The sequence below is a fragment of the Metopolophium dirhodum genome, chromosome 1 (assembly GCF_019925205.1).
Source record: "Metopolophium dirhodum isolate CAU chromosome 1, ASM1992520v1, whole genome shotgun sequence".
NCBI lineage: Eukaryota > Metazoa > Arthropoda > Insecta > Hemiptera > Aphididae > Metopolophium > Metopolophium dirhodum.
The window spans coordinates 60399955-60544133 of NC_083560.1; the positions used below are offsets into that span (position 1 = coordinate 60399955).

The following is a 144179-nucleotide window of genomic DNA, read 5'->3' on the forward strand; positions in this document are numbered from 1 at the left end:
GTGAAAAAGTTAATTTTATTTTAACTTTTTAACTTAACTAGTTACTTTTGGCTTTTCATTAACTTAACTGTTAACTTACTAAATTTCTTTCTTAATTAGCGTGAAATTAACGAGTTAATTTTTCATTTTAAGAAGTAAGTTAAGTTTTATTTTGTTTTTAATTTTATAATATTTCACTATTTCAGTCTATTTTGTTTTCATGTCAAAAAATATGTATCGTAAATTGTTTAAAGTTAAAAACTTATACCATTTGAATCTAACTTATATGGAAATACTGAATGAAGTATTAGCACTATATCCTATAATTTAGTTTTGGGTTGGAAAAAAATTAAGTACGCTAGCGTTGTATAAACAAATTAACTTTTTTTTAACTTAATAAAAAGTTAACAAAAAGTGTGTATTAACTTTTAACTTAACTGAGTTAACCTATAGTTAAATTAACTTTTAACTTTTAACTTTTTGTTATTGGTGCATATTAACTTAACTTAACTGAGTTAATAAAAATCATTAACTTCCCCAGTCTTGCATATACCTAACATGAATCTCAATATGTAACCAGACATTTATGCCTATCACACGTATTGTACCTGCTAATTACTATAGTGCCAGTATATAATATATTAATATTATGCATTTGTGCATTTGTATTCTGCATTTGTCTATGGCGAAACGAAAGTCTTGATCTTCGGCCCTACAATACGTCTTGTCACCCCCGTCTTCCACGGTGCAATTTCAAGGTAAGTTGCACAAAGTCGCCAATATTATTCACAAGTCCTTATATACTTCATAGTAGTATATACTATATAAACAGTTACAAACGTCTAAATTCAACTGTTACGTATTCAGAATTCCGAAATTATAATTTATAGTAATAATTATACTAATATGGCTATAATAAGTTTAAAAATTCCTAGGAAAACCTAAGTAAAAGAATCAGAGTTTGATTGATGATAACAGATGTATGATAGTTTTTAATATAACACTAGCATAAATTCAAAGTATAAATTGTCGTGCATTATCGTTTGTTCGGAATTTTAATGTAATGCAACTAGAATGCGCAAATGTGTAGGTACCAACGTTACTACTTACCGCAGTACCATTGGATAGTCAAATTAATATAATTTTTATTAAAAGTACCTATATACTTCAACTTAAACATAATACGTATTTATATATATATATAATATACATTTGTAAATATTTTTGAGCATATGAGCAAATAACACTGGATAAATTATTCAATTTTGCTAAAATTATGAAATTGACCAAGTGTCAACCAACTTTTCATGCAATAACATTTAACAATGTATTTTCTATAAAACTAATAAGTTAAATTTCAATAATTTTGTACAACATTTAGGTAGGTACAACTATAACTTAGTAGAATAGTTAAAAATACATAATATTATTTATATACTTTTAATATTTTATCCTAAGCAATAATTACTAATATTAGATTACACTCTTAAAATGTCCAAATAAAATAACTGAAAATACTATAGGTACTGAGCTCGCTGTGTCTACATACGCACTTCACTACAACACTATACTTTAAGCTAATTGGATTTTTAAATTATTAAATCTTACTGGAGGAAAATACCTACAGCAATGAGCAAACGGATAAACGTCGTTAGTACGTATAAACAATTTATGTGTATATTACGATTATTATTAATTCATGACTACTACCGTTCGCTCAATCGCTTGTTTCCCGAATAAATCTGATTATAATCTATATTTAATGCTAATATAAACGCACTATAAACGTGCAGCGGATCCTGCTAACTTCTTCGTACCTATATAAACTGAAGTTTATCGATTATTTTTTATTTTACGTTTAGTTGTGTGACAGGCTGCATAATATATCAATATATGAAACATTGGACCACTATATATATATATATATATATATTCGACACGTATATATATCTATGGGTACATACACTATAAACACACCGTAAAAAACACATATACGCGTTATAATATACTATATACGACGACAATATATTATTACGATCGGCCGCAGCAACGTCGTGGTATAATAATTGTCTGCGAATGATGTAAATTTAATATTTTCCCTTATTGTGTGTACCTACCTACCTACCTACCTATACGTCGAGTCAACAGCTATAATAATATAATGTATGCACACACACTGCACTTACCTACCTACGCCGTATACACAATACTCACGTCTTGTTCTACTTCTACATTCGTTATATTATTATTAGGTCAAACACGAGGCCGGTATAATAAAGGGAGTTTAATATGATACATTGTTATATTATGTGTATATATGCGACGATATTGTATACTTACGCTGTTACGCCGCCGCCGCCGAATAAACGATGAAAACAATACGTTTTACCCTTTTAGCTGAAGTCGATTTTTTTTAATTTTGTTTTTTTTTTTTTGGAACACACCCGGCCACGGGAATAGGTCACCGGTAGACGGCGCGAGCTATAGGCGGTAATATAGCGAAAGACAGAGTTATATATTTAGAGACAGAGAAAGTGACTACCGTATATAAATTATAATATTGTTCTACCGGTAGTGGAAATAAAACAGAGGAAGAAGCCATTCATTATTATGTAATACATTAATACGGCGCGTATTATAATAATAAAATATATTAGTATTTTTATTTTCAGTAATATTTTACAGATTTTAAATTGCGAGCTAGTCATATTATGCACTTATCATATTTTTAATTTTTACGACCAAATTGTGTGGAAAACGCAACGAGAGTTGATTTATTTCCAACACTTGGCAAACATTCGGGCGCGTTTCACAATACGGAGCTCTGTACAGAGCTCATAAAATTATTTATAAATTTAAGAAACACGTTAATATATATATTATTATTACGTATGTAATACGTATGGTATATGTTTATACGCATGCAAACCTTGAAAACAATATTTTTCGCTCAAGTTTCCGCAGTTTAGGTACCACGCACGGGCTATTATATCAATGCACTGCAGCAATCACGGGTTTGATTGTACTCAATATACAACTGTGACATTTCAGTTAGTGTGCACGCAATAATAATAGTCAACAGATAATATCGAGACGATTGACGTAATATTTATCTGTACCTACATAGTGCATAGTACCAATTCAATAAAATACAGTGACGCGTCGGCTCCAGTAACTGCCGTAATAGTGGGCTACTCGTATTATATATTGTCTTTTTACGTTAACGTCATTTACGAAACTAAAAACGAACGAATAAACAGCTTTTTGGTAGGTTCCATTAGCAGATATGAAAAAATCCTTAAAGTCAGTAAGGTAACGAAATTATGAGATTTTTTTCTGATATGACAAATTATACGATAACTATATAGGGCAACTTTAAAAGTTCTAGTATACTTAGTATACCTAGTTATATAATATGTATATTTTTTATTTCCCTATTTATTTTAGTAGACATTGTATTCAATATATATTTATATTATAGTGTTTATATCATTCTTAACACTTTTATTGAAATGTTTTTAATGCGACAACAAACAAATTAATAAAACGCAAGATTTTATTTTATTAAAATTGTTTTCAAAAAATATTTATTATTTTTAATAAGTAGGTAGATATATTCATTTTTCTATACGTTTAAATTTCAAGTTTCAACTCAGATAATAATATTTAGTATAGAATTATTCAAATATGTACTATAAAGAATATATTATGTATTATAAAGTATAGTGAGTATAAAAGTGAGAAGGAAAAACAACAATTTGGGAAGCTTTTTACAATATTAACAACAATGATAATTACTATACTATATATGCTACATCGTTAGGTATATAGTTTCCATAAGGTTTTTAAAGTACATACCCAATACAAAATAATGGTGGATATTAATATTAGATATTTATTCATGGCCGAAACTGACCTCATTAGGTCATCAATAAAATATCATAGTGAACTTAATCTTATACAAACTATTAATTTCTATGTTTAAAATAGGTAGGTAGGTAATATATAATAGGTAACCTATTCATTTACAAAAGACATTATATTCATGTTTTCTTCTCATTTCCAGTTGACATTTTTCAATAAAAATTACCTCAAAAAGTTGTATGCACCACTTTTACCTCTAGGTAAATATACCTACGATGTTAGGTTCGTACATAAATTATAAATTAAACATTTTAAAAAGGTCAATTTTCCAACTCCCTTGTCAAAAATAATAGAGAAGATAGCCCACTCACTCAAAATATAATACAATATATATAATGCATATCCTTGTACGTATGCAACTGCCAATCGAATTATGATTGATTTTAATAAATATGAAGTAATGGTTTAAATGGGTGTGTCAGAACTTCCGAGAATACTACTTTTATTATTCAATTGTATTGATTAAACATCATTTCATTTTGGTTTTTTTTTCAGTTTTACTAGTGTTCAATACATTTATTATTAAGTTTTTTTTTTATCGAATATGATCTTCAACTGTATTACACCATTTTATATAATATTTCTATAAAATTCTATTTCCATTTCTATAAAACAAAACCCTCATATGTTGAAAGGAATTTTAGGCCTAGTCAAATACCCCTCTAATGTTTTTCGACAAATTTCAAAAAACACAACAGCAAAGGGTTGTTAGATTTTCTCAAAAAACTATAATTCAAATTTCAATCATTATCATAAAATACGATTTTAAACGGTTTGTAATAAGTACTATGTACATTGTACATGTATAGTATTATTGATATTACTGGCTACATATTAATAATATTATGTAATAATAATGAATAAGAAAAATTAAATAGCAATAATATATAATATGTGTATTTAATTAGTGATTAATAAATATATTAACTTTTTAGCATTTGACTCTATAGCAGTGTTCCCAACCTTTTCATTATGGTGACCCACAAAATATGTTCTCTTTGTACCTACTCTTGGTACGCGAACCCAAACTAAAAAAAAAATCAAGTATGCCATATTATGTTATTATTAATAATAATTTTTACTATAATCAATTTTATCATTTAATGAAATACTGAATAATAAATAGGTACCTAATTTACTCTGTTATATATGAAGATTATTTTTAGGAACTAATCTCGTTTCATCGCTTGCTCCGTGTAAACCAGTATACCTGAATCCGTGCAACTAAAATATACTTACATTATTATATTATTCATATTTTATTTCAATATACGTTAAAACCTATAGCAATAATTTGTGAGCATATTGTATAAGTACTGAGGACTGACAGTCCTAAGTCTATAAAATGAGAAGGAAAATGTTTTTTTTTAAACTTATGACTCAACTATAGGTATTATTCTTCTGACTCAATTAGATTTGTAAATATATAGGACCATTGCCCATTATGGGTCTCAACCAACACAACGATCTCCTACAGGAATACCCCACAAAATGTTGATTCACTACTCTGCTCATCGAAACTTTAAGTATTACTAATTAGCTACTATCTCAAAATTCGATTTTTATGTATCAAAATACTTTGTAAAATATTTTTTTTCCTGAATTGGAAATTAAAAATTTTATTTTGCTTTTAAAAATGTAAAAAGCTTAGAAAATGGTAATGATAATAAAATCTAAATAAATTTTGTTTTTCAACCACACCGAATAATGTAAAAAATAGTATTTAAAAAAAGTTAAAACTTTTCAAAGAAATGATTGTAGACACTTAAATAGTTAAATGGATCACGCCTTATTGTATAGTCCTTATGTATCTACCTACGCGCTTCACCGTTACGTGGTCCCATTATGCAATTATTACCGAATATTTGACCACTCCTACAAGGCCTATCAAATAATATTTGTCATTTTATTCCTACCATATAAACATACCAGTGCATTACACATTTACACATTTTATACTTAAATAATAAATATTGTATTATATATACGTAGGGTATGGACGTACGGACATATGGTTCATTGTGTATGCGAGTGTGTATGTTGGGGCACGGCACTTGTATAATATTTTATTATATAATAATATATAGGTACTTAATACCTAACTGATAAACACTCAAACTTTAAAACCATCATGACGTATAAATGTGTTACTTTGCCATGCATCGGCGCCATCGCTTTAACTCGTTAAAACACTATATACTATAGAGTAGAAAAATAATTGAAAATCTTGCGACGAGGTGCGTGGTAAACCACATTTTGCTAATGACTATTTTCTAACAACAACGAAACTGTAAAAATATAAAGTATATTTGTTGTATGCTTACTCGTATAGATAAAATTTATAGTTGGACTTGTTTTTATTTTATTTAAAGTTTAAGTGAAAACTGCGTATAAAATAAATAGATAGATGACTCGACTAGCTGTTTTAGTGAGTCCGCTGCTGATGACTGTTCAATTTTTAATTTTTTTTTTTTTATAGTGCCTATTGTAAAAATTAATTTTTACACTTTTTATTCCACTATAATATGTATGGTAATTTTTTAATAATCTTAACTCAACACTACCTTTTTTACCTCCATATACGTATTATGCATAGCACCAATGACGTAATGTGTATAAATATTGGTGAAGTCACTTATTTCTTACGAGTAATGATCTTGAGTTCATCGTGGTTCTATCCGATCATTGGACTTTTTTCGGTGTCGACTGACCGTATCTTTAGTCTTTACATAATAATATTTCAGTTTTTTTTTTATCGATATCTTCATCAACTGCAGTGGTTATTACTTATTAGCTATTTACATTTTATATTATAATATCTAAATTATTTTTAATATTTCTGTAATTATGTTAATTGTAGATTATGACGTATTATTATAATGTGTTAAATAATAACTACTTATGATTCCTCATATATAATTAGTACAAGACAATAGATAATTTCATGCATTTATTTGATATTATTTATTTAGAAAATGTATTAGAAATAAATTAAAAATACAATTTATAGTGAAAATTATTATTTTTTTATTAAAAATATATGATTTATATTTAAGTAAGTATCGTTTATTTTTATACCTATTCATTATTTATATAGTTGTGTAAAGAAACAAAATTTTTTAAACATGAAAAACTGGGTTTTTTTATGTAAGGTATGATAGTAGCTTTGCATATTAACTTAACTTAACTGAGTTAAAAAAAATCATTAACTTGCCCAGCTTTGCTACACGGTATCCATTTTTCACTTATTACTATGTATACCTATTGAAGAGGGGAGATTGACAGGTTGTCGCCAGTTATCGCATCTGTTAGTCCTTGTACCTTACCCCAATATGTATAGGTTTTCACATCACTGAAACCTACAGATAGAGCCATAGAGGTACTTACCAATTTATAAGCTGTTTAGCTGAATATAATCAAACAATTTTCAAAATTCCGCAGTGTCACCAATGACTAATGTCTGAACTATTGTAATTATATCGTTATACAGACGGTTTGCAATAATGTATTAATATAATAGCTGATATATCCGGTAGTCACCACGTGAAAGTTTTCAGTGCGCACGGAAACATTTCCGTACACGGGAAAATAAAAACTCAAGAATACCGTTTTTCGTCTTTATATGGAAATCGACCGTATACGGATACAATTCGTATGATTTCAAGAATAGCCCCCATGCGGCCATGCCATGTTCCGTTTTAACACATTCGATTCCGATCTATTCCGACTTGGTGACCTGCGCTCTGCAATATACGCGGCGGCGTTGTCTCATTTATTTTAATGTGCATATTATAATAATATTTGTTTGACGTTTCCGAGAGACAGCAATACAGCATATCCGTTTCCTGTCTGTTTCGAACTATGGTGAGTGACAACCTTTAGCGCAAACTATGAGTTATAAGTTAAAACCATTATTGTTATTTCTGAAGTACGAGAGGCCCGGTGCGCGATACGCAACAATTTCCCGCTCGTCTTCTGATAAGTGAATTGATTATTGATAGGTATTAGACAATCGTCATAAACATCAATAAATATTATAACGCGAAGGAACCTCGTCGCATGGAACCTCTTCGCGTTATCGTTGTATTAGGTTGTTTTCAACTATTGAAATAATAATATTATTATGATATCAGATTGCCCAGGTAAATTATTTTCACACACATAAAAAAATAAAATATATGCTAACATGATTTATAATAAATTCATAAACAAATACCTATATATAATTTAGTAACTACCTATATAAAACGTGTAGATTGAGTAGCGTATTCTAGGTGGCCACTGGATAAACCGTGATAATATTGGTATCCTATGTTATTACTTATTAGGTACCTACTACTAGTATTTACAATCTCGTTACAATATTTGACTAGGTTTAAACTAAATTTGATTAAACGCATATGATATTTAGCGTTAATTATTGGTATAATTTGTTAGCAAGTTTGTGGGTTTTTCATGGTTTCCTGTTGGTTTATTGTCATTTCATATACCGAGTAATAAATAATCAACAAATAACTACCAACGAGTCCATTGACGCAACTATAGGGAGGTGCAAAAGGGTCTTTAGGTATGTGTTTAAAGTTTTCAAGTATTGATTATTGTAGATTTATACCTAACTTGTAAGATTTTGCAATTTTGATAATAGCTAGGGGATGTGGGGGGGGGGGGCAAAGCCCCACACGGATCTGTGAGGCATTTAAAATTATAGCACTCCACGTTTTAGAAGTTAAATTGCGCCTATGCCTACAACCTACCTATATTAATCATAAATTACCTGTATATTTCTTGTAGTGTCTTGTGAATATTATGTACCATTGGTTATATTTGAGACGTATTAGTTTTATACATGAAGATGAAGCTATAACTAACTAAAAATAATTTATTAAACTACAAAAGAATAGAAAAATATTAGGTACGTACCTGCCTATAATAGTATTCACATTATGTACATTATTTGCCTATACCCACGCCGTAAAAATGTTTGTGACTTTCCTATACTCTGATAATAATATATAAGCCTATCTATATAATATTTTAATATAGTTAATATAGTTAAGCCAAATACCACTCACTCACTCATTCATCGCTAAACATTTCAAAAACTATAAAACGTAAGAACTTGAAACTTGGAATAGTGGTTCCTCTAATGATCTAGATGTGCAATAAGAAAAGATTTTCCAATATTCGAATTTTAAAGGTGGTCTAACAGGGATCTTAAGATTCACGGTTAGGTCAATTTGAAATTGAAACAATTTTTTAGTTGATAAATGTTTGCCATTGGTTCCCGATTATAGTAGTAATAGTAGAAATTAGTATTATTTTTTGTTCATAAATGGTTACTTGTGCAGATAAGGTATACAAGCATGCATCAATTTGTCGTGCTTATGGCCTCGAATAAAGAAACTATATCCCAAAAGAAATGTATGTGTGTAACTTATATGCTCAAAATCTAGGTACTCAATTGAATTTGACAAAAATCTTAGGGATGTCAGAAAAGTTTAGAAAGTAAGTAGTTTAAACCACGTTAAATCCAATCTGCGACGTGCAATTGCTCATCTAGGTCAAATTATTTCACAAAATTAGGTACACTGACGTCGATTTGTCCGAGAACTGAGGTGCACTAAAACTGAGATACTGTATATGTATAAAGAAACAAAATTAAAAAATAAAACATAAAACAGGTGTTATTAATTATCAAATATGTGGTATTCCACTGTCGCCATACTCTATGTAAAGCGTATAACTTACCATAATGTACCAAACATTTATAAATATTCAACTAACTACCGCATATTAATTAGGTAGGTGGTTAAAAAATTTGGTACCTAATTAATAACTAAATAAACTATTTTAACTTTTAACTTAACAATATATTTTGACTTGGTGAATAAAGAGAAAATTCTGAACACTGACCACATAGTCTACAGTGTACACAACTCTACATCATGACACAAACAACAAGATAAGGTCCTTCAGTGGGCACGTGACGTAGCGTAGAGTATACTGTATAGTAATAATAATAATATAATATTTTAATGATAATATGATAAATTATAATATATTATATGGGTAAGCAAGTGACGTGAAGCGCGGACTTAGACCAAATCTCAACTCAGCAATCATACCATGTTGTTTATATTATGATCTATACATGAACTTGAGTAGGTATCTATTATTGGAATTCTAACTATAAAATATCAATTATGTTTTGCATGAGATCTTGAACTTATTAACACATTATTTACAATGTATATACATTATAATACATTTGCATGTAGCATCAAAGCTTTATTGAACAGGGAACACGTGTTCTTTTTGTGACCTTTTTATTTTAATGGTACCTACAATATTGGTATTATACTCCAGATTGTCAAATATTTTAGCGTTTAAACTTTGCTTGGTAGAGGTTAAAATGTGAACAAAACGTTCAACTATAAGTTTATTTTGCATATAAAATTATACTCTATAGAGACTTGGAATCAAGAGAATATTTGAAATATTTAAAAATATAAAATTGAATAAAATTAGGTAGAAAAATATTTTCTTATTACAATTTATTTTATTTAAGTAACCATTCTTTTATTTTCTAAGTTTATCAACAAAAAAGTGTGTATGTATATATATAATATCAACGTTGTGCAAGGGTTCGTTTTATTAAGAATAAAAATGTTTGTTGAATAGGTATATAAAATAAAATAATAAATAATATTATTTACATAAACTTATGAAAAAAACTAAAGACAACTTTTTTTTTAAATCAGTGCATGACTGCTGAAGTAAGCAACGTGAATAAATCATGATCTGTTCTAGTCTAGAATACAAATTGACCGTTTGTGGCGTAAGAACTTGCTATTGATTGCAAGTATGTAGGTAGGTACCAATATTTCATAGATATTATGTTTATGATGTATTATTTAGTATTTATTATTTATCAACATAAAATGAGTTATTTAATTAACAAAAATAAGTTGTCTACTATTTATTCAAAGCATAAATTAAAAATTTGTTCCAAATACTTTTATTTTTATATAGCAGTAGAAAGCAGCCCTCTTAAACACGTCCTATAAAATATATACTATGTACCACTGTATTATGTAAATATAAGTACGTGGTATGTGCTATGAGCTATTTGAGGAGTTAGCAACGTCAACATCGACCAATTAATGGTTATTGACATTTGCAGTAATAAGGAGACATTGGGCGACTTATATAGCCCCCCCAACTCAAGTTCTTATCAAATAAGTATACTGTATTATTTATCATTATTTTTCCACAAATTAAAAATAAGTAATAGTTATCAAAATGTTGCTTTTATGATACTGACATACTGTGTTATCTACTCATAAGTGATATTATAAAGTTATAAACACAAATTTACAATGAATGATGTTTCCAACAATGTACTCCGAATATTTTCAAATTATTAAAGACTATACCTATGTGGCAGCTATACATTTGAACATTCATTTAGCATCATGAAACCAAATTATGGACCAACTTTATCCTTGTATTTTTGTATTGTTTCTCCTACACGACAAGAGACACGTATCCAATAATAATATAGACTCGAAACAGATTGTAAATTAATTTACAGATAAAGAACTCCGTATTTTACTAAAATAAAAATATGTAGGTATAATAATATAAACTAAAATATCTAATAACTTTTGTTTTGATTTCGATGAGTTGTGATGGTCACCCGAATTTTTCTAGATTCTTTATCAATAGTATATAGACCATCTGACTATAGAGCGACTTCGGCAAATTAGAGCTTTTGGGCATTTTTAGTATTATAGATAGCCAGATTGGTACATATACAAAATAGGTAAGTAATCAATTGTTTGTAAAACTCCCCTAACAATTCAAATAACCTATTACTTAACGTGCATATTATATAATATCTAATGTGTAGAATACATATTAAAAGTTATAATTTATACAATAATGTACCTATACTAGCCATTACCTATATATTAGTATAATAATATGGATAAATGATTGAATTACCTCAAATACAATTTTACAAACATTACAAATTACGAATAGTATGTATGGATATATTATGACGGGATGCTTATATCAGAGAGTCGAAACTGTAGTTAAATGTATTTATTTTTGTTTTTTTATTTACGGGACGAAAAATGATTTTTATTTTTCGGGGTTAGAACCAATAATATTTTAAGTATACCTTCTTCGTATCATATATATTTACACAAAGTATCGAGTCTCGGCACGGTTTCAAACACGTTTTAAGAGGACTCAACACCCGCATGTGTTGCCTCTTACAAACGCGTAACATACCAAATTTACGCTCAGAAATTCACGTTTTATGCCGCTAGCTTAAAAATGAGAGTGAATCAACCAATTATGAAACTTAATGGTAAGAACATTATCTGTGTTTTGTTCAAAGTTTTCTTACGATAATTCAGTTTTTAAGTGAGTTATGCGTGTGTAATAAATGTAAATTAAAAATGCTCATAACTCACTTTAAAACTGAATTATCGTAAAAAAACTTTCAACTAAACACAGATAATGTTCTTACCATCAAGTTTCATAATAGGTCAATTCACTCTAATTTTTAAGCTAACGGCATAAAACGTGAATTTCTGAGCGTAAATTTGGTATGTTACGCGTTTGTAAGACGGAGACAACAAAATGCGGGTGTGGCGTCCTCTTAACGTTTTGTATCTTTGCAACCTTATATAATAATGTAATACGAAAATTGAAAGATTATAGATACAAATACAATAATTGAATACGTTCAGACTTTAATATTATTTATGAATATAGCTACATAAAATGTTTATCAATAGACAATCTATATATTATGTGGTTTTATTTTGTTAATCGTTCACACGTCAATCAAAAGAGAATTACATAATATTATTATAGAGTTTTTTGTACATAAAAAATAATCTAATTGGAATAGACAATAAAAGTTGGTTTCGAGTTCAAGTCACGCGATTTCAGGACTACTTACCGTACGTACGTCTGTAATGAATGCCAATAGGACAAAACATCAACAGATAAAACTGATAAAGAATTAAATAAAAAAAAATATAGCGAATATAATTTCAAGCTACAATACAGATTATTTTATAAATAGCCAATTAGAGTAAACACCTATATCATTAGATACTGACCACATGTTAAATTGTTAACAACATATTTTTCATATTATTAGTTAAATAAAAACAATTAAATATTTAAATTTTGAAGGATATCTAATTTTTAATTTTATTATATCATACACTCACTTTCTCATTTCAAAATAAAACATAAAATGTATCTATAGAAACACCAAAGTACCTACGTATTAAATTCGATCGTCAGTAAATAAGTTTTTCAAACGTGAACATTTTTTTTAACATCGCTATAGTTTTTACTTTTACTCAGTTTAATTCAATATATAAACCATAAAACTGTTCACTACATATACCTATAATATTATTATATATATGTGAGTCGTCTTGAAATCTTCCTAAAATTCAATCTCTGTCGTCATATAGGACATAGGTACTACCTATAAAGGAATAATAATAGCTATATACATATAATATAAGGTGTTAAAGTGATCATAACATTTTAATATTCCTACAGTCTAAATAAATGGAAAAAGAAGAACACATATTTGTATAACGTATGAAAACTATGAAAGTAACAGGATATAGCAGCTTTTTCACTGGGTTTTTTTTTGACATACAAATAATTTGTTGACTAATGATAGTTAAAAGTTAATTAGGTGATTAGGTAAACCGTAAACAGTAGGTACTTAGGAAATATTCTGGTATTTATAATGATGTTATATAAAATACAAAAATTGATTTGTTTTATCATTTATTAGAGACATTTACGATTTACCGCTGCTTGAAACGTACATAATATTATAAGTATTAATTATATTATAATATTTATAACATATTTAATTAATATATTGTATTAACATTTAATATATTTAACATAACTGAATGGTATACCTACATATTATAATCATTAATATTTGTAATATATTAAGATCCGTGACTCGTGAGCTAAACTGGATTATAGCGATAGTTTAGTGATTAATAATTTTGTACATTTATTGGGGTTTTTCGCAAAGTTTGAAATTTACAACGTTAATTGATATACAGTTTAGACGGTTTAGAGTATATTAAAATAATGATATATGCAGTTACTGGTCAAGTCCTGTTATACGATATTATGCAATGTCGAAGTAAATAATTTTCTAAATTTATACAAGCAAGTGTTTTGGGTTCACGAGTATTTAAGGAGAAATAATAAATGTATTACAATGATGTATTGTCGTATTGACGATGATTAAATTTACTGATTTCTGGTAGAAAATTAGATTCAGTTGGTTCTTTGGGCGATTAAAAGTTGACGATTCCCAGTACTTTTTAAAATACAAGAGAATAAGTGTAACGACATCAGTTATTGACAAATCCGATTTCGTTATAATTTAAAAAGAAATAAACCTAAAGACTTTAAACTGTCACCAGTGAATATCGATATAAGAATTTTCTAGACATATTTTTGAACTACTTAAAATTTACATTTTTAATTTTTTGTAGTTTTTTTTCCAATTATGTTGAGTCAAAAACCTTAAATATTAAGTATTCCAAGGTTGAGGGTTCCTCAAAAGTTTTTCTTACCGCGGCATTTGAAAAACATCGAATGATAGCTTATAATAAGTTAATAACAAATAGGTAACATTAGTAGGTATAGGTATGACAGTATATTATTATAAAAATGTATTTCTTTATTATTTTAAAGTTTGATACATTATAATATTACCCCATGAAACTTACGGTGAAGTTAATTAGTTAATAATATAATAATTAAGATTATGTAGTGTAACCTGACGTATTAGTCTATGATAGAAAAATAAATTAATAATATTAATATATTATATATAGAGGTCTATCATAAGTACTAGTAAGCTATAGTAATTAGTAAGGACGTTATTAGAATAATAGAATACTAGGCCGTTGTTTGGTCCCCTTATACGTTAAAGGGACATACGGCATTTTGATTAAGTTCAGAACCATTTTCTGAATTTTTCCAGTTGCAGCCTCAATTCATTCCACCCACCCCACGACTATAGTTATAACTCATATCAGCAATGTATTTGGTCTTAAATTGTTAACGGAACATCGTACGTAATATCTCTAGTTGTCGTTTAATTAATGGTGCTTATTGAAGGAAATATTGATGCACCCCGTTCGTTAGAACGACTTGATATTCGACACCCTGGTAGCCAGTGGCAGATCCAGAGTGGGAGCAAAGGAAGCATTTACTCCCCCCCCAAAAAAAAATTAAGCCCTGGTTCCGCCACTGCTGGTAGCACCAGGCTTAAGGGATTATTTCACATTTTTCTCCAGATCAGAATGATATCGATAGGTAATTTGTTCGTACCCTAGTTTCAATACCTCACATATTTTTAATTATTGAAAATCCTTTGTACCTAATTACAATTTATTTTGTTATATCTTACTTTTGTTTATCACAAAATTGTTAGTTTTTATTAGTTTGTTTATATTATTCCAAAAGCCGTTTGGCGTTTATTCCAATAAAATAAATAAAAATAATTGTTTAGAAATAGAGGCTGACATTGCTCGCAACGAACGGTGGCAATAGGTACAGAGTACAGAAGTACTACAGAGTACAGAATCTCCTTGAGTCCAGATGAGCGCAAACGCATTAAACAGTGCGACGTGGTTTTCGATTAAACAAGAAATCTTATTTTTATCTTCAACGAATAATCATAATAGTGATTCGTCGCGCGTTTTTTTCTCTTAGTTTTATACAGTCGTGTGCGTTATCAGCCAGCCGCGGCCGCCTCTCTGATTACCAATGTGCCTGTGTGCAGGCCACTACGCTGCACCTAGCCGGCAGGTGGTGCCCACGTTATTGTATATTATATACCGTATTCGAGCGCGTTACGTGTATAAGAGTTGATAATAATAAAATAAATATATGATGTACGTAATATGTCGTTACACAAAATATTAATATTTTGTTTTAGTTTCGTTGGCAAAACCGAACGAATACGAGTCGCAAACAATTGAACAAGCGATACGAGAAAAAAAACCCGCGTAAAATATTTCCCAATCATCACAATAATAATAATATTGTTATTATTGTTGTGCGCGCGCTCGCATACACACACACTCGCACCATCAGCGCCGGATACGTCGTCGGAGCAGCGGCAACGACGACGGTCAGGTCCGCAGGTGGTGCGGACACGACGGTCGGTGCCGGTGCGGTGGTGGCGGCGGCGACGACGACTACGACGACGACGACGACGATAAATTATAATTGCGCGGCGGGCGACGTCGTATCACACAAACACACGCACACATACGCAAACGGTGACGGCGGCGGCGGTGAATATGTAGGTTTACGGAGTAGTGGCCGGAGCCCCGCGCGCCTCACCACCATCGCCACCGACGCCGTAGTGGCGTACTCGCACCGTTGTTGTAGCCGACGACGGCTGCCGTGGTGGGGATCGGCCGTCGGCGCAGTGTTCGGCCGCAACCGCCGTCGTCTGCTGTGTTTGGGCACGTTCCATCCCCGGCGCGCAACAGCGACAGCACAAGCCACAAGCAGGCAGCGGCAGCACGAGCGTGAGCGGCGGCCGTGTATGACGACGCTTACATCGTATGAACGTTTTTTAACTTTTCTCTTCGTTTTTTTTGCCTCTTTATAAAATCGCGAATAAATTCCCTGTGGTGCGATACGATCCTCGGACACGTCGACGATAAAATCCAATCTTGACGACGAAATCACCGTCGTCGTCGTTGTCGATCTCGTTGTTGTTGTTTACGTCCGTCCGCGGCTCAGTGATAATAGACAGGACCGATAGTAATAATAATAATAATAATCGTCGTGTGTGTGTTGCGCGCGCCAGACGGTTACTTGTTGATTTGATTTTTTTCCCCGATTTTCTTTCTGGACGCGTTTCCCCCGACCACCACCTCACCCTGCACCGACCATACCGAAGCGGATTCGGCGTCGTCCGCCGCGCGTTTTGTGAGCATCTCGCTCGCACGCGTCACACACACACACACACACACTCGCTGCTTCACTCACACTCACACACGCACAGGCACACACACGAGAACGTAACTGGCAAGTACACACTACACACACACACGCAAGCGCGCGCGCGTACACACACTCGCACAGTCACTCTCGCACACATTCACGGACCGGATGCCAAAATAATCGCGCAGCCCGCTTTTCCGCCGGATGCAGTAGTGGCCCGCGAACACAGCAACAGACTCCGTCGAGACACCGATGCGAATACGGTCGACATGTAGACGTCATGATCGACATGATCCTCCGGCCGATCGTCGCCGCCGCCGTCGTCGTAGCCGCCATACCACTTGGCCACCACCACCTCGAGGGTGCACCGTCGTCTTGAACAGCCGCCATGGACCATTCGGCTGCGGCGGTCCACACGTCTAACGAAAGGTATGTACCGCGACCATCGTCGTCGCCGTCGTATAATATAAATTATTATGAAAATCTTGTGTTACTGTTACGTTCGGCGTTATTGCCGCTATCTATAATGTCACTATCGTTGTCGTCGTCGTCCACTAGACGACGGCCTTAGCCGCACATGGTGCATCGTCTGATGGCGTCCTCCGCTGGCCGTCGCGTTTTGTTCATTTTCATCCCTTTGCTCGAGCAAACGGGTGCCTCGAGATCAAAGGTGTGCCCGCTGTCCAGGTTCTGTAGCAGACGAGCACCCCCTAGTTCTCCACTTGTGTTCCTTGGTTTTCAAGGTCGACCTAATAAAACCATCTGCTTAGGTATCTGTTTGGCTTTCTTTCATCGTACATTTCACAGCACATCCTGTTTACAAATTAACAAATGTCACTTTCTCAGTATTACAACATTAATATATTATTCTCTCTGTTTATTTACTTTTTTTTTTAAATTTCGAGGTAATCGAATTGAAACCAAAAAACTGTTTTTATTTATTTGGAACGCATGGATTTCAATCAAGTGTTAACACAATTTCTTGCACTTTGTTTTTGTTCCAAAATAATATTTTCCGTAATTATGAAATATGTTTTCAGATTTGGGTAAAACTAGTATGTTAATCTACCTACCTATATTAATTGCATCTATATACATTCCTTTTGACAGTATTTCTACATTTTATGACCCTTGTTTAACATGTTGAATGTTGATAATAATCAACATAATAATTATTTTTAATTAAATAAGCCCCTGAAGTAGAACAAGTATAATGATTACCTTGCCGTAATAACAATCAATTAAATTTAGGTAGGTACCGAACTAATTATATTATTGCAGACGGTATTTACCTACAAGCTTAAAATATTAATTTACATCTGCTTACGACTAATCTCATATAATTCTTCTAAGTAAAGATAGTTCACTAAAAAATAATAATATACAAATATTTATTTAAGTTATGAGTCAATTTTTAGAGTACAAACAAATATTTAAATAGACACCTATGATCACTGAACTGTCCTTGATGTTAAAATATAATATTAAATAACAATTGTTTTCAATAAATTGATATTTTATTACCTACCTAATCATCTAGCTAATGTTTTTTAATATTTACCCTCATCTTTACATGTACCTATTTGGTCATTATTTATACTTCCCTTGTTTTAATTTCATTATGATAATTGATAATATTCACTAGTGCCGGTATTTTCTAAATATTATTTTACCAATTGACTGTACTATCCATTATAATATAATATATTTTTGTTCTTTTTTATAGTAACCTTATGAGTTAAATTTCAATGTGATACCTACTCAACAAATACAATTCTTAAAAGAATTATAGATAGGTACATAATATCTACTTACATTCTTTATTTAAAAATATAAAAACTAAAGTTAGTCTATTGAAAGACCTAGATAATTTAGTATTATTCTAGAAAAAAAAATATATCTTTGTCATAAAATGTATCTTGTTTATAGGTATATGTACAATGTATAGGTATTAGAACCGGTGAATATAGGTTTCTATTTTATAAAATAGCCGGGTTATTCGGTAATAGGTGTATGCAAAAATCTAATTCTCTAGGTAGATATTGTGTATTTATAAGAAATTGACTTAATTTATAATACATTTAAAGATATAGCTATTCATTATAAATTATAGGTAGGTAATTAATTTAAGTAGTATTTAACTGTTGGATGATTGTTCTATGTTACTCGTCATATGTTATACAAAATAAGAGTTTCTAAAAAAATATTTAAGCACAAAATGTTTTTACAAAATAATAATTGAATGATTAAAATATATAGGGCATATTACCTATATTTAAAAATGTATATAAGTAATATTCAAAAAATAAGGACATTTTTATGAAGGGAGTGGAATAATATAAAAATATACTTATATTACTTATAATATACTTCTGAACTAATGGCTTATAATTTAGGGCACTTATGGAATATGGTAAACAACTTAGGCTACAAATGAGATTTGCTGAAAAAAAAAATACAAAGTTTACATAGTACGTAAACAATTGAATCCATTTGTTATTTTCTAAAAATAACTTAGAATTCATCACATTAAGTTTCTGGCTACCAGACTATTGGCGTCAAATTAATGTTTAGTTTTGAGTAACAGATAACTAATATTTATTTATTTTTATACAGTACACATTTATGTTCTAAGAGTCATTGAATACCTACTTAGTTAATGTTTTTAAAACTTAAATGTCATCAATATTATATTTTTTTTTTTTTGAATAGGTACTTCTATCTAAGTATTTAGATCTACCATGTAAAGTGTACACCCTTGCACAAGTATATTCTGTGATATTTTCATATTCAAAACTAGGGTTTCACTTAAGATATTAAATATATTAATTAGCATTTAAATAGGTATATTTACTACCTAAATTAATTGTCGAAAGTGTAATTAAAAATATAAGGTAATAGGTAACTACGAGGGTAACTATTTATTAAGTAAATCTTGTTTGGGTTTATTTTATTCTTTATAACAATTTTTGACCCTTTATTTTCAGTTTAATAAATTATTCTAAAATCGGGTTAAAAGAAAGAAATTATGGATACCTATGCTGGAATTATATTATATTATACATTTATACTACTTGTGAAAGTGTTATAAAAAAAGCTCCCGTATAAATATTTGATACAATGAAGGTTAATACAATTAAACTACCTATTATTATATATTTATAGAAATATCATCAAATGAGTTTTATTTTTAGAATTATTCTATTATTAATGTGTTTGGGTTATGGTACATGTATTTTAGTTTATTTTACTTAATAAGTTTTTTTTTACTTTATAGATAGGTACATTGATATTGATACAGTTATTACTTTTTACATATTGAAATATATACCTATTATAATAATATATAATAATGAAGGTTTTGGATTGAAAAAAAAATGTATGAGGTTTAACTCAATTGGTTCAGTCCAAACCAAAATTTAAAATAATAATAACTTAATAATTTTACCAATTGCTTATACTTTGCTTTCAAATATTATTTAAAATAGATGTATTATTATGAATTAAGAGAGGATGAACATGTTTGCTGTGAATCTAAATTGGAATGACTAAATTGTGGGGTCATTTTTATGTGAATAATGAGTGGAGTGCCATAATATAACAAATTTTTATTTTATATTTATGAGTTATGAATTATATAGGTAGGTACATAACATAGATACTGACTTTTGAATACCATTTTATTTTTTATGCCTACAGGTAAAGAGAAAAATTTAAGAAAATTAAGAGCTTTCCGAGTTAAAACTAATAAAAACTAGATAGATAATTTATATCTCATGACCTTCTTATTTTTAAACTAATAAATTGCGATGATAAATTAATGAATTTGAAAAAAATGTACGCTGAACATATCTTGGATTATAGGTGTATATACCTATCATGATATTTTCACATGGTATTCAAATTAATTGTAGATTTTAAACATATTTTGTTGAATAGACAAATTAGTATTTGGCCTATTTTTCATTACAACTTTAAGTCTAAATACCTATACATTTCAAATACACTTAACATCTGAATCCTTTATATCAGGTATACCCAACTTTTTTCAACTTGCAGGTCCCATTCGAAATTCATATTTATACTGCGGGACGACTATATTTCACGGTTTTTTTTGTTCATTCTGATAAATATAATAACTTAGTTCACTGAATATTTTCATGCTAGTCGCTTGTTAACTTAGTTTTAGTCAATCTACACCAATGTATAATATTTTATAGTTCTTAAAAGCTTATTAAAATTTTTTTTTAAATTTTTTTTATACTAATTGTATAGGTATATACAAATTTATAATTTTATAAAAATGTCACAGGCTGCATGATTACTTCTGCGAGCCGCGTGTTGGGTACTCCTGCTTTATAACAAATCAAATCAAAAATGTATGAATATTTCAAGTATCAAAAATTATTGGAGTTATATTAAAACCGATTAATTACACAACAATTTTTATTTTTGAAATTCAATTTGAAATAAACAAATAATGTTAATACCTAACCAAAAATTGTGGCATTCTAAAACAGTAATAGATAATAAAATAAATATTTTTGAATATATTATTTGCAAAATAATAACAACGAACATAAATTAATAATAATAGCAATTATAATTATGGTTTAGATTTATATTCTTAAAAAAGTTGATGCTAATATATTCTAAAAAAACCTTAGTACTAATATTTTCCTTATAGGTTCTCTCGAAAAGTGTAAAAATATTTTTTGTATATAACATGAATACTTTTTTTTTTATATATAAACCACCCAAAGGCTTTTAATTATAACGATTAATGATCTTTAACAATACATTTCAAAGGTGTACATACATATTAATGAATAAATATTTTGTAAATATATACAAAAACATGTTTGGGTTATCACTTCTAGTGGAAAAACCCCGGTCTTAGTCTATTGTTTTATACTAAGTCAAATGGTTTTTGGCATTTGAGACCGCCTTATGTCTTGATAGTTATAGAGTAGTTGAATTGCTGCTGGATTGGTGTGTTGACCTTTCGGAAAAACTTAGTTATCTCGTCCTGGACGGTGATTAAACAATGAAATGAAGACCAACATTTCTTTAATCCTCTGAGGACAACATTAAGAATGTACAGCTACTACTCTGAGAGCGAATTAGAAATTAATAAAATATGGAAAAAGCTATACATTTTGGAGGAAGGTTTTTTTAAGTCTGAATTTTAGAGATGACGTATAAATACGTCCTAAATTGGTGTATGTATAATAATCCAAGAAAATGTATTGGTGATAAAACCGTAGATTTATCAATGTTCCCTATGCCAATTTCATTTAAAAATATACTTAAACGAAATTGTTCATCATAAGGTTAATATGCAATAATAAAATTATCATTATATAAATAAACATAACAATATTTCTTTGATAAATAAATATGGAACCTACATAAATATAATATTACATCAAACTACTCCGATTGTGTTAGTAAATTATTGAATAAAAAATATATAGTATAGGCATATATATATTATATTATAGGCACCTAAGATAATAAAAAAATAACTGTAGTAATAATAATAATTATTTCCCACAATTATTTAAAAAATATTCCTTATTTTCTGAATTAATCTTAAATAGGTATACAAAAATAACTTTCCTGTGAATTCTGTGTTTAATCTTTATTTTTAACTCTCATCAAAACTGCATCACTCTAAGGCAAAACTTCAAAAACATAAAAATCTGGACTCTAATTCTAATTGGCACTCCATTTTTATCAAATACAAATTTTCTGTTTTTTCTTTTTGTGTTTCATAGGCTCTAGGCTATCTGTAGTCAAACACAATATTATAAATATAATCAGTACTTATACCTATAATTATAAAATTTATAATTAATGTATTATTTTTAAAAACTATTATATTTATAATTTTTAAAAATTATGCACAAGATTATTACTATTCATCTTCTTATGATAAAAAAAACTTTAAACATTCCTATTTGATTTCTAAAATTGGTACTTATAGCCGCTAATTTTTTGAACTATATTAGCAATTTTTATAAATAAACATAATTTCTAATATGATACCGATTGTGAATCTTATTTCTCTGTCTGTCAATTAAAGCGGATAATACAAATGTGTCATGACATACATATGTTGTTAACTAAATTTTATCATATTGTTACAAAATATAATAATAAATTCTAGACATTTAAAAAATTTTACATCCCTTTACCTTAGGAATTGAAAAAAACATTTGGTAAAATGTTCATTTGATGACTTACATTTGATAAGCTTAATCAACACTTACTAAGTAATAATAATTTTAATTTAAAAAATGTTATGTAGGTTATATCAATGCATTTAGATGGACTGTGGCTAAAAAAAAGTCATGAATGGTAATGTTTTGCATTTGTTTTTTATTACCCTACTTATGTCCCTACTTAGTAGCCTTTGGAGTTTGGACAGGTGCATGTGCATGTGTAATGTCTTTCCTATAATTGTATTTACTTAATTTCAATAAATTTGTAGATCTGCCATGTGGTATATTTAAGTATTAGAGAATTAAATATTAATAATTATTATATTTAGTGTATTTTTTTAATTAATATACAGTAGAATCTTAAACATTAGAAATTCAAAAGAATATTTGAGTTTTCCATATGTAAAATGTTTTTATGTGTGTTAGGTTTGATGATATTCATTTGGAAATTAGAAAAATAAATAATTACTATAGTGTTGATGTTAGAGAAAATTTAAATTTACTGTGAATTTAAATATATACTTAATTAATATAGGACTAATAAGTTGGCAATAAGAAATAAAATTAATATACCAAGCTATTGTACATTTGTATGTTTTAACTGACTTTCAGTCCTAATTATCATGCTAAATTAATTAGGTATCTAAAAAAATATAAGTAAATTTTATATAAAAGTTATTTAATAAGTAAACATTGATAACAATTAATTTCCTACAGAATTACAACTATTGAGTATTATTTTCTCAATACCTAAAGGATTTTTTTAATAACGATTGTTGTTATTTGTTAAATTAAATACACACGGGTATAACCAAGTTGCCAAGTTGGTATCATAATCAAGCATTAATTTGATTTTACATATACATGATAAATTAATTATTTTGTGTGTTGATATTTTGTTGTGCTCTATTTTATGTTTTCATCATAAAAAATTTAGTAATTTGATAACTCATCAAAAAAAAAAATGGTTTTATAGAATCTTTAATAGATTTTAATTAGACTATATTATTATTATTTTTGAATATGAATCGATATATATATAAGTATATAATTCATGTACCTCCAACCTATATTAGTATTTGCTTAATATGTTTTTTTTTTTAAATTAAATAGATTTTTAAACTTTAACTTTTATATACCTACTATATTTCTTCTTTGAATATTATACTTAATTGTATAAAACCTTTATATAGTCAAACATTAAATTTAAATAAATCAATTCTGTGGAGAAAAAAAAATTATATTATTTCAAGTCAATGAGAAAATGAATAATAAATGTAAATAAATAGTCATCTATTAACTTTAATTTTTTTAAATTTTTTTGTCGTGTATTAAATCTATATTATTTAAGTAGTAATTAAAAATTTCTAAATTCAATTCATTAAGTCTAATAGTGTATTCTATATTTTACAGGCCATCTGAACATTTACTTCCTCAACCTTTGATTGCAGAGGCTCTAGATACTCCATCAAATTTACCATCTACAACTACATTAACTGTTTTAGTAGTTAAAGATGAAAGAGGATATGGCATGAAAGTGTCTGGAGATAATCCGGTATTTGTGCAATCTGTTAAACAAAGTGGGGCTGCAGAAAAAGCAGGCTTACATAGTGGTGATAAAATTATTAAAGTGAATGGTGTTAATGTGACACACTCTACACACACAGAAGTGGTTGAACTTATAAAATGTATGTATACTTTTTAAATGCATGTAGCGTCAATTTATGACAATTGTATGTACCGTATTTTCAGCTTCCACCCAAGTCGAATTAACAGTTCAACAAAGGCCTTTGTTTATAAATTCATCAAATCCTAATTTAACATTACCACCTTTGCCTTTACCGACAATGAATTCTTCTACTGTATCTCCAATAACACCGTGTTCTTCTGTAACACCATCCAGACCTTTGCATCACCATCATTCAGCTCCTGCTCGTGATCGAATTACAGGACCTCAACCTGTTGATGTATGTATTTTAAGCCAAATTATTTATTTGAAACCTAAATATATTATAATGTTCTTTGTGTTGTTTGAACGGTGAATGTTTAAGGTACTAATTAGTAATTGGTAAAATTTGAATGAAAATAATTTTATCAATTACTATTTTAAGTTTTGAAAAACAGTATTTATTAATATAAAATGGTACACAGTGCATTAAAAATAATTCTTCAAGCATGAATTCTTCACTATACCATTGTGCCACAAGAGAATGCAACTGCTATGCGCATCCGATTGATTTGCTCAAGCAGCACCAATTTTCCCCTTCCCAGCAGTCACCAATCACCGTATAACATGTCACAGGTAACTATGGTGGTCGACAGTGGCGCACTTTAGACCAGTTTTCGGTGGCAAATGCGCGAACTGAACACAATTTTGTCGGCGATAGGTTGCATTCTCTAGTGGAGTATGGTTGCATTCTGGAGTATAAATACTATAATTTTGATTATTTAATTATATACACTTATATAAATTAAAAACAATTTTAAAGCAAGCATTTGGTAAAAAGTTCAAGACACTAAGATTCTATATACTAAGTTTTATTTATAGAATCTGGTAAGAAGCTGCTTTGCTTTACAATTTTAGTCCTGTTTTGAAATATATTAAATTCAAATTTCACTGATATTATAATACAATATATAATTTATATATTTATAATATTAAATTCTATAAATGTCATAATATTACACAAATTAATTTAAATTTTATCTTAATTATTTAATTTTATTTATGATAAACAAATACAGTTAAAATTTGTTCAGAAAAATAATTTTTTTTATTATTTAAGAATTTAGTTCTAATATTAGTGATACACTGATACATAATAATATCTTTATTGCAAAAAAAAAAAAAAAATGTTAAGGAAAGAAATTTAAAAAAGATAATTAGATTAGAAAAAAAGATTAATATTTTTATAATGTTTCAAGGTGGAACAAATGAGGCATGTTGAACTAGAACGATGGCAAACATTCAGATTAATGTTAGAAAAAGAACAGAGGTATGTGGAGGTATTAAAAAAAGAACTTCATAGATCGTCTTCGGATGTATCCAGTGGTGATAACTATAAATTGAAAAGAGAATTGACTGGCGCTGAACGTCGAGTTAAAACACTGCAAGACCAGTTAACTACGTTCAATGAAATACCGGTAGTGTACAATACTTATTTTCTTAAGGTTATGTGTATTATAATGGGACAATTATTATATTTAAATACAGTCGCATGATCTATTTTTATAGAAAATTAAAATATTAAATTTTTGGTGTTGACTATTAATTTAGTATTTAGTACATTAGCAGATTTTCGATAGTTTAAAACTTGAAAATTTAATTTTGTAACAGTTACACCTAAATGTGAATACTTTTTATATTGTCTAGAATTTGCGATTATGTTACATATTGTAGTTTGAAGTGTATAGTAATTTTAGTTTTTGGTTTGTGTTTTATGATCATATAATGTGTTTTAATTATTGAAAGTACTAACATGTTTTACAAACATAAATTTATCTTATTGTTTATAAAAAATGTTCGTCAGTTTTGATTTAACACTTCCAGTGCCATAGAAATGTGTTGATAAACATAAATTGAAAGATGATATATTGATGTTCCGTTGTGCTAGAGGTGGGTTAAACTGCTAGATGTTCGAAAAATCAAACTGAACTTATATGTTCAGTTTGAGTTTGAAAGTTAAACCTAGTTTTTAAAAAACTTAACTTGAACAAACAGTTGGACATTTTATAATTAATTCAATCTTAAATACAAAAACTCTGAAAAATTCTGGTTGAACATACTATTAAAAAGTTTAGTTTAATGCCACAATATTTTAGTTCTATCCACCTCTACTTGGTACATTTTATTTATTATTTAATTCTACGCTGTTACAGTTAGTTAAATAAATACAATAAAAAAAAATATTCAATGTTTTATTTAAAATTGATAAAACATTAATTAATATTTTTAGCCAATTTAAACTTAATTGAATTGATAGTATAAACTTAATATTTGAGAAAATATATTAGATTTTTATCTTTAACATTATTTCTATAGCACTACATGATGTCTGTTGAGTCGTTGGCTCTAAAAGTACAACTAAATGTACATATCTGCATTCTATACAATTTAGTTTAAATTGATATTAGCACTTGCTTAAGATATTTATTTTGATATTAATCCTTTTCCTTTTCATCCCAAACTATTGTTATATTTTTACACCTTTAATACCCTATTTCCAATTCTAAGTGTTTTGTACTTTTTTTTTGTTTAACACGATCGTATGCATATTTATTATGTTGACAGCTTTGTAATATTGTTGCACAAGCATCTTCACTTCAACCTCCTCCACTACCACCAAGAAACCCACCACCACTACCTCCTAGAAATCCAACGGCCCCTTTGATTAGTGATAAGCAGTCGAATAATTCACATATCACTGGTGTTAACAATAGTCAAACTGTAAGTACGCGAAAATTGTTTAAGACAATTAATACCCTATTATGTCTTAAAATATTCCCATATTATATTACTTAATTTACTTGTTTCTAAATTTAATTTAAAAAAATGTATTTTATTTACATTGAATCATACAAACCTTAATAGGCGCAAAATGAAACTGTTTTTAAAAGTATTCGTATTTAAAGTCACCAATTATACTTTGAATACAATAAAAATATACTCTGTCTAACTTAAAAACCCAATTTTTAGTGACTATCATCCACCATGATTTCTGTAACACCCCCAGCTTTATAAGAAGCTCCATCTGCATGAACTCTATTCAATGTTGACTGCCACCAATCAAAGTAGGAAATAGTAAAAATATATTCTTGTGTACGGCAGAGTATATATTTTAATATGTAGATTAAAAATGTAAAACATTATGTAATGCAATACTAAAAATAATATATTTTATTATTAAATACCGATTAAAGAGTACTATTATTAAGTTAATACACTAAAATGGTTGTATGGTTGAATTAAATAAAATAACCGCTATATTAATTATTTTTACTTTATAATATTCTAATCATTTACACCTTAAAGTAATATCCAATTCCATACCACATGTTAGGTTAGAAATTATTAACTATGTTTTGTATGTTTTCTCTCCAACACAAGTTTTGCTTGTGAAACCAATGGAGGTAGGTACTTAAGTATAAATAAGTTTGTTTTAAAATATTTATTATTGCATGATGATTTTATAAAAATGTGATTGTGTATTTTCATGTGATTTTTGTAAGATTAATCACTTATATTATTAATGTATGTAGATCTTTAATATTAGTAAAGTTCTTCTTGGGTATATGGGTTTTTATTTCTTAAACTCTTTTTTGATAAATTTGTATTTATCATTAAAATTCTTATGATTCTATAGTATAATTATTCTTTTATTTGTGTATCTATACTTCCATTGCATTTAACTACTAATATTTCTTTCAGGATTCTCCTAACCTTTCATTGTGTCATCAACGTACAAAGTCAAATCCTGATCAACTTAGTGAAGGTAAATCATTAGGTTAGTACTTGAACTATCTTAATAGATATTAAATGCAAATCATAATTTTGAACAGTTATAAATACTATAGTATTAGTAATATAGAAAAAAAAAATTGTAACATTAAATTAGATATTATACTAGTCAGTATATTTAAAAGATAAAAACACATTTTTTACTTCAAAACCAGTATCTAATATGTAGCACTGTATCGTGTCCAGCTCTTGTATTGTATTTATTGGATGTTGAATTATTCATTACTTAGAAATATTATACTTGAAATTATTTTATTTTTTCCATTGCATTTTTATCTTAGATGTATTTTTGTGCACGGACTTAACGTCATAATTTGTATTAATATTTACAGGTAGTAAAAAGTTAAGCTTATCTGAATCCTTCAATGATTTGCATTTTGTAAAACACTCCAAGGGTGGATTAGCTTGGGATGTAGTATCACCACCTCGTCAACATTCTCCTAACAGATCTCCTGATGTAGCAAACCCATGTGATAAACCCCACATAGATATGGTAATATTATTATTAGTTTTTTTTTAAAAATATTTTTAATACAATATATTATTCTATTATATTAATATGTATATATTTTTTAGAATAAATATGGTGGTGATCGATGTTCAGTTGATTCTTCAGATCTAAAACTAACTCAAACTCCAATAATTTCGATGGAGGATGATGAAATTTCTGATCAGGAATCTGTAAGTTTTTTCAAAAACTATAAAAAAAATATTTTTGTATTAATACTAATACATTTAAAATAATTAATCCATTATTTTTCCAGAGCCATTTAGAAGAACATGGCCCGTTTAAAAGTTTTACTAAATTAGTAGAACACAATGCACATCTAGCAGTATTTTTAAACTATGTTATATCGAATAGTGATCCCTCAGCTTTAGTATGTATACTAAAAATCTTTAAACCACTTCAAGAAAAAAATTTAATTATTACAATTTTATGTTGACAGTTATTCTATTTGGTAACAAATTTATTTAAAGAAGGCAATGCCAAAGAAATGAAAAAATGGGCGTATGAAATCCATTCCAGTTTTCTAGTGCCTTGTGCTGTAGGTTTATAATATTTTAATTTATGTTTGTACTAAAAATAAGTTTAATTAAATTATTTCTTAATTATAGCCATTGAGACTGACTAATATTGAAGAGAATCTTGTTCGCGAAATTGATGACATTTTACAAAAAGATTCGGATCGTGAAGAAATTTTACGTAAAGTAAGTTTAATAAAATTTGATTATAATAAATATTCATTTTTTACATCAAATCATTATTGTAGGTGTTTTGGAAAGCTCGAACCAAAGCTAAAGAAGAGTTAAATGAACAGCTGAGTGATTTTCGTCATAGACGAACAGCCGGTTTAGGCACACTGTTTGGCCCACCTGATTTTCAACTTGATGATAGTATTAATGATAAAGTAAAAGAATTAAAAATAATTGAAATGATTCTTGTTCCTAATATGGAACCTTTTATGTAAGTATTTATCATAATATTACATTTATGTCATTTTTTTAATATTTATGTTATTTTTTAGAGAGGATATGGACAAAGAGATTGTAGACGATAGAAGATTTACAATGGCAGCTGCACTGGCTACAGTTATGAGTAAAATATTTGGACTTCGGGGAACTCAATTTAGTTCTCTTTTAGATCGTTGTCCTACATTTGTTTCCAAAGAAAAATCTCTGAAAGCTAAACTTATTGGAAAATGTCGAAAAGTAAGTACATTCTATTTACTTTTTGAAATATTATTGTAAAACGAATTAAATTATATTTACAGTTTACTAACAAAGGACATCATTTTGTCGCTCATCAGTATTTCACTGTGACTTATTGCAATCATTGTCAGTTAATTATTTGGGGAATTGGACCACAAGGTTATCAATGCACAAGTATGTTAATACCATCAAATTAATTATTAAAAATCATAAAAATAATTAAATATATTTTATTTTTAGATTGTATTTTAAATATTCATCGTGTTTGTGTGAAAGTTTTGGATGAAAACTGTCCTGGTCCAATAGTGAAAAAAGATAAAGCCAATGATCGCATTAGTAAACTTATGGATAAAATTCGACCTGAACGCGAAACTCGAAGAAAACCTGGTTTGAACTTTGTTCAAAGTAATAAGTTTGTTTGGTGAATTTAACATATTAATTAATTTTTTTTTTTAAATCTGTTTTAAGTTGAAAAATCAAAGAGACAATCTGAAGACTCTGGTGATATAGTTGGGGCCCTTCCTGAAAAAGATTCCGGTAATGATTCAATTACATACAAATACATAAACTATTTATTTGTATATGAATTTTTAAAAAATAAATGCTATTTGTATATGAATATTATTATTTTTTTAATTAATTAAAATGTTATTGCATACAGATCGAACGAGTTTAAGCAGTAGTAGTTTTCATTTTAAAAATGATGATAGTTTTAAATCGGAAAGAGGAGATACAAGTACAATTGAAGAAATGTAAGTTTTAATATTTTCCACGACCAAATATTATGTCAGTCATCTATAACATTTTATTTTAGGTCTCATTGTCCAAAACTAAAACCAACAGGAATCTCCATAAACCGATCTGAAAGCTATAAAGAACGTATACACCAAAAGGTATTTATTGTAAACAAAAGAAAAGTAATTTTTTTAATAATAATTCATTAAGCATTTAATTACTTATTACAAATTTGCTGTCTCCGCATATATAATACATTAGATTCTTCTGGAACAATCTCAATTTAAGATAATTTATATTATAATATCTTACACTGCGATGTCTAAGTAATAGCTTTGTTCATTTTAATAACTTAGTGTTAACGCTATAGTGTACAAGTGCTTCAACATTTTTCAACTGTGAATGTGAGTGATAAGGAATTTTCAAAATATTGTGTTTTTATTTTATGAACATGGTCTTTTCTTATCACAAAAATGTAGGTATGTGAGTCCCATCAGGTAATCTATGGTTAGCCCCCTTCTTCAGAGCGACTAAAGGGCTCTTACATATTTTGCTTTCTATCGCCAATAGTTTTTAAAATATTCATATTAGGAACACTGTTCGTTATCATGTTTAATAAATAATAGGTGATTTAATAAATGAAACAAGCAAAATGACCTTAATTCTCTTAAATTCAAACCAGTTATATTCAACCTACTATATCAGGGGTGGCCAAATCACGGCTCGCGAGCCGCATGCGGCTCTCGTCACAGTCGTATGCGGCTCGCGGTCTTATTTACAAAAACCAAAATATTTTAATTTTTTTTGTTTACATTTATAAAAAAATGTTTTTATTGTATTTATTTAAGGCTTAGAACATAGAATATAGATTAAATCAAACAAAAAAAAATTAATTAATATGAATAATAAATTAAAAAATTAAACATTAAGCTAATTTTGTTTGCGTGGTATTTTTTTCGTGTCTACTTTTTTAGTAAGCTTCTTAAGATCTGGTTGAATTGATGTAAGAGCAGTTCTTAGTAATTCTGTAAGATGATCATCAGTCAAATTTGAACGATATTTTGACTTAATTATTTTCATTGTTGAATAAAGTGATTCACATGAAAACGTCGTTCCAAAAATTGATATCAATTTTACCGCACAGTTTTTAATATTTGGGTATTTTAATATAGAAATATGCTTCCAAAATTCCAATATAGAGGGACAATTGTTTATAAACTGCTTAAGACCTTCATCTTCTAATAACTCCAAGAGTTCTATTTCGAGATCCGCTTTATTTGTGATGATAGGATGTGATAATGGACATCCCTTTTCAATGACATTAACTAAAAATGGATTTTCTAAAAATCCGAATGAGGGTTTTAATGCCTTTAGGTCTCGAAATCGTTCTTTGAAGTCGGTAAATAGAAATTCAAGTTTAAGTACATAGTCGTCACAATTAATTTTTATTTCTGATTCTATCAGGCACGCTTCTATTTTTTCTAAACATGAAAAGTGAGTAAAATTGTTTGATTGTAAATCTCGTATGAAAAGTTTTAGTTTATTTTGAAAACTTAATACTTTTTGCCCTAGGTCATTAACTAATTTATTTCGACCTTGAAGAGATACATTTAATGTTGATAAATGTTGCATGATGTCGGTGAATAATGCCAAATCTCTTAACCAATTTGAATTTGAAAGTTGAGGAAAACTTTTATTTTTTTCTATTAAAAATACTTTGATTGGTTCTATTAATTGAATGTTTATCGGCTGTTTGCTATCTTTATTACTTTTGTGGTATAAAAGTACAGATTAGATAATTTGGCTCTTGATATAATTTTATTAATACATGTGGCTCGCGTACATAGTCATGTTGGCCACCCCTGTACTATATTCTACTATAATCTAATATCTTCTCAATAAATTAATTTGCAATTAATAATTTCCTTTAAGAACAATTTTGGCTTTATCATATTGTAATAAAATACATACATACTACATGCAGTTTATACATTTCAAAATACATTTCAAAATTAGAAATTAGGAAAGTTGACATGCTGCTCTCTGACTTGGCAAGCATTTTTTTTGTAAGTTGTTAACAATTTATTATCTTGTATTTTAATCAAGGAATGAAATTAAAATGTAAGTAAATTCCTTTAATATAAACGTTAAAGGAATAGTTTCTTATATTGTACCAATTATTTTAATTGTATAAAAAGACAGGGACAGCAATTTAAACTAAAATTAGTAGATAACTAAGTTGAACGTCATTACTAACATTTATAATAATAACTTTTTATTTGTAGCGTCAAATTCGAGAAAGAAGGAAAACCAGTGATCCCAATCTCCCTTCAAAATATAAAAAGTTAGTGTCCCCAAGAAGATAAATATTTACTAATTTATTTATTATTAATTATGATGTATTATTTTTAGTGATGTGGAACACGAAATGCAGTTTTCATTTGCACGTTCTGATAGCTCCTCAAATTCTAATTTATCAACTAAGTAATTGGTTTTTTTTATTCAACTGATGAACTTAAATGACTTACTGTATTTACTTTTTAACTAGAAGCTTGGACAGTCGTAGTACATCTTTGGAAGGTATTGGACAAGGTGGAGAGATGACATCTTGTTTAGATAGTGATTCTGATGATGAATTAGATTTACCTGATTGGGCCAGTAATGTTCCAACTGAAATATTGGATCAGTTATCATCTAAAGAGAAAAAACGTCAAGAAGTTATTAACGAACTTTATCATACTGAAAGATCTCATATTCGAGGTAAATCATTATTTTTAGTTTGTTATATGGATTTGTATATATTAAATATTTAAATATACTTGTATAATTTTTAGGGTTAAAAGTTCTGGAGCATGTTTTTCATCGACCTATGAGAGAACTGCAGGTATTACCGCAAGACCAACTTCAACTGTTATTTGCCAACCTTGAACAAATGTTTGAATTACACTCTCAATTTTGTAATGCCATGAAAGCAGTCAGGAAAGACAATCAAGTTGTTCAAAATATTGGTCATGTTTTACTTAATACTGTACGTATTGTTTATTTTTAAATATAATTTATTAGGATACTCACATAAAATCCAGTAACTTTTAATTATTTTATTGGAAATGATAGGCTAAATATATGATAGGTATAATTTTACCTAGTGACTTAAATGTCTTGGTATGGAACCCTTCAAAATTACTACTTTATGATAAGATATATTTTCATTTTTTCTAAATATTCAACTTTTCTTAATTAATTTTTAATAAACAGTTGAGTGATTTACTTATAAAAATTAGTAAATTATTAAATATGTAGGATAATATTTTGTATGTTATTTAAAATCTTATAATTTACAGTTTGATGGATCTGCTGGAGAAGTATTTCAAAAAGCTGCTGCTACATTTTGTGCTCGACAACAAATAGCTTTAGAATCTTTAAAAGAAAAAAGGAAAAAAGATACAAAATTAAATATATTTTTAAACGAAGCTGAGGGTAATCCTGTGTGCAAACGTTTACAGTTGAAAGACATTTTACCTACTGGCATGATAAGGTAATATTACTTATTATTTAACCATCATAAGACTAAGCAAATACTAATATATCTACGTTTTTAATTCTAGATTAACTAAATATCCATTACTATTTGAAAGTTTGGTAAAATGTACTTCAAATGAAGAAGAATTATTGAATATCAAAAGATCGTTTGAGAGAAGTAAAATTATTTTAAATCATGTAAATCAAGCAGTACGTGAAGCAGAAGACCAACTTAGATTGTCTGGTATTCAAAAAAAATTAGATGCTTCTCCATTTGAAAAAGTTGATCATCCTCTAAGTGTTGACTATAAGGTGAAGAAAATAGTCAATAATAATCAATTATATACATATGACTGTCTGAAAATAATTTTGCTTTATTTTAGACACAAATTATGATCATATTTTTTTTTTATTATTGTTTATTATAGAATTTAGATGTAACAAAACATAAATTAATACATGAAGGTGGCCTGTGGTTAAGAATTGGCGGAACTCGTCAAAAAATGATTGAACTGCATGTATTGTTGTTAGAAGATCTAATTATTTTGTTGAACAAGGTAGATGATAAATATGTTTTAAAATATTATGGTTTTCAAGATCGTACTCCTACTTTAAGTCCAATTATTAAGATGTCAACAGCTTTAGTCAGACACAATGCAGTGGGTGAGTGTTAAAAGTTGTTTATTTGCTTAAGAAATGTGCATTGATATTATCATTTTAAATTTTATTTATTTTAGACAAAAAAGCTATGTTCTTAGTAAATACATCACTAGCTGGTGCTCAGATATATGATTTAGTTACAACTTCATCAAATGAAAGAAAAACGTAAGTCATTATATTTTAACCATTACTACTTATTTTTAATAACCTAAAATATTCCTTTATATTATATTAGATGGTTTCGTCATATCTCTGAAGCAACTGAATCCTATAAAGCTCGTGAAGGAAAAATAAAAAAACAAGAACAGACCTCTCATCATGTTATTGATTACGAAGACATAATACAGGGTACTAAAAAAAAGTCGTAAGTAACATTAAGTTGCTTTTTTGATGCTTCAGCCTTATGTTTTAATATCTATAATTTCAGGGTGACTGATAATTGTTCAGAACCTCCTAATAATAACAATAATAATAGTTTAAATAGTTCCCAGTTATCCACTTCATTAGACTCTAGTAATTGTGATACATCTAAACATGGTAATTAAAATAAATTGTTTTGTATCAATGAAATATTTCTGTTACATAAATATTTGTTAAATTAGGTAATGAAAACTTTCCAAATAGTGGTGAAGCATTGACAATCGCTAACAGCACTCCTGTGTTGTCCAAAACTCAAAAAAGTCCATTAATTGAGCCATCTGAAGTATTAGTGTCACAAAGTTCTGTACTCAAAGCCGAACCAGTAATCACACACCTTGGTATGCAATATTAATTAATCAAAGGTACTTGTTAATTTGATAATGTTAATAATAATATTGTTACATATTATAGAAAAATTACGTAGAAATAATAGAGTAATTGAAGAAGCATTAAATGAACGTTTACAATTAGTTGCTGATATACTAAAAGTGCCTTTATCAATCCCTAATAAGACATCTGATGGTCAGGAAAAAAACATTTCAGACGAGCCAAACGAAATTTTACTTTCAGCAGTTTCTCAAGGTAAATTGAATGATATATATTTAATATGACTATAACATATTCTAATTTAAATATACATTTTAGGAAATGAAATCATCACAGTATTAAATGAATCACTTAGTATGACTGATGTCGATGCTATTGCCGCAAGTTTGGGAACATCAAATTTAACGTCAAATTGTAGTTTATATAAAGCCTATGCTACTCAATTGTCTCGGATCACTAAAGTAAAACCAATTGTTGCTTCTTTGAATTCTCAAATTACAGAACTTTTGGTAAGGAAACATTTAAAAAATATATATTATGTCATAAAATTGTATCCACTTTATATTCTAGAGTAATAAATAATAACCATATCAAGATAGTTATCGCTGAAAGTGTTCACTTAATTTATGAACTAATTATTTCTATCTATTTTAGATATCAACTACAAAACATGGTAAACTAGAAGAAGACTTACGTAAAGAACTTCAGACTTATCGAGAAAGACTACATGCTTTTCAAGAAAAATCCATAGGATCTACTAATACTGAAAAAAATAGTAAATATAAATTATAAATTTAATAATCATTTCTACATGTCACATTTTAATAAATATTGTTTTATTTTAGAAACTGAAAGTTCTGTCAACAACGCTTCCACTATCAACAGTTCAGAGAAAAATGGCTCATCATTAGAGGTGAGATAAAGCAAATGTTATTTTTTCTTCACGCTTAGTGACAGGCTCTTGTTAATTATTTTTTTGTTATTTTACAACTTGTTTCATAGCATTTATACTTAATTTAAAGATTTGCTGTTCACAGGTATGAGTGTATTTATTATTAAACATCAATACATAATATACACACTTTACCAATATATATGTCATATCATGCCAATACGTTTTCACTGTGTCATTACAATAGTCTACCGCTTATAAATTGTATCAATATCTTTTAAATCTTTAAATTGAAAGTATATATTTATTTATTTATATTTTATTATTTTATTTAAATGATAATTTTTCATAAAGGTAACTAACAAATGATCATTGTTTTATTTTTTTTAAACATTATTTTGCGTCCTGTTTTATTTAATTTTTTTTAAGACTGTGTAAAAAAACCTATACGATTATTTTAATAAAGATAACTTTACATCTTAACTTACGATACCTTAATATCTTTAAGATATTGCTATTATTTTTATTATTTATTTATTATGATTTTTTTTTTTTTTTTTATTGCTGTTTTAAATTCAATGTAAGTGTTAATACCTTTAGTTATATGTTTTTATTACTACTTAATTTAATTGTATGTTTTTTTTTTTTAGTTTTACATATTAAGTGTTACTTGTTACCATATAACAAGGTTTGCGTAATTTGTTAATATGTTAAATTAATTTAAAAACAAATTAAATTGTAAGCTTTATTATTTGCTAAGCCAATATGAGACTAGCTTCAAATACAATTTTACACTATTCAATGTTTAAACATGAAAAACTTTATTTTTTAAATATATAAATTAATTTAATAGCACAGTAACATTTTTTTTTTTATGTATTATATTTTTTATGGCATTGTATCATGTTACTCATTGGTACAATATCGGGCCAAAAGTCTTATTGGTTTTACAGTGGTGTCTATAATTTACAAAAGAATGTATTTCAATATAGTACTTATTGTAACAAAATTTATAATTTTATTCAGTGTCATATCTAAGATTTTTAAAGGGGGTTGGCTAATATATAAATTTGGTATATTACTATATTAATTGAAATATAGTTTGGGTTATTTATAAAAAAAAAAATGATCCAATAAAAACAATCGTCCAATTAAAACATATTTCTCTATTATATGTATGGAACATGATATTAATATTTTTTATATAACACGTGCTAAAAGAGGTGGTGGCATATCCCCCAAACACTACCCTCTTGTAGATGCAATTGATTTTATGTGAACATTGAACAACTTAGGTTACAAATAGCATAAGTATGCTATACTAAGGTGTATGCTTATTAATTGTATCAAGTCGATGACATTCTTTTGGTAATTGATTCAATACCACAATGCATAAAGTGTGCACAATGAATTTAAACACATCACAGATATGTAATATGTAATTATTTAGTAGTTTTAGTATAAAATCTTTAAAATCATTAGTATAATAGACTATTTATAACTTCGGACATGAGGTTTCTTAAATCTTAAAAATAATTCAATAATTAATAACTAACTTAATTATATCTTCTATAATTATTAAAAATTACTTACAAAGAGTTTTTTCTTTTATTTTAGTTTATTATAATTTTTTAAAGATACAATGAGTGCATCTAAAACTATCTGATTGGAAGTGTAATAATATAATGATACCTACAAACTATAAATAATAAAAAAATTAAAAAAGTTAATTTTCGTTTTCTAAAATTGAAAAAATTCCTGATTTTTAATTTAATCTAGTTGATGAAAATGTTAAGTATTTACAACAGTTATTCGTTTTTTAATTTAGTTAACCAACAATTTCCCATTTTTTCTTATTTTTTTTTGTTTTTCTCAATTATTTTGAAAAAAAATACATTACAGTTATATTTGCTTATAAAACATTTACTTTAGTATACTGCTATGTATTAATGTATAAATTGTATATAATATTCAAACAACAGGATAAACATATAAAGCCAAATTTATAACTTAAAAAAAAAATAATAACGTGGGACATGTTTGATCTTGCTTTATTGTATTTTTCCCGTCTCACCCCAAGGCCCAAATAGTAATATTTTAATTTAATGAGTCCATCATTATTCATTCTTAAAATAAGGATACACTCTACCAAAGTCGCATTAATCGAAACCTAACAAAACTAGCCATTAAAAGTTATACAAGAGTAATTAAGAATAAACAATTATTCAATAACTTATTCGTTATTTGATGTTCGCAAAATATTACATCGGCACATCGCATATTGCTGTTAAATTCAAAGCTTAACTCATGTACAGTGGAGCCACAGCACAATATTTTGATGTACGTCATGTTAGCTACGAGTCGCCGGTTATGTGACCTCTACAGTAACTGGCTCTACTGCGCCTGTGCTAGCTGACCTGCACATGCGCCTAGTTTCGACTAGTTAAGAGCGCATGCGCAGTGAAGCTAGCGCAGGCGCAGTAGAGGCCACAATATAACCTTCGACTCGTACCTTTTTTTTTTCTTTTGGTATCGAGGACCGGAGAAGGAACCATGTTGCCAGTACTTCTCCTCCGGCCGCCGCCTTCGACTCGTACCTAACATGCAAGGTTTTTACTTTTTAGATTATAATCTAAAAACATTGCCTAAAATGTGCATCATCGATGTTATATTATGTATGTATAGGCCATCGTTCTATCCATTGTATCGAAGATTCAAAGCATCCGTGCACCGTATCACATGAACTATTTGTTGATATCAAATAATATTATTATAGTGTCACCAACATACTACATTTTTTCCAAAAACTCAATAGTTTCAATGTTTCAAAGATACAACGATGTCTCATCGGCCATCTTACTTCTAGTCCTCGTCTTACCCAGGTTTCCCGTACCTAGATAGGGGCGTCATGCGTTTGGGCGATTCACTTTTTTACCCACATCATAAAAGTAATGTATTTGGGCGTGTTTCTTATAATGTGTTTGAGCGAGTATGATACACTAAGCAATCTTAGATTCTGAACGGAGCGGTGAATATATTGATTTTATAATGATGGGTGTGTTTTTATCTGTCTTCATAAATCATAACCGTTTGAAAATGAGTTTTAATGAATTTTATCAATATTTGAACTTAAATTGCTTATAAAAAAAAAACATGCACATGTAACATCTTTATAATATAGTATTCAAATGCTATTATAAACACATGAACATTTTGTGAAAATAAGTACCTATCTACGATTATTAGTTTTTGAATTTTTTCGTCGGGTCTAAAAACCTTACATTTTAATACAAGGTTCCTCGTTAGTTGTTATAGCAATTTAAAAAAAAAGGTGGATAAGTGGATGCCGCTCTGCTGTACAGTAGGTTGCAAGTGGGTCACTGTTATGGATGGTGTTAAATTTGAATTCAATGATGTAATCATTCTATAAGAAAAACGATTCTGAGCGAAAACGGTCAGTCAGCCTATGATATTACCAAGTATATTTGATGATATTATTGTGAATAAAGTAATTTATATATAACCTATTTACGTGGAGCCTTGTTTTAAATTTTAAATCCTTAGCCATAAAAGTTAAACATTTTATACATTTTTAACTACAAAATAATAAATAAATTATAAATTTGATAAATGTTGTCAAAATTTGAACTTTAAATGCTTATAAAAAAAACTTGTGCCTATATATTTTTAATATTTTTCAACTGCCATTAGAACGATATATCAGGAGCCTTATATTACATTTTCACGCTTTTTTACCCAACAAATAAAATTTTATTGATATTTATAGAAAAAAAACTAAAAAAAATTGAAAACTGACAATGTCCGTAAAAGGCTCAAAAAGAGTGAAAATATTTTCAAAATTTTATGGTGTATAGAAAATGCTAATATAAAAATTCAGTGAAATTTTCAAGTATCTACGGTCATTCGTTTTTTAATTACAATAAAATAAGAAAATTGTTACATGAGAAATCGAGTGAATATCAAATGTTGTAAAAATATAAATTTCAGACGCTCATAAAAATTTAATTTAAGTTTCTTGTTGATATTTTTTTTTTTAAAAAGGTAGACAAACTTATGAGTAATCTTATATTACATTTTAAAATCTTAGATTTAAAAAGAAAAATTTTTATGAATTCTCAACTCAAAATAATTTGCTAATTTTCGTGATTTTTCAGTATTTTGTTAAGATTTGAACTTTAAATGCTTATAAATAAAAACTGTGGCTAAGGATTTTAAATTTTTTTCATCTGCCTTTGAAACAATAACCTAGGAGCCTTCTATTAAATTTTCAAGCTTTTTTACTCAACAGATAAAATTTTATTGATATTTATAGAAAAAAAAACTAAAAAAGTTGAAAACTGACAATGTTCGTAAACAGCTTAAAAAGAGTCAAAATATTTTCAAAATGTTATGGTGTATAGAAAATGCTAATATAAACATTCAGTCAAAATTTCATGTCCCTACAGTCATTTGTTTTAAGTTACACCAAAAACCAAAATCGATTTTCTCGAAAACAGATTTTACGTAAAAATTCCAGTTTTTTCACGTCGCTTTTGAAAACTACTGGGAAATTTTTACTTTTGACCCCCCCCCCCCCCAAAGTACCAACTAGATACACTTTCCTATCAGAAAAGTTACTGTTGAAGAAAATCCAAGCAATTTTACTGTCCTAAAAGGTGATGACAGACACAAAAATAACAAAATAAAAAAAAAACCCACACATCATTGTAAAATCAATACATTCATCGCTTCGCTCAGAATCTAATATTACAGATATAGGCGAGATTTTTTTTTTTATAAAAATTGGAGTTTGAATTTTGACAAAATTTATCAAAACTCATTTTCAAAAGGTTATGATTTTGAATACAGATAAGAAAACCGCTCCGTTCAGAATCTAAGATTTCTTAATGTTTATAATACCTATTAATATAGGTATATATTGTATTTTTTTGATGCCTTCTTAGGTACGTAAGTTACGTTAAATGACAGTTAGCTAGAGACTAGAGTTTAGAAGTATTTAATAGTAAAATACCTAGTACCTACCTACTGTCAGTAATAACGAATGTCCAATAGGTTAGGTACTCCTCAAACTAACAGAGCAAGGTCAGAAAAAAAATTATAATATGTAATTGTGTTGTTAGGTACCTAAAATAATACAATATAGAAAATGTAGGTATGAGGTATCTATTAGTCCTTAGTGATCTTACCTTTTGTTTTCATACCTATTTAGGGGCGGTTTGCGTTTGGGCGAATTTTTAAAAAATGTAATGTGTTTGGGCGATCTTTTTTAATATCCTGGGATGCTGTATTTTATTAATCCATTTCTCTCTCATTTTGACAAACTTGGGTTGTCCATGAATTCTCGTGGCATGTTTTTTTGTGTGTGTGATTAAAAATTGAAATGATGTGCCATCTTTAAAAATATAACAGATATAGGCACGATTGTTTTTTTATATAAAAATTGGAGTTCGAATTTGACAAAATTTATCAGCATTATTGAAATTTTCAAATAATCAGGTGTACCTATACTAATTGCGTATTTACGTCCCACTATGGATTTGGTTTCCCAAACGATTTATATCTTATATAAATAAGAATAATTTAAGAACTGTGCATTACATATCTATAATAAACGTAAGTACAAGAACAGGGCCGTTGATAGAGGGGTGCATGGGGGAACCCCCCTCCCCCAAACACAGTAACTAGATTTCCAAGTCGGCAATTTAAGGGTTTTATTCCCAATTCAGCAAACATAATAATTTCCACATTTTTTTTTAAATTGTTATATTACATTATCATTAATTGCAGTAGATATATGGGTATGGTACCTATGTGATTATCGTAATATTACTAAATCTCACAGACAGCATTTTTTTGTTTAATAATATTATTATAACATTATAGTAACGAATAATATTAGTAGGTATAACGTTATCATAATACTATTATAATATTATCATTACAAAATGTTGTCTAGGCTATTATCATTGATTATAAATATTACAATTATAATCAATAGTATTATGTAGGTATTATAGTTGTGTAAACGAAGTAAAACATAACAAGGAACAGTGGCGTATCCAGAATGAAAATAATTTACTTATGATAACGTTTTTATAATTTAACAATTTTCGGGGGGTTATAACCCCTTAAGCTCCCTGTATATGCCATTAACAAGGAATATAAATCAGCATTCGGCGTACAGAGAATTTTATTACACAATAATGCTTTGGTCAAGTTCGGTCATGCTGACCATGCTGCTCCATGCTCCCGTGGTTGAGCATTTTGCATTTTATGTTTATGTAGGCATTTTCTATACAACATAAAATTTTCAAAATATTGTGTCTCACGTTGAGCTATTTATAGCAGGCATATGCAATTTTCGCTTGGTCAAAAACTTGAAAACGGAATACAAAGTTCCTTGTAAGTTATTGTTAGTGGAAATTAACAAAAGCGGGTAAGTGGATGTCCCTCTGATGTACAGACGTACAGTAGGTTACAAGTGGGTCAATGTATTATGGATTGTATTAAAATTGAATTCAATGATATAATAGGTAGGTATCATCGTATAAGAAAAACGATTCTGAGCGGAGACGGTATGTCAGTCTGGATATTTTATATTCTTATTATTTATAATAGCCTGTAAGTTGAATTAATATTATAATAATATTATTATTTTTTATTCGTTTCTATGGTGATAAACAGTTATAGTTTTTTTATGTTCGAATTTGGAGGAAATTACATATTACATAATCAAGAATAACGATTTTAGTTATTTTCTTATACTTTAATAATATTAATTCACCGTATTAATATTAAATAATAATAATATAAATATAATATAAAATATCCACAGTCCATACCGACAAACCATCACCGCTCAGAATCGTTTACCAAATTCAAATTTAATACCATCCATTTTACAGTGACCCACTTGTAATTTACTGTACAGCAGAGTGACATCCACTTACCCACCTTTTAGATTCTGAGCGAAGCGATGAATGTACTGATTTCACAATTATGTGTATTTTTTATATTTTTTTTTTGTGTCTGTCATCACCTTTTAGGAAAGTAAAAGTGCTTGGATTTTCTTCAACAGTAACTTTTCTGATAGGAAAGTGAATCTAGTTGGTACTTTGGGGGGGTCAAAAGTAAAAATTTCCCAGGAGTTTTCAAAAGTGACGTAAAACAAAAGAAAAATTAAGGAAAAACGGGAATTTTTACGCAAAATCTGTTTTTGATAAAATCGATTTTGGTTTTTGGTGTAACTCTAAAACAAATGATCGTAGGTACATGAAATGTTGACTGAATGTTTATATTAGGATTTTCTATACACCATAACATTTTCCAAATATTTTGACTTATTTTAAACTATTTTGGGTTATTGTCAGTTTTCAATTTTTTTAGTTTTTTTTCTATAAATATCAATAAAATTATATTTGTTGGTTAAAAAAGCTTGAAAATTTAATAGAAGGCTCCTAGGTTATTGTTTCAAAGGCAGATGAAAAAAATTTAAAATCCTTAGCCATAGTTTTTATTTATAAGCATTTAAAGTTCAAATCTTAACAAAATTCGGAAAAATCACGAAAATTAGCAAATTATTTTGAGTTGAGAATTCATAAAAAATTTTCTTTTTAAATCTAAGATTTGAAAATGTAATACAAGATTATCTATAAGTTGGTCTACCTTTAACAAAAAAAAAATGTCTACAAGAAAGTCAAATTAAATTTTTATGAGCGTTTGAAATTCATATTTTTACAACACTTGATATTCACTCGATTTCTCATGTAACGGTTTTGTTATTTTATTGTTATTCAAAAACGAATAACTGTAAATACATGAACATTTTGCTGAATTTTTATATTTTCATTTTCTATACACCATACAATTTTGAAAATATTTTGACTCTTTTTGAGCTGTTTACGGACATTGTCAGTTTTCAATTTTTTTAGTTTTTTTTTCTATAAATATCAATAAAACTTTATTTGTTGGGTAAAAAAGCGTGAAAATGTAATGCAAGGCTGCTGATATATTGTTACAATATAGCAGTTGAAAAATATTAAAAATACATAGGCACAATTTTTTCTTATAAGCATTTAAAGTTCAAATTTTGACAAAATTTATCAAAATTAAAATTTAATAATTATTTTGTAGTTAAAAATTTATAAAATGTTCAACTTTTATAGCTAAGGATTGAAAATTTAAAACAAGGCTCCACGTAGATTGGTTATATATAAATTACTTTATTCACAATAATATCATCAAATATACTTAGTAATATCAAAGGCTGACTGACTGTTTTCGCTCAGAATCGTTTTTCTTATACAATGATATTTTATCATTAAATTCAAATTTAACACCATCCATTACAGTGACCCACTTGTAACTTACTGTACAGTAGAGTGACATCCACTTACCCATCTAGTTTTGGGTTTTATAGGTAAGGATTAAAAATATAAAATAAGGTTCCACGTATATTAACGTACAGTTGATAGTTCATACAGTAACCAACAAATATAAAACTTATATAAAAACAGTTTTTTTAATAGTTATTTGAAGTTTATGTTTGGACGAAATTAGATATTTAAACAAAGAAGAACGATTTTACATTTGTGTTATAATTTAAAAATATTATTCGTAGGTTCATGGATGCTTGACACTCATAAAGATATTTCACATGACATTTTCACTTTGAAATATTTCAATCTTGAAACGTTCATCCTTCTTGAATTGAAAAATAATTTTTTTAAATTTTATGTTTTTTTGTATGAAACTGATTTGATCTGTGCATCTTACTATAGTTTTAAACTAAAATTTTATATTTTATTTTTCATCAAAATAAAATATATCTTTTAAGTTTCATGAAATATGTCAACAAAATAAACTTCATGATATTTTAGAACCCTATATACAAATAATATTAGTTCAACATTTCACTTACTGGCGACCGTATTAATAATAATATAATTTGTAAATATAATATAAAATATTCTTGGCTGACATGACGTGACGTCACTCACAATCGTTATTCGTATAGGTACAATGATAATAATATATCATCATAATTGAATTCAAATTTAACATCACCCGTTACAGTTACTAACTTGTAACCTACCTACTTTCCTACTTTAAATACTTTTTTTTTTTTTTTTATTAAAAGAATAATTACAATCTATACAAACATTTTATACAATAAATAATTTTTTTTGATGGAGAATAGCGTTGATATAACAGAGAGGAATATACTTTATAGTAGACTAGTAGAGCGACACCCACTTACTCGCTATATTAAATTTTGAGTCAGCATATTTTTAATCCCCCTCCCCATCATTATTTTTTGATAGCGCCAGCCCTGTACAAGGATTTGACATTGGTAGGCTCCTCAGATTTTTTTAGCAATTTCGACCATAGCATATTTTTAGGCTTGACCAAAATCCGTTAAAAGCATAATTAATATTATATTTATATATATACGTACCTTTGTTTTATAATATTATGTATAATACAACTGCTGCAGCAGCATAGTCCTTGTACAACTCGTGCGGTGACGGCGGCGAATTGTGCGCGGGAGAAACCTGACGGCGGCGCGACAGGACTCAATGTTTGTGCGTTTCGTTACGATATCGTTCCCTCCGCCCACACGGGCGGCGGCGTCAGGTTTACGACTTTCCGCCGCCGTCGCCGCCGTTGGTCAGCACCAACAAAAGTTCAGTGTGCGTGAGTACACCCCCGTGGACAACATAGGTTTGTGTGTGCGATATTACGTGTGTGCGTTTGTGAGCGCGCAAGTCTTGTGAACACGTCCTAAAATATTATTATAAATAATTGTGAGCCCACCGTAAACCCATTACAATAGCGGAACGGATTCCTGGGATGACGAACGTTGTGACTACTACCGCAACCGCGGTCGTTGTGAGATGAACGCCACCGGATGTCTGACGGCCCTGGGCGACGGCGGCGAAGCATTCGTCGTGATTTCGTCCGACGGCGACGACGACGACGACGACTACGGTGGCCGCAGTCGCCGTGGACGCCACCGCCGCCGGCCCACGGAGCCACACACCACGTCTCCACGGTGCCCGACTGGCCGGCCACCGACGCCTCCACCCGTTCTTCCGATGGCCACCGCCGAAGCGTACAAGTTGAGAGCACGCCGCAAAGACCGCGGTGCGTTCGTCGTGCTGCCCGAACCGCCAGTTGCGTCTTCCGCGGCTACGGCGACCACGTCGTCTACCGCCGCTGCCGCCCCACAGGCGCAACCGGTTAACGGCACAGGTGTCAGCGGTCGCGTTAGCCCGTTCCGTGGTTATGGTTTCAAAACACCCGAAAACGGACGGTCGCGCGCGTCCAGCCCGTCGACGTCCGGACGGCTGAGGCGTCAGTCGTCCGAACCGCGGATTGTGGACGATAGTCGTCGTCCAACAGCCATCACGGCCGACAACAAACGGCTATCGGCGTCCACCAAAGACCTGTCGGCGACCGGCAAGCGGACGTCTGGTACGTCCACTAAACAACCGTCGGCTGCAAGTGGTGCTACGGGGGGCCGGAAAACGCCGGTGGCGACGGGAAAGCCACCGACCGTTCCGACGGCCAGCAGCGCGGCAGCTGTCAAATCGTCGCCGCGTAAGAAGTTGCCTCCGACGCCACGCAAACCAGTGCCGCCCAAGTCACCGTTGCCGCTTAGATCGCCCAAAACGCCGAGACGGTCGCAACCGTCGACCAACACAGCGGCAGGCTCCAAACCAACTGTCGCAGCAAAACCTACTGTCATCCGTCCGCCGGTTAGATTGTCGCCCCGTTTACCCAAGAAACAGTCGACGGCCGCGGCCGTGGCATCGTCTAAGGCGGACGCTCCACCGAAAGACGTCGCTCGCCCATCACCCGACAATGGCGTAAATACGGTGGCCGCGACTGCCACAGTGACGGCCACGATAACGACCACGACCACGTCTACGACATCGGCGTCGACAGCGTTTGATTCTTTGCCGTCGACCACGGCACCGACATTAGCGGCGTCCACCACGACGACGGTACAGCCCGTCATTCCGATAACTGCGTCTACCTCGGCCACGGCCATAGCGACCACGCACGCAACCAACGCTGTCGCTTCACCCGTCGTCGATGGTGGGCCGATTGTCACGGCTGTGCCTCCTCCGGCGGCCATTGCCGCAAACACGCTGGCCACTTTGTCCGTCATAGACCCGTCGCCCACGACTTTGAAACCACCCCTGAGCGCGATGAGATCTCGCGATCCACCAGCCACTGCCACTCCGTCACGGCCAGCGGCCACCGTCGTCGTCGTGGACGGTGGTCCACCGCCGACGGAAGCGGCCAACACGCGACAGTCCGTTGCCGTCACTATGACGACCACGCCACCACTGTCATACGAGTTACAAGAGATCATTGTGGAACCGGAAATCGAAAACCAGAGCGGACGAACGCCCGTCCGCTTGTCCGTGGACGCTGATGGCAACAAAATTTCGTCCACGGCCAGCAGCAGCAACGGTCACAAGACTGTCGCATGGGCGAGGTAAACAATAAATCTATATACACGTACAGCCAAACTTTTTGACTTCGGATCGCACTCATCGTATTCGCGGTACTTTTATATGCCTAATTATGTAATATTATTATTATCTATTATGATCGCCGTGTCTCGTGTCCGTCCGTCTGGCTGTCTTACTCTCTGATTTAGTCATTTGCATCGTTGTATCGTTCGTTTGCAAAACCAGTTGTCAATTAGTGGTATTCGCATAATATTCATGTTACTGTTTATTCACTTTTCGACGAATACGATTTTCTCTATCGATAGGTACCAATCTACTTGAATTTCATTGTAATTGAAGTTTTTCCCAACTCGTACGCATTTGTGTTTTCTTAGCTCCTGGCTGTACTGTAGTTATTTCAGTGTCATAGATTTTGACTAACGAATTTCAGCAGCAAATTATTATTTTTTGAAACATCTTCGTAGAAATTTCCGTAGAAATTTTCGGCTAAGCTGTAGCCCGGGGTTGTAACTCCAGACTGAAAACACAAAAAATAGAGCACATGATATGTTTTGTCGGGGACCTCTTTTTAGAACGTTAAATACTGCTGCTATCATAGTAGACGCCGCTTATTGGACTCACTTTGGGACCAGAGCATTTGTGACTAGAATATTAACCAGATAAGTCCTTATTGCAATCATTTTTGCTCGCAAATGTCCAAGAATAAAAAGATATTATATATTATATATTACATTGTAGTAAAAAATTTTAATTTGCCTATGTGTATACATTTAAATATTAATTATTATGTAATTTATTTATTTATGTATATTTCTTATGTATGTTATGTCATTCATAAAGATAATAAAAGACAACAATCGATTACGATAAAAAAAATAGTAAAAATATCCTATCTTTTTTTTCCATAATGTTGTTTTGTAAGACTTTCAAATTATGTGAAAAAATATTTTAAACAATTTTTATACTTTTCTATGTGATAAGTCAACAAAATTGTTTATTAATAGGTAGTCAAACTATGCCCGATAAAATTTGAAAGTATGGCCTTAAAAATGCACATTGACCCTGTTGACCAGTCTATATATATATATATAATATATGACTAGATGATTTTTTTTTTTTTGGATGTGTTTCTACGCATATAATAATATGTGTAAATCCGGACCAGTCTGGTTGAGTCTAAAAGGCGAATATGAGTCAACCTCGTGATTGCATGAATCCAATAAGCGGAGTCTAATGTTTATATATGTTATATGATGACAATATATCACTATATATAAAATATAGATGTGTGTGCGTATGTGTATGTGTAAAACAATACCGAATGATAATTGATAAGCCATGACTGTTGCGTATATATACTTAGGTACAGCATTGAGCATACTGCGGTTATAATCCTTTTGGGTACATTTGTGTACATTATAACATAAGATAATTGGCGTTTTTTATGTACCACGTTTGTGACGACACTATTGAACTGTTTTACGAGTTATTTTTAACGAAGTTGCTTTGAATATCGCTCCGAGTGTCCCCGTGGTGCCTTCTTTTTCAGTGTTTGACCAGACCAGGGGAGGGTGCACGTGTATTTCAACGTCGAGGCGAGGCATTTTAACATAATAATATCAGGTTTTTTACTATTTTTTTATTTTTCCCCGAGCGAAGCCGGGTCATTCAGCTATAGTACTATAATATTGTACTGGAATATACATATAGTTATAATGTCTCTATACTTGTTTTGGTAGTGGCGGCGGTGGGGGCGGCTGACGGGTAGGACTCGGGGTGTCGAAAAAGAAAGAAAAAACGGTTCACTCGCACGTTCGATATAATGGTGTGGCCGTGTCCGCGCGACGGTCTTACATTGTACCGAGTCACGCCACCACCGAGTGAATATTATATAGGTACACATACACAACATAAGTAATTGGGTCACTCCGCCACAGCCGAAGGAAACGGTATGTGTATATACTTAGGCGGCGGCTGGCGGGTATCTCGTGCTTAAGGCCGCGCGAACATGCGATGCAGTTTCTTTCCGTGCTGGCGTGACCGCAAGGCACAAGTGCCCCCCCCCCCCCCAGGCCCCAAGTGTGTGTGTGTGTGTGTTTGTTCTCAACCCCTGCACGTCACTACCGACTTTAAGTACTATATACACCCCGAAAGTCTTTCTTCCTGTGCACACCGCACCCCAGCCCCGTATATACAATTATATAGCTGGTATATATTATTATATATATTCTTTCACCCTTCCCTTGATAATTTATCAATATCTGCACTTCCAGCGCCACCGGCAGCAGCAACCGCCGCGACCCCCCACCCATGTTCTTGAGCAAAAAAAAAAAATCATAAATAATCGCCGGAGTTGACCACCTCGAAAAAACCAACGGCAGTAATAAAACAATACCGGCCATTATACACGCGCTTGGTCGGGCGGTGAACTTTTTTTTCGGGTCAAGTAGCATATATTCGCTTTTGCGTGGGCGTGCATGTGAAGGCTAAACGATCGTTCTCCGTTTCGCGTGTGTGCGTGTGTGTTTTACACAATATATATACAGGTATATATTATATAATACCTACACAGTTGTGGATGCGCAGCGGAAATACGTCCGTCTCGTGCGGTACGCGATGATGGGCAGCGGACGACCCAGTCCGGACGCCCCGAGATTCGACGTCTATTCCATCGGCTTCCCGAATGTCAGGTGCGACTTAACGCGTGTGTCACGCCTCGGAACGGTCGACTATGATTAAAATTATATGAGTTATGAGTCATGAGTAACCTATGACACTACATATTATGACAATAAATTATATATAACTTAAGGTATTTACACCTACAAGTATATAACAATATATTATATAGCTAGCTACTATATATTATATTGCAGCTGCAGCCAGAGACTGTTTTAAAAAGGTCCTGTGGTCTATTTACTTTGGGGCCCTATTCAACTATAAAAACATTAGCAATTATTAAAAAAGAAAAAATAGAATTTATTCAATATAGCCGACTAACAAATAGTTAGTCCATAAATCACAACGATGGTTTCAGTTAATTGTAATGCGCATTTTGTTCTTGGTTTTTCTTTCAAATTCAACAATTTCAAACGCATTCAAACGATAATTGTTTTGTAACACCATGATTGATTGCCTGTCATGACAAAAAGTCCAGTATTTCTTGAAATAAAGAAGAGAGCACGCGAGTATTTTTTTTGTTTAAGTGCAAAAAATGAACACTCACTAGATACTATACAATATTCATGCCATGGCATTGACTAGTATTTATTTTTTTATGTATATATATATATATAGAGTAGTAAAAGGGTCCAAAGGGGCTTTTGTACACAGTACACACACGTAAATCAGGGCCTATAGCTGCAGCCAATATCCAAATCGTAACTCGGGTCACTTAAAAAAAAGATGTATACAAAAACACCACGAAACGTTTTAATTTTTTTTAAATATTTATTCAAAACCATGTTTGTATAAAATTAAAAATCTTATAGTTTATACCCATAATGGTTGAAATTTTGAAAAAATTATTTATAAAGGTAACTATTTTTATTTTTGGATAATTTTAGAATACATTTATACTATAATATTTATGTAGGTAGAATGTAGATATAATTAGGTATACATAATATGTCTGGGTCAAGTAATTTTTGTTCGCAATTTTTAAAATATTTCATTAATATCATTGATACTTGTCTTATAATACTTAATGTATTTCTTATTATAGTTAGGTAGGTATATTAGTGTTATATGTATATCTACTTTCTGGTTTCTTATTTATACGAAGATGAGCAAATTTTGAGAAAAAAAAACTATTTTTTTTATGTAGGTACCTGCATCATTACATTCTATCAATTATTTTCTACAACTAAATTTAAACCCATTTGAGAAAATGTCGAGCTTGACATCGGATATTATTATATGTTTATGTTATCCAGTTTAAAGTATACATATTTTTCTTCAATTTATTATCATGTCTATTGTATAATATTGTATAACTGTAAAAGTGTATGACAATACTATATTGGCATTATTTTAATTGGTGCTTCAGTAATCGGTAGTTCGGCTTAGGTTATTTAGCATTCATAGCTTCCTTTTATGCTTATGCCTTTTGACATTTACCTTAACTTCTGGCTTGAAAATATTAATTATTTTTCTGTTATGTCTAAGGCGAATCCCGGTATTTCAAATTTTGACTGATTGTAGTGATATACCCATAGGTACATTTTAAAATACTTAGAAAGTTGTTGTACATAATATAGTACTTATATATATTTGTATAACTATTTATTATTTACTTATTTTCCCCGTAGGTAGTCTACTATAAAAAGGACAGCATCATTTAAAAAACTAAACAAGTATTACTTATACAGGGATGTTATGTATTACGCCCTAAATAATAAGGATACAACAGTTAATATGCTATTTCATGGTAAATAATTTCCTAATTAAAAAAATTAACTAATGCGATAAATTAATATATAGGTAGATAAGGTATACTAGCTAACTAGTAACTAGATAAATATTTCTTTGAGGTCTTATAATAATGGAAAAAATATTTCAACTCTGAAATTGTTTTTATTATTAATGCCCTATACATAAGTTATATTTATTTAAAAAAATATACAATATATATGTATGATAAATCGAATATACCTATGTATATACATTACACTATTACTATATGAGTACCTATAAGTCCTATACTCCTATTTATTTAATTTTATATATACCATATACTATATATAACGTGCGTGAAGTTGGCCCCACCATGTTATGATAATTCCACCAAAGTTATACCAATATTTTGCAACTAATTTGCCACTTTTAGGCAACCGGTATAAAAAAAATTGCAACCTAAATTGCCTTAATAGCCAAACCAAAATTGGTGGAGCCAAATTCAAGTGGCCCCACCACATCGTCGGATCAACCTCGAACCTTTTTCATAATTTAGCAACTAATTTTCAACTTTAGGCAACCTTCGGAAAAATATTTGCAACCCTGTGGTTACGTCATTTAAATATTTTTATTCTATAATTAGATTTTTTATTAAATATAGATCTTTTATTAAAATTTACTTTTTTATCTGATTAAGATTTTATTTATTCAACTTTGATTTTTTTATTATTTTTAGATTTTTCTATTCAATGTAGATTTTTTTATTCTAATTTGATTCTTTATTTAAAAATAGATTTTTATTAATATATATTTTTTTATGCGATCTAAATTTATTTAGGTATTCAACTATGATTTTAGAGCACCAACTTCACGAACGTCTAACTTAGGAATTTAATTCCGACGTAACCACGGGGTTGCAAATATTTTCACGAAGGTTGCCTAAAGTTGAAATTAGTTGCTAAATTATGAAAAATGTTCGAGGTTGATCCGACGAAATGGTGGGGCTGTGTGAATTTTGCCCCCCCCCCTCCAATTTTGGTTTGTTGATTAAGGTAAAAATATAAGGTTGCACATTTTTTTATACCGGTTGCCTAAAGTTGCAAATTAGTTGCAATATATTGGTATAATTTTGGTGTAATTCATTACTTCGAAAATCATTTGTTGAATCTCGCCTTTAAAATTTAACACTGGCATACGACTGGCCCTAATAACTTCTATATTTTTCACCCGATAAAATGACGTATTAACCGATAACCGCTTGGCTTCAATATTGTAAATTGTTTAGCAAAATTAAAAAGTATTCAACTTCTAAAATAAATTCGATCATAGAATTGTATGTTTATTGTTTACCACTTTGTCAACGTCAACCGTGAAGTGAAAATTGATATGAAATGTGAACAATTTTCTTTACAGACATCAACAACTTTGATACATATATATTTATAATGTTTATACTATATAGTTATGTATTGTGTACTTGTGTGTTTGAATCGAGCAATTTACCCGTCTTCGCATTCACGCGATACAATTGAATTCCAAGCACGCGACGTGAATATTATATCAGCGAATTTAATCGGCACTAGCCCATCACAAGCATATAACCTAATAACCCTCCTTGAATCAGGAATAAAGGTGCAAATGTCCTAAGAACAGTTTTTTTTTACAATCGCATAATTGAGGAAAACAAATTATATTCATAACCGACATAACCCAATACTTTAATAACATCACACGAGCAGATATGTATAGCTGTACAGCTTATACACACAGGTGCCATATATGTAAAATATAAATTTAATTATGTGTATGTACATTTCTAATTTATTCATCGATTAAAACTTAAAACAACACAAAATTTGTATATGAAATGTGACTTTATCCACAGACAATCGATGATATTTCACAGATGTATACCAGACGGTCATAATAAGTCAACAAATTATTAGGTAGTATACGTATATAGTAGTTGCGGTAGGCGGTCGGTTATAGTTGTTAATGGGTGTTAATGGGTACCTACTATTATTATTTAGGTATAATTATGTGGTATCAAAAGTACGAACACGTATATACGTAGATTTAAAATTACAACTATTGAGGGCGTATATAAAATAACGATGATTTTACTTCCTAATACCTATCTATAGCTGTATGCATATTACATATTGTACAATGAAACTTCCATATTACAAACGTCAAACAAGCATTCAGTGGTCACCCTCGTTTTTACTTTAATATGAATTTATTCAAATTTAAAGCATAGGTTTCTGATAGAAATTTTAAGGTAGTATGGTGAAGGACCATATTTTAAACTATTTAGATTTATGACCATTGAAATTGCGTCCTAGACAAATTTATTTTTTCAAATGAGATTATCAACCTTTTTTACAGTAAATAAATTGTTAAACAGAAGATTTTTTTGAAAATGTCAATGTATTTAAATTGAGATTTTAACGAGTAGATTCTGAGTTAAAATGTATTTACTTAGCCCATAAGATAAAAGTCTTTAAAAATGGTTTTACAACCACATAAAATACTTGTAGGTATTATATTGAATCTAGTCTCAATCTAGTATTTATCATACTCAGTTACTCAGACAATTTTTACAAATTATAAAATGATTACCTATATAGATTAATATAAGTTACTATAATTTTCAAATCATCACAGCTGACATGTCTTCTAAACCTAATGCAGTAATGCCACGGATATTTTATCCTTAGATACACAAAGTCAAGCAGCTCAAAAATAATTCATTTGAATTTTGATGTAGTATATACGTTAATATTTTCAAAAAAATCCAAGAAACTAAGGAGACTTTAATTTGTAAAAAGAAGTTAGTAGATGTAACTACAGGTAATTAGTATAATAAATCAAAGTATTTGAAAATACTTTCCTTATATGTTGGTATAATTACAATTTCCAAAAAAATTGAATTTGAATAAATTTGTAATTAAAGGAAAAATAGGGTTGAGCGTGATTGAAGAACCAAAATGTATAATATACATTATGTATATGTGTTTATCGTGTATATTTGACATTTGTTAAAATATATAATATGAAGGCCGTATTAATATAATTTGCGCATTGTCTGTTTAAAACTACCTGTGCCAAAATATCGTACATCATAATATGCTCATCAACATTTTGAACAATAGATGGGTATAAAAATAATTTTTGTTTGCGGAAATGATTGTCATAATATATCATATGTAATACCTAAATAGATACAAACAATTAAAAATAAAAATCGCATTGAATATTGTAGTCATAATTATATAAATATTATTATATAGATTATAGATCATGAATATAATATAAGATTTTTAAGTTTAAAAATAATAAAGATATATAGCAATAAATTTTTGTTGAATAAGCATTTAAAGCTCAAATTTTGACAAAATTCATCAAAATCTCAAAAATATTTTTTTTTTTTATTAGTAAAAAGTTTTATTTAATTTATAGTCTAGTTTTGATGTTGATGAGCCCGTTGTAAATGATGATACCACTTAACATTTAGAAAAAAACCGGCGATTTTTGGTATACACCTTTTTTCAGTATTCTCTTGTTGAATAATATTGATACTCAAGTGATTAACGACCTTTTAAACGGTCGATGCACAAATTATGTATAACCCAAAACTCGAACGATGCGCAACTATGTCTTACAAAAAAGGTCAAAATTAACAATAGTGATGTTCCTACGACAACCGGTGAATATGAAACATAATTTGCAGACATGCATTATTTCACAAATGTAGGGTGGGAACTTGGAGCTGATGGGACTTACGTTTTACTCATACGCTGCAGTTGCATAGATTCAAGAGTTTAGAATACTCTTCATAAATTCTTTACGACTAGGCTCTTTGTATAAATTAATACAGTGCTCATCAAATCGTGCTGCGTTTTTTACTGATTTTAAATATTAACGAAACCACAATATCAATATAATAATTATTATTTATTGTATTACTGGTTGTCCGTGGTACCTACCAACTCAAAAAATTAGAATATTGACCCTATGCGCATAGGTGGTTAAACTTATTATAATATGCTCGGTGTACTATGTAGCCAACGTGAAAACGTAACATTTACATAATACTTAAAAACTGCTGTTTAAAACACGTTTTCTTTGGCATTTTTATTAAAAAAATGTATCCACAACTTGTATTTTTATTTAATTATAATTTATAATACATTTTTGGACTGCGAAATATGTTTCAGTTCAGTTATTTTTCTATAATTCATTGCATACCTACAGTAGATAAAATCTGGTCACGCTTTATTAAAAACACTTTTTAAGCTTAATGCTGTTTAAAACCATATACAACCATTATATTATATACATTATATATAAATACATAATGCGTTGTATCATGCATTCATGCATATATATATATGCTAGTCCTGAACTCAATAGATTTATTTTGTAAAATAAGAAACAATTTTCACATTGTTGTGAAAATAAAAGTCTGAGATGTCGTAACTTAAAGTAATGGTTTCAATGGTGCTGAAAAAAATTACTTGTTGTTTTTTTTTTTTAGGCACTAGGTCGCTGCCAGTAAGTTTGTAATTTTAATCTACGTAGGTATTAAAATTATAATTTATAATTTATATTCTATAACTTTTAAAAAAAACGCTTGCCAAGTCAGAGATCGGCATATAAACTTTCTTGATTTTTAATTTTTAGAAATATATTAACTGATATCACATCCAAGCGTAACAATTTGAATCCAGAAAAATATCGGTGTCAACAGCCTCACAAAAAAATCATTTTCATTTTCATTTAGTGAGATAGATTTCCGAAACCAAAGAGAGGATTTTGTTGTTTGGAGTCTTGTTAGATTCACATTGGCTAGGAGAAGTACAGTGAAGATTTTCAGAACTTTACCTTTAATAGTTAATTCACTACAGAACTTAAAAAAAAAGATAAAACACATTTTATTGGGCGTTTTTTGATGTTTTTCAGCTTTTCAGTCATGTAATGAATTAACGTTGGAGATAAAGTTCTGAAAATCTTCACTGCACTTTTCCTAGTCAATGTGAATCTAATAAGACCCCAAACAACAAAATTCGTTGTCCAGTAACGGAAGTGTACCTCGCTAGATAAAAATCTAGCAAAAAATAACTCTTTCTTAACTATGAAAAATTAAATAATTATTTTTAAAAATAGGTTAGGTTGGGTTAAGTTACGCTGACGTTTTTATAGATTCGAATCATTATACTGCTGGGTGTGATATCAAATCTCTTTAATTAATATTTTTTATTAAAGCTAGCTAAATTACACACCTACTAGCTCATCATTACTGAGTTACATTTTTATTATTTTCCTATTTAACACGAATTCTTGAAGTTTTCAAAATTCAGACTTTTTTTATTTCAATTACCATATGCTTACTTGATTAAAAATCAAGAAAGTAAAATAATATTTATATATTTATAAAAGTAATATTTATTACCTATATATTATGTATTATAAATGTCTGTACCTACAATAAATGGCAGAGTTTTCCTCTCCGAGACGACGTTTTTTTTTCTATTTATTCCACGTACAGGATTTTCTTAGACGGACGAGCTCTTATATTGTTATTGACTCTTTGACTTTGGCATATATATATAAGCACAATCATCATGAACTCCTAAATTCTATTATATTCTTATAATCGTATCTCTATACGCATAGTATTTTAACATTTGAGGGAGGTGGCCGATTTTATTTGCGGTCCATTAGCAAATTGACGTTTACTTTTCGTACCTATCCATATACTATAACTATATATTTATAGTTCATATCACCCGTTTCCAAATGAAAATGAGTAAAGCTTTGCGTGATGTTGGGGGGTCGGTAATAGCCGTAAAGCCGCTCGTAATACTATGATATATATATATATATAATATAATCATGCTATGGATAATATATTAGTATATTAGATCGGTAGGCCATTATATGACGGGCGTTTACCAATCGCTATGGATTAAAAAAAAAAACGATTTAACATAGCTCGTGTGGCATGAAGCAGCCAGTAGGTATTTTAGTAGTATACATAATATATAAATAATTGACGATTTTTTCCGTATGAAAAAAAAAAACACAAAAGTAATACCTAAATTTAACACAATTTATATTTTATGGTCGTGAATATAATATATTTTTTTTTAATAAACCGATTGTTACGGTTTACGTTTGTGTATAATAATATATATAATGACTTTGCCTCGTTTTTCCGCTGTAGGCCATCCGAAAAGATCATCGTGCCAGCCGAAGTCCCGCGGTCGGCCGAACCAGCCACCAAAGATCCGGCCTACAAAAGATATGCGCGGAAGCTATGCGGTGGGGGTGGCGACGGCGACCGTGGTGGACGTAGGCCAACCGTTGGCCAAGTATCTCCGCCCACCGCCACCGGTGGCCGTGCGTCAAAGTGCTGGGCGGCGGTGTGGAAAAGGCGGCCGCGGCCGTGCGGCCAGTGTTGTGGCCGGAAACGATCGGCCTCCGTAATGGCCTCCTCTGCAGAGGCTGCATCCGGCGGCCGACGACGTCTGAAATGGTGGCGGCGGTGCAGCGATAAGTTGTGCTGTTGCCGCGGCAAGCGGACGGTGACGAACAAGAAGAAACTCGCTATGGCAGCGTCGTCATCCGACCATTCGGTCGGTGCGCTCGGCATCGCTCCGCCGACCATGGCCGCCGACACGTTTTGCGGCAAGTTGAAAAGGCGGTCGCGTCGATGTTGCTGCTGTTGCGGTTGGTGTTGCGGCTGGTGTGCCGTTCCAAAGTTTGTCAAGCGGATCTGCTGCTGTTGCCGTGGAAAGTCAGCGACCTCGAAGAGCAAGTCAGCCGACTCGCAGAAGCGGTCCCTGTTCAAGTGTACCGGTTGCTGCACGGTAAGCACGTCATATTATACTACAGTATTGTTGTGCATATTGTAATATTGTTTGAAACATTCAACGCCGGCAACGCGTTAACTCCAAAGATAATATAAGAATGGATAGGACATGCCTATACCAGTTCCATATGGGGCCGTGTGCTTTTTTGGGGAAGAGAGAACGTAAAGAGAGAAAGACGATATGGGGCTTTTTAAGGTTATGTGCAAAACTATTTTATTAAATAATAATGATAACATGATAGTCAGTTATATTTAGATATTTGTCAGTTTGTATTTTGATTGTTGTGCCACTTGTACCTGGAAAATTACTCTAAACTTTGTTAAATATTTAAAATATTTAAAATATTTATTATTATTTATCAATTATCATATCAATATTTGCCCCATATAAGCTCAAAAATAGTATCACTAAAGTTTCATGTGATAAGTTCTTATGTCCTATCCATTCTTATATTATCTATGGTTAACTCCCATTACTCGTTGTATATAGGATACGTCATGCGGTCCAATTTCGCCGTAGATCCATGTTCCATGGGTTTTATGCAAGCTTGCAACTGACGTGTCCAGTGGCCCACTGGCCCCACAAAAATAGAGTCTTATAATTAATATAATCATATTGAAAAATATTTAAAATAACTAATAAATAATAATGTAACTTATAATGTATTATACAAATAATTGACGTACACATAATATATCCATATAATATAGGTACCTACTCGTATGTAAACAATAAAATAAACATTGGGGAAAACGCAGCCTAAAAATGACCATCCAATTTTTATTTTATGTTAATCCACAATGGCCACCATCAATTTCCAATAAAGTCACATTTATAGAATGACATTGAAATATTAATAAAATTAACACATAGTTAAACGTATAACTACACTATATTTTTAAAAATCGCAACTGTTGCCTTGCCAACTGCCAAGATTAACTGGACGTGTTGTAAGCCCGTCACCGATATTAAATTTGCAGGTGAAGATTAAAATTATATATAAAGATAAACGTTTATATTGCATGCCTAACCCAACTCATAACCAGCGGTATATTCGTGGGGCGCAAGGGAGCAGTAACCTTGTAGATTATAAAAAATGTTCTTATTTGTCTAAAGTTAAATTTTCTGTAACTGAACTGTTCCTGATAACATTGATATTATTATATAATAATTTAATATGAAGGGCTTGCTGCAACAACCATATAAATCCACTTTTTTTGGAATTTCGCTTTTTTAAGGAAATCGATAAAGGAAAATGATGTTGAAAAACAGATGCAACAATAAGATAAATACGATTCATGACAAGGATGTTCTTATAGAAATGGATTTATCTTGTTTTACAATAATTGATGTGCAACAATAAGGCTAAAGAACATTATGTGTGTTCTCTCATTAGACTCTTATGATATACTAATTTTCAATCGAGTGTTATGATAGTATGAAAATATTAACATTTTAAGATGCTTATAGCTCGCTTAAAAATACCTACAAATATTGTGAAAATACAACAAGAGAATACAGATAATGTTCTTCCATTTAAGATTAATGATGGACCACTTCACTTTAATATTAAAGCTATAGTAACACGAAATTGGAACTGATGAATGCAAATATGTTATGTTGCATATCTGTAAGACGGAGACAACACGTGTGGGTGTGACATCCTCTTAAAACATATTTCTAAAAACAAATGTATATTTTATAATAATCAATTTAAAACTATATTAATATGCAAAGGTTGAATTTAAACCTTATGTATTCGACCGGACCCCTCCCCCCCCCCCCCCAACAAGAAGGATTCCTCCTTATAACCTGGCCCTAAATCCTTCGACCATAAACATATTTTATTTTTTTTAAATTAAAGATACAAAATTTAACCTTATTTTTCCCTCATTTTATCCGTCACGCGGACTCTTGTTTTTCAAATAGACACTATTAATTTTTGAGTTTACTATTAAAGTTTTTATTTAACGTTTACACTGTAGTTTATCACTATAGGTACTAGTTGTACTACTCATAATATTAAAAATAATTACACTAATAATGTACAGTACCGTCATGGAGCTATGCACAATACGTGCATAAAAGTTATATTATTGCGTTCCAATTGCATGAAGTGATTCAAATAACAAAAGTTTTTAAATCATAATTTTAATATACCATTATTACATTTTTATTATTTAGAAGACCTTTGGCTTCATGTTAGGAGCGTATTTTTTTATGACTTTTAGCGCATGTATGGCAGTTGATGATGACATAATAATAATAAAATACTAATTTGATATTTTCTTCATTTATTCTGTCGTGTCCAGAACAAATGTGATTTTAAAACACGAACAGCTTACTTATTTTATTTAGTACTTACGTCAAGTCAAACTTCAACTTCTATTCACCGTAAAACAGTGTGAATAGATTTGAGGTATAAATAATAGACAAAAATTTAAAACGAATCTAAATATTTTGAATTTGTTATTGTGTATGGGTATATACAATATACCAATATAGGTACGTACTCATTTTCAAGGCCCCTCTGACAATATTTTTGAATTACATACAACAAAATAACTTAAATCGTTATTCTTCATGTAAATATCTAATTTTGTCAAAATTTGAACTTTAAACACTGATAAAAAACAATCGTGCCCATTAATTTTAAATATTTCTATATTTCTAAAAGGACAATTTATGCGGGATCTTGTATTACATTTTCAAGTTTTTTTACTGAGCTTAAAAATGTTTATCAACACTTAGAATATAAAAAGTATTAATGCCTATTCAAATGCCTATAATTAGAGAATGAATATTTTTCTAAATTTTAATCGAAAATAGAACGCCACGATAAATTAAGGATCATTAATTGGAATGTTTATTAAGTTTCCACGATTAATACTTTTTAAATTACAACAAAAAATCTAAAATCATTTGTTGAGAAATTATTGTTATTTTACATCATGGATATCCAATTTCGTCAAAATATAAACTTCAGAATATCAAATATTTGTTGAATTGCACTGAACTTATTTTATAATTTTTGTATAAGAAAAACTTATATGGAATCTTGTTTTCATTTTAAAACCTTAGATAGTTAGATATGAATATTAAAAATGTTATGAATTTTTCAACTACAATATAATTTGCAAATTCGCTTGATTTATTTAAATTTTTTCCGATTATTTTGAAAAGTACTGGAAACTTTTGAATCCCCTATGGTATCAACTAGATCTAGTTTTCTACCAAAAACCATTCTCAAAGTTGAAAGTTTTAATTAAACTTTTTTTAAAACTCTAAAAGGTGATTTCAGACACAAAAAAACACACATCATTGGTAATTCAATACATTAATCTCTAAATCTAAAATATGTTTGAGTTAAAATATATGTTATATTGTTACATATGTTATGTAATATGTTTGTGTTAATATAGAATTTAACTTTTTTATTAGTTTGCGTCTAGGATATTATCGTTAGCGGCGCCAAAAGTTTGTTTTATTGATGTAATTATATGACTATAATATCATGTACTCATATCACAGGTAATTTAACAAAAGTGGTTTAGATATTCGATATAGTTAAATACTGTTAATTGTATTATAGTTATTAATAGGGAATAGAAATAAAGTGATTCTATACACAGGACAGGTGGTCGGATGTTATATTTCTATATATTGTCAGCGTATTTTGTCACCTGAGTTTCATGTTACTCCGGCACCACAGAGTTTCTGATTATTGTTAGTTCCAATTAATACGCCAGTCGATACGCACCTCTTTATTATACATATAAAACCTATTGATAAGTACGTTTTCCAAAATTGTTTGAAAATATTCGCAACTTTTTTCAATATGCCGAAAGGGAGAAATCCAGTGTCACGTCAAAAAAGACGTATAGTGTCAAGAGTCCGTGCAAATGTGTTTAAGACCCATGGTACAATTATTGTCTGTAAGCTAAGCGAGGTAAATAGATTTTGATTATAAATATAAATAAAAATAATTAATTAATACTTAGACAAAAAATATAATGTCTTCCCAACGGAAAGTGAATATTTTTAGAGCATAATATTATTTGTGCCTTTTTATAATATTATTGTGACTTTAAATATGTTAAACTGCGCCTATATTATTTTGTACAACTTTTAAAATAGGTTTATGACTTATTTGATATAAATCATAATCTTATATAATATATATGGAAATCGAAATAATCCAAAAATGATAATGTAATAGCTTGAAAAATTAGGTCATACTATTATTATATAGGTACGTCTTTTAAAGTATTGTACTTACAGTTCATCAAATATTATTATCTACTTTATCTAGTTGTGTACATATATAAACTAACCAGCAGGTAAATCGGCCTTCCTTGTATAAAAAATTAAAAGTAACATTTAGAGTACATACGATCTATCGAGCAAGACATATATAAATACCTACACCTATACCTACTATAGTCCCACTATATATATAACCCAATACCCACTATTGAAAATTATCACTTTTCAATTAGGTACAAGTAATTGATGCATCCAGTGTACAATCTTGGTTTTTTTCGTATGCATAATTGATTCAATCATTTTTATGATGTCGATAGCCGATATGTATTAAATACTTTAAATTACTTTAATAAAGACGCAATACATCCACACCACCTGTTATCCATGAAAATGGTTTTGACGAACTTACTTTACAAACTTACGGAAACAGTACTTGCCTATTTACGGTAACTTTACCAAATGTTTACAATACATAGAGAAGATTTATTTCTATGCGTTTTTTTTTTGTTTTTTTAATTTGCTTATTAGTTATTACTAACTAATGAATTAATATTGATATAAAAATAATAAAAACGGTATGACACAAATTAAGTTACCTTCTATGTATTTTGAACATTTGGCAAATATTCTTTAGGGAAATTATGTAGGTACTTGTAAGTTTGTCACGCGTAAAACCGTTTTTTTGGTAATCTCATATGCAACAAACATTGTTCGTGCTAAAATGGAGCCACTTTTAAAATATTTTGAATTAATATTTAAGTATATAAGATTTAAAACTGTAATTCTTCTCAAAATTTCATCACCTTGCCTATATTAATCCCCTTAAATAGTTTGTGTGTGGTTACAGCTATGTTTATAATATTATAATACCTAAATGGCTATATTATATTATTAGGTACCTATATATACAGTTAATAACTTAATTAATATACTTAATTTTGGGTAACATTGATATTGTTCTATCAACTGGTTAATATTAGTAGTAAATTAGTATGACAACTAATTTATATTATACTCAGGTGATGTTGGAATATACACACGATTGCATGCCAAAATATATTGAGAAACAATTAAAAAGTATTACATAAAACCGAAACAAGAACTTATTTTATGTATCATATAAAACTGACAACTGTTAGTACGTTAATATAAAAATAAACAATCCTGTGTAAGCAATTATACACAATGTATTATTTAATAAAATATTCTCACGATAGTCACAATATAATATTATGTTAAATAGTTTAATATTAAGGCTTATAAACGTGCTAGGTACCTACTAAAGTACATATAGTAGTTATTAGTATAGTATAGTATTTATACGACCGTATGGGAAAAACAAAAATAATAATTATATATTTACTATAGTATGAATGATTGATGTAAGTAAAATCACGTGATTTTGATAAAATTATTGAGTCAAATTTGAATCTATATATATATATTAGTTCAGTGGTGGTCAAATGATTTTGTCATGGGGATGGGGGCTGATTTTTTATTATACATTTGGTATTTGATCATATAAAATATAATTTATGTTTACCCTTTTATATCTGAGAATATATATATATATATATATATATATAAGCTACCTATTATAAATATTGTAAAAAAGTTCATGGGTGGGATCATCCCTCTCATCCAGTCCTCCCCCGACCCTTTGCCCTACACTGCATTAGTATATTACATATTTATATAATATACTATACATTTACATTACAAAAAAGGTGGATAAGTGGATGTCGCTCTGCTGTACGGTAGGTTACAAGTGGGTCACTGTAATGGATGGTGTTAAATTTGAATTCAATGATATAATATCATTGTATAAGAAAAACGATTCTGAGCGAAAACGGTCAGTCAGCCTATGATTTTACCAAGTATATTTGATGATATTATTGTGAATAAAGTAATTTATATATAACCTATTTACGTGGAGCCTTGTTTTAAATTTTCAATCCTTAGCCATAAAAGTTAAAAATTTATAAATTTTTAACTACAAAATAATTAATAAATTATAAATTTGATAAATGTTGTCAAAATTTGAACTTTAAATGCTTATAAAAAAAAATTGTGCCTATGTATTTTTAATATTTTTCAACTGCTATTAGAACGATATATCAGGAGCATTATATTAAATTTTCACGCTTTTTTACCCAACAAATAAAAATTTATTGATATTTATAGAAAAAAAACTAAAAAAATTGAAAACTGACAATGTCCGTAAACAGCTCAAAAAGAGTCAAAATATTTTCAACATTTTATGGTGTATAGAAAATGCTAATATAAACATTCAGTGAAATTTTCAAGTATCTACAGTCATTCGTTTTTTAATTACAATAAAATAAGAAAATTGTTACATGAGAAATCGAGTAAATATCAAATGTTGGAAAAATATAAATTTCAGACGCTCATAAAAATTTAATTTAAGTTTCTTCTAGACATTTTTTTTTTGATAAAGGTACACAAACTTATGAGTAATCTTATATTACATTTTCAAATCTTAGATTTAAAAAGAAAAATTTTTATGAATTCTCATCAAAATAATTTGCTATTTTTCGTGATTTTTCCGTATTTTGTCAAAATTTGAACTTTAAATGGTTATAATTAAAAACTGTGACTAAGGATTTTTAATTTTTTTCATCTCCCTTTGAAACAATAACCTGGGAGCCTTCTATTAAATTTTCAAGCTTTTTTACTCAACAGATAAAATTTTATTGATATTTATAGAAAAAAAAACTAAAAAAATTGAAAACTGACAATGGCCGTAAACAGCTCAAAAAGAGTCAAAATATTTTGTAAATTTTATGGTGCATAGAAAATGCTAATATAAACATTCAGTCAAAATTTCATGTCTCTACGGTCATTTGTTTTAGAGTTACACCAAAAACCAAAATCGATTTTCTCGAAAACAGATTTTGCGTAAAAATTCCCGTTTTTCCTTAATTTTTCTTTTGTTTTTCACGTCGCTTGTGAAAACTACTGGGAAATTTTTACTTTTGACCCCCCAAAGTACCAACTAGATTCACTTTCCTATCAGAAAAGTTACTATTGAAGAAAATCCAAGCACTTTTACTGTCCTAAAAGGTGATGACAGACACAAAAATAAAAAAATTAAAAAAAAAATTAAAATTAAAAAAAAAAAAAAAATAAAAATAAAAATAAAAAAAAAAACACACATCATTGTAGAATCAATACATTCATCGCTTCGCTCAGAATCTAAAAAAGGTAATATATTGTGACAGTTACATTATAACCATTCATTATATGGGGCCAATAGTATAATAATACAATTAAGCATTCTTAGCATATTAACTTCTAAATTCACGTCGATCAATTAGATATCGAATTGCATAGGGCAAATAAATTTTAAACCGTACCTTCCAATGAAGCATATATTGTGTGTGTGACTCGTACAAGTGAGACTTACAGGTGTGTGATTCGGGACAAGTCGACACGATGATAACATTCCACCACTCCCCTTAAATTTTTCATCACAAAATGTTTAATGTATTGGGAAAAGCAAGTTTTCAAAGAACTTCACGTGCACACTGATAAATTATGTATTAAATGTTACGATACCCGTTTAACACACGTACCAATATGGCAATATGATATACCTAATTATATTCCAACGTTGTACGATCATACTGTTATAGTATATGTATGGTTATTTTTCATAAAAAAAATCGTATAATCGCGTATATATTATACACACTTAATATCCAAATGGTAATAATATTGTTTAACATAATAATAATGTGCAAACTCTATAAACGATTGTATTATTAATATTAATATTATAAAGCTATAAAGGTTACTGTAAAATTATGCATAGGTACAACATTGATTTATAGCCTTTCAAATTTTTAATACTGTAGAGTATATAAATATCTTATAGAAGTATGAGTGTGCATATATATACTATAAAATATGATTAATTTATCGAATAAGCCCTCATGACTATCATGGCTAGGTGATTATTAGAAAACTCAACCTTTTTGGACACGCGTTAAAATAAATGTCGAAAGGACGTCGACCCGTTGTTTATAATATAAACCTGACACCCACATACTTTATACGGGTTACACTACTACTAACTACACTAGCTATAACTTATATTAGTTAGACAACACCCCTATCATTAAAACTGACATAATATCAAATATCATAGTGTTGGTTCTTGGATATTATATAAAACAACAACAGCGTAAATCTACTACATAGGACATTAAAAATATGATTGACACACAATTTAAAATACAACATATCAATAGGAACACTTGCACCTGCCTTATATAACTACAATATAATTAAATTAATATTCGTATTGAATTAATTCTTGACTGGTTAATATCATAGATTCAGCAGAACCGAGCTCAAAACTGTAAGCCTATAAGTATAGTATGCTTATGAGTTATCAATTAAATACATTAATATATATAATGTATAAATTGCAATTTGCTAAAAAAAAATTCAATCATTTATAACTGATTTTTATAGGTCAATACCTCCAGAATTTTGTTGTGATTTATATTTACTAATTATTATAATATTAATGGCATGATTTCCTTTCGTGTCCAGATTGCGTCGGTAAACTAGGTACAACACTTGGAATAATGGTGTTATTACAATATATTTTAATTTATGTAGAAGTGTAAGTAGGTAGGTGCTTATGAAATGTTCAATAATTATATTTTACTTTTCAAATCCATTAAAATACAAATATTAACTTGTTTATTTAAAGTTGACATGCACACAACAATGAACAGATTCCAAATAAAATATGAATTAAATAAATTATTTTTAAACATAATGAAAGTAGGTACCTAATATTATATCTATGTGACTTAGGTGATAATTCATAACCATTTTGAACTTGGTAAAAATTTGATGGATAATTTCTAGAACTTATGTGAAGTTCAATGAATCCCAACAACACACTTGCTACATTTTAATAAAGACGTTTAACCAAGTTTCTTTTCTTTTCTTTTCTTATTAGGTAAATGTACACTTTGCGTGTGTTGTAGACTTCACTTTTTTTTTTACTTTCCTTAAACCTTTTATAATCACTGTACGCTGTACAGGTATCTAATATATAATGTATTATATTTATTTTTTTGCACTAGAATATCCCTAAATTGGATGCAGTTTTCGTCGATCATTCGTCCGTTATGAAAGGTGCTATACCAGTACTACCAGTAACACTGGCATGGTTGTGTTTAGTGTTCAACGTCATTATTCCGGGAGCAGGTAATATTTATTTCAACGTTATTGAATGGTTTCTGGGCAAAAATAATTGTAGAAGATAAAAATAATTTGAGTACCTACCTATATAATAATAGGTATCAAATAAGTATGTTAGATATTTTAGATAGGTATTACAACGTGTTAATAAAATAAAACTGTTCAAGTGCATTTTCACCTCCTGATATTTTCTGTTGGAAGTGCACACTAATCATCTGTTTGTTTACATTTTCAAATATAATATATATATATTATATTGTGTTCAGTGGCCTATTTATGGGGAAGGGGCACACAAGGGGGCCCGTGTACTGCACATTTGTATTTCACTAAAATACTAAATACGATAGTTATTTAGTCTATATGTGCATTTATTAAATACCTATAACCTAAGGAATGAACATTAAAAAATGTGTGAATTATTAACTAAAAGATAATTTAAATTTTTTCTTGATTTTGATGAATTTTGTCAAAATTCCAACTTGTATTTTCAACTATGACATAAATGTATTCCTGATAATTTTTTAATGGTAAACGAAACACTTAGATGAACTGTTTACTAAATTATTTTTAATTTTGAAAAAAAAATAGAAAATGTCAAATGTCAAATATCTACAAAAAGTTCAAAAATAGTTTAAACATTCTGAAAATTATACTATTCATTGAAAATTCTAGTATAAACTTTTTGAGGAAATTGTAAGAAGGTATATAATGGCAGTCTTTTGTTTTTTGATATTGTCTAGTTATGCGTAGAAATTCCAGTATTTTCTTAATTTTTATTTTATTTCCCTGGTATTTTAAAAAGTATTAGGACATTTTTACTTTTGACCCTCCCCCTACAAAGTACTAACTAGATCCAAATATTCAATCAGCTATCAGAAATCACCCTCAAAGTTTAAAATCGAAGCATTTTTACTTGCGCACATCATTGTAATTTGTCAAATCAAAACATTCATCGTTTAGCTCAGGATCTAAAAAAAACGGAATTAAACCTATTTAAGGCCTATTTTAACCTAACCGTGAGAGATAATCGATTAAATGGATTATCACTGCTCAATAAATACACATCCAGAAATAGAAATAAAAACTGGAGAAATAGTTAATACGTAGGTATTCAAATAACTAATATCTACTATGTAATAACTAATACGCATAGAAGACTTATTCAGCTATTGTCTATTATAATAATATTGTCAAGCATATTATGCAGTGTAAGAAAAATAATTTTTATGTTTATTAATATTTATATAATTTTATAAAATAAATATGGATATGTATTATCTTATTATAAAAGACTGAGAAACATGTGCCCATATTGTTAAATTTATAAACAGTGATAATGACTAAACATACCTATTTAATTTTAATTTGTGCCCCGTCCTAATATTTTTAAAAATACGCCCCTAGTTGTGTTTGAATGCCCACAAAAATAAAAAGTAAGTATTAGGTACGTACTACAACAGTAATACCACATGCAGTAGGTACAAATGTATATAACAATTTAAATTTATAGTTTTTTTTGTTTTTTTTATTAAGAACATACCGAAAAAAGTATAGCAAAAAAACCAAATTGAAATATAATATGTAGTTACATTAAATTTTAAATTTTTAAAGTTTAAAAGGTTATATCATACATTTTTGTTGATTAAACTAAATAACATAGGTGTTCTCTAATTATATTACTTTTACGTTTATAAGTCGGTATTATAATTATTGTATTAGAATGGACTTAAGACTAGCGTAAACTAATTTATGAACTACCTATGTAAATTATTTTACACATAATATCAAGAATCAAGTTGAAGAAAACAATTTGATTCAAATATGCAATGTACAATTATGCATATTATTCATTTTTGTCGATCAAATAATAAAATGTAGGATGTATTACAATAAACGAATTAAAATTAAAATTGCATACCCGCAAGGTCACACAGCACACTGTTATATAAAGAATATAAAATAAACTACTTATACATTATTTTACACATGTAGGTTACGATTAATCAAATATATTTTGAATGATACAAAATTACAGTCATTGAATCTCCTTACTTTTAATAGCATGTTTTTCAAACATTAAAAAATTCTATAGAAAATACAAATAGGCAAATAGCTAAAAAGTACCAAATAATTTCATCCAATTTCTGAAACATCTTTTTTGTTTTAGGTACTGGTCAACAATTGGTTTTATACTTATATAAAATAATTATTATTTATTATTATCCATTGAGTAGGTATAAAGTAAACTTAAAAAAAAAATTTTTAAAAATTAAATAAAAAAAAAACATTACATATTAATTTTCAGTTAATAATTAATTACAATCCCACAACTAACTACAAAAAATTTCTAAATTTCTAACATATATTTACTTTTTATTACTACGCGAAATATTATGAACTTGATGAATATTGAGTATAGAAAAAAATTATAATTTTAAATATTATCTGTGTTATTTATGTGGTTGATAGGCACGTTCTCCAGCGGGATGCTGTGCCTGTGCGTCGGAAAGCCAAGATTCACGGTCAACGACACGTTCCAGTCCAGGGTAGGCGCGTTCTGCGTGAACTTCGTCGTGGCCGCTGCTCAGCTGTTCACGGTGCTTTTTTGTTTAGTCGGTTGGGGATGGAGCATATGGTGGGGTGTGATAATGCTCAAGATGGCTAGTAAGTCGAGTCTTTTGAACGTGAATTATCTCTATAAAAAAATTTAGATATTTTATTAGTAGGTATAGGTTATATAGTACTAAATTTTATATTATACAATGCTGATTCTACCAAATTTGCCCTCACTTTTTAGAATTTTTTCACTCATCTTTTTCAAGCTTACTTTATAAATTATTACTGTTTGAATGCACACATAATTTTACAAACCTATCTTTGTAATATATTTACTCATATATTAACTAGCGTAAATTCGAATTTTTTTGCTATTTAATGTTTTGTAGTAGATATATACAATTTGTATAATATACTTGATTTGTTTTAAACAGAGGTTCCCGAAAGGCCCCAAAGACCACACGGTGGAGCTCGGAAAATTAATTGGTGTTTTTATTTATTGATCTTTGTCATGGATGTAATTTTATTTTATATTTTGTGTAAATTATTATTATTTTTATACGCTATTAATTTTATTTATTGTTATCCCGAATTCCCAAATCACGAAAACTACATCAATGTACGCCGTAATCGTTGACACACCCACACACCTCTCTCATAGAAGTAGTAAATTATTAATTTAAAACCTTATTATATGTAGGTAATTTTTTACTGCGTCATTAATTTGATATAAATGATTGGTATTTTGAAAACTTCTAATTTTATTCACAATAGTGGACAGTGGTACACTGGTATTTGGTACCTATACATAACTAATTCGTAATAAACATGAGTAGCGTGCAGGAAAAACTAAGTGTGGGATGTGGAACGTCTGGTTTAAGTGTAATTATTAATTTTCTTTACACCTTGTAGTAATTATACAATTAAAAGGAAGTGAAAAATTGCAACAAATGAATCTCAGGATTGAATACAAAAGAAAGAGAATTAGTATTTAATAATTTAATTGTTAACACAAAAATTATGTTTCCAAGTATAAATATATAATTAAATTTACTTAGACTTCCGATATATAGTACTAATAACTAATTAGTAAAAAATATTCATAAATAACTGGACCCCTCCACCCAAGTTGTATTGTTTACTCTTCACTTTAGGGCATAGATAATAACTGATTTATACCACTTTATGGTATGATAATAAATAAAAATGAGTGATGCACAATTTTTGATTTTCCAAATTGCTAACGTATTTGATATTAGTAAAAATTGCAATAGAACCTATAATAATATAGTTAGTCACTTTTATATAGATAGCTATGTGTCTATATCTATATTAAAATAGTTGATTTTATGTTATTTATTATCCAAAGTTATACGATATAATATCAGTAGCCGGTATTAATTCAACATTAACATTATTTTCCGAAAAAATATTCTACATTAGAATTTCAAATAAAATAAAAAATAGCTATTTTAAACATTCATAAATAATTCAAGTGTATATATTTAGTGTTTACTATTCAACAGCATTATATTATAAACAAACGGTAAAGGAGTTGAACGACTTAAAAATAACATTTTTAAGCTACGAAGTATTCAATGTAGATACCTAAATGTTGGTTTTAAATTGTTCGCTTAGTACCAGTATGGCAGTAGCATACCTTTGTAAATTTAATTACCTAACTACCTACAACTAAAAGTATTTAATAGGTACGAGGTACCTATCACCTATGCGTAAGCCATGCATGCTTTAAATCAACTAATTCATGTGTAATACAGGTTTCACGTACGCCTGCAGAAGCATATAAAATAATAAAAATATATTATGTAATTAGCATGCCAAGCACTAAACTCGTGTCTTACGATATTGTTCGCAGAGAAATATCAGAAAGTCAAAATAATTGATCAACCCGTCGAAGCGCCCGTTGCCGTCGACCACAACCACCAGATCTGAATATCTAACACAGACGTTTTATTGTTGGATCTTATTGATATTGTAGTATAATTTATTATTATATCATACGAAATTCTTGAGTTTAATACATTACGGTTATCGGATTATGATATTGTATATATAATGTTATAAATCGGAGGTACAATATCATACATCCATAATAAAATGTATGTTACTTGTATTAAAAATAATTCATAGTGAAATAGTGATTTATAATAATATACCTAGTCGTTTGAACATTTTTGACCACCGATAATATTATATAGTTAGCCAGTTAGCCGTTAGGTACCTATGTATGGAATATAAATCATAATATGTGTATGTGTAATATTGTGTATATGTATAATATGTAATTGCAGATTTTTCGCACAATTTCCAGCGACTTCAAAAGTTACAAATTCACAATTTATACCCAAACCCAATTGAATAATATGTAGGGTACCTACTAGGATACCGTGTGCGTTTTATAGGCACGCAAATTGGAAGGCAACGTCAAGATTTGCATAACCTATATTGCCCATATAATAAGTCTTTTGAGATTAAACGATATTATTATCTATGCACATAATATACAAAGAAATTAATAAGTCGATCGTCTATGATTGAGTGAAAACCGTAGGCGTGATGATCAAAAACTATAAGGAGATAGTAGGTACCCGTACCGTTCAACAACATAATAATTAACTTAAAATGATTGCCTAATTATTATAATTGTTAAAACAATATACAATATACATATTATATAACAGGATATTATTGTATAAATAGTTAAATTAGGTATACCTAATCAATATTGAAATGCATATTATATATAGGTATTATATTATATTATATTATCGGTACATAATATTATAATATACAATATACATATTATGATCGCTATATTATGCTACTTTGATAGTCAATAGACATATTATATCGGTTGAAAACTATTACCCAATGGCCAAACGTATCCATTTGTTACCTATTTGTTAACCAGCTATTATTTTTAAATTATAGGTAGGTACCTATCTAATTCATCTGTATGACAATATTTAAATATACTTCGAACAACCTACAAACTAAGAGTGTGTACGATATTCGCACAACCTATACTAAGATGAAGCTACACAGACATTTGTTATCTCTGTCTTACAAATGCGTAACATACCAAATTGTACACTCAGAAGATCACATTTAGCTCCGTTATAGTTTGAAAACTAAAAAGAATTTACCTCTTATAAAATGTATAGGTAAGATTGTTATCTGGGGTATCTCATAAGCTTTTTATTATATTTTAATTTTAAAGTGAGTTATGCGTATTTTAAGATGTACAAACAATTTACAATTTTAAAATATTCATAACTCGCTTTAAAATAAAAATATAATAAAAAGCCGATGAGAGTTCTTAGATAATAATCTTATAATAGATCAATCTACTCTAATTTTTAAACTAACGGAGCTAAACTTAATATACTGAGCGTACAATTTGCTATGTTACGCACTTGAAATACGAAGACAACAAAATGTCTCTTAACACAAATTGTGTACCTATAACATCTATGATCTATGACCTATATTTTACTACCTATTTAATAATCTTACTATCATACTATATATTATTTTAATGATTCATAATTATCATCTAAATTCCAGATTTTAACTTCCTAACTTAATACAGCCGTTCCTAATCACGGGTTCCCCGCATAGGATGTCGCACACGGATTTCCTGGTAAAAGTCACGGCTATAATTCGGCTGTGATATAAAATATAAATGTATATACTATACAATTCTCACGAATTTTATACAAATGATGTGTGCGATTAATCGTGATGGGAAATCGTAATTAAAGTTTTTTACAATTAAGATGATTTTTTTGTGTACCTACCTATATTAGTCATAAACAGTAAATACCTACCTATTTAATTTTTAATATTCCAATAAATAATTTTGTTAAATTGTACTATTCTAGAAAGTAAACATAATACAACAACTGTATTACATTAATTGTATTATCTACTCATTAATTGTGGTTATTTACTGACATAAAAATAAGCATTTATAGGTACCTTCTACAGTTCTACCTAATATAATATTAGGTATGTATATTATTATTATTACCTATTGTATTGTCTTAATATTTTTTCCCAAGTATTAGTTTTGTTTAATTTTATATTTAATGCAGTGAAGAAAAAGTTTAAGCATTTATTTTATTTTATTTTAAATGCAATACATGTTTATTTTTATTAATAAAAATAAAGTTATAGTCATTCATTTCTTTATTCAGTATACACAAAATTCAAATCATTATTCATTAATAATATACAGGGATACTGTATACAGTTATAAAAATAATAACTTAACCTACCTATTTTTTTAAATTTAATGTATAATTAAAATCTTTTGTTTGAAGATAACCCATCTCACCTAACACAACGACGCGACACAAGTATAATTTTATACAGATCCCGGGCGAAAAGTTAGTTTTGTAAAAAGTAGGGCGAAAAGTCCACTCATTTTTTTATTGTCTGACAAAAAGTTCAAAAATACTAAATATTCTATTACATTTTTACTAACAATTATATAATATATTATAAGCATTACATATAATAGCATATATAATATATATAGTTAATATTCATTTAAATAATATAAATCATTTTCTTATACAATATACCTATTAGTATTATATTATATTTGATTACTATTCCTTATATTTACGTACAGTTTACAAATATTATTGTTCCGTATGAAAATTTAAAATAACAATCAATATAAAAGTAAGTTCAAAAATATACACAAACAATTATAAACCTTTAGGCTTTAACAAATGTTATAAATAATTTTTTAAAAAAAGTCAATCACTCTAAAATAAGAATAATAGTCATTTAAAATAAGTTACGTTTTCATTGTTTATGACCTGATTTAAAAAATGTATATTTAAAATTTGTATATAATGTTAAGTCCAAAAGGTTTATATTTTTGAACTTACCTTTATATTTATCATTATTTTGAATAAGAAGTACAAGGAATAGTAATCAAATATAATATATTAATATTGTATAAGAAAATTAATTACATTTTTTAAATGAATATTAATTATATGTACACCTAATATATTATACTATTGATTATTAAAATACTTAAAAATGAAAATTTAATAGAATATTTTTTTATTTTCTGACTTTTTGTCTGACGATAAAAATGTGCTTGGACTTTTTGACCAATAGTCCTTTTATACATGCATTATAATGTTGAAATTGGCTTAATGAACAAGACATGCACGTTTTTACTTTTAAAAAGTCGGAACGAATTAAAGTCAAACATAGGTACATTAAATGAACGAGTATAGGCCTATACTAAAGGTAGATTAATATTATTATTATTATTTCGAGTTTTTTTTATATAAATATTAACATTACTGTAATAGAAATGGTTACAAAACCTTGAGATTTTCATGATGCTCAAAATATAAGCGCATTGCAATACTGCATTATTTAATATGGGAGGTACATTTCAAGCATAGTAAGTAGATATGTACAGTGTAGGTACATTATTAACTTAGACTAATTTAAATTAATTTATTTCAACTAGTCATTACTTTAAAAAAAAAATAATAAATAAAATGATTAGTCTCTTAGTTACCTCTCCTGTAAATTATAATAAGTACATAACAAGAAACTTTTCAATTTTGGTATACCTAACATGGATTATTGATAAATCATAGTGATTTAAATTTTACAGTGGTATTGTGGACCTTAAATTATATTTGAATGGGGTTCATTTAACATAATATTTCATATTCTAGACTAGATTTCTTTTGAAATATTGGTAAGCTGATGAATAGTTAGTTTAATAGCAATTAGCATTTAAAGCAGTGAAACTCAACCTATGGGTCATGAACAAAATAGATTCGCAAAAAATTATTTATGGCTTGCTGTCATAAATTAATAACAATAGGCAAATAAAAAAATAATTTAAATATGAATATAATATTTGTATTTAACAGGCTTAAGTATTTAAAAAAATTAAATTTGTGGGACACCATAACAAAAAGGTTGGTTTATAGTAATTTAAGCAATTTAAAATATATAATATGCATAAAGAAGCAAAGTAGGAATTATGAAAGAAAATATTCAATTAAAACAATTATAATAATAGCAAGGTTGTTTGACATAAAAAGAAATGTACATTGTACAATATTTTAGTTAGGTAACTAAAATATATGATAATTGAAATTAATATATGAATACAAACAGTTCAGTTAATGTGTTAGATTAAAACGAGTTTTTTTATTTGTAAATTGATTAAATTAAATTATTACAATTCTAAAAAGTATAATAAAGAAATAACTATTTTGGGTAATTTTACCTTGAGCTTTTGTTTGTGGACTTTTTTCCTTTGTTGTTACGTCTTTTTGGTTTAACTCGTTCATCTTCACTATCATTTTTAGATTCGTCATAAGCGGTCTTAAAACCTTCTTGTATACGCTGTCGAGCTATTCGAGAACTATTTCTACTACTATAAGAATAAGTGCTTTGGTGTGGATTCATACATAATGCTAAATGTTTAGATAATAAAAGACACTTCACTGGTACAAAACATTTCGGACAATCAACTTCCTGAGTTGGTTTAGTGATATTCAAATTTTCAGCAATATGTACTAAGGTTGGAGAGTTAACGCGTCTTTCGTAATTAGAATCATACCGACTTGGATCAAGAATTCCTAATTTTAATTCTTTATGAACATTAAATATAGTTTTACACAGCAGCTCATCAAGTAATGAATCTACTGATTTCCTAACTTCAGGAGAGAAACGACTTAAGGCAGCCTCCTTTTCAGCTCTTAATTTTAAAATTTCAGAACTCTCTTCTTCATTGTTGTCTTCTTCTCCCATGTAGTTGTCGTCTTCATCATAGTCTGCAAATGGCAAATGCCTTCGCATAGCAGAGTAATCGTCCATCTATAATGATTCAAAGGATCTGAAAAGTAAAATAGTATTAAACTTTTGTTAATATTTTAATAATTTATAGATAGACTGATCATTGGAGTTGTAATAAATTGTATAATATTAAAATAGAATATTAGTAACTTATTATTTTATCTAAATTTTTAAAAGACAAGTAATGAATTATTAATTGTTATAAAAAAAATGGCTGATTGTTGTTACATAATAGTATTTAAGTACCTATCATAAAATATACCAATATTAATGTTTACCCATGTAAATGTGTATCAACTGTCATGATTTTTGAATAAATAATGAACACCGCTACAACATCCAATAATTAAAGACATCAATGTTTAAGAATCAATAAGAGGAATTATTTAAGTTGTTTAGTTCATAATACTTATAAAAACTTAATATGAGTAATATAAATTAAAAACTGGAAATATTTTACTGTTTATCAGTTTATACCTAAATTTATAATAATTTTGCATTTTTCAAAAAAAATAAGAACAATATTTATACCAATTATGCATGCCTATTGTGTAAATCAATTAAGCAATATATCTGATAAATAATATAATACCTTGTATAATATGATAATTATAATAATTTTATATCGCTGTATAATATTATAATTTAAAACTCAATACACAATAGTTTGTTTGTAAAATCACATATATTTAAATTTATAAAAAAAATATTGTATTAATAGAATAAAATTGAATTTATAGATTTACAACATTTAAATATTTCTTAGATCAAAAACAGTAAATCTGACACAAATGTTACACTATACTATAATTTATGTTTTAAAAATAAAAACATGAATAAATTATCAAGATCAAGATCTTAAAAATACTTGTAATGGTATCCTACAATATTATTAATTTGAGTTAAAATACAAATTCATTAAATTCTACGATAATATTTTTTCACATATTTAATTTAAACGAAAAAAATAAAAATATATTTTGAAGAGTTCCTGATTGTTTTTGAGTAATAAAGTAATAATAACTTAACATTTAAGTGCACACATAAAAAAATATATTTGTAAAAACGAATATTGTATAGTAGGTAATCTATAAACATACAATTTAATTCTGAGCCAAAAACTTTAATTTGATTCATATGAATTTAATACATACTTCGCCTAGAATTTAACATAGAAAAATATCTATTATTCATCACAATTTTACAGAGGTATTTAATCAAACAATCACTGTTAGATGAAAATTAAACTAAACAGTGAATACGTGATGTATGGTTTAACAATAACTTAAATAATATACTTTCAATCAACAATTTGAATCATCGATACTAATGACTAACAAATTAACCCCAACTATATAATATTTGAAAATAAATTAGTAAAAAAATAAAATAATATAATTTACAGCCTTCGGTAAAATGGTTAATATTTAATTTGTTTTAAAAATAGACATCCTACAATTAATGAAGTCAAATTTTAGCTACACATTTTTATCTGTTTAATAAATTATAGCCTGGATTTAATTAGATTGGTTTTTCTATTTTATAAATTGTCAATTGATAGACATGCAAAAATTGTTTTCATATACCTACTTAAAATGATTTATCTAAAACATTTTGAGAACCAAGCAGTGCTATCATTAGTAAGAGAATGATTATTATTTTTGGCTGATACATTAAATATTTAAAATAGACATACGACATAATATTATTAAAATAATTGATAGCAATATTTAGTGAGAATTTCTCATTAAATTAAATGTTTATATAATATAATATTATAATACTTAAATACTAAATATTATTTTGTTAACATTTAAAGTTTAGACATACTAATTTAGGTACTAAAAATAAAAATAATAAAATGTATAAACTAATGATAATGTACTTAAAACTCAAGACTCGCAAAGAAACTTTAAATTTAAGATAATACTAGTTGTAGAAAAATATTATGTTGTATACAGAATAAAAAAACTTACTAGCAATTATAATAAAATAAACTTATACTTTAAATTATGTTTTAGTAATTTAGGAACCTTCAGTACATTTTTGAACATTCAGTTTATTATACAAGCATTCTAGCTTTGCGAGCAATGATTCATTAATAAAGCGCGCACTTTCCAATGGACAGTAATCATCTCCCGTGGACAAGGCAATTGTAATGGCAGCTGGCTCGTGTATAATAGGTAAAAAGTTGAATACAATATCCATAGATTTCGCGATATCAGCTATGTCCGTGTGATGGTTAGGTAATTCAATGTTGTCAATTGTGCAACCAGCATTATGTACTATCAACCAGTCAATTGTATCGTAATTTTTCAACAACTCGTTTACAATAAACGATAAATCTTCAGTATTTACGGCAGTTAAAGTTTCAGTCGGATACTCATCTAATGACTTCCCGTCATCGAGATGCATGAACACAGATTCTAATTCTTGCAATAATATTTCTCTAGAGCGAGAACATTGTAGTAAACTGTTAACGTCCTCTTTATTAGTCGGAGAGTTATAGGTGTAAATTTTATGTAGATTAGTATACAGATTTGCTTTGTCGTACATGGTCAGAAATGGATTGTTTGTGGAGAAAAAGTCACAATCAAAATCTAAGATATAATGAGGATTATCTCTAGTGTACTCGATAAATTTATTTCGTAATAGCTCAAATTTTTCCTCGCCATCGTCAAACACTGAACTACACATGGTGAACACAAATAACTTGATTGTTCTTATATTAATGAGATCATTTTCCAAACAATAAAGACCTTCACTCAGATAGAAATCACTAGAATTAGTCAATCGTATGGCGCCAGACGTCTTGTGCTTGCCAATACTGAACACAATTTCACCTTCATTGAATTGCCGTGCCCAAGGAGGCTTTACCCAGATAATTTTATCAAAATGGCCGGCATACGCAGCTGGCAGTATCCAGTTCTCAATGCTCAACGAATCAAACAACTGTTCTTTTTCGTAAACGTAATCGGCCGGCATATCTTTCGGAATGGACAAATCAGGATGCGAATCGAAATGCAACAGAACATTGCCATACAAGGGCAAGTGTTTCGAACCTATTTCCCGGTAGATATATCGCAATGCGTCGTTATGGTCGTCGACTACGTGAACGGGCATTGTTGAGTGTTTCTTTATTTTGTAAACCATGTTTGTTTCTAATAATTTTTACAATGAACGTTTATAATGGTAAACTCGTTAAGCGTAAGTTGTACGAACGCGATTCTACTTACTGTGGCGATCGTGATCAAGCGGACAGTGTAGAACAACAACACTATATCGTCGGAGCACGGCGCGATGTACAGGCAGGATGGCTGGTCGACGTTGGGCGGGCGGCTGGCTGTCTGTGGATCACCACCAACGTGGTCGCACGCACAAAGTCGACGACGATGAAGCGTACACGGTGGTGACTCGGACGGTGAAGCTGCGATTTGCGATGTGACAGAGTTCTGCACCTGCGGTCGTCGATGGCGGCCCGAAGGACGAGTGACAACGCCAGACGTGAAAAGAAATTTGTGGAAAAACAAAAAAAAATCAACGAAGTACGAAGACGCTCACTAGGGAGACATTAAGTAGTGGTACAGCCTGCGAGTAGTGCGGCAGAGAGGGGGCGTGCACGAACTACCGTGACAAAATAGACAGGTATGTCTGCAATAGTTGTATATTGGTCGAAGTTGCGCATCCCCACTATTTTCTTCACATCGCGTACACAAACAATTTCGTAATTTTCGGGACTAACAAAGGGGATGACGACGGTTGACTAGTCGAACACGCGTTGTTGCCGATTGGGTGTCGGACAGTAGCGGTCTGGCGGTAGGTCGTGGAATCAGCAGCAGCAGCAGCAGCCTAGACCGTCGTACCAGTGTGGTAGTAGTGGCAGTACTGTTGTAGTCGTAGTAGTTGTTGTAGCGATGGAGGTGGCAGTGGTGGTACTGGCGGTACCCGATGTTTAGTAAACAATGTAACGTTACGGCGCACTGCGCCACTGTAGCGGTTCAAACACCATGTAGAATCTAAAAGCTATCTTCTCTACATCGTGGGTTCAAAACAAAACAATGAAAAATAGAAATTCTAGCCAACTTTTTTTCCTCTGGATTTTTACATCTCCCAAAATAGATGTCATACATGACTGTCTATACTGCCTGTCTACCTCCCAAACCTAGATGTACGAATCGTGACCGTATAATAGTTTAAAATACATTTTAAATTGTAATAGGAATAAACTTCGGCTTTATAATACATTTGATTAATCATTGTATTCATTATTCATTGCACAAATTTATTTGTCAACAATTATAGTAAAAATATTCCAACATTTTAAATGTCCATGTAAATAGTTTTAACACTTTTAAGTTAACTAGTATGACTGTATAAGTATTATTACAATTCTCATTTGAGTAGGTACCTATCTAATAGTGGGATTTTTTTATGTATCAACTAAATCTACATCACAGCGGCGGACTTTGCGGCTGCTCAAAAATGATTAGTTATTGTTATATATTTATAGTAAAATCGTTATAAATATTTTATATTTTCGTATCAAAAAGCGTAAATGTGAACAACTGTTTATGTTAGGTATTTAAGATTTTACATTTCGGTTCGGCTGATCGTCCCTCCTCGGCATCAATACATCATCAGAAATTACTATTTACCTATAACTAGGGCATGGATTTAAATAAATGTATTTTTGTCTGAATTTCCTAAAACATAGATTTCCAAGCAAAAAAATCGTTTTGTACATCAACAAATTGAAAATTAAGTTTTTATTTAGCTTTTTTTTAAAAACTTATTGGATACACGGGTAATCCCCGTGAAGGGGATAAGGTATAAAAAAAAAATTGTAAGTAGGTAGTATATCTGTATATAAGTATATTCACTATTTATTCAATAATCAATACCTACCAACTTACCATATCACTGTCAAGTATATTATGTGAATAGGACATAAGTTCGTGGACCGTGACACCGTGGTATAAAATAAATAGTCTATATGTTGTTGGCGATTGAGTGAATATCCATCTACATTTTATCTAACTTCAAACGCTAATAATATGTATTTGCGGGATTCAACTCGTCATTTTTTTAAAATTTTTTATAATTATTTTTGTAAGCAAAACCAAACGAAATGAGAAAATTGAATTTGTCAAAAACTGGGTTGCGTAAAATTCATGTTTGGCTGAAATTTTTGTCGAAATGTCGAAAACATTGCATTTGAAAATGTTATTGTGTATTTGTGCGCATAAAATATAAATTAATATAGGTACCTACTATAAATGTCTCAAGTATATCCAAGTAGGCACTCACACGATTAGTATTTTTTAAATTACAACAAAATAACTAAAATCGTTATTTTTCGTTAAAATATCTAATTTTAGTCTAAATATAAACTGAACATTCCTATAAAACGTATATATTTTGGTTACTGGTTAGGTTATTGTATGAACTACTTTTAAGAAATCTTGTTTTAAATTATTAATTCTTAGTTATACCTAAACATTTTTAACTACAAAATAAATTGCAAATTATCGAGATTTCGATGAATTTTGTACCAATTTGAACTTTAATTGCTTATAAAAAAAACCATGCCTACCATATTCATATTTCAAAATTACTGCGTAGTATGCTACAGCCCCCACAGAAACTTTTGTAGCCCCCTCATGGTGTTCACATTCATTTTTTACATTTTATCCGAAATTATAATTTTAAATGTTTTTATAATTTTCTAGTCCTATATAGCCCCCACAAAGACCAAACTACGCCCATGATTGTACCAATATAGACAAAGATATAATAAACATTTAGTTAAAATATCAACCATCAAGAACAGTTATTCCTTTTTGAATCACAACTAAATAAGAAAATAATTCGACGAGAAATCAATAAATTAACGCGTGAATATCGAACGTTGTAAAAATGTAAACTTCAAGCTCGCACAAGAATTTAAATTTTCTGGATTTCCGGTAATAACTTTTTTTTTTAATGGAGACAAAATTAAGAGTAATATTGCATTCAATTTTGATTATTTTTGACCAAGCGAAAATATTATATTAATTGACTATATAAATTATTGTTAAAAAAAATTAAAAACTTATCTTTAATAAAGAAATAAAGGGACCTATAAATAGGTCAAGAATCAAAATATTTTGAAAATTAAATGGTATATAGAAAATGATAATATAAACATATTATTATGTACAGACTGTAGACCCACAAAAACATAAAATATATCAATCGATTCATTGGAGCGTTAAGAATCTAAAATATTGTCACAACATTTTTTTATAAGCGATTGAACTGATCGAAGTTTAAAACTCAAATATTTTCTAAAATGTGACACCATCAATGGGTTGTATTTGTACATGTTCTATGGATATTATAATTCAAGTGTTTTAGAACTATTTGTAAGTACCTATTTATAAGCTATAGTTTTTATTGCATTAGAATAATATATAATATAGTATAATATTATATTATATTATTTTTTAGATGAATTATCGCGCTTCGCCAGTGTAAAATATTTGTGTATCACCATACACCTCCCCATTCCTGTCTAAAGTGTTGGGTAGTAACACAAATTACAAATTACTGTAACAAAATTACTTTTGCAGTAATTTAATTATATTTAAATAAATTTAACACAATTGTAACGGAATTACATTTAAAAGTAAACATTGTATAATATTAAGTCATTAACAATGTAATCCTTAAGACTATTTGCCCGTATATTTAAATAAATAAATAAATAAATAAATATGTAATTATTTGTATCGGGCAATATGTACAGAAGAGTTGTACACATTGATTTGTTGAGTATAATAGTTAATAGCAATTTCTAATTTAAAATTAATTTATCTTGTGAATATTATTATTTAGAGATAAGCTATGTAATTTAATTGGAATCTAATATGATATAAATATATTATCATTAACCAACTAGGTACTTACAAGGATAGATTATTACAAATACCTAGTAGATATTTAAAATAAAAGCCAAAGCAAATATTTTGGTGTATTTTAATATAAGCTAATACATATTATTTGAATTGTTAAATTGTTATTTTTTTAAAAATAAATATGTAGGTATTTAAAATTGCCCATATTATCTTGTTTTAAAACATTAAAAACCAATCCTGAATCTTTTATTGTGATATACTAAATGGTTTATATTTATTTAAAACAATTGAAATAGGTAAGTAGATATCTAAATCTTATAAGTTAATTTGTACACCAAATATTGAAAATATTTTTGATGATTATATAAAAATATATAAACCCATTTTCCATAAATGCAGCATGCAAATTGTGAAGCCATACCTAATTTTTTCCTCAAATACAGAATAACTGACAAACATTTTAAAGAATCTCGTGACGGAGTTTTTTTTCAAAAACTGCTGTTTCTGATTCTAATAATTATGTTTACTCAATACTCCACTCAATATCTATAGTCTTATATAAGTTTTTTAAATGTCTAGGTAACGATGATACTTTTAATAATTTGTTTAAGACCTTAAACAATAGTACAACTACATGCCTGGATAAATTATACAACTGTACATAAAAAAATATATAATAATACTGAAATAGGTATACAAAATAAAAAGTATAATGTTTATTACATTTGATATTATTAAGGTATATATATAAAATGTATTTTTGTAGTTCAACCATGTAAGAGCCATTGTTCAGATGTTTAGTTTAAATTTAAGAGGACGTTACACCCGCATGTGTTGTCTCCGTCTTACAAACGCGTAACATACCAAATTTACGCTCAGAAATTCAAGTTTAATGCCGTTAGCTTAAAAATCCGAGTGAATCGACCTACTATGAAACTTGATTGTGAGAACATTATCTGTGTTTTGTTGGAAGTATTTTTACGATAATTCAGCTTTTAAGTGAGTTATAGCATGTATAATAAATGTAAATTGAAAATGTTCATAACTCAATTAAAAACTGAATTACCATAAAAATACTTCCAACAAAACACAGATAATGTTTTTACGATCAAGTTTCTTAATAGGTCGATTCACTCTGATTTTTAAGCCAACAGCATAAAACTTGAATTTCTGAGCGTAAAGTTGGTATGTTACGCGTTTGTAAAACGGAGACAACACATGCGGGTGTGGCGTCCTCTTAAATATCATTTAAAGCAGCGGTTCTTAACCTGTGGTCCTCGGCCCCCTGGGGGTCCGCGGTAGCCTTAACACATAACATACGTCAATAAGTGACATGAATGCATTATTACAATATTGTTGGATTATTTATTTTTTTTTTCATATATATAATATGTAGATTCTACACCAAACATTTGTATTATTAATATTTATTAAGTAAAATCAGTTTTTCTTGTCCATACGAAATGTAAATGCGTACAGCACTGTAGTCTCGGAAATCTTATATTTACTGCCACTAAGTGCAGCTGATCGATCGTAGTCAACTATAGTTGTATACATATTACATTTTTACAAAAAATTATATGTAATAAAATAATTATAAATGCGTATGTTTTGTTATGTCTACTTATGTAATTTGTTATATAAAATAATGATTATAATTTTGGTTATAACATGAGATGTTTTGTAAAAAAAAAAGGTATTTGAAAAAAAATTTGGTAGGGGGTCAGCGATCTACAAAAGGTTAAGAACCGCTGATTCAAAGCTTTGAATAACATAGTTAATAAATCTAATCCTATACTCATTTTGGGTGCCAGGTAATTGGGCAACTAAAATTTTACATTTATAACAAATAAATTTAGTGATAGGGCAACTATTTTAAACAAGTTTTTTTTTGATCCGGTAATTGAGCCACTATATTTTAATAAAATAATATACATATCATTATTAAAGTTGCTATACCACTGCAGGGCAAATGAAACTTAATTGAAGAGATCATGTGCCTTATTAAAATGAAATAAATGAATCCAATATTAAATTGAATATAGTTATTAGGGGGTTTGACATTGATTCTTGGTTGTAGTCCTATGAAATGGATAAAAATAGCCAATTGCGTAATTTACAAAGAATATAAAACATTGAATAACATCATATCAGTTGGTTGCAAACTATACGATCCTTGATTAGTATTGTCTGTAGTGCCGTAATATACGAGTAAAATAAGTCTTTTTTTAATAAGTACAATGGTAGTAATTATGTCCGAGGAAATAAATTATTGATTTTTAATATTGTTAAAATTATTTATATGTACCGTAATATTTCCAGTGCTGCAACTAGGATTCTTTTGTGTTATAAATTGGTGGACCAATCTCCGGGCACCCTTTAAAAATATATTTATGATTTGTGGCTCAACATCCGAGTGATAAAATGTAAAAAAATATTGCATACAACACAGGTAGATAAAATGTGGCACAATTACCAACCGTCCCTAATTTTTATTGCATCTATATAAATATATGATTAAAAATGTTAGTATCTGGACCCCAATTAATTATAAGACAGTTCAACATTGCCCTTCATAACACTAATAACAATATATCAATTATATTGAATAATAGCTGACACTGCAGTGCACTTAGTTGCCCTTAAAAAATTGTGATTGTTCAAATCCTTTTGGATGTAACTCGCAGCAGTAAGTGCAATTCAGCCACCCTAGTAGATCGGATCGCGGACATTGTGCGACAGCATATCAAGTAGATATGTATATCTAATATATAAAAATGTTGTGCCACAGTGTTTGTTATTGAACTCCTCCGAAACTAAATAATGTTCTAATTGTATACATCTCTAATGAAACGGATCAAGTATGATAGAGAAAATCGAATAAACATTTACCAGACTTAATGGAAAACTTTTAGTTACCAATTGTTTCCCATGAATTTTTTGAGTGTACTGTTTATAAAGAACTACTTTTGAAGTTATATAACAATTGTAACTATATAATATTTTTATAATAATTGATTTTCTTATTTTTTCAAAATATATTATGTTGGTAGGAAGAAAATATTTAGATGAAGCTTATGCTGTTCATAGTCCTAGGTACTGAGTTAGAAGCACCAAATTTTACTTGTTGCAGTATGTTTTAATTATGAACAAAAGAGCCAAACACCATCCTCCTCTTTTGTTTAACATAATCACAAATCAGTGGAAAACTATACCAATAATTATACCACTAAATAGTTATGGTGAAACTTATTTACTTGATGATGGTTTGAGTAAAAAATATGACCGGATTTTAGAAAATATTGAGAATTACTCTTAATACCACCAAGACCAAATATGCAACCATCATTGAATAAATAAGTTTCACCATAACCATTTAGTGGTATAGTTGATCCACTTGAATCTACTGATTTATAATTATGTTAAACAAAATAGGAAGATTTGGCTCTTTTTTTCAGCACATTTGCTCGACTCTTTCAGCCAGCTCATCTCAATCATAGTCTTGCTCCCGTTGCAATTTGCAATTAAATGCATCATGCGTGGGCTTCCAACATGAGTAGCTAAGAGAATGGTCAAACGACCAAGTAGCGATGGTGTGACACAAGTGGATGTACTCGTCTGATCACAACTTCGACTGATTGAAACAAATGCAATTGAGACGCTCTATTAATATTCAAATTAAAAAAAAATAATAATAAATAATTATTATTCTCAACTCCTATAACCCATAGCAACCATTAACAAACAAAAATTGTTATCGTGAATCTCAAAATTCCTGTTGCGAGCACCTACCAGGGGTGATCAATTCCTTTTTTAAATTAGTCCATGACACTCACAAAGAATGTGGCTTTCTATTGATGAAAGAATTTTCGAAATCGGTTCAGTAGCTCCAGAAATTATCTTAACAACGGTAACTAATAACTTCTCTTTATATAATAACTTCACAATAGTATAGGTTACAAGTGATAACTGTCAAAATTCAAACAAAATAGAAAACAAAATGTATAAGAACAAAAAAAAAACATAATTTCTGAAAAATAAATATGCTGTTTGTGGCTTACCTCACTAAGTTATAAAACCAAAATACATATTTTACTTGTATAACTAAAAATATATAAAGATAAATAAGCCAAAAAAAAAAAATACATGCATCTTTATATGATTGAATAATATTCATTATGAGCACTTTTCAATAACACATAAATAGTAATGCCAAAAAAATCATTTTACACTTATATAGAATCTGTATTGACTGTAATTTTCATAACAGTTCAACTTCAATTTATAACTTTTAATTAAATTATTACTTTTATAATTACTTTTACTCATGGTAAAAAAATAAACCAAGGTTTAAGTTGAAAAAAAAAATTATTATTTACTTATAAAATATAGTACTTAATACTATTAGTTATAGTATTAGTAAGTTATATGATTATTTGCTGCTTATGTTTAATTTTTTTTAATTATCTTCTTTTAATTATATGTAGACACCATTATTTTCTCATAGAGTTTATCAATAATCATTTCTGACGTTTCTCTATGCTCTTCTATATAATTTTTAGAGTTACATTGTTCTTCATCCTTTTTAATTGATTTTAAATTCTTGACCTTGTTTTCAGACTTGTGTTCATCAAGTACAGCCACATCATTCTTTAACTGGGTACCGGTAAAACCAACTACATTACTGTTTTGAAGTTCAATGGGGTTCTCTATGGGATTATGATTTTGCGGTTCACATGGGTCTCCTTCTATTGTCCTTAACAGATCGCAAACAGACTTATATCCTTTAGCTTTAGCTACTTGTGCCAATTGTCCAGTTGGAATTTTGCCTTGATAACGCCTACAAATGCTGCAGTTACATTGACCGCGACATGGTGGACAAGCCCATACCTTTGTATATTATGTAAAAATAAATAAATAATTGTTTGCCTTAAAAATATATTAATAAATATAAATTACCGGATTTAATAAAGCTTGAGCTACATCTTCACCATATCGTCTAACCAAACAAAAACCACAGAACATACCTCTCATACCTTTACAACTCTCGTGCCGACAGTATGATTTTTGGTCCAAAGTTTTCTGCCTGAAAAAATTATTTTAATTTTGAGTAATCATCACTAATCAAACTACATTTAACCAAATCATACTGGTAAGTAATATAATTCAGTTTAGACAGAGGTCTAAAATGTGACTAATTGTGTTTAACCACATAAACATTTTTTTTTTAATTAATAATTTTGAATCATATTTTTGGGAACCAAAGTACATTGTTTTTAGTATTTTTTGATTTATTTACCTCAACTCAAAATAAAAACTATGCACTAATGTTATTATTATTATTAATTAATGTTATCATATACATTTTTTAATAAAACCAAAATATCTTATTTTAAACTTTTAAAGAATCAATTTTTTTAATTTTAAAATCATAATTTTTATTTAGTATTTAACTAAGTTACATTTTTGCAGGAAACTGGTAGAGTATTTTTAGTAGACATGGAGGTATTGATGTTGAGATCCTGTTAAATATTAATGTTATATTTTTAATTGCTATCATAACAAATTTGTCATTTATAAAAATTAAACATAAACTTATAAATTACTTAAGAAAATTTGAAAAAATAAAAAATATCTATCAAACAAATAGAAATTAATTTTTCCTAATAATAAACCATAGAAAATCAAAACAAAATTCTTGTAGTTTTTTACGGCAAGAATAATTACAATATATTAAGAAAAACATAAATGTTTTTCCCACTTGTTCTTGGTATAATTTAATCAACATAACATCATGCTCATACATATTTCACTGCTATACTTAATTTTGATATGAAACCTTTTAAACACTTATGGTTTTATATAATTAATAGTTTATACAAAACATAAAAATAATTACTGAATTAGGTAATAATAATTAAATAAATTCTTCACATTATATGTAATATAGTAGTCAGTTTAAAAATCATTTTCAGCACTAAATGTTACCTGCATTGGTGGCAAGTGGTCCCTTTATCACTACTATATTTTTTTCCTACAGAGCGATAATGTATGTTGTCTAACATTTCTTTTGTTACAAGAGATACATCCAATCGAGAAACATTTCTGCTAAACGTTCGTTTTGAAACCTGATCATCAAACATAATACAATTAAAAATGTATTTTATACCAATAGTTATTAGTTATATTGAATAGTTTGTTGAATTACTTTAGATTTAAGTGAAGGACACTTTTTCTGTTGTTTAAATTTCTGTTGACGTTTTTTGTTTTTTCCATCTTTATTTCCATCTTTAGAATCATAGTAAATTTGCTTTCTGAATGATGACAAAAATAACATTCAAATTGCATACAAAATAAATAACATATGATAGAAGTGAATGCATATATATTGTGTCCTTTGTGTTAGACTGTTAATTGATCGGATAAAACAATATAAGGAATAGAATAAGAGTTTACTGCTAACATTTATGTAATGTTAATGGCAAGAACTTATAAAATAACAAATATACCTGTATACAAAATATTTTTAAAATATTAAAACAATTTTTTTTTAAACCATTTGTACACACAAAAAAAACTTATGTAAGTATTTGAAAAATTATCAAATACAATATACATAACTATATTATAATTGTTAACTAAAAGGAAACCTAAATTAATTTTTTCCACAAATAAAAAATTATCTACCAATACTCAAAAGTTCTTTACTTATATATATTTTTTTGTATTACGAACTTTGTTGAGTAAATTAAATCAATAAGTAGATATAATACCAAAAATGACTAAGTAGGTAGAAGACATAATATATTAAGTTGCCTTGCATTTCTTAACTGACTAATGACTAATATTTTTTTATAAATATATAATTATTATTTATACTTTTTAGAACGTGATGATCGACGGATATCTTCTCTTTGAGCCCTTTTCGCCTTTGATGATTTTTCCAGTTTAGAGAATAATTTCACTCGTAGCCCTGGTATATGAGCTGCCCTTCTACCACTCCGGAATCGCAAATTTGTTTTAATGTTCTGGGAACTTTGCAGAGCATTACTAAATATATCGCCCACCTGAACCAAAATATTTAACTAAAGCTTATAGTTCTAAATGAAACCATCAAAATATTCTTAACATGTAGGTAGGTAATAAAACAATTAATGGAGGAAACCGATCCTCTAACAATATTTATTACCTGTGCAGACCTTATCACAATAAGAACCACAAATAAAGGTTCACAACCAACCCACTGTAGGTAGTGATGAATAATTTTATTACCTAGTAAATTCAATGTTGGCTAAGTGTTCTGGGTATTTATAAGTTTGCACAACAATAACCTATTTTTGTTAATGTTTAAATTTAAACTTATAGCCTTGAAAGTCTAATGGAAGTATTGAAACAAATTAATTTATGTTAGTATGCATATCACTGATAAGTAATAACTACTAAAAGAAAAAAACATGTTTGCATTTGAAAAAGAGTATATAAGTTGAATTAAAGTGATTAAACTTTATTGCTTATCGTTATATATTATTTATATGTCGATGATTATGATTAAATAATATTTCTATTTTATGTCATTATCATGCTATTGTGGCATAATTTCATTTTGGCTTTTGGTTTTATACTTCTAGAACTGTTGTTTTTTTTTAGGTAACTTATAACTAATCTAAAACTATAAATATAGATATAAAACCATAGCACGCTACTTAATATTTTTCTTCAACAAGGAAAATCTATAATTCATAAGTATCTTTTGTTGATAAGCAACCATTGGTAGCATGAATAGCTATTTTATGAGACGGCCACCTCATGCAAATTTGGCGGTGGCTATCCCATTGACTCTAGTCTCCAAGACCTATACAGCTAGACTAGTTTATAATTTATACTCGCATAGTCACATACGACCTGAGTTTAAAATGTGTAAAAAATAAATGTAAAATGTGAAAAAATTGATGTGTGGGTAGGTACATATTTAAGGTAGTTGCTTCTTCGGAAAAAAAGTTCACCCCACCACTGTAAGTAACCATGATAACAAAAACGTTTCAAAAATCGGTCAGAAACAAAGTCTTGTACCCAGTCTTAAAACATATTTATGTTAATAAGTAATTATCTGGTTCACAAAATAAAAATATAATATACCTAGGTATTCATACAATAGTTTACAGTGGGTGGGGGAGGGGGGCAACATGTGAACCAACGATGCGTGAGAAGGTAACATAGTTTAGCAAACTGCAGGTATGAAATACTACGTTAAGACCTAAGACTGTCACAACAAACGATATATTATATTAATAATATTAATAATAATAATAAAAATATTATACAGACCTCGTGCTTCAGTTTATTCATGTTCTCTTGCCGTAAGAGTTCGTACTCTGACAGACCAGCAGAGGTGGAAGCCCCCTCGTTGATCGGGGCAGACATCTTGTCTGTGACAAAGGCTTGAGCTATTGTTACAGCTAATGAATAGCAGCTTAAAAACAAAGTAAGTCGCAAATCTGAACGAAAAGTGTCAACACACTAACAGGACATTAGAGGAGACTGAAGAAAGCCGAGACTATAAGAGTATGACTTTTAAGTATTGACTATTGACTATTTGACAATATGAGACACGGGAATACGGATTACGAGAAATCGAACGGCGGACATGGTGGTCACTGGTCGGCGGTCGCCGGTCGGAACGGTTTGCAGCTTTACGAGTTGCCGGATTGCGACAACGACGCTGCTGCGGCGACGACTGTTGCACTTGCAGTGCTGCGACCTGTGGGCTGCGGGCTGCGACTTGTGACAAGTTTTCTGGCTACTTAGCACTGGGTACTGGTTAGGCACTGTGGCGGCACCGGCGTCCGGCTCGTCTATAGGCGCAGTCCATAGGCAATAGGCGTAACTAGGGTCAACATTCTGGGGGGGGGGGGGGGGCGCTACAGTCCACCTAACAAAATAATTTAAAATAACCCATAGGTGGCTTATATCTAAATCTATAAGGAATACTGGTGCGGAAACAGTGAGCGGGCTGCTGTGGTGGACTGGTACACGGAACGCGGCGGGCAGCGGTCTGGTTGTAATATTTTACAGAGACCGCATGGTCGGCCCGCTTTCTGTTTGAATGTGCATTTAAACAGGGTCGGTCTAATTTACTGACCTGCTGGTTTACTGATTTACTGATTTAGGGCCACAGCGGCCATAGCATGGGAAAACAAAGTCCGAATGAGTTGAAACTCCACAAGGGCCATTATACGAGTTGTACCGTATTTAAATACTTTGAAAATTTCAAGTTCCTACCGCAAAAACCCAAGCTGTTATAACGCAGTTCAGTAATTAATTCACATAATCGAATCAGTAAAATCACGCACCGCTGTTCAGGAAAATTGATGATTTGCTCTTACACCCGCAATACTTAACCAAAAAATATGAAACTTTGTACGCTGCATATATTGTACCGTATTTAAATATCGTAAAAATTTAGAGTTCCTACCGCAAAAACCCAATCTGTTATAACGCAGATCAGTTATTTGTTCACATATTTTATATGTAAATCGGTTTCTACAATCGAACAATAAAGAATCCTGTATGTTTTGTTGCACTACAACATTTCTAAGCCTCTTACTAAATTATACTAAACGTATTACACTTGAGTGTGACTTAGAATTCATCCATATAGATACCTGAAATTGAATGTACCTACCTAATATGATTAAAATGAAGAATTTGTCATTTGTGCCTGAATGGTAATACAAAAAACTCACGCGGTTGTATGTAAGTACTTCATTTAAATCAGAGCCGTTATACCCAAATCAGTATAATTATTAATTTCTCTTTGTGTGCCAACGAGTATATAGTAATTTACACTTTTCATTTTAAAGTTAATCTTTATCATACAATGTAAGTTTTGATATAAAAATGTATGTATAAAGTAGGTTATTAATTTATTATTAATTTGTAATCCTTAAGTATATACAAATATTGTTATATTAATTTAATTTTAGGTGTAGTATTTCATAATAATATATTGAAATTTGTTTAAAGTATATTACTATAATATACAATCACCGATAGACAACCCATAGCGTTTTGAGTTTAACGTCATAATATTTATTATTATTTTTTTTTTAAAACATTTATTAGAATATATTCAATCTGTAACGGTTACAATAAGCATATGAGCGTGAACAAAACAAAAATAAATATACATGACTTGAAGTCTTAAGGAGAGTAGCTTCCTGCTACCTAGCAGTAACACTCAAATAGTATTTATTGAAATTAAAAAATAAGTCGCATATTTTTCTTGCATTCTCATTTATTAATATTGCAAGAATTAACACAGGCAATGATTAATATTTTAATAGTTGTACACATTTATCATTCATTGAGATTAAGTCAATCTGGAATTTCAACACCTATCACCTATAATATATGATTTTTAAATGCCCTAAACTTAGTTTTATATAATTTGTCTACGCACTAAAAGTTATATAATAATATGCTATTGTTAAAGAAAATGCCTAATAACCAAATAATAATATAATACCTAATAATAGTTTATTGTCAACATAATATTTTACAAAAAATTAACAAAGACAATAAAACAATTAATTACGTCGCCCCAAAAGCTTGGCTTGTGGTAGGTGCAGCAAGTTCAATACAACACAAATATATTAGATAAATTATTTTAATATACATATAATATTTTATATTCTATTATTATTTACGTATTACATAGGTATAGAATAAAAATTTCATATTATAGAGTAATATAATGATAAGAATACAACTAAATGTATTTTTTTTTTTTATATAATGTAATATACTAGTTAATATATAGATGTAGATTTATAAAAAATGTATAATTATATTTATTTTTATATGATTTTAAATTAATGTTAAGCTTAATACATAAACAAATACATTTTAATGCGTGTTTGATAGCTATGTGAAATATAATAAATTAAGGATATTCCATATATACAAGTCATTTAGGTTTCTTACATTGCATGTCCTGTAAAGGTCATCTACATGGAAATCATACAGTTATAATAGTATACATTTCAACAGTGAGTTTAATGTATTTATAAGCGGATTTATATTTTTTTTCCATATCGCTTAAACGGTTTTTAACGTAATTTACTTTATCAATTACATTATCTAGTTTGGAATTAAAGTCATCGATTTTATCTGAACAAAAAGTTATAGATTTTTCAACCGATGTAACCGTAGTAACCAAATTATCAATTTTTGATAAAATAGACGCTATATCCATTTTGATTTTTGACAAGACTTAGGCTATCTAAAGATTTATCTTTAATTGAAGATGAGTTTGTATTATTTTTTTAGCTGTAAAAATTGGTAAGGAGCATTCAGCACATTTCCATATAATAATAATACAAGTACTATTTTTTATAAGAAGTAAATTTGAAAATAATGTCTTTAACCCTCATAATTAATTTCCAAAGACAAGAGATTTGTATCAACGTTGGGCATCCAAAATTGACACTTATAACATTGTAAATATACTACAGGTACAAAAAGGTACAACTGATTTTCATTTATTGATATCTCGTAAAACAATTTGCTCGAACCTTTTATAGTTTTATTATTATTATATTATGTTAAGACACATTATTATGAAGGCAAATTCCCAAATAATTCACTGCTCTAAAAACATATTAACAATAATATAATATATGAGCAGTTGTCATAAGAATGCTACATTCAAAATTTAAAAAAACCGTAATAACAGCAAACCTTAGCCAATGACAAACTATTGCTGTCTAGTAACCAGTCTGTCTAGTGTTATATAAGTAACAGATTATATTAAATATTAAAATACATATTTTTCTTATAATGTGTAGTAATACATTGCTTTATTTTAGTAAGTACCCTAGAAATATTGTAATGCAACAAAACATACAGGATTCTTATCATTTCGCGTGATATTACAGATTCGATTATGTGAATAAATTACTGATCTGTATCATAACTGCTTGGGTTTTCAAGATAGGCACTCTAAATTTTCACAATATTTAAATACGGTACAATATATGCAGCGTACAAAGTTTCATAGATTTTTATAAAGTATTGCGGGTTTTAGAGCAAATCAGCAGTTTTCCTGAACGGCAGCGCGTGATTTTACTAATTCGATTATGTGAATAAATTACTAATCTGCGTTATAACAGCTTGGGTTTTTGCGGTAGGAACTTGAAATTTTCAAAGTAATTAAATACGGTACAACTCATACCGTGGAAAAAATTTCATAATTTTTTGTTAAGTTTTTAGGTTTGTGATATTTCTGCGACAAGTAACCCGGAGGTAAAATTCGGGGCAACCTGGAATTTGGTAAGGAGTTGTATGGGGGTATTATAATGGCCCTTGTGCAGTTTCAACCCATTCGGACTTTGTTTGCCCATGCTATGGCCGCTGTGGCCCCAAATCAGTAAATCAGTAAATTAGGCAGTACCATTTAAACATGACAAATTAGACAGGCATCATCACATTTTAGATATGTATCCTACGCTATTTACTTTGTCTATACTCTATATCGTAGTTCTCCACTAATTACCTATTGCCTTATTGGCTGTCAATCATATACATACATATTATATAACATGCTTATAAAAAAATCAACCAATCAGAAGTGGAGAACTACGACATATTCTGGAGCCTGGAGGTGAAGATGTTGTGAAGGTATTGTTTATATCATGAATCTTGCTAGTTGCTAGTATAGTTAACTATAGTTATATAATATATTATGTATGCATAATATATTCATGTATCCTACTTATATTATACAGATTACAAATAACAATGGTTGGACTGAGAGGTTTTTATGATACAAACTAATTTTTTTTTGTTTGGTGGTGGGTGGGTGGTGGGGATAACTGTTTCAATTCCCTCCCCACACACACACACAAACATGATCAAAATTACGTCACTGTGCAGAACACCTAATCGGCTAAACACTGAACAAGTAAACAATAATAAATCTATAATATTATACATAGGTAATACAATTACTGAGTCTTGCCCATGTGTTATGGGATAATATGTTCTTCTAATATGTTATAGCCTATAGCCTACAGGTGTACAAACGGCAACATTAATTTCAATCACGAATTAAAGTTATGTCTACTCGTGTCTCATTGGTACAGCTGAGAGTGTCGAAGGCTTGTTTTATCCCGGAAATCATAACCCAATATCATATCAGCTGACAGCTAGAAAGCAAGTGATCTAGGCATCGAGTAACATAAAATATTTGAACTCTTATATTCTATGGAAATATTAAAATATTATTATCAAACTTCTATATAGTATATAGGAAAGGCAGTGATCGATTATGGGTAACCGCTATATGGTCGGCTGCGATTGCTATTTTTAAATTTTTATTTTACCTGTTTACTAAAATATAAATATATATTATACTCAAATACTCAATCATTATACAGTATTACTGTATATTAGTTTTCTCAGCGGGTCTAGATAATAGTGAATGGCAATAATTACATATGATTATAATTTATAATAAATAATAATAATATGTAGTAATAATATTATCTATATAAAAATATACTATATAATATTATAGTGAGCATCCAGCAGATCGATTATATTTATATGAAAAATAAAAATGGATATTAAATTATTTGTTTAACTGTATATCTACTAAAATCTATTTGTATACTATAGTATATTTGTAATAAATAAACCACTGCTTCGAAGTTTGATTTTTAATCACGATTCTTCGGAAAATATTTTAAATCTTTGGAATCTGAAAGTAAAAAATATGTAAGCTGTAATTAAAAAAGTAAACTCGTAAAAATATAGGTAGTGGTAGAAATATTTTCAGTACAACACTACAAGGTGGTAAACAGTAAAAAAAGCCACTCACGGAATGACTATCGTGATGATAAATAATAATAGCGACAGAACAGCGATTTTAAAACTAACTTATTACCAACTTTTAACCTACCTAATATTCTCCGAAAAACCAGGAATCGTGTGGCGGATAGTCGACGAAAATTTCAAACGTAAAATAAATCAATAAATAATACCTGATTTCCTATTACAACAGCCGATGGAACCTAAAACCGTTAATTCAGTACTAGGAACCAATAAGGAAAACGCGAAGTCCTCCGAATGTTGTTTTGCGTATATTTATCAAGTATCAACTTACTATATCAAGACTTGATATAGAAAACCCATGTTCGTTTAATTTTATTAAATCGTTCGCCGTCGCGTCGATGTCGTCCTGCCATTCTGGGATCCTGGTACCAACTACCAAACGACGATCATTCGACTCGTTCATACTTGTCTGTTTTACTTAAATTGTATTTTTACTTAAATTGTATTTTTATTTGTATTTTTATTTAGATATTTTCTGATATTTACTTTTCTTATATTTTTGTTTCTGGGACAGTAATATTTTTCGTTTATATATTATACACTACGTCACGTAATTATTACACTTCTATTACGTTTAATAATCTAAGGCTTATTCTAAGGATTTTTATCAACTGCGCATTTTTTTTTAAATAAGCCTATAAAAATAAAACTATAATAATCTCTAAATATAATATCAAATTATAGTTAAAAATGATAACATTTTTAGCTTTAAGGTGGAATAATTTAAAACTTAACCTATTACGAAGAAACAAAATAAACATTCACGTTTAAAATATTTTATTTTAATTAACTCTTTACTTTTTTTATAATATTTATATACATAACACAATATTACAACTTTCTTTTTTAAATTTTTGTTCAGTTTGCTCTTCAGATTTTCTTTTTGTTGCTTCCATGAATATCCCACTAAACCATTCTTGTTCTTTGGCTTTGGGTGTGTCTTTAATGCGGCGTTAATTTTGGTTTAACAATATTTCATATTTGTATTGCTGATCTTGGGTCCCAATTTTGAAGAGCAGGCATGATAAAATGAATAAAAAGATATTCATTTTCTTTTTCAATATGCAAACATTGATGATTTATTGATTTAAGAATATTGCCTTTAACTTATTAATCGTTCAACGTCAGCGCTGTGAGGTTTTTTGCAGCTATAACACGAGCAAGTAAAATACTAATATTTTTAAACTCGTTGGACCCAGATAAATATTGCAATATTTTAGACAATGGCATTTGTCGTAACTCTTCTAATCTATTATGTTCCATTAAATCTGTATATTCCATATTTAGATCAACTAAATCTAAATCCTTACCCAAATCGTCAAATACATTTCTGATGTTAGCATTGCAATCAAGATTAGCAACAAGTTTAATAGTACTAACAAAATATTCATCAATATAGCCAAAGTTTCTACTTTGTTACTACAGAACTACTATTTTGCTTGTCTTATCTTATTAATATAACAATAAATTAACTAATCAATTACGCAAAAATTGATTATTAAGTACGCATCTAGCTTTTTCAAATACGCAAAATAAGCCCAACTGCGGTTTAGAATAAGGCCTGGCTTTAACCGGCAGATAAGCATATTTTTAATTTTAGTCAACAGTTTAATTTTTTCCGCCGTTCTCGAATAGGTTTTTAATCGCAAAAGGCCGAGCCGTTATCAAGTATTAGATCACGGATTTAATAGTCAATAGATTTGAATAAATTACACTTAAATTGTGTTTGTCTAAGATCTAACACCTAAGTACATACCTACTACATACTTAATAAAAGCCAATATTTATTTAATAATAATATAATTAATACTGATACATAACACTATATAATATAGCCATGTAGGTTCATACTATATAGTAATAGTTTTTATTTTTTAAATGTGTACCAAAGCTGTAAATGGCAAAATTAAGTAGGTTAAATGTTTAGAATTTATGTATTTTTCTATTAACTTTTCCTATTGCTATAATTAATTTTGTTTATAATATGCAATAGGAGATCGCCAGGATGTCACAGCTCTGATCATGACAATAGCATTTATTTTCTTTAAATCAATTACATTTAAATAGTGTTTATAATATCCAAGTTAATAGTTATATACGATATACCTAATGGCTATAATTGAAGACAATTATGAAAAACACAGCTTAAACATTACGTCGACGGTGGTACCACAGATTAAATTAAAGTTTAAATTATTGTGGTGATACCAACCAAACAAAGGTCACGTCATGGGGAGAGGGGACTTTGAACAACTCTAGTATTTTACTATTTACTGTTTACTTTTTATTCTTGTTGTTTATGATTCGGTATTCCCAATTTCGGTGATTCGTCATTCATCTCCATTATTGCTTATTGTTGTTTGTCCCTGCCCCCCTAGCTACTGACGTTTGTGTCTGGTGTGTTTGTTTTTTCGTTAGTCGTTTCGAAATTTCGAATATTGTCTAGTGTCTACTGCTCTTGTTTTTTGTCGGAAAATTCACAACCGTCTGTTCAACAATTGTTTACGCACATCTTTCAAAAATGGCCGTAGAAAGTGGAGTAAGTATATTTACGAATTTGTTTAGCAGACAGGTGTCAAAAAAATAAACAAAAACACGTGTTTTGGCTTGTCGTAATAGAAGACACGACGACCGTTCTCGTCAGCTGCTTACGCGTATAGGACAGGCTTTCGTGCCCTCCACACGCCAATGCGTCAATGCCTTGTGACTTTGGCGTTGCAAACGATTGTTTTTCTCATCGTTATTTTCCGTCTTAAAATTAGCATTTCATGGCGTCGACTTCTATCCGGTCTATGGACATTTTTATTGATTCCCCCGCACGTTTGTTTACTTTATAAATGCCTGGTTAGAATAATCAATATTTTAAAAACTGCAGTAGTACAATGGCGTCCCACAGACCAATAAATAGGCCCAACAAATGTTTCAGATGCAGCACATGAACTTTCAGCTGTACCTGTGCGCATACCTATGTCATTAACATTCATAAAGTATAGGTATTTGGCACAATAAGTCGACTCACTTCTGACGATAAGCAGAATTTATTACTTAGTTTATATCATAATTATCTGATTCACTTAAATCTACTCTAGATTGTGTACAAAACAGTGTTTATATTGATTAACGTTTCTAAAATCTATATGCAAAATAAGAATATTTGATTATAAACTGTGATTTGGTACAAATTTAAATTTTGTTAGTTTTTAAACCACAATTATTACTAAAAAATGTCTTATTATAGGATGGTCCTTCAGAACACATTAATCTGAAAGTATTGGGACAAGATAACGCAGTTGTTCAATTTAAAATAAAGAAGAACACACCACTTAAAAAATTAATGAATGCGTACTGTGAAAGAACTGTAAGTAGGTATAAACTATTAAAAAGTATTAAATTTAACTGTAACCATTAGCGGCATTAGGTATTGTTCCAGTAACTGAATTTAGACTAAATTACCATTAAATATTTTTATTTAAAAAATATTAATAAATACGTATTTCATCGCATTGCTTATATTAGGAAAATGTACTCCCCGATTGTTAACAAACAAAGTTATGAGCGTGTAGCAACTAGTCTGATTATACTTGAGGTATTAAAATCACTCGGTTGTAGATATTGATAGTAATTACTAGCACATTAGAAATTTACATGTTTATAGAGGTCCTCACACACTTCAGTGGTGGCAGTGGAACTAGCAGTAAAATTATAAGGATAACCATGTGATGTTCCTAGTATTTTTGTTCTACTTTATAATTTTTCTCACTGGTGCCTCTGCTATATACCATTCGGTATTCACCGATCTATGTACAAAAGGTTAACAAATAATATAACTCTATGATTCATATTATGATTTAGATATTTATTTAATCACTGATTTTGTGTCCCCACCTTACATCATGGAGGTAAATAAATATGGTTTTTACATTATGCTTGTATATTTTTAGGTCACATTCTATTAGTTTTATTGTATACATCTGTTTTGTCCACTTTACACAAGTAAGATCTCAAGTAAGATTCACCAGATTGGATTGATTTGCTGTAAAACGATTAAATTAAATTAATTGTTTTTTAGTTCTATCATAGTACTTATTTTTATGTAATCTTATATTAAATCCAGAATAATTAAGTATGATAACTATAATGTAGTCTAAAAACCTAACATTATGTCTACTAAGATGTTACAAAATACTTTAATACTGTATAATTATTTATATAATGTTTACTGTTAAGGCCATATTTTCCAGTTTTGGCAATATTTTAACACTTTAGATTACCTGAAATTTTAGAAAATATTACTCATATCAATACTTTCTGGACGAATTAAATTAAAAATGAAGTACTATTATTTTAAAATACAAAATTAAATGAACTATTGTTTAAAGTTATCTTTCTGAAACTTAAATTTTTAAACAACCTCTATAGTCTAGGCTTAGCTTAGTTTAGCTAAACTGATAATAGTTCCTTGCTCTGTTCAGAATAATTATTACTTCTTGGTTTAAATTGAGTTGTCTGCACATCTTATTTGCTTTTAAGAGAAGTGAGTATGCCACACTTCCTTTTATTGTCTACAATTAACTATTATTAAGTGTCAAACATTGTAGCAACTAACAAATGTGTAACGAATTTACATGTAACAGTTCACATTAAGTATTGTTGACTTTAATATTAGTTTAGTTATTTTTATATATATTTGTAGTGAGTTATGATCATTTTTAAACTGTAATATTAACACTTATTTAAATATCAAAGTTAAACTTAATAATATGCTAATTCACTAATATTAAAACTAAATATGTATTTTATGTGAACTGCTAAAATGTACATTTGCCATGACACACGCTTGGGAGACAAAGATAAATGTGGGTGTGGCATTCTTTGAAATGTTGTATTAATACAGACAACTTTTCATGTGTAAGACGAAAGTTAATGATGAATTATCATATTTTTTAAAACAATAATGTAATTTTGATTTATTTGTATGAATAGTATTAACAAAGTATATATGCTGGTTTAATATTTATAATTTAAATATTTTTTAATTTAATCAAAATTGTTATGTTTTAGGGTATATCCTTCGAAACTGTGAGATTCAGGTTTGATGGTCAAGCAATTACAGCGACTGATACTCCAGCTTCATTAGAGATGGAAGAAGGTGATACACTTGAAGTCTACCAACAACAGACTGGTGGTTGTTTTAATTACGATAACTACTTTTTTTTTTTTTAATTCTCGTCATATTTCATTTATCATCTTAGTGTTACAAACCTCAAAACTATAAAATGTATATCCGTTTTCTACAAAGCTAAGAGTGTATTTTAAAATTTTTAATAAGTAATACAAATTTATATTCAATACAATTCTATGATTCAACTACATCAACCAGATAAATATGAAATATATAGAACAGATTTTTTATAAAATTGAATGGAACAATTTTATTCTTTTCATATTTATCTAGCTCAATAATATACTTTTGATATTGCCATTGAAGTTTTTTTGTTTGTTTTATTATTTTAAATGATTAAATAAAATATGTAAATGCTGTTATAGTAGAACCTGCTTAAAGAAGACACCAGCTTAATGGAGAAACCCGTTTAATGGGGACATTCATGACAGTCCTGAATGAATGTATTGAATGTAAAATTATTCGGTTAATAGGGACAGTCGGATTATGGGAACAATTAGATCCGATGTGTCCCAATTATGCGCATTTGACTGTATAATTATTATGAATATTACAATTATATATGCAATCTTATATTAAAAGGTTTTGCACATATTTTATTTATAAATAATTAAATACATATAAATGAATATTGTGTACAATTGGCTATACTGAGCCATGAACATCCTTCAATATATAAATATTTATGTTTTTTTAATTCCTAAAATATAATTTAAACAATCTTAAAAAATAAATAGTGTAACACTAAAGCTTGAAACTCAGGAATAAATATACAGTTAATTGGGACACATCGGGCGGTGACCTATTTGTCCCCGTTATCTAACTGACCCGATTAACTGAATAATTTTACATTCAATACATTAATTTGGGACTGTCATAATGTCCCCATTAGGATGTCCCCTCTAAGCGGGTTCTATTGTATATTTTTTCTACTACAAAGGGAACGTTATATATCTGTTGTTTCCATCTTACAATCGCGCAACAGCAAATTTTATGTTAAGAATAATTCATTTAATTCTATTATTTTTAATGTTACGAGTAAATTGATCAATTAGAAAATTTTAAGGCAGGGCTTTTGTTGAGCGCCAAATGAGTGTTTTTAAAGTAAGTTATGAGCAAAGCTTGTGAGTTCATGCCCTAAAAAATGCCTAAATGGCTAAATGACACTTTAGTATGCACTTATGCAGTAAAAACTGGCAAAATGTGCACTAAAATATGCCTTTAAAAGTTCAGAAATATGCATTTATATGCTCTAAAAATATGCAGATTAAAAAAAGAAGAAATAATAAATAGTTTTTAGAATAAAAAAAATGTCCATTCATTTTTGTATAAGATATATTTTATTTGTTTGATTAATTTAATTCAAAAAACTAAGTTAAACCTTACAAAATAATATTTGTTGGCTGAGAATATATTTTTGCCATATTAATTTATCAATTGTCTTAGTTTATAGGCCGAATACTGTTTTTCTTTCGGCATCATTCATAGATAATCTCAAAACGAAGTTATTAAAAAATATTTATAAGTTATCCAGTATAACTATATGTCTATATAAGATTTATCGAAATTTATTGTTAAATTTGTTACTGATCTCCAAGGATGTCCGTTCACAAATGAAATAACGAACACTTCCGAACTAATTATTACTTTCTATATTAATTAAACTTGAAAAAAAAACTATTCTCGAAATAGTCGAGAATAAACCATTGTAAAAGTATCAAGAAGTAAGACCATTTCAGCATTTCATATAACATGTTTTCCACTAATTGCTAAGGCTACTTATATGTTCGTACGTGGTTTATGCGCTATAGCCTATATACCTTTTATTTTTAATAATTTTAAGTTGCGAAAATTCCCATATATTTTATATAGTGCGAAAATATAAATTACTGCATTTTCTTCAAATGTTGGTAAAAATATGCTTAATATGCACAATAAAATATAAAAACGTATAAATATGCCAAATAGTCAAAAAACCTCTAAATATGCAAAATAAAACTCCACATACTTAACCAAGCAAGGCCGTATCCATAATGGCCAAAATGTGTTTCAATTCAAGCCTTAATGGTTTCTGCAATTCATACCAAGTGGAATTATCTGAATCAGTGGATATTTTAAGGAACTATCACTGGGCGACATTACAAAAAAAATTTCACGCAACATATTATGAGCTTATAAAAAACTTTTCAGTATTAATTATATCAATTAATAAATAATAATTTATAATAATAGTTATTATATTGATTATTCACTGAAATTTACAGAATATTAATAATATTACACCAATACTATTTTTACTAGAATTTATAACCAATGGTAATACGTTATACCATTGATTATACACAGTACATGGCATAGGCACACATTCAATATAAAACTTGGGTGTGCTAAAAAGTTATATCTACATTTGTTAGTTCTCTGTCTATATATATAAACGAAATATTAGTAAATCTACTCTGCACCATACTGGTGTGTAACTAGTTCTTCATAATGTGGCTTATCGATGAAAATAACCTTTCACATGTTGCTGATTTTGGTATCAACATTGGTATGGTTATTGAAACTTGAATTAATTTTTAAAGGTTCGGTTATACTTCTGGATTATAAGCGCACATGAGATCCTCTAGCAAATAATTATTAATAAGACACCATCATCGCTACTCTTAAACTTTGATATGAAGTTCCTAAAACATCCTGAAAAAATAGAAGTTTGCTTAAAAAACAATATATTTAGTATTAAGAGGACGCTGCAATTTTGTAACACATGTAATATGACTATAAGAGCAATATTATGTTTTTTTAATCGATCACACAGCTACAAAACAATTATAACAAAACTTTGATTAAAATAAAATATATTAATATAAACTGTAAAGTATATTTATAAAGATTGAAGGGCAATAAGTTAATCATCAAATTTATGTTTTTTTTTTTAAATACCTATAAATAAGTGGCAGATCTAGAATTTTTATCGGAGGTAAGGGGCCATTGTATTTTCCAAGTTGTACGACACAAATATTTAAAAACAACTCAATCCATAAAAAAATCGCTTGTTAAAAATAATGAAACAAGCGTCTTTTTTTATTTTAACGAAACTCCATATCATCGATTCATAATTGTTAAAAAAAAACTACGTACAATGACATAAAATACACTCTGTATATATTTTGTATAGTAAAAATTATACAATTATATAAAGTCGTTAATATGTAATGATACAATTATTTTGAAGTTAAAGTTGAAAGGGGGCTAAGTGTATTGTGTCTCTGGTCCCAATTGATCCTTAATCCGGACTTGATTAAAATTCGTTCAATTTTTAAAAATGAAAATATTAAATTTCGCATGAATACTAAATTACATATTATTTTTGTTTCACATATTATATCACCAATTTGTACTTACAACTATTTCAATTTACATTCTTCGATGAGAAGGGATGCAATTAGGATCGTCCACATTTTCACTACTTTCATCATTTTTATTTGTTTTATTTAATTTATTAAATATACTAAACATATTTAAACAAGTAATATTATATACGTACAAAATTAAATATAAATAACATACACTACTTAACGCCGCACTAATAAATTGTTAGTATTTATGTAAAAAATAGAAAGAATAAATTAATTAATATCGGTACTATTGTCATTTGTCACCGAGTACAAAACACTCGAAAACACGATTGAACTAACGGAATCGACTATCTTTGATTCATAGTACTACACTACCACTAAGAATAGACAGTTGAAAATGTCTATATTATCAAACTAAATTAATATTATTATTTTAATATCAATAAGCAATCATCATACTGATATACAAAAACTAAATCCTATTCAGTATTCCACTAATAAAATAATACGATATTTATTTTAAGTATTTCCAACACAACAGTTCACAGTTGGACGAGTACAATAACACATACTTCCTCACATTAACATATGTATCTATATAATATATAATATATATATATATATATATTATATTTATTTATAAACAGACTTATTACAAAGTTATAAATTATAAAATAAAAAAGTATCGAACATTTCAAGTCAAAATATTTTAAAATTTATATCATTTTGGAAAATGTTAAAATAAACAGCCATAAAAAGTTACAGAACTATGTACATTATACAATATACATAATATTAAATAATCGTAATATACAACATATATTATTGTTAAGGTGGTGGAACCACCCAAATAAATCATTTTTAGACACTCCGCCAAATTACCACTCCGTAATTACCACGATAGACAATTTTACCTCTGTAAAAATTTAGTTCCGCCTCTTGTTACTTATAAATTAACCGAAATATTTTACAACGCCGCATAAGAAAACGAATTTGTGACTTAATTTTGATAGGTACCTATTTTATATAATTTACCTACAGGAAAGAATTCAGATGTTACTATAATACGTCAGTAACAGATCTAAATACAATATTCGTTATATACCCGCTATATTCCACATTTACACGTTAATAGAATAACGTATGACAACGACTATATACTTTATAGTACATATAAATATATAATAATATAATAATATTATATTATATACAATATACAGGCATACAGCATACTATATTACTATGTGTTCCAATTACTCAATGACCAATGTTAATTCATACGTCATTTAGTAAACATCTAAAATAAATAATATTATTATTATATTAAAAGACAACGTGTGTTTTATTAAATTTGGCAACGTTGGATTTGAATCCCTTATCACAACCCGAATGACAATTAATTAACGGTGGTGAATGAATAGCACGATTTAAGATATATCTTAAATCGTGATGAATAGTGAAAAAAAAATTTATTATCATCGTTGTTGAAAATATTATTATATTTTATATGCTACACGTATATTATTATATTATTATACAGATATATTGTATTAATGGTACCGCTGTGGTATCGGTATTCGGTAATTTGTATCCGACTACATTTTTACCGCTACCAATACCAAATACCAATACCAATAATGCTGCCAGATTATTAGTACAGTATCATATATAATACTAGCTGATATCTTGCACTTCGTTGCCCGTTGAATGTACCAACTCTATATGACTCAAACTTTGTTCAATTTGTTATTTAATATTCAGTGTATGGTGTTCAAAATTTATCTTAACTTTTCTGTTGCCCGGAATAAAAATTCTGATTCGCAGCAGTATATTATCAGGTAGGCAATCTATCTGCGGTAGATTGCAAACCCCGTACTGTTTGTACGGAAGTTTATAAATGAACTCTAAAGTATCAAAGTTATACCAAGTTTGTCGTTTTTACTTGGTATAACTTTGATAAGAAAAAGTAAAAGTAAAAAGAGTAGGTAAATTTAACCCTTTTTAAAAACTAATTTTTATTTTACCCCTTTTAAAATTATTTATTTAAAAAAGTGGGTAAGTGGATGTTGATCTGCTGTACAGTAGGTTACAATGTGGGTAAATGTATAAAGGATTGTATTAAATTTGAATTCAATGATATAATATCATTGTATAAGAAAAACGATTCTGAGCGGAGACGGTTTGTCAGTCTGGATATTGTTATTATTTATTATATCCTGCAAGTTGAATTTATATTATAATAGGTATTATTATTTTTTATTCGTTTCTATGGTAAAAATATTTTATTTTGTTTTTTGTTTATTTATATGGTTGCTATTGATTACAAAAAAATATTATAATTATAATTATTATTATTAGTATTATCTATATATTATATAAAAGGCTGCTCCTGCGCACTTCGTGGACCGTAAAAATGACAACTCTTAAAAAAATTGTGATTGTTCAACTCCTTTTTGATGTAACTCAATGCAGTAAGTGCATATCAGCCACCCTGGTCGGCAATGTGCGAAAATTCGATTTGGTGCATGCTTGTACCGGATCTGATCGATTAACCAATGGCAACCAATAATAAATAAATACTTTTTCTATTAATCATTTCTTCTATAACCAATAGCTACAATTTATATAAACAAACATTTCCACCGTAAATCTCAAAAACCCTGTTTGAGCACGTCCTCAGGCTTCTATTAATTTGTCGTAGCGTGGTGTTATATAGCCTATAGCCTTCCTCGATGAATGGACTATCCAACAAAAAATAATTTTTCAATTCGAACCTGCAGTAGTTCCTGGGATCAGTGCGTTCAACAGCTTTATATATTAGTAAAGATTAAATTTTTACACACCATAATAATTATAATAAATAATTTTCATATAAAGCCCAAGAGTCACCTGCAATTATAATTTATACTTAGTTTTAATACACTCAACCTTTTCAATTCCGCAGGGTTATTACTTCGCAATTAAAACAAATTTGAAAAAATTTATAACTAATACATAATAATAATAAAAAAAAAAAAAACGAGAGTGTATGAGCCCACCATTACACTCTGGGAAAGTAAAACTTCTTTCATAAGTATTGGAGCCCATGTATAACAGTTTAAAAATAATTATCTCCGAGAATTGGGGCCAGATCGATTGGATTACCGCTCATGGCGGAGGTGACTGCGACGGCCCTCGTGGCTGAGGGTATAGCGGGGGACAGTTCTCCCTTAGTTATAATTTAAAAACGTTTATTTATTATGTACAGATGTACACGGACTTGTCTTGCTACGCTGTGGGAGATTTCAGTCGACTATGCCGAACACCTGGCCTCCAGACTGATGCTCGGTTGTTGCCACCGCCCACCCTGATGGAATTAACGAGGGTTATTTCAAAACAGTTAAAAATAAATAGCTCTGAGAATTTGGGTAGGCTCGATTGAATTACTGGACGTGGGGAGGTGACTCCAGCGTCGTTCGTAGTTGAGGGTATGGTCGGGGACGGTTCTACCTTTTTTTTTTTTTTTTGGTTTCATCATTACATGAGAGCCGTACGCTTTCACATTCCTTGGCCCCCAACGGTTATATCCTTAGTTATAATCTAAAAACGATTATTTATTATGTACAGACGTACACGGACTTGTCTTGCTACGCTGTGGGAGATTTCAGTCGACTATGTCGAACACCTGGCCTCCAGACTGACGCTTGGTTGTTGCCACCGCCCACCATAATGGAATTCACGAGGGGGATGGATGCACATCGCCGGTCAAAGGTTTCTATCAACCAAAAAAAAAAATTATTTTTTATTTTTCTTTTTTGTTATTTATTTCTTTGGTTTTAACCTCATCACGTTTATCGTCGTTATATTATAATATACCAGGAGTGGCCAGAGATACGAGGGTATAATAAAGAATTTGTTAGATCCAAGAGCAAAAAATAAAGGTTCTCAAATCTCAATCATCGTAAATAAGATAAGATACCAAATGTAATACAATATGGAGAATTCTAAACAATATAATAATTAATAAGTATAACGTACAATAATTTCAGGTGACGCTTTATATAGCTGTATGGGATAATTTGGTCTTTATTATATAAAACTATAGCTGATATCGTGCACTTCGTTGCCCGTTGAATGTACCAACTCTATATGACTCAAAATTTGTTCAATTTGTTATTTAATATTCAGTGTATGGTGTTCAAAATGTATCTTAACTTTTCTTTTACCTGGGATAAAAATTCTGATTCGCAGCAGTAGATTATCAGGTAGGCAATCTACTTGCGGTAGATTGCGAACCCCGTCCTGTTTGTCCGGTAACTGTATGATTCAACTCTTAAGTATCAAAGTTATACCAAGTTTGTCGTTTTTACTTAATTCCACCTACGGTGGATTAATATAATCAATTAATACAAAATCCTAACTTAACCTAACCGTTCTAAAATCCGATGAATAAAAAAAAACCAAATTTAACCCTTTTTAATTTAGCCCATTTTCTTCCAAGAGGTCTATAACCTACCCACAAACATTCATTTATATATATACAAAAAATAATAATACAAATCAACAAACATGCCCGATTAAGCAATAGCAACCAATATATAATACACTATTATTATTTTAATCTGCAACAATAAAGTACATTTTTTATCATTTAGTTTATTTTTTTCTGGACAGATGCCGCCACTGTTGTATTTTTGACATCCAGATTTCCTACTTTTCCGGTGGATTCTTCTAAAATTGTTTTTCATAAGAACCTTCTCCGTGATATACTCTTTCGTTTAAAAAAAAAATCATGAAGATCTGATAAGTAGCTCCAGAGTTTGGCGTGTAGGGAGATTTTCATTTCACATTTAAAATATTTTGCGCCTTATGATTAGAGGCGCACGAGTCTATGACGCGATTCGCTGTTTGGCCACCCTTGATATATCATATATCTACACTAATATTATAAAGAGGTAAAATTGTTTGTTTGTTATGGATACACTCAAAAACTACTTAAATGATTTTAAAAACTCTTCGACCTATACAAAGCTAAATACTATAAAAGTTACATAGGCGATGCGTGATAGTTGTATTTTATTAAAAAAAAATGTATAGATCCTTATGAAAATAAAAAGAACACAGCGATTTGATATTTAGCTCTCGAGCAAATAATATATATTTGTTTATTACAGGGTTGCTATAGGTTACAAAAAATAAAATATTTATTATGTTTGAATATAAATTTATATCCGTATTTTATGTTTGGTCAAAACCATCAAAATTATTGTGTTAAAAATGTTTAATGTAGATTAAGATGGCATAAATCGACAGGAAATGATTTATTTCAATATACTTTAATGGTTAGATATACCTAATTTAAAACAATGTACTACAAAAATATCAGTCATTATTATATTTTTCAAAAAGTCAGGGCCACAATACACCAACCTAGCTTTTATATTTAAGTATTTTATGCTAAAATCAATACATTCATTGCTTCGCCCAGAGTCCAAAATGATAAATATAAAATATAGATCAGTTCTCCAAAATTTGTTTTAGAGAGTTTTTAAATCTATAATCATATATATAATGTTAAAAGGGGCGATTGTAAACTCCGCCAGAATACCGGTTAAATAAAAAGGTAATTAATAGGTCTAATGTAAACTCCGCCAGTTTAATTTTCTTATCTGAAATGGGTGTATGTAAACTCCACCAGTTTTATAATGAATATTATATCGTATCAATTGTATGCTCTTAGCCGTTAGGGAATTTTTAATTTTTGGCTTCATTTTGATATATTTTGTGTAAAATGTATTATTTACTTATAACTATTATATTTTAATGTGGACGATTATTAATTAATATTATGAAAATTATGAATATTATATTATAATATCAATTTTATACTCTTAGCCGTTAGGTAAGTAATTTTTAATTTTGTCAAATGTATTATTTACTTATAAAGTTATAACTAAAGACCGGATTTATATTCTCGAAAAAACCTTAAAATATTCTCATTATATTCTCTTAAAAATTTAAAAAATATGCTAAAATATGCAAAATATACAAAAAAAAGCAAAAATATGCAAAAATAATCAATAAACATCATTATATTTACTTTAATATGCATTTAAATTTTTTTTTTTCAATTTTATATTAATAGTGAGTTAATTATTAGGTATTTAAAGTTTCGTATTCTAATGGAATATTATTGCACTTTAGTAAAAGTTGGAAATGATAAAATAAAATTTTGTAAATGTTCAAAAAAATTTTTTCTGGCCGTAATATTAAAATTGAAAATAAATACAATTTTTTTTCACAATTTACAAAATATTCCAAAATATGCTAAATGAGTTAAATATTCTCTAACCCATAAAATATTCTCAAATATGCAAAAAAAAACTTTTTTCTATGCATTCAGAATTGAACAAATCATCTACATTTTCTACTCTCATAAGACTGCATAGACCCAGTAACGATATGTAAAAACATATAAATCCGGTCTTTAGTTATAACTATTATATTTTAATGTGGACGATTATTAATTAATATTATGAAAATTATGAATATTATATTATAACAATTGTATGCTCTTATCCGTTAGATAATTTTTAATTTTATTTATATTTGGCTTCTATAACTATTATATTTTAATGTGGACGACTACTAATTATTATTATTGTTATTTTTTTTATTTTTAATAATAATTATATTAATTTTATACTGTTAATTGATTTTCTTCACTGGCGGAGTTTACATGACTTCAATTTTACCTGATTTTTTTCAGTGGCGGAGTTTACATAATCCCAATTTTACCTGTTTTTTTTTACTGGCGGAGTTTACAGTAAAAAAGGTACTTGTGGCGGAGTCTACATCCACCCGTTAAAAGTAATATTAACTTGATATTTATATTTTATATAATATGTTGTATACGAAGACGTGGGAGTAAGACGTATTTATAATTTAAATCATTTAAAGTTATCAGAACAAAGTAAAATTATTTTAAAATAAATATCACTTGCTTTTTACAGAGTTTTGTGGTCTATAGGTAACTATGGCCTCTGCTAAATATATCTCACCCACATATTATAAAATATAATATGTCTAGCTACATATATCAAGCCACAGCTACCGCTGGAAACAAATATATCGTATATGACAGCGTCATCTAGCGTCGAAAAAGAGTGGCCATCGCTTGGTTCTACGCACGGTCGATAAAATCCAAGGCTGGTTAATTTTATTTTAACGTTTTAACTTAACTAGTTACTTTTAGCTTTTCATGAACTTAACTGTTAGCTTACAAAATTTCTTTTTTAATTAACGTGAAATTAACTAATTAATTTTTCATTTTAAGAAGTAAGTTAAGTTAATTTATATTCTTTATAATTTTATTATATTTCAGTTTATTTCGTTTTCATCTCGAAAAATATTTACCATGATATCATTCGAATCTAACTAATATGGAAATACTGTATAAAGTATAAACACTATAGTCTATAATTTAGTTTTGAGTTGGAAAAAAATTAAGTACACTAGCGTTGTATAAACAAATTAACTTTTTCTTAACTTAATAAACAGTTAAAAAAAATTTGTATCAACTTTTAACTTAACTGAGTTAACCTATAGTTAAATTAACTTTTAACTTTTAATTTTTTGTTATTGGTGCATATTAAGTTAACTTAATTGAGTTAAAAAAAATCATTAACTTGCCCAGCCTTGAATTAAAGTCCAATAGAAAATTAACAACATGGGCATTTTTTACAGATATTTAAATTTTAAAATTTGACGAAAATAAATTTGCATTTTTCTATGGATATTAAGAGTACAAAAGCGATAACGTTGCCAAAAAACTACGGAAATGATGACAATTCCTATAAATAATTAAGGGCTGAATATACATTTTGATATCATTGAATATTTACTCATGTAAAATAACGATATTTCCACAATCCAGATACGATATTTGATATTTTGTTGTAATTCAAAAAGTATTAGATATTCGTAGAGACTTGATACATAGGTATGTCAGAATGGCACTGTTACTTAAATAGTTAAATTAGCATACCATGCTAGAGTTGTGAACATAATAATAATAGCATAGATTATTTACATTATATTAGTTATAATATTATAATTATAGTAATCGACGAGAGAGAATAGTAGTGACAAGTGACAACAATGAACAAGAAAAATGTTCAGTCGTACAGGCAACGTGGAGTAAAACAATTTTACAGACACGGACGTGCAGCCTCGACACTATTTTACTTTCTTGATTTTTAATCAAGTTAGTACATAGGTGCAACTAGGGTTAAAATTCTAGGGGTGGGGGGGGCAACAAAACTATTCATTAAAAATAACCTATAGGAGGCTTATATCTAAATCAATAAGGGATATTTTTGGGGGGGCTAAATCTTAGTCAGGAGGGGCTGTGCCCTACTTAGCCCCTCCTAGTTGCGCCAATAAGTAAGTATGGTAATTGAAATGAAAAAAGATGGGTAAGTGAATGCTGCCCTGCTGTACAGTAGATGACAAGTGTAATGAATGGTGTTAAATTTGAATTCAATGATATAATATCATTGTATAAGAAATACGATTCTTAGCGAAAACGGTCAGTCAGCCTATGATATTACCAGTGGTGTATTTAAGGGGGGCGACTGGGGGCAATTGCCCCTGGGCGCCAAATTCTGAGTTTTCAAAGGGGCGCCGTCGCTAGAGGTTATAATAAAAAACATTTTTTTTTATTTTATTGGATTTGTTGAAAAGTTATATTAGTGATAACCTATAGGTAGATAACCTGTATATTTCTTATAATATCATTTATATTTCTATATGTAATATATTATATATATATAATGTGTTTTATTTGATTATAAAGGTTGACTTTTTTACTAGGAATAAATGGAGTGTTAATGGTAAAATAAAAGTGTTCTCTAAATTAGTGGAAGCATAAATGTAATAAGGGGAAAATATACATTTTGGGTTATCATTTTTACAGGGCGATTGGAAAAATTCGGTTTCGGTTTCGATTTTGTACACCAGTTTTCATTTTTTTCGATGTTGGTTTAAATTTTTCAATACCGGTATTAGGAAATTTTGGTTTTGGTTTCGATTTTGTGTACCGGCTTCCAATTTTTTTCGGTTTCGGTTTTGATTTTGTTTTTGGTTTCAGTTTTTAAACGGTTTATACCGGTTTCAAAACCTAGACTATTTACGTTCATTCTTAGTTTATTAATTTTAGTAAAGTAAAATTTCCAAAATGCCGAGAAACAAAGATTTACAAAAATACTGTTTTTTAAATTATATTTTCTGTTTTGGTTTAAATTATAATAACGGTATCCAATTTTTTTCAGTTTCGGTTTTCAAGTTAATACACGGTTTCGGTTTTGATTTTGTTTTTGGTTTCAGTTTTTAAACGGTTTATACCGGTTTCAAAACCTGGACTATTTACGTTCATTCTTAGTTTATTAATTTTAATAAAGTAAAATTTCCAAAATGCCGAGAAACAAAAATTTACAAAAATACTGTTTTTTTAATTATATTTTCTGTTTTGGTTTAAATTATAATAACGGTATCCAATTTTTTTCAGTTTCGGTTTTGAAGTTAATACCGGTTAGGTTAGGTGAATTGTAAATTAGAGGGGGCTTATAATGTTTTTGTGACAATGAGTAATATGAAACTGAGAAAAAAAGGGGCGCCAAAATCGTAAGAGCTGTGATGACACACATATTGTTTTCTAAGATAGGTAATAATAATTACATAAATCATACAGTTAGGAAATCATTTTTACACTTATTGCAACTGATTTCAATTTAAAAAAGTTAATAAGGTGACTAACCTGCATTGAATGTATTTACCGTTAGGGACAGATGTCCTAACATTCCACTTAGTACAAGTTTTAAAAGAAAATTCTTCTATCCAATTGTTCGTACTCAATAAATCATTTACATTTTACCGTATTGTTGTAATATCATCATTATTTACAGTTATGATGTTTTTAAATGATGGAGGAAGATTATCAAAAGTTAGTTTAAGAATCATCTTTTAATTTTAAGAAATGTAGGATTAAAAGAAAAAAAGGTGGATAAGTGGATGTCGCTCTGCTGTACAGTAGGTTACAAGTGGGTCACTGTAATGGATGGTGTTAAATTTGAATTCAATGATATAATATCATTGTATAAGAAAAACGATTCTGAGCGAAAACGGTCAGTCAGCCTATGATTTTACCAAGTATATTTGATGATATTATTGTGAATAAAGTAATTTATATATAACCTATTTACGTGGAGCCTTGTTTTAAATTTTCAATCCTTCGCCATAAAAGTTAAACATTTTATACATATTTAACTACAAAATAATTAATAAATTATAAATTTGATAAATGTTGTCAAAATTTGAACTTTAAATGCTTATAAAAAAAAATTGTGCCTATGTATTTTTAATATTTTTCAACTGCTATTAGAACGATATATCAGGAGCCTTATATTAAATTTTCACGCTTTTTTACCATACAAAAAAATTTTTATTGATATTTATAGAAAAAAAAATTAAAAAAATTGAAAACTGACAATGTCCGTAAACAGCTCAAAAAGAGTCAAAATATTTTCAACATCTTATGGTGTATAGAAAATGCTAATATAAACATTCAGTGAAATGTTCAAGTATCTACAGTCATTCGTTTTTTAATTACAATAATATAAGAAAATTGTTACATGAGAAATCGAGTAAATATCAAATGTTGTAAAAATATAAATTTCAGACGCTCATAAAAATTTAATTTAAGTTTCTTCTAGACATTTTTTTTTTGATAAAGGTAGACAAACTTATGAGTAATCTTATATTACATTTTCAAATCTTAGATTTAAAAAGAAAAATTTTTATGAGTTCTCAACTCAAAATAATTTGCTATTTTTCGTGATTTTTCCGTATTTTGTCAAAATTTGAACTTTAAATGCTTATAAATAAAAACTGTGACTAAGGATTTTTAATTTTTTTCATCTGCCTTTGAAACAATAACCTAGGAGCCTTCTATTAAATTTTCAAGCTTTTTTACTCAACAGCTAAAATTTTATTGATATTTATAGAAAAAAAAACTAAAAAAATTGAAAACTGACAATGGCCGTAAACAGCTCAAAAAGAGTCAAAATATTTTCAAAATGTTATGGTGTATAGAAAATGCTAATATAAACATTCAGTCAAAATGTCATGTACCTACGGTCATTTGTTTAAGAGTTGCACCAAAAACCAAAATCGATTTTCACGAAAATAGATTTTGCGTAAAAACTCACGTCTTTCCTTAATTTGTCTTTTGTTTTTCACGTCACTTTTGAAAACTACTGGGAAATTTTTACTTTTGACGTATTCAAATTTTGTAATTGTGGTTACAAATTTGTACAAATTATATAACAATTACTGATGTGGTTTTTGAGTTGAATTTCAAACTTGCGGGTGCCAGCGTTACGCACCAATTAATATCCAGCACTTATGAGTGTAAAGAATCATACAGATAGTTAACTTTAAAGGATGTCCGCTGACCAGGTGACACAAGGTGACACACACAAATAGGTACCCCAAAGTACCAACTTGATTCACTTTCCTATCAGAAAAGTTACTATTGAAGAAAATCCAAGCATTTTTACTGTCCTAAAAGGTGATGACAGACACAAAAATAAAAAAAAAAAATAAAAAAAAAACAAAAAAAAAAACACACATCATTGTAAAATCAATACATTCATCGCTTCGCTCAGAATCTAAAATGAACCTGGACTAATAGACTAAAAGCACTTAAAAACTCTATTGTGTGATAAAATACATTTTTTAATTAACATATAATATAACTATCAAATTATCATATAAAAAGCATAATTTGTTCTAAAAATAACTACATTTTTTCTTTGTTGAAAGAACATTAATGATGGAAGCATTTAGAAAGATGTTATATTCTGATACTACTGGAGAAACTCAGAAAGCATTTAACTCTACACTTTATGCCGGTAGCATGTATCCAAAATCTTGAAAATTTACTTAAATTTAAAAATAGATTGGATAAAGTAAAAACAGAAGGGCAATTTAATACATTTTTGGCAACTGCTGGTTCTGTGAGAATACCGTTACGGCATAGAGAGGGTGCAGCTATTAGAGTACAGCTGACTACAATATCTAGGCGTAGACCAGGGATAACAAGAGGTAGCAAGCATTTACCATCAGATAATTTATAATAATAGACATTTATAACAATAATATTGTGCCTTAACAAATTTGATTATGCTGTAGGTAGACCAGCTTTAAGTGATCATGGTACATCTAAAAAAAACCACAGGAAACTATTACAAAACATAAAACATTGTTTGCCTAACGGAAAATCTCATTGATTATATTATTAAGATAATAAAGTAGAATAAATATAAGTAGAAATTTGTATTTAAGTTGACTACCTAAATTAATTAAATGTTTATATTTCATATTTTTGAATAGGTAAAAAATGTATTTATTAAATATTTAAATATCTTTTGTCTTTTGTCTTTTAGTTTAAAAATATGTGCAATAACAAAGACACCATTGTCTATTTCCAGAATGTAGCTACAGGTATCAAACTTAATATATGATATAATATTTTAATATTTTAAAAAAATGTTATTTTATATTATCTATATTATTATTTAAATTTTCCCTCCAAATGTGTAAACCAATAAGAAGGCAGGATTTAATCATGGGTTTTATTTCGTGTGCAGAATGGTAATATGCGTTCGGAGAGCGCAAAACAGAATCTTATGCTCCCGACTCCAACACAGATCATAGTTTAGTTTTAATGTTAGTCTCTCAACATTGTGATTATATTGTGTTGAATGGAATTTATTTTTCTTTCGTTATTTTGATTACATTTTGTGGCTTTCCGAGATAATATTAAATATTAATATAATAGTAACCATGGAGCCAATTTTTTCGTTATAACAATACAAATACAAATTATTTTATACTTACATTTTTTTTTACTTAAATAATTTTATTTAGGTACTATAGTTATTATTATTTTTAATTGATTTCTAACAATAATTTACTTAAATGTATATTGACCTACCTTATTGATCACTCTGTATAATAAATATTTGGTCTTATAGTTTAAATAATTAACTAGGTATCAAATATAACATACAATGTCTATAGTCACATTTGAAAAACCTGTACCAAACATATCAGAGTCTGATTGGAATTACAAATTAATTGAATTAAGAGGATCTTGTGATAGAAGCAGGAATTGTGCATTTACATTGGGGAATGAATCACACAGATTAAGGAATGAGACAGACCTAACTACGTATTGGGGTACATGCCGTACCAATTCTGATATCGCTGATAGGTATGAATTTTATTATAATTTTAAGTAGTAAGACTAACGTTACTTCAATATTTTAGACAATCTGAAATAACACGCTGGAAACATAAAATTGAATTATGGTCAGCAAACTTACAAAAAGAAATTGAGCAGATGATACTTGAAAAAAAGGAAAATGAGAAAGCAATAGAATTTCAAAATTTGAACTTTACTGTTACCAATCATTGTTTAAGTTTAAGAGATGAAAGAGGTGGTGAAGATTTATGCTATGATATTGCTTCTATTGAACTAAAAAATGTATGCATTGTATAGTTATATTAACCCAACTGAAACACTGTAGGCCCAACCCGGAAAAGATACGACTTTTCGGATTCGGTGCTCGTGGTCCTTAGACGATATGCGTCCGGCGGATGGCGGGTAAAACTGTCAGACGCCTACCGTAGACCTCCGCGGTTCTCGACTAGCGATTAGCGCTAACGTGAGGTCCGCGGTTGTAGCCACAAGGCATAAAACCCCGGGAGTCTTCGTGCATAGTTATATTATATTATTTTATCAGGCACGTGGCCAGGGATTTTTTTTCATGATTGATATTCAAAACATTTTATTTTTTATAATTATAATACAGTGCAATCTAATTATTTTCAACTAATGTCTACAATATAATTTTTATGTTTTTTTTTGGCCATTTTATATTCAAGTATTCAACAGTACTTCTATAGAGTAGACCCTTTCCAATAAACTGACAAAATATTAAGTCCCGTTAAACTCTCATTTCAATTTTTATTACTATGTAATGTTTTTAATCGTTTCAATGTTAAAAAGGAGCGCTGATGTAGAAACTGGTAAAGTTGTTAAATTTTCAACAGAAAGTTTATGTTTGGGCAAAAACTTACATCCCATACATCCAAAATATCCATAATTTCAGTGGGTCTTTTTTCTACATTAATCATTTTTCAAATTGTAACAAAAATTTAGACATTACCTCTTTTTCAGATAAACGATCTTCGTTAAATATGTTTTAATTTTTAAGTTTTGACACATTTTTGTTTAGAGAAAATTTTGGTAATATGATTTCAAATGATGACAAAACAACATTGTTTTGCTTAAAAAGGTTATCCAGATTTAAAATAAGACTGTTTATTGATGGTACAAATACTGTCAATATAATTGCTCCATAGTATTATTTCGGTGAGATACAATAATAATTCTCCCAATGTTTTTGATTTTTGATAATGCAAGGACATCAATAATGTTTGAAACAAAATAAATAGCTTCTTGAGGAATAGACGAAGATGATTCAATATAGTTATATAAATAACTATTAAATAATTAAATGTTTTAAATAATAGACCCCATATACGAATTTGTTGACGTGCGTCGTCTCTTGGTGATAAATTAATACAGTGGATCATATTTTTTGTACTTACCACAATACAATTTGATATTTTTTAATAAGACGTATTTAATAACAAAGTATTTTGATTTAAATTATAAAGGATTATGATTTTATACGCTGGTACAAAAAATGTCAGGGGAGTCATTAACCCCATGTACCCCTCCTGGATACGTGCTTGATTCGATTATAATAAGAGTAGTATAATACATCAAGCTTATTTAGGAACAACTAACTTTGGAGAAATTGAAAACTTCGCTAGCTGAAATATGTCAAAATGCTTGGGAAAAGATAAATCAGTTAGAAGAATTACAAATGAATGTCATCAAAGACTTAGAAAACAAAAATAATACAATACAAATAGATAGTGAGTTGTTGATAATGACAAAGGACTCAGAAAATATCTCCCTTAAACCAGATCCTCTTAGAGCTCCAAAAGAGTAAGTTTTCGAATTTAAATAATATGATTTGTCCATTAGATAACTTTGTCTTATATTGTATTTTTGATATCCTATAATGGTAACTAGTTTGATCGTGTTGAAATTTGAAACTAATATTTAAATATTATCTTATTGAAAACGAAGTAGGTCCTTCTCAAATAGTTTTAAGTTAATCTATTAATATATATTCTAAATATGGGAATATTTACATATTAATTTAATATTAGTTTAATTTATTTGTATACAACTGAAAATTGAAATATTTATTACTTTTAATGAACACTTATTTAGTATTTTTTAACGAAACCTAACCATTAAGTTAGATTTTTTTAACATACTAAAAATCAATAATGCCTAAATAACTTTATATTATAAACAATTTATAGTATTAATACGTACGAAAAGTGGCTCCAACAGTGTACTAATTTAATACAACGTATTGAACATGAATTGTTAAGTTCAGAAAAGTTGCGCGAAAGAATGTATTTGTTACGACATAAAACTAAAAGTGATATGATAGCTCTTAATGACAAAGTCAATTTTGGTCTCAGAAAACGGATTTACTACACAGAAAGGGCTAAGTATGAATTAGAATGGCAAAAAAAAAATGTATGGACATTTATACAATACAATATAATATAGGTTCCTAATATAAAGGATTTTTACTTTTTAAAGATGATATTAGACAAGGAGACACTGCTAAAAGAAATAAATAAACTCGAAGACGCGTTGGATAGAAAATTAAATTCAAAAAAGTTAATTGAATCACGGTACGAAGAAAGATTGTATAGAGATGAAGTTGAACTGTGTCTTGATAAACCTACCATTGGATTACAAAAAGAAAATGCTCTACTCGATAACTCTACGAAAATGTTGAACGACAAACTAAATCAAACAAAGTAATACATTACACATACCTAATAGATTAATTAAATTAAAAATGTACGCTTATATTGTGACTGACAGTTTTTTTTTTTTACAGAGCTATGCACACTGTTCTTATAGGGCACTTGAATTTGATAGATGAGCAATTAAAGAACAAGACTCATGCGTTAAATGTTGACCAGAAATGTCTACAGTACAGAGTACAACTGGAAGACCCTGATCGTAATTAAAGACCTCAAATTACAGTGGTATGAGTGAATAAAAATATTTAATAGAATGACAAAATAGATCCGCAGATTGTTTTCTAATATTATTGAAATGTATAAGGGTTTTTCTATGAACAATTTTCGTGGTTTACCTTTGATTACAACATACGTACATTTCCAATGTGGCAATGCACATAAAAATTACCTTATAGTTATATCAGTTCAAACAACATGAATATATATAATATATTGAATAATTGTTCATAAATAATGTGTAATTAATTGAGAAGATAATAATTAAGTTAATATGCACAAAACATTTTCTTTATTTTTATTTACAAATGGGGCTAAACTGAACAATTGAATCAGCAATCCTATTATTTGGCCATGATTTATGATTTATTTCGTCAACAATAAATAAAATGTTCAATTTTTATAGCTGAGGTTTTTCATAAAACGTTCATATTATAAGCAAAAAATCTAAAAAATATTTATGTAAACACAGTTTTTTGTTATAGACATTTTAAGTCCAAATTTTGACAAAATTATAGATATTTAAACAAAAAAATAAAAATTTTAGTTATTTTGTTGTACTCAAAAATGTTATTCGTGGGTACTTGAAACTTTTAAAGTATATTATTATAATATTGTATACACACAATGACATTTTGAAATGCAATTTTTTTAGGAAAAATTTTTTTAACCTAGGTACTATATACATTTCTAAATGTCTAATAGTAAAATAAATGAATATATTAGCAATAATATCATAAAATATACTTAGTATGTGCCTAATATAGTCAGACCAGCCGAATCATTACATTCAAATTTAACCCATCCACTACAAGCGGTGGTAAACTCTGTTGATTGTATGGTAAACTCTTCCGAGTCAACATTACATTTACCTGAAAGAAATATGTAAACTCTTCCAAGTCCCGTGTTGTTTTAAAATTATGTCGCAAAAAGTAATAACCTAAAATTATTAGTTAGGTATACAGGCATACAGCCCAAAAATTAGATATCTAAAGCTTTTTAAAATCAGTACCTATAATATGTTTATATAATTATAAAAACTAAGTAATCATGTTAATTTAATTTGAAATTGATTTAAATTATTATTATTTTTATTATTTACAATAATTTAAATAATTGACTTTGTTTAATAAAATTAAAATGTACTTGTAAGATGTATTTTCATATATTTCATTACAGTATGAACTAATTATGAGGAATGATGTACTAAATTTTCAATCTTTAGCTATCCATATTTTAGTTGCATCCAACAACCACCTACTTAAGATTTCGACTCCAAAAAATCCGATGGACACACTATTGTCTCATTGTATTGCAAATACTATACTCTATTTTCAATCTACAGACCAGCTGATGTGTTACATTTGTCGAAAACTTTTAAATACCTATTGTTTAAAACTGTGATATTCTTATTATGCAAAATTATAAATTAACTTATGTTTACAAATATGATAAAATTGTTAACGGTTTCAAGTCGTTCATTTAATCTGATCAAATAATACAATACGAGTATATATTGCCGTTGGTAATGTCACCTTGGCTGACAGTCTTACATTCTAAATTGATGACAAAGAGGGTTGATGGACAAGCCCCTCAGTCTCCCTCAAAATTTTATTTACAGGTTGGTTTATCATTTAATTATATCCTTGTTCATTGGCTGACCGGATTCCGCCACTATGGATATCTTTAATAGACAGATACGACAGATATATCTGTCGTATAAATTCCAGATCAGCTGATGTCATGAAAATACGTAACCTAGCTATTCATACAAGTATACAACGAACTCAACTGCGGATATGGAAACAAATTTACAATTCTAAATTATATTTTCCTTATGCAATTAAAAATGTCTATAACATAATAATATTAACAGGGCGCATTACATAGGCAATTCAGGCACACCATCCTTGCGTTTTTTTCATATCCGCAGTTTGGTCCGCCATCGGAATGTTATATGTACTTTATTTTTTTAATTATGTTTGAATTTCCACGCCGAAATATGCTTGCATTAGGAATATTCAACTTATATATTTATTAAAGCATAGAGTATATTATTCATACATTGTGAATTGCATGGAAATTCGATTTTGCACCGTTGCCTAAAGCCTAACAAATGACTAATGAGTTAGGTTAGGTATAGTTTAGATATATTTTGTGGGTTACATATAATGAGTATTGTTTTTATGTGTGTGTATGTTTACTGTAATAATGAGTTATCTGAATTATTTCATATATTTTTACGAGGGTGATAGTTATGTAAAAAGTATGCAATTTTTTTATATTTATAAAAATATATTATATCGATAGCCGTTAGGCGAGGTTAATTTTAAAATCTCTTAGGGCCATTTTATCAATCAATAGTTAAATAGTGGTTTAACTAATCTTGGTTTTTAATTAACCGAAGATTAAAATAATTTTGATTTTATCAATCAAATTTATCCCGAGTTTAAGTGATCTGGGTTTTATAAACCGAAGATTTATTTACTACCAATTGAAGTTAGTAACTCGTTAATAGAAGAATGTGCCTAACTCCATATTAGTAAATTATTGTCTGTTATCATTTGAATCTTACAGATTTTTGCACATGATTATTGATTAATGTGTAAAAGTAATCATTACTTCTTGGTGAAAAATTTAATTTGTCAATATTTTCAATATAAAATACTTATTACGTAGTGTAGCAGTGTTATAATTTTGTTAATTTTTTTATGTTATATACTACTAAAAATGAAACAAAAGACTTCATATTGTTTTACTCAATATTAACATTGTTAACATATGCTGGTGTTTTTAATTGTGTGATGAATATAGGTACTTGACTTGACATTCCACCAGGAAGGTCTCAGAATTAAATTTGATCACACTTAACACATTCCACCAAAGTGTCTCAGAATCATAGTTGATCTTGTTCTATCATTTGTATGATTGTTTACGTTTTCATTTATTACATTGATGTTTACAGAGTTCATTAAATTTTAATAAACTGTGGTCTGAGCCTTGCTAAAGCGATATTCATTTTTTTAATTATATTTGATGCAGTTGAGTAATGTTTTCCAAATAATTCACCAACATTTATTAAATATGCGTCTGAAGCATAAAATCTTAGTGTTAATAAAAGTTGTTGTTCTGCTGTGACAGCACGATTTCTGTATAGATAGTAAAAATATAAAATTTGAATTATAAATAGACTAACATAATGATGGGCTATTGATATTTATACTTTGTATAAATGTGTTATAAATGATCTAATTGTCTACTCAAATGTGTAATGTAAATTATAAGCAGTAACATATTATAATAATGTCTTGATTTTAGCACTTAAAAGTTTTTTTAAAGCTAATGTTTACATAATTACATACCCTTTCTTCCTCATTGCTTTTCAAGAAATATCAAACTATCTATAAGGTGTAAATGGGTTTTGGAATCTACTATCTAGTATAATTTTGTAACTCCCTTAAAATTACCTGCCTACCCACATTCCAGTTATTATAATTTGTTTGTAGAATTCAATATACAATTGTTACTCAAAATGTATTTTGGTTTTAAAAATGGACTACCTATACGTACCTACTTTATATAAGTATCAATATCTAATTATAATTACTGATGAGTTATATTTTTATTTTACCTTTGTGTAACAGTTGTAACTTCTTGTTGAACAATTTCTAATACAATTTTAAAAGTATTTTTAGTCAAACGGAATCTGGCAAAAAAATCCTGGTCGTCCCATTTATTTAAATGGTCTATTCTAGTTGACAATAAATATGGTCTTCAAACTTTATTAAAGTTTTGGTTTATATAACCCAAAAACTCAAACTCTTCATCAGTGCTGCTGTCACTGCTACTGCTACTACTTAAATCAGCCATCTAGGATGAATTTTAAGTACCTACCTACATTATATGTAATGCTGTGATGATGTCAAATTGATAGGCATTATAAATTAAATTGGCAATTACATTTAAATAATCACCTATTTAAAGAATATTTTTATGATATGTCAAAAAATTGTATTATAATAGCCCTACAAAATATAGCAACCTAATAACATTGAACTTAATCACAGATTAAATTCCTTAACTGACCATAAATTGTCAGTTAGTTAAAACTTTGATTAAGGTACAGTTAAGATTTAACCAAGAGATCATAAAATCAAAATTTTAGTTTAACTTAAGATTAATATTAACTCAAGTTTAAATTCATTTAACTGATGATTGATAAAATGGGCCTTATAGTTGTATTATTCTTGGATAACTTGAATTCTTGGATACCACGATCTTTTTGGATGGTTCCTTCAACTTAGTTATCCGTGTGACTAAGTCCGACTGTACCCAACTTGTAAATTTGTCTGGCCATTTATAACTTGAGGCCATAATTAAATAAGGTTTAGATATTAATGTATTATGTAGGTACTTATAAGTTAACATGACCTACCTTCCACTACTGAATACCTGTACAATTTCATTACCTACTTGGTAACTAATAACATAAAGTTAGGCTTAACCTATTCCACAAAGTAATATTTGTCTATCTTAGTAGGTATATCGTATTTGTAGTATTAGTCCATTTAGGAAAATCAAATATATTACTTACTGCAAGGTTTTGATTGCATACCTATTATTTATTAGGTAGTATAACTTATAATAAAATTGGTATACCGATAAGTCGTCTAGTTTTTCTATCATATTTCTCTAATTTCAGTTTAATAATATTTCATAATACCAATAAAGCATTATGATCTTAACTCATAAATAGCAGTGTACGCGCTGGGAATGGAACAATAATAGGCTGTGTGCCGCCGTCGTTAAATTGTAGGTTCCGAAGTAAGAATTAAGAAAAAAAAATTCGGTGTTTGAAAATAAAGTGAAGTTTGAAATTCAAAACAGCTCGACACTTTCGGTATACACCCAGGCTGTCTCTGATTGATACCATTGCAGTGGTCAAAAAAACATGAGTAACTTCCTTGGTTTCTTGCAAAGACATCATACTCTTAGCTCTAGTTGTTTGCATATTTGACTGCGCTGGCAAGGATTCAGCATTTGAGCACTAGTCTTGTTTTTGATGCTCCTCTTGAGTCTTTTCAAAGTGTAATATTGTATTACGTTTACATTTACATTTCTTACAAGAGTACAGTCGTTGCCAGATAAATTGAGACGGCGAAGGCGGCGCGATAACGGAAAACCTGTAGTTCTCCGTATTTGAATATTATTACCGAAAATACATAAATAAACCAAAAGTTGACACAAAAATTATTTTACGATATTAATTCAAAATCAAATATTCTGATAATAATCTTTTATTTAAGAACAAAAAGTAGAAATTGTAAAATAATATAAATTAATTGATAATAATAATAAATAAATAAAATTGTTTGCACTGAGCCGGATTCGAACTGGTGATCGCGCGTCGTAGCCAGCTGTGTGACTTTTGCACCACACTGCCAACTACTAGTTTGGGCTACACTTACTGAAAAGCGCCACCACCGCCGTCTCAATTTAACTGGCAACGACTGTAATTGGCTTTACAACTATCAGCTGTATGAAACGAAGCTAGACAGTTAAATATAATCTATTATCTCTATATAAATATATTAACTATATCTAATCTTTCGGAGATCTTCAATGTTTTGAATTTTTCACACGCGTAGAACTTGTGAGCTTTCTTGCAACAAGGGCAGGGTCAAGATGGCTGTAGACCTGCCGTTATTAAGGCCTTCCTTCGTGTTACTTAATTCACCTGCCTTTTTGTATTCGATCCTTTTTGAACTCCACTTGCCTCCAAGGCTTACGACTCTGACGTTTCTAAGGCTACTCACCGTCTTGCTAAGAATGCTTCGAGATCAGTATACTTTGGCAGTTTAGAATTCCTTTGGTGCAGTTGTAAACCATGAGGCGTGCCCTTATCCAATCGACTAACTACAATGGTAACCAGCCACGCGTCCCAATGCTTGACTGGTTGAACCATTGCCTTAAGCGCCGCTACATAAGTGCACACAGTAGAGTACAATTCTTGTAAAGTTTGGGCTGCAGCTTCTTCCACCCGTGGACAGTCCAAAATTGAGCGGATATGGGGTTGTATAACCAGGCTGGGATTGTCGTATCGATGAATAAGTTGTTTAATAATGACCTCGTAGTTAGCATCACTAATAGGTATAGATCGAACCAAATCTAAGCCCGCTCCTCCTAAACACGACCTTAAGTGAAACAATTTTTGAGCTGGTGAATAATCTTCATCATTGTGAATATATCAACAAATGATGGCTATTCCTGTATGTATATTTACAGGTGCGGGAGGGGTATCGGGGCTATTTGAGTTCGATGACCATGTGTAACAGCAAATGAAGAATGAGCTAAACCGTTGACGGTGTGCGACTTTTCAAGATTAATAAGCTCTTAAATTTGGGTTCTTATGGTAAAATCATCAGTCTCGAACTTGTCTCTTTCTGCCTCAGCCTCATTCACATCATCCAACATCAATAATTCTATTTGAGATTGTATATCATCAAATTTTCTATTGATGTTGGTAGTTCTTCTTGACGGAACTCAAGTAAGGCCAATGCTGGATCTCTGGGATTAAAGTTGTTCACAAACGTGTAAACTCAGCTTAAAGCTGCCTTAATAACTGCTCGTTTCTTTTTCATATTAGCTAACATTATTGTATCGCCTTCAATCCCCATAATGACAAATTAATAAAAAAAAAATATGTTTTTCTATTTAATTTGAACTATACTAATATTAACTGAAAATGTAGTACTTACAAGTTACAATAATTGTATGTCCTATACGATTTGCAATAAAATAATTGCAATAGATATCCTACGATCGCCGATAGAACAATTATTCCGCATTACGAGATGCTTATAATAAATGCTTCGTGACTCTTAGATACTACGCTCTAATACACTATCACAGATCATGTCGAGGTCATCAATAGATGTTCGCGCCGAGAACGGAACAATGATAGGGCGTGTACCCCCGTCACTGAATTGCTTCGTATGCTACACTCACACACCGTACGACCTGTAGGAATTGTGTGTATAATACGTGTATAGCAACTCTAAATAAGTAAACGGGGTCTCCGAGCAAGACTGAAGAGTGCTGGTGTGTGGTGGTTGTGTTAGTGTGTATATGTGTTACTAAGTTCCTTATACTACACTACTACTGATATGGCTGGTAGGTAACTCAAATAAATAAGCATCTAAACTCCAATGATAATAATATGATAACAAAAATATATTGAATACAATCACAGGAGTATGACATAAAAATAATAATAATTTAAATAAGATTAATAAATTAAGGCTCAACAAGCGGGTATGTATAACAATCACGGCAGTAGTTGCCTGATTGGCCAATCAAAATAACAAATGAACGCAAATAATATAATAACTCTCATGGCTAAACCGTATATAAAAATAATAGTAAAAAACTCACAGTTTTGTGAAGCCACATTCTAGCCATCTGGTCATATATTAGCCATAATAATGTAACAACAGGCAAAAGAATAATATCAATTTGAATAATATATTAGTTGGCCTTTATGGCTTACAATAATAATAATATACTTAGCGATTAGCACCGACAAAAACAATATAATAATGACTCAGCGCCACGGTGGCTATACGAGAGGTGACAGTAAAAATATACTAGTAAAAACGAGTGGTGACAGGCGCACATGAACAAACACGTATTGTGATAAAAAAAAAACACTAGGAGATTAGCTCCTACAGATTTATTATAATAAAAGAAAGGTTCGGCGATTCACTCACAAAAGCATGACTTTTTTAATGAGTCGAGTTGACGGTCTTTTACGAACTAACTGGTCAGAAACAGAGCGACCGGGCTAATTAATTTTACGTGGACTGGCTCGTCGGCGGCGCCCGATTGCGTCGCACACTCGTAATTTATCTACATATGATATAATTATGCACAGCCGCACAGGTGATACGGACAATATTGTAAAATGATAGTAAGCGACTGAAATTCAATTAGTTGATTATTATTAATAATAATTTATTAATAACAATATATTGATATTATATTCATAACCAACCGCGCGCGTGCGTGTGTGAGTATAGTGGCGCGAACATTCTCTCCCCGTTGAAAGTTTAGCTTTCAACAGACTTCTTTTTGTAGACGGGTGTCGACAGAGCTTAATGACTGCCCGTCGCATTTCAGTCTGGTTGACCGTGCGTACGGTTACCACTCTTACTCTCCTACATTACCTAGATGAATCGCAATTATACAGCCTAGCTTCTAGTTAGCTGGTGGCATATTTTCGCCCTTACGATGACTACGTCATCCACTGCCAGAGCTTTGCTGTTAGTTGTCCATTTGCCTCGAATTTGCAGCTGTGGGAGGTATTCAGTCTGCCACCTCTTCCAAAACGAATGCATGAGGCATTGGGCATAACGCCACCGACGTAAACGATTTGGCTCTTCATTAGCTAAATCCGGCTCTGAATGCATGACCATCAGTACTCTGACCAGAAAATGTGCGGGGGTAAGCGCTTGCAAGTCGCTTGGATCACTGCTTATTGGGTTAGAGGACGGGAATTAAGGCACGCTTCGATTTGGCACAGTAATGTATGGAGCTCGCTGCTTGTCAGTAATACGTACTTAAAGTACGGTACTTTAATACTCGTGTCAGAAGAAGTTTTGGACTCTTGACTGTGCTCTCCCAAAGGCCTCCAATGAGTGGCGCTGAAGGGGGGTTGAAATTCTTTAACAGAATTGGTTACTATGTGTTTCAGATACGTGGCCAATTCGTTACGAGCACCAACGGAATTTGGATAGAATGATACGTTTGGTAGCTCTACCAAGGTGTCCAGTGTAATTCCAATGATTTCACGCCATCTTCTCTCTGAATTTCTAATGCAAAAAGGGGGTCTTTGCTAAGATTGGACAGGCGAGCTCTTATGGTACTTAAATTTAAACACCATTTTCGTAGCGGTAAACCCGTGGAGTCCGTTATAGATGAAATTTGTTGTTGTAATAGTAAACATTCCTCCTCCAATTCACAGCCGGTCATTAAGTCGTCCATATATAAATCCTCATTGATTGTTTTCAACTTGTTTTCTTCTGCTAACGCTGCTAAACATTGCGTAGCCATGAATGACGCTGGTGTAATGCCATAAGTAACACGAAGCTCACAGGTTTTGTTGCCTTGCGGCTACAACCGCGGACCTTATGTTAGCGCTAAGCGCTAGTCAAGAGCCGTGGAGGTTTTATGGGTGCCGCCGGCTGGTCCTCCCCACAGCACGATGAGTCGTGTCTGACGTGGCCCGAGGGTCGACAGGGACAGGTGGCCGCACGTCGTCTATCGACCACGAGCACCAGGCGCGCACCCACCCCGGCCGAAGTCGGAGGGAGGACGCGCCTGTACCATTCGGCTGAGGCATACAGGTACCCTTCACCATCTTGGTCAGGCTGCAATCTATCCACTTTGTTTTCCATTTTTGGTTACAGGCAACCTTCGATGCACATCGCCTCAACGATACGCTGGGTAAGCGCTAAGGAGAGACCGTGGTCCACTCGGCCGTCTTTCATCGTACGAGTTTGTTCGGCTCCATCACTCGGCAACTTTTCCCTGACCAAGCGTACGGTCTTTTACCACATAGTAGCTCCTGCTACTGCCACTCCGAAACCAATCCGCCATCGACCGCGCACCGGCCGTGACGGGCGCGATCGACGACTGAGGGCACGGTGCCAATTTCTCTAACTTAGGCCCCAGTTTGCCGAGCTGAGTGCCCTAAGTCTGCTATACATCTCCTTGGACTTTTTACTTACTGTTTCAATATGGTCCCATTAACTACTCCTAGGAACCAGGATCACGCCCAGATATTTAGCCGTAGCTATTGACTCAATTCTGTTTTGCGATGTCCCAAAGCCTACTGAGTACCCAGGCTTAAGGCCACCTTAATCGATGGCAGCAGGCTTTTGCTGGTCGAGAATTCCAGCGCGTAATCCGTAGCCCATCTGGACAGCTGGTCGAGTGCCCTCTCGATTCGTTTGAAGGCCGTGGCTGGCCTTACAGCTCCGACCATGAGTAGTATGTCGTCTGTATACGTTATAATCTTTGATATCGTTACATTAGCTGAGCTGTATATGGGCGTAATCGCCACTTTCCATAATGTGGGCACCAGCTGAGAGCCCTGCGGGCAGCCCGATTGTGCCATTTTACGGTAAAAGGTAAAAAGCTCATAATTGGCCAACCTGTTCGTCAGGTATGAGTTGACGATCCTAAATGTGTTATGTGATGCACCTATAGTTCTCAACTGCATCAAAGGTGGCTATGATATCGAGGAAGGTTCTGAAGATATGTCCGGTCTTTGATGCGTCAACCCATTTGTAAGGCTCCTCGATGGCCGTTGACGTCAATTTACCAACCGGAAACCCGTGTTGCTCGTCATACGAGTTGAGGCTCGTCTCCCTATCGATAGCCTGGATAATTACTATCTCAAATGCTTTGCCAAGCATTGGCAAGAGGCTTATCTGCCTGTAGGACTTGGTTTTATTATTATCTCCTCCGCCAGGCTTAGGTATGATTACCAATCTGACCATCTTCCAGCACTCAGTGAATTTTCCTTCCGTGGTACACCTACCGAATAGGGTTATTGGCTCACTTAGTACCAGCCAGGTCTTTCTCAGCATGCCTGCTATAATTACATCGGTTCCCGGGGCACTGGATGGTTTTATCTGCCAAATTGATGCTTTGATAGCGGTGGGATCAGGTAGATCCGCGGGGACGAATATGCTCAAGATGACCTCAGCCGTTTCCCGGCAGTCCGCCGTGTTGGTGACATCTGGACAAGATAACGTGTTGAAAATGGAACAGGGTTTGCTGCTATTCTTAGCCCATCTGAAAGCCTCACCCCACGGCTTGGCGTTTATCTCGCCCACAAACCCTTTCCAAGCGACCATTTTCTTAACTCAGCTAGAAATTTGTCCGCATGGTGTTGTACGCAAGAAAAGTCTTTACGCTTGACGTCTTTACAACAGAATGATGAGGCAGATAGCAGACTTGTGAAGGAATTTCTATCTCACCTAATTTTTCCATATGGCCCATTGCCAAATTTCGTCCATGAATTGTACATATTATACTTTTCTTAGTTTATATTATATTAATCCACCAAAGGATCCCTCCCACGGTGAGCTTCGCCGCCGGGCAAGATATGAGGGAGAACGCTGTGGAGGCGCGTAGAGCTCCATTGGGTAAAGTACAATTCATGTATATTTGTATGTCTTGACTGGCTTTATGTTAGTATATTCACAAATTGTGAGTATGGTATTATTATTGTATATATATATTATATATATTATTTTGGCGGTAATTGTCCGATCGTGTCCACAGGACCGACGGCCCCTTATGTGGTTACCTAAAGAAAAAACTATTATTTATTATATCTATATTTATCACACTAGTAGTGTTGCGTGTTTATATCCATCTATGGTTTATCACGGGCATAGAACAATATAGAAGCGAAACTCGATCAGCTGATGGGTGAAGTGTTTACCTATGATCTGAAGTCCGAACAATGAATTTGTTTCCGTACACCAACATGATGTTATACCCGTATTGAAAAACCGTTTCCGCCTAATAGGCAGGGTATTCTGCCATTCTGCGCGGGGTCGGGTTGTTTCTAGTTTCCACTGTTTACTTTTTTTAAATTGATTACGTATGCCACGCCTCCCGGAGACAGTGTTCAAGGCCACAACCACCCGATTTGGCCAATTCGCAGAGTTTCATCACGGGGTGACGTAAGCTCCCGTCGAAATTGTTTTTGTTTTTGTGTTAATTTTCTATTGTTGGAGTTTTACGCCAGTGAGCTTTCTCCACTAAAATTAAATAAATGAATCCTGAACTTCTCTTCTGCTTCATTGAGGGCAATTTCCTTCTCCTGCAATCATCTGCAAACCCTAGCACTTTTATTTGATATTGAGTTATTGAGTATACGTTTTGTCCCCTGGCTTCGTTTTGTATTACTCTTACTTCTTTTTCTAAGGCTATATTAAATAATAATGAGGAAAGTGCGTCCCCCTGTTTTAGTCCCGTTTCGATGCCGAACGCTTCCGACCATAGTATTATCTACTCTTACTTTGCACTTCACACCTTTCATGGCCAGCTTAGTTAGATTTATTAATTTATTTGGAAATCCAAATTCTTCCATTATATTGTAGAGGCTATTTCTGTGTATGCTGTCATAAGCTTTCTTGAAGTCGACAAACATTTGCCACATGTTCTGGTGATACTCATATTTCTGTTCTATAATTTATGCTATAACCGATAATTGTTCTATAGTTTTCATACCTTTGCGAAATCCACTCCATCGTGTATAGAAAATTCTAATACAAATATTCAGTGATATTTTCAAGTATCTAAAGTCATTCGTTTTTTAATTACAACAAAATAAGAAATTCGTTACATGAGATATCGATTGAATATCAAATGTTGTAAAAATATGAATTTCAAACGCTCATAAATATTTAATTTGACTTTCTTGTATACATTTTTTTTTGATAAAGGTAGACAAACTTATGAGGAATCTTGTATTACATTTTCAAATCTTAGATTTAAAAAAAATTTTTTTATGAATTTCTAACTCAAAATAATTTGCAAATGTTCGTCATTTTTAAGTATTTTGTCAATATTTGAACTTTCGATTCTCATAAAAAAAATAGTGACTAGATTTTTTATTTTTTTCATCTGCCTTTGAAACAATAACCTAGGATTCTTCTATCAAATTTCCAAGCTTTTTTAACTAACAAATACAATTTTATTGATATTTATAAAAGTCAAAATATTCGGAAAATGTTATGGTGTATAGAAAATGCTAATATAAACATTCAGTCAAAATGTCATGTACCTACGGTCATTTGTTTAAGAGTTGCACCAAAAACCAAAATCGATTTTCACGAAAATAGATTTTGCGTAAAAACTCACGTCTTTCCTTAATTTGTCTTTTGTTTTTCACGTCACTTTTGAAAACTACTGGGAAATTTTTACTTTTGACGTATTCAAATTTTGTAATTGTGGTTACAAATTTGTACAAATTATATAACAATTACTGATGTGGTTTTTGAGTTGAATTTCAAACTTGCGGGTGCCAGCGTTACGCACCAATTAATATCCAGCACTTATGAGTGTAAAGAATCATACAGATAGTTAACTTTAAAGGATGTCCGCTGACCAGGTGACACAAGGTGACACACACAAATAGGTACGCAGACACAGGCAACACAAATGGAAATTTGAATAACTCACAAGACTTATGTCTGTATGCATAGTCAATTTGTATGTCTCTTAATCAACAAATAAAAAATTATAATATTAATTCTACTTAAAGGCTATAATAAATAATAAAAATTAAAAAAATTCCAGACTGATAAACCGTCTACGCTCAGAATCATTTTTCTTATACAATGATATTATATCATTGAATTCAAGTTTAATACAATCCATTATACATTGTCCTACTTGTAACCTACTGTACAGCAGAGCGACATCCACTTACCCACGTCTTTTTATATATAAATAAATTGATAAAAAGTAATTATACAAATCAATAGCAACCAATATATTATAATACACTATTATTATATTAATCTGCAACAATAAACAACATTTTTTATTATTTAGTATTTTTTCCTGGACAGATGGTGCCGTATTTTTTACATATGGATTTCCTACTTTTCTGGTGGATTTAGACAAACGCTATTGCGATAGAAACCTTCTTCGAGATATAATATTACAATATTATATAAATATTATGTATGATATTAAAATATAATATTATTATATTATAATAATATTGTATATGATATTAAAATTAATCAAAATTATTGTTTTGTACAATTTATTACAAAATAATAAAGAAATGATTGGATAGTTTCTGTGTTTTTGGAATAATATAATATTTTTTTGTTACCTATAACTTATAATGTGTACTGTGTTTAGTCTAAAAACTATAAATTATCAGTATGCATAATACTATTAGTTGGCTTACAAGTTACAGTATATGGACCATACCATATTTATTTTATGATCAACTCTCAAATAACCTAACCATTAATTGTAGACGTACTTAAAATTGCTTTCCTCCCCTGGCTTAAAGCAAAAAAAATCAAAATGATTGCAATCAATACATTTTGTACCTTAGCCATTAAGTCAAAAACAAATTTCATGAACCAAGTTCATGAAGCCCTCAAAATCTTGTGTGATCACTTCCCAACAAATTCTAAACAATTGTAAATTCAATCTCTGAATAATTGGTAAATTATCTGAAAAATTAGAAATAAAAAAACAAAGTTGGAGGGGCGAGGGCCAATGGGTTCATGCAAATTTGGTACATTGCTACCGGGCAAATTGTAAACTCTTCGGTTCTGAAATTGTTTTTCCATTTTTGAAAAAAAATGTTAACGTTTGTAAATGATTTACTTTTTTATAACGATTTTTTTCAATTGTTATTATTTATTTACAAAATTTCAGTTTTTTCTGTTTCTTTGTTTTTTGTTTTTTTTGTGCTTATTTAATTTTTAATTTTTTAATTTTTATATTTATATTTGATTGCCTTATTTCAACAGTATTTTACGTAAATAATCAAATTCCATTTTTAATTTTATATTGAAATTGCTTGAAAATAAAATGTTTTTTTAACGGTACTTTATAATTATGAACTGATTTTACGTTTTTTATGGTTCTTTTTGTTATTTAAGCTTCTTAATTGTATTTGTTTTTTACGTTTATAATTTTTCTTTATTTTCACAGAATTTTACGTTGATTTAAGCTTTTAATTTTTTTTTTACTTTTTTAGTACGTTTTTTTCTTTTTTTGCGAACATTTAAAATGTCTAGGTACATGCGGTTACCTAGAAATTCAAATGTTCATAAAAAATTAATATCACTTTAATGTAATCTTTTTGTTTTGTTTAAGATAAAAAACTAGTGGGAATCTACTTTTAAATTTTGAAATGTGTAATAAAAAAATAACAAGGCCAACGGCACGCAGTGTTCCCAAGCGGTCACCCATCCAAGTACTAACTACGCCCGACGTTGCTAAACTTCAGTGATCAGACGAGAACTGGTGTATTCAACGTGGTATGGTCGTTGGCGAGGAATACTATACTATTACAAGATTTTAATTGGTATGTACCTAGTACCTACTATTCTTCTCATAATATCAATAGGTACCTCATTCCTACATAGCATAGTCACATACTCGCATAGACTTTATTACAGTCTATTATATATTTATATGGTGCATTCGGTTAAAATTGAAAATTCCCAGTATTTTTCAAAAACACCGGGAAAACAAAAAAAAAAATTAAGAAAAAACTAAAATTTTTTCTAGTTTTCGAAAAAAATTGATTAATTGTAACTCTAAAAAAAAACCGATAGATAATAAAATATCACTGTATGTTAATATTATCAATTTTTATGCATCATAGAATTTTTGAAATAATACGACTCTTTTTGAGCTATGTATAGCCATAAGCATATTTTGAGTTTTATTAGTTTTATTAAATATTATTGTATAATATATTATTTTAAAAATTATTTTTTTCGGTCAAAATACTTAAACATGTAATACAACGGTCCGAATAAGTTGTTAGCGGAAATTTAAATAAAAGTTGAGTGTAAATAGGTGCACAATAATTTTTATGAACGTCTTAAGTTAAATATATTTTACAAAGTTCATCAAAATCAAAAAATGTAGCAAATTATTTCGAGTTAGAAATTCATAAAAAATGTTCTACTTATATCTAAGCTTTGAAAATGCAATACAATATTTCCCCGTAAGTTTACCGGAAAGTCAAATTAATTTTTTATCAGCATTTGAAGTTAGACATTGGGTACTCAACCATAAATTAACAAATTGTTGAAATGTCAAAATGTTAAAAAATTTAATAAGTATAAGATTTCTTATAAGTTGTTATAATAGCAGTTGATATATATATTAAAGATTCATAGACACAATTTTTTTTATACGTATTAAAAGTTCAAATGTTGACAAAATGTTCAGATTTATTGTAGTTAAGAATGATAAAATGTTCAATTTTTATATCTATGGATTGACAATTTAAAACAAGGATTCTCATAAATAACTCATAGGTACTGTAACCAACAAATTTAAAAAATATATAAACACAGTCATTACTTATTTTTTACAGAGATTTAAGTTCACATTTGGACAAAATTACATATTAAAACACCAAGAATAAGGATTTTAGTTAATTTCTTGTAATTTAAAATTATTATTTGTGGGTACTATTATTATATGAAACTTTCAGACAAAGATGGGCATAAATTAATGAAAATAATTATCTGTGGTAAATTAAGTTAATTTAACTAACATGCTTTCAGTTAAAAGTTAAAAGTTAACAAAAAAATGTAACTAGATAGTTTAAAGTAGTTTAAAGAAATAGTTTAAAGAAAAGTTTATTTTTTTTAAGCTACAATATTTTTATGTCATAAACTGCTCTAGTATATTTGGTTTACACAAACATTTACCAAGACGTTTAACACTGTCTCTGTGTAAAAAATTAGATTGTTAAATTACCAAAATCGAAAAATAGTCAATGAATCAGTATTGTCTAGTTAGTTTTGCATGACATGAAATGAAAATTAACTGCACGACAAATATAAGAAATGAAAATTAACTGCACGACAAATATTATTAACTATAAAAAGTCAAGTTACATCAATACAAATTTTAACCTAATAAGTTAAAAACAAAAATAATTAATTAGTTTAGTTAAAAAGTTAAAAAAATAATTTTTTCAACTTAACTTTAGCTTTTTAACAAGTTAATGACTACCTTTGCTCTTAGAATATATTATTATATTTTATAGGCACAATTACAATTTCAAATACAATTATTTTGGCAAAAATGAATTTAACCTATTGTTGTACCTACCTACTAATGCATAATAGTAAAATAAATTACATTAATCACAATAATATCATCAAACATACTAAGTAATACCTATTATAGGATCAGAATCGTTTTTCGTATACAATGATTTTATATAATTGAATTCAAATTGAACACCATCCATTACAGGGACCCACTTAAGTAACCTACTGACTAGTGAAATAATAAGTAAAATCTATGCTCAAAATAATTTGCAAATTTTAATTGAAAATGATTGTAATGAAAAACTTATGTGGAGCCTTATTATACATTTTCAAGGTATTTTATCTAAAAACCAAAATTCTATCATACATAAATCGGGAAAAAACTATTATTGTTAAAAATTTAAAATTAGTACAAAAAGAGACAAAATAGTTTGAAAATTATTTCGTGTCAAGCAAATGCTAATATGAATATTTGGTGAAAATATCAAGTCTGTAATAGTTATTACAAGTATAAACTGTTCAATTATACCAAAAAATAAAATCGATAATGTCGAAAATAGGAGCTGCGTAAAAATTCCTGTTTTTCCCAACTACTTGAAATGTACTATGATTTATTTACATTTTGGTTCCCTTAATTGTCAACAAGATCAATTTTATTTCAAGAAACCACACTCATAGTCAAAAATCCAATCATTTTTACCGTTCTAAAAAGTAAAAGGGACGACAGACTTGAAAATAAATATAACACATCAATACACAATCAATAATAACATTGTTTGATCCGCTCAGAATATCAAATATCAAATGTCAAATGATAAAAAATATGGTATAGGCCATGGTATGAAATAATATTACTGAACAGTAAAATATAATCGATAACAATAATCCGCGCCCCGGTCGCGACGTCGCGTATTGCCGTATTGCAGCTGTGGTCTGTAGTAGACTCTGTACGGCGCGACGCTTGGCCGCCCACTTGAGACTCAACATTTTTAGGCCTTGTTAATATGTGGGACACTGGGAGGCAACCCGATCAGTCTTACTGTCGCGTCGCGTGTATGTCGTATTCGCGTAGGCACGACGTGTTTCGGTGCTTGTCGATTGCGTATTTGTGCGTCGTGGCCTGTCGTGGTACTACGGTGGTACGTGGATCCACGGTAACAGCTCGACGGCTGTGGTAAGTGGTTTCGCTTTCCACCCGTCGCGCACCGGTCGCTCGTTTTGTACCGTCGTTGTCGTCGTCGAATGTCGATAAGGCGGAGCGTGATGCAGCGGAAAGTGATAGCGCGCTACGGGAGGCGGTGGTGCTGATGTTGCCGGTCGCTTATTCGCGTCATCTAAACTCATCTTGCATTATTCATCAGGCGGCGCGCGCTGTACTTTTCAACTGTTGTCGTCCTTACTCCTTTTCTGTTTTTTTGGATTTTTAACGAGCTCCCCCTTCCCATACCGCTCAAAAGCCGCGCGCTGTAAATATTTTAACCGCGTCGGTTGCCGGCCCATGTTAACCGGGGTTCTCCGTCAAGCAGCCAAAGCGTCCGACGTCCATTTATCTCACGCTCCCTGCGTTCTTTGCTCACTTCAACCGTTACTTCATCGAATCCTGTTTCCTCTCTCGCCGCTGCAGTGCTCTACAGCTCTCGGCACGTCGACATGAACCCGTTCGCCGAGCTGTTTCACCGGATCGCCCTGCTCGTCCTCACGCCCAAATGCTATCAAGTGTTCTTTTACGATTTGGATTTCTTTAACGGTAAGTGTGTTTAATTTTTTTAATTATTATTGTCCGTAGACACTCAAAATAAAAGTTCCAATCAAAATCAACTTTGTGACTATGTTATTGCCGGACAAAAGATCCGATAGCTCGATGAGCGTAGTTAGTTTCACGCGCAGTGATTGGGATGGTTATTTGTATAGTCATCATGACATTATACGGGGATTCTACATTTATACTTCATTAAACCGCCTTGTTGAATATGTATCAAGATATATATGTTTACTAATCACCATTACTTAAGAAGATTGTATACTGATTGTATTACAGTTTATTTTAATCTTAAATTTAAAGAATTTAAGCTTCATAGGTTCTTATTAAATATAATTATATCAGAAAGTGGAAAGAAACTAAGATAAAATAACTGGAATTGCATACAATGTTGATAGTAAATTAGTATGTACCTAGATTATTATTATTTACTATACCTACTATTTAGGTAGGTACCTAGTTAAAATTTATATTTTATATCTTAATAAACATATCCTAATTGAACATTTTAGTAATCAACTAATGAGCTTGCTAATGATCAAAATGCATAGGTATAAAATAAATCAATCGTTTTAAAATTAATATCCAGGGCACTAGGATCAGTTAAAATATGTATATTAGAATTTAAACCATAAATTTTTTTTTTATTATATTTGAGTTGTTTCATTGATGAATTATGATCATTGGTTTGTTGTGTAGACACTTACACTTTACAACGATAGTGAATACTATCAAATGTAATCTACAGAATAATATTGTAGTAATCTCTCTTACATTAACACTGTTACAATAATAACAATATTGTACTTAACGTTTGTGTAGATTTGTAAGAGTTTAAAAAAACTTATTAATTATACAATTTAAAAATGCTATTATTTCACTTCTATATTAAGTATTAATATATTTATTTTTTTCAGGTACTTGTATAAGATCTGCACTCAGTAAAGGTCTTGGATTTGGGATAGTCGGCGGATCTCTTTTAGGTACTAATTGTTATTTCTAATTTCTAATTTATGTCTTATTATGTAACTATACGTTATGAATTAGTATTACTTAATATTGCCTATTTGGTTATGTGTTAAGTATAAAAATAACTCAGGTATTTCATATGAACTATAAGTATACATTTTATACATAACCACATAGCTATAGGAAGCAAAAATATAACTATATTGTCATTAAAGCTTTGCATTAAATAATTAAGAAATATTAATTATTTTTCAGTCAAACTTCCACAAGTTATCAAAGTATGGCAAAGCAAAAGTGCTGTTGGAATTAGTTTGGTAAATGTTTGCATGGATCTATTTGC

At 29.6% G+C, this 144179-nt stretch overlaps 10 protein-coding genes and 1 non-coding gene across 18 annotated transcripts in view; 6 read left to right on the forward strand and 5 right to left on the reverse strand.

Moving 5' to 3' along the window:
- Positions 1-16401: 16401 nt before the first annotated feature.
- On the forward strand, positions 16402-37815 carry LOC132934073 (rho guanine nucleotide exchange factor 11). 8 transcript variants are annotated; one of them, XM_061000350.1, is made up of 35 exons: positions 16414-17379; positions 23264-23313; positions 24591-24865; positions 24930-25144; positions 26103-26321; positions 27469-27624; positions 28606-28681; positions 29028-29188; positions 29272-29376; positions 29460-29573; positions 29643-29741; positions 29812-29904; positions 29967-30160; positions 30222-30405; positions 30468-30579; positions 30646-30810; positions 30874-30942; positions 31067-31157; positions 31220-31298; positions 33426-33484; positions 33553-33624; positions 33689-33900; positions 33975-34168; positions 34482-34675; positions 34746-34971; positions 35088-35322; positions 35397-35484; positions 35555-35683; positions 35747-35856; positions 35922-36077; positions 36151-36321; positions 36385-36575; positions 36721-36841; positions 36912-36979; positions 37104-37815. In XM_061000350.1, exons 2-35 carry the CDS (start codon positions 23273-23275, stop codon positions 37107-37109), a joined length of 4680 nt encoding a protein of 1559 aa, XP_060856333.1. In that variant the 5' UTR covers positions 16414-17379; positions 23264-23272; the 3' UTR covers positions 37110-37815. The 8 variants fall into 8 exon arrangements, 7 of the variants coding, with proteins under 7 accessions (XP_060856333.1, XP_060856334.1, XP_060856336.1 ...); XM_061000351.1 differs by lacking the exon at positions 23264-23313 and having other exon boundaries at positions 33692-33900; XM_061000353.1 differs by lacking the exon at positions 23264-23313 and having other exon boundaries at positions 30646-30792.
- On the reverse strand, positions 31704-33135 carry LOC132934075 (general transcription factor II-I repeat domain-containing protein 2B-like). The gene has a single exon (XM_061000356.1). The coding sequence runs from the start codon at positions 32770-32772 to the stop codon at positions 32071-32073; it is 702 nt and encodes a 233-aa protein (XP_060856339.1). The 5' UTR covers positions 32773-33135; the 3' UTR covers positions 31704-32070.
- An 8825-nt stretch (positions 37816-46640) lies between the features above and the next one.
- On the forward strand, positions 46641-69394 carry LOC132934928 (mucin-2-like). The gene is made up of 3 exons (XM_061001348.1): positions 46641-48488; positions 59090-59735; positions 69131-69394. The coding sequence occupies exons 1-3, from the start codon at positions 46876-46878 to the stop codon at positions 69311-69313; spliced, it is 2442 nt and encodes an 813-aa protein (XP_060857331.1). The 5' UTR covers positions 46641-46875; the 3' UTR covers positions 69314-69394.
- Positions 69395-70817: 1423 nt separating this feature from the next.
- LOC132933918 (uncharacterized) lies at positions 70818-82503 on the reverse strand. The gene is made up of 3 exons (XM_061000192.1): positions 81917-82503; positions 78109-78720; positions 70818-71943 (listed from the first exon to the last, which is right to left on the reverse strand). Exons 2-3 carry the CDS (start codon positions 78699-78701, stop codon positions 71910-71912), a joined length of 627 nt encoding a protein of 208 aa, XP_060856175.1. The 5' UTR covers positions 78702-78720; positions 81917-82503; the 3' UTR covers positions 70818-71909.
- On the forward strand, positions 71705-74626 carry LOC132933919 (protein stum). Its single transcript, XM_061000193.1, has 2 exons — positions 71705-71912; positions 73681-74626. Exons 1-2 carry the CDS (start codon positions 71705-71707, stop codon positions 73755-73757), a joined length of 285 nt encoding a protein of 94 aa, XP_060856176.1. The 3' UTR covers positions 73758-74626.
- LOC132933917 (UPF0489 protein C5orf22 homolog) lies at positions 80566-81923 on the reverse strand. Its single transcript, XM_061000191.1, has one exon. The coding sequence runs from the start codon at positions 81831-81833 to the stop codon at positions 80706-80708; it is 1128 nt and encodes a 375-aa protein (XP_060856174.1). The 5' UTR covers positions 81834-81923; the 3' UTR covers positions 80566-80705.
- Positions 82504-89531: 7028 nt separating the features above from the next.
- Positions 89532-94279, reverse strand: LOC132935300 (uncharacterized). The gene is made up of 6 exons (XM_061001794.1): positions 93902-94279; positions 92456-92643; positions 91785-91890; positions 91565-91704; positions 90536-90662; positions 89532-90466 (listed from the first exon to the last, which is right to left on the reverse strand). Exons 1-6 carry the CDS (start codon positions 93995-93997, stop codon positions 90050-90052), a joined length of 1074 nt encoding a protein of 357 aa, XP_060857777.1. The 5' UTR covers positions 93998-94279; the 3' UTR covers positions 89532-90049.
- A 7446-nt stretch (positions 94280-101725) lies between these two features.
- Positions 101726-104823, forward strand: LOC132935442 (small ubiquitin-related modifier 2-A-like). The gene is made up of 3 exons (XM_061001992.1): positions 101726-102008; positions 102708-102827; positions 104531-104823. The coding sequence occupies exons 1-3, from the start codon at positions 101991-101993 to the stop codon at positions 104690-104692; spliced, it is 300 nt and encodes a 99-aa protein (XP_060857975.1). The 5' UTR covers positions 101726-101990; the 3' UTR covers positions 104693-104823.
- Positions 104824-121119: 16296 nt separating this feature from the next.
- Positions 121120-124246, forward strand: LOC132933762 (tektin-2-like). Its single transcript, XM_061000070.1, has 6 exons — positions 121120-121322; positions 121379-121595; positions 122917-123131; positions 123518-123740; positions 123807-124030; positions 124114-124246. Exons 1-6 carry the CDS (start codon positions 121120-121122, stop codon positions 124244-124246), a joined length of 1215 nt encoding a protein of 404 aa, XP_060856053.1.
- A 14999-nt stretch (positions 124247-139245) lies between these two features.
- On the reverse strand, positions 139246-139364 carry LOC132937679 (5S ribosomal RNA). The gene has a single exon (XR_009663779.1). It is a non-coding gene; the product is annotated as a 5S ribosomal RNA (ribosomal RNA).
- Positions 139365-142207: 2843 nt separating this feature from the next.
- LOC132934413 (mannose-P-dolichol utilization defect 1 protein homolog) overlaps positions 142208-144179 on the forward strand; it is a 2780-nt gene continuing 808 nt past the window's right edge. The window contains exons 1-3 of the mRNA XM_061000718.1: positions 142208-142858; positions 143788-143853; positions 144095-144179. The exon at positions 144095-144179 is cut by the window's right edge and continues 48 nt beyond it. Coding sequence (XP_060856701.1) covers positions 142762-142858; positions 143788-143853; positions 144095-144179 — 248 coding nt within the window. The 5' untranslated portion in view covers positions 142208-142761. The remainder of the gene's footprint in view (positions 142859-143787; positions 143854-144094) is intronic.

What these genes read in the sequence shown, in the direction of transcription:
- LOC132934073 (XM_061000350.1), top strand. Translation starts at nt 23,273, where the DNA reads ATGCATTTAGATGGACTGTGGCTAAAAAAAAGTCATGAATG. An exon ending in ACTTTCAGCAGTTTCTCAAG is followed by an intron (nt 36,322 to 36,384) that starts GTAAATTGAATG and finishes TATACATTTTAG; the next exon opens with GAAATGAAATCATCACAGTA. An exon ending in CTCAAATTACAGAACTTTTG is followed by an intron (nt 36,576 to 36,720) that starts GTAAGGAAACAT and finishes TATCTATTTTAG; the next exon opens with ATATCAACTACAAAACATGG.
- LOC132935442 (XM_061001992.1), top strand. An exon ending in ATGCGTACTGTGAAAGAACT is followed by an intron (nt 102,828 to 104,530) that starts GTAAGTAGGTAT and finishes GTTATGTTTTAG; the next exon opens with GGTATATCCTTCGAAACTGT.
- LOC132933762 (XM_061000070.1), top strand. Translation starts at nt 121,120, where the DNA reads ATGTCTATAGTCACATTTGAAAAACCTGTACCAAACATATCAGAGTCT. An exon ending in CTTCTATTGAACTAAAAAAT is followed by an intron (nt 121,596 to 122,916) that starts GTATGCATTGTA and finishes AAGCTTATTTAG; the next exon opens with GAACAACTAACTTTGGAGAA. An exon ending in CCTCTTAGAGCTCCAAAAGA is followed by an intron (nt 123,132 to 123,517) that starts GTAAGTTTTCGA and finishes AACAATTTATAG; the next exon opens with TATTAATACGTACGAAAAGT.
- LOC132934928 (XM_061001348.1), top strand. Translation starts at nt 46,876, where the DNA reads ATGAACGCCACCGGATGTCTGACGGCCCTGGGCGACGGCGGCGAAGCA. An exon ending in AAGACTGTCGCATGGGCGAG is followed by an intron (nt 48,489 to 59,089) that starts GTAAACAATAAA and finishes TTTCCGCTGTAG; the next exon opens with GCCATCCGAAAAGATCATCG. An exon ending in AGTGTACCGGTTGCTGCACG is followed by an intron (nt 59,736 to 69,130) that starts GTAAGCACGTCA and finishes TTTTTGCACTAG; the next exon opens with AATATCCCTAAATTGGATGC.
- LOC132933917 (XM_061000191.1), bottom strand. Translation starts at nt 81,833, where the DNA reads ATGGTTTACAAAATAAAGAAACACTCAACAATGCCCGTTCACGTAGTC.
- LOC132933918 (XM_061000192.1), bottom strand. Translation starts at nt 78,701, where the DNA reads ATGGACGATTACTCTGCTATGCGAAGGCATTTGCCATTTGCAGACTAT. An exon ending in TCCACAAACAAAAGCTCAAG is followed by an intron (nt 71,944 to 78,108) that starts GTAAAATTACCC and finishes ATTTTTTTATAG; the next exon opens with AGATAATTCACGTTCAAAAG.
- LOC132933919 (XM_061000193.1), top strand. Translation starts at nt 71,705, where the DNA reads ATGTGGTTGATAGGCACGTTCTCCAGCGGGATGCTGTGCCTGTGCGTC. An exon ending in GATAATGCTCAAGATGGCTA is followed by an intron (nt 71,913 to 73,680) that starts GTAAGTCGAGTC and finishes TATTGTTCGCAG; the next exon opens with AGAAATATCAGAAAGTCAAA.
- LOC132934075 (XM_061000356.1), bottom strand. Translation starts at nt 32,772, where the DNA reads ATGCAACATTTATCAACATTAAATGTATCTCTTCAAGGTCGAAATAAA.
- LOC132935300 (XM_061001794.1), bottom strand. Translation starts at nt 93,997, where the DNA reads ATGTCTGCCCCGATCAACGAGGGGGCTTCCACCTCTGCTGGTCTGTCA. An exon ending in TGAATAAACTGAAGCACGAG is followed by an intron (nt 92,644 to 93,901) that starts GTCTGTATAATA and finishes ATTTTGGTTCAG; the next exon opens with GTGGGCGATATATTTAGTAA. An exon ending in CTCAAGCTTTATTAAATCCG is followed by an intron (nt 90,467 to 90,535) that starts GTAATTTATATT and finishes TAATATACAAAG; the next exon opens with GTATGGGCTTGTCCACCATG.